A 121,896-nucleotide genomic window follows, 5' to 3' on the forward strand; every position below is an offset into this window, starting at 1 on the left:
TGAATAGTTAAGATGTAAATTGAATTGATTCATGCACATCCCAGCAGGTGTCTAATTGATCCGAGATAAGGGTTGGAGTACCCACTTATCTGTTGTGACATCCTCAAAGTGGAACACAAGAATGCTGAAGTTTCAGACAAATTCAACGTGGCACATTTTGGCGGGGAAAATATCTTGAATAAACAATGTATATCAGTATCGGGTTTGCTCGTATCAAACCTCTGGCTATTTTGCAAATCCATCTGTGTTTCATTGCATCCGTTTGATTTAAGCCAAATGCAAATTTTTTCTTAGCTCACTAAGATTTGTTGCCCGCTGGCAGCAACTTTGCATTTAAAATCGAAATTCGGTGCAAATTGTTGACAGAAAAAGAAGTGTTCCCATTTTGATAAAACTGAGGCTTTTTCCTTGCGTAGAAAATAAGATAATAAATGGGTTAGACCCAACATGCCCAATGCAATTATATATTTGTAATAGTTTTAATAGCAAAAAGCGATATTTTAGTGATGCAAGTTGACATCTGATGGGCTGGGAACTTTCAAGTATTTTACATCAGGATGAAAAGCCATTAGAGCCATCTTTGAGAGACTTATTTATGGTGTTATCCTGAACAATGTTGTGTGCATTTTTTTCAAAATGTTAACAATTCATTCTCCAGTTGTTTTTTGGCCTGTCACTGCCTGGATGTTTGTGTCTGGATTGCCGAATTTTGAGCAAAAACGGCAACCTACATGTGAATTGTTGTAATCCCTTGTTATATTGACAACAAGCTTGTGCTCAGGTATTCATGATTCGACCTCACCCTAATCCTAGTAGAACAATAATGGCTACTTTGAAAAAAATTTAGAAAAATTTTCCCAAAATTGAATAGATGAAATTGAACAGAAAGATGGCACTGGCAGCTGATCATTCAGCTTCAAGTTTGAATAGAGAACCTCTTTGGTTATGCTGGATATCAAAGTTCTTCAAGTTTGGAATATTTGCCTTTTCCTGCAATTATATCGAGACAAATGAGCTCCTTCTCCATGGCATGCAGTGCCGTAGCTTTGTAAAGAGGAAGTAAAATGAGCAAAACGAATCTGGGTGTGGATCAAAGTTAGCAGGCTCGTTACCCAGCAAATCATGAACCATTCCATGTCACAGCGAAATTTCGAATTTGGGACATGTTTTAAAGCTCTAGGTAAGGTTTCATCAACGAATACTATTTCCTTTTTGTGTTCAATCTCAAAAATATCACTAAGAAAAGAAGTCCCAAAAGCTGCCGCCATGTGTTAATGGGTGAGAGACTCTTAAATACCCTGGTTCAAGTTTAACCTAGAATACTCCACAATTATTTTCTTTCGTCACTCATGGTATACAGAGTTGCGATGTCTATATTGTTAATGCTGCTATAAAAAGTATTGTAGACAAGATGTAGATTATTATGTCAACCAGAACAGCTAATAAAGCTAGTTTGTGATATTAACACAATCAAATCTTGACTTATTCATTTTTCATACAATTTGTTGCTGTTTTTACTATGTAACCCTTATTAGCAAGAACTGCTATATTAACTGAGCCAACACTGCACAAGGAGGGTAATTATGCGTACCACAATTATCATAGTCCCTCAAAGGAGGACCATGTGCAGGAGCTTGGGTCCAACAGGCCGTCTCCTAGTAACCTAAGGAGCTGGATCTGGTTAAAACTGATAAAATTAGTGAAAAGAGCCAATGTTTGCTGAGATAGCAGTTGCCTATTAGTGAATTTGTGCATGGAGGTATTGTAACTATATCTGGCCTGCTTGTCTGCTCCCTATGGCCTTCCTAATACCTCCATGCTGTAAACAAGAGCCTGTTGTCAAAGATTGAACTTCAGACTACACTGACAACCTGCCCCTAATGCCTATGTATAGCAGATTTTGTTTTCAGATTGAACTGGGTTTAACACCAAAAGAAAAGTGGTAGCATCTTTTGTCTGCAACTGCAATTAGAAATTCTGGTCACTGTTTTCATCAAGGGCTAATTTCTTTAACAGAGAATTAAATAAGATTGGCACTTTAAATTCTTTTCTAATGCCCATAAAGGAGTCGTCAAGTTAACGAGGAGAATGTGAAATGCCACTCACACTATTGCATTTGATTATTTAGCAGACTTACAAATCACCTTCCTTGAAAACTTCCATGACTTTTAATCAGAAATTCTTATCAAAGGACCCCCAAGGTTACTTGATGCTCTTGATAACTCATTCAAAGGGAAGCCGGCATCTTGGAGATACAGTACAATCTCTCTATCAAGGACACCCTTGGAACTTACAATGTCATTGATTATTAAAGAAATGTCCTGATTACTGAGGTAAAATTCAATGGAAAGGACCAATTTGGGACCAAATTGTACTTGATAGAGGGGGTGTCCATAATAGAGAAATGTCTGCTGAAGGAGGTAGGTTCCACTGCACATCACAAAGGGATACATGTAAACTAGTAGGCTGTGGTATATTACAGCAAATCATTTTTGTTTGCATTGTTTCTTCAGAGTCTAGTATATAAACATATTCTCAATATTCAATAAATTCAATGGAACCTCCTTTATCAGCAGGATTCCCTCTCTATTGAGAACAAAGACATGGTGGTTTCTCAATGTCCCAATGCTACTATGTCACTCTGAGGACCAAGACATGGTGGTTCCTCAATGTCACAATGCTATTGTATCCCTCTGTTGACCTAGATATGGTTGTTCCTCTGTACCAATGCCACTGTATCACTCTGAGGACCAAGAGCTGGTTGTTCCTCTAGACCAATCCCAGTGTAGCTTGATGAGGAACAATACTTGGTTGTTCTCAGAGACCGAGACATGGTTGTTCCTCTGTATGAATGCTACTGTATCTCTTCAAGGACCAAGACATGGATGTTCCTCAATGTCCCGATGCTGCAGTAGCTCTTCGAGGGCCAAGACATGGTTGTTCCTCAATGTCCCGATGCTGCAGTAGCTCCGAGGACCAAGACATGGTTGTTCCTCAATGTCCCGATGCTGCAGTAGCTCCGAGGACCAAGACATGGTTGTTCCTATGTACAAATGCTATTGTAGCTCTTTGAGGATCAAGACATGGTTGTTCCTCAATGTCCTGATACTGTTGCATTTCTCTGAGGACCAAGACATGGTTGTTCCTCAATGTTCCAATGCTGTTACATCGCTCCGAGGACCAAGAATTGGTTGTCCCTCTATGTCCCATCAGGAAATGAAAAAGGAACTGCCATCAATGCAATTTATCTGCTTTTACCAGAACAGCAAACCAATATCACTGTGCTGAATTGTGGTCCCCTTCTAGCCTGTTTACCTCGGCCAGACTGGGGCCAGACTTCACCTACTCATCAAACAAAAGCATCTAAATATCGAGGGAGCTGATGTCATTATGTCCTTCATATGATTTGATTAATGGAATTAGGCCGCAGAGCAGACTCACTACCTTATCAGCCAAATGCAAAGATGATTAATGGTGTCATATTATCGTTGACAATATATGTTTTGGGCATGCGAAAGAATTAATGAAGAAGATAAATGGACAGGTTCAGGTTTCATTTATTTCATGTTGGTGATGGGTCTCTGTTGATTGGAGCTGAATGCCAAAGGGTGGTGGAGTCCTCAATTTATGTAGGGTCAGAGGATGAGAAGTGGCAGTGGAGAAACTGAGGAGACCTTTTTCATCAGGTCAATACAAAGTAAGGGAAATATAGAACTAGAATTTAACAGTAAATGCTTATTTAACCCAATACATACATGCGTGGGATAAGTGCTGGTCTCAACCCTAGCATCAACTGATGACAATACATACAACAAATTTAGACAAGAATCGTAAGTAACCAGTGCTATCAGTGTTCCTGATGTTGGCAAAAGATGGTTGCCAGGGACAAGGAGGCTGAATGTCCATTTGCAAGGTCAAGTGAAATGTAAAAATGTCAATATTTTGATTCTGAACTGGAGTCTCCCACTATCCAGTGTGGCAGTAGTTTTTAAGCACAATTTGATTGAAGGATCGCACCATCAGTCATCATCAAAGAAGACATGCTTCTGTTTGCTCGCGTCTGCTGCAACTATCCGGTCAATTTTTTCAATCACCTGAAAACAAACATAACAAATTATAAAATTTAAAGGGAGTATGCAATGTATTTCCAAAGATAGACCACCCTATACAACCCTCCCCATGATCTGTCTGCCTTTGTATCAAATAGCAAATCATGATCAAATTACCCTGTAGTTAAGTCATGACAATCAGCAAACGCAATAAACCTCACATCAACCAAATGAAGTGCAGTTCATGACAACATCAATTGATGGGCCATTGAACCTTATTAACCTGTATTGCTATATCTGATGTCTACCACCTAACACTTCATCAAGAAATTAACACTATCATTCTCAGTTAACGACTAATAATCACTGTTACCTTCTGTGCACCTCGCTTTTTCTTTCGTTTTGAATTCAACTTTTGTTCCCGGTCGGCGGTGATTTTTTCCCAGTACGATGTCTCATCATTACCTAATAAAAAGCAGAAACCACAAAAATATTACTTCCATCAGAAAAAAAAGCTTCATGGAAGATGGTATGGTATTTATATTGAGGTTTGACAATTCTGTTGCTCAAAGTTAAGGGTTTGAAAGATTATGCTTCATTTGAACAAATCCAAATCACCACATCATACATGCAACATAACATTATTCTGCAAGAACAGATCTGGTCAATTTTCTACAGAGCCCTCTGTTGGAGCTATTGGGAACTGCTCACCTTGTAAAAGACTAACATTCACACCATCTACTTTTGACTCGATCACAAGCTTTGCTGCCACATCACTTTTACACCTAATGTGTCCATTTTGATCTCCATCATTCATGTCCACGTACGCTATGGCATCAGGATTTAATCTCTCCTGCAAAAAAGGGAAACTTCAGTCATGGCAAAAAGAGCAGCGACACATACAGCGACACATACCCTTTGTCGAGGACAACAGAAATTGTTTTTGCCCGAGGAGCCAGATATCGGCCGAGGCTGTAGTCTGAGAATGACATCACATTTCAAGGGTATTTCTACTTCGATTCTTAAATTCTGCAGAATCAACTGAATGATCAGTTATATGTTTAAAATTAGACCACTTGAGCCATACCTTGATCTGTTGTCTGGTCATGGGCATCCGTAACGGGTCAATTTTCACTCGAATGATAACGTTTGGTGTAAACTCGATGGCAGGCCTGCCTTTTTCCGCTGGATCTGGATTGCTGGATTTTACTTTCTTTTCCTGAACAGATTTCTTTAACGCTTTCATACTCTCTTTCTGAAGGTTAAGGTACTCCTTCTTCAAATCCAACCACTGCTTTCTGAAATCAAGATATTCAGATGTAAGCATGTCGGTTTTTCCCTCGCTTTTGATTTGAACGAAAAAACGCACAGTGCTTGAATGTCAGTGCCACAAGGGCCACAGCTATTTTGCCTGGTTTGTGAATGATAAAATTTAGGAATGAATAATGGAAAAGGTTCTGTCAACAGAGAAGAAATGTAGGGCAAGACAGAAAAAGCCTTGCTTGTAACATTTACTGCATGTTACATGTACATTTCTATACTTACTTTGTAAGAACCCTCATATTCAAATCTGGATCCTTTTCATGTCGCCTATGATCTCGATTCGGATGACGGCGTTTCCTCTTTTCCGTAATCGGATGCATGACCACATTCTCACCGATCTTAACCCGTTTAGCATCACTATCACTTCCACCTTCATCCAGTTTTCGTTTCTTTGCCTTTGCATCATCCTCCCTAGATTCCTGTTTAAGAATCCCTTTCATGGGCCCCTTGACTTCAGTCTTTTCCACATCAGATTCAGATGCCCCCTTAGTACCCCTCACCTCTGTATCTGACCCAGAAACACCAGATTTCGTCTCTTGCTTTACTTTTTTCAAGTTAATTTTTCCATCAGAATCAGACTCAAGTTCACCTGTCTTTTGCAACTTCTCTTTTGATCGTCGACGATCTTTACCGCCCTTCTTTTGACCCTCGATGGGTCCACTGTCCCCCTCACTACATTCACTGGTATCCCTTTTTCGTTTTTTGGTGCCTTCAGCTGGAATCTCGCCAACTTGCTCCTCCCCCTCTGAACCAATACCCCGGGGCCTTTTGGCACTACTTCCGTCCTCTCCATCCGTACTATCCCCACTTGCATGACGTCTTTTCTTTTTCCCGGGTCGAGCAGTTTCGCTTTCATCTGAAAGAGAGACGACAGATCATTAACAACGGCAAAAGACTTCTTAAAATTAGCGTGTTTAGAAGGGTCCAAAATATTTTATGTGATGTCGGATATTCAGCTCGTCTTAACACAGTAACACACTCTGAAAAACAGAATAAAACAGAAACAGAATAAAAGCACAGTTTTTTCAGAACTCTCTCTGCAACATCACCGTTAAACTCCCACTCGCAAAGACAAACTTAAAGTACTTGTTTTTGTATCTGCCTAAAATGTGTACTAGTGAGGACAATCAAGCGGTTACCTATGCTGGTTCTTGTATCCGCTTGCTTCTGTAATGATTGCCACTGCTTGTTGTGCATCTTAGGAAAGCGGCCAGCCTTGTCTGCAACATCACTGCTATTCATCAACTGAAAATAGTGACAAGAAAAGTAAGTCTGGTGAGGTGATTTTATTTGAGGACATTGCCAAGTAGTGTGGTGTTGAAGTGAAGAAATGTCTGGTTACTTGTGGTGTTTCTACAAAAGGCCCTATTTATGTTTCAGTTCAGGTACCGGTACCCCACAAGTTACACAAGATCTTAAAGTGATTTTCAAACTCCCCATTTCAAAAGCTCTTTTCATTAAATCTTGTTAACTTACATCAACAGCTTTGTGAGCCTGCTCCTTCTTCTCAAATTCAATAAATGCGAAATTCTTCAGGTCCCCTGACGACTTGTATTTGGGCAGACTGACAAACAAGACGTTACCATAGGCACTGAAGATTTTCTTCAACATTTCGTGGTCTGCATGAGGCGGGAGGCACTCCTGAAATTAAATGTCCTTCTGTAAACAAGGAAATGCTAACAAGCATTTTATTTTTCGTGATTTATGTATTTAATGCACTGTAAAACGCAAACTCAAAAAGCATGAAAATTTCAACTCTTAATCATTAACCATTAAATTTCAGCAGCAATATTTGACCTGGTAGGCCTAATTCAGATGACTGGCAGTTAACAAAATTCTGAAGGATTAACTTACGACATAAATGGTCCTATCATCAACATCAGTCTTCTCCCGAGGCTTGAAGGGAATTTTTCTTTGTACAGATTTTTCATTTACCTAAAGAAACAGAATCTCATTATGTGGTCATGGCCTGTCATGGAAAGCTCAAGAAGCAAATGCCTCAACTACTTTGGTGTTTCTGATAGTGATAGGTCAAATAAGCTGGTAGTGCTCTACCCCTTTTTTACAGTCCAAGTGCTTAAAAAACCTTTAAAATAACATCAACTGTCAAATTATCTAAGACACTTTTCATAATTGACAAAGCAGTACCTGGATGTACTGCGAAGACACAAAGTAAAGTTCTACAAAATCTAAAGCAGTAAAGATACTCCAGTACTTTAGGACAAAATCTCACCTCCAATAATCTGGATTTCCTGAGTGCTTTTGCCAACATTTCTTCATCGGTGCACAGAGACTTTATCCTGTTGAATTTCATGAAAACATCGAGTCCAATCTCTGCAAGATACACAAAAAAAGTTGCCTTCTAAGAATACAGCTAAAGGCAACCTCCAAAGGCATTATAAGACAGTTTTGGTTGATGGACACAGCAAAGCAAACTGCAATCTCTTGCTGAGAAGAAAGTTTTCTAAATGCATCAACTGCAACCTAGGACAGATACTTCATGAATTCATCCAAAGGGAAATTTCGACAAGGCTATAGCTCTAATCTTACTACAAATTGATAAGTTACCAGTGTTTCATTATTGTATTCGAATACCTACTGCCCGATTCAGACTCCGCAACCAGTTTGGTCATGAATCTGTCCTTGTTGAGATTTGCATCGCTGAAGTAGAACTCCATCTGAAAAATGTTTAATATCAATGACATTTTCTGATTGACAACATTTTAGAATGTCACAATCAAAGACACTGGAGATAATCTCGGGAAAGGAGACACAAACATTTCAGCTGATATCAGTGTGATCAGACTTAACTTTGAAGGACATATTATTATTATCATTCAATGTAACTGCCTGAGAGAACTGTTGCACTTGTAGTTTTCTTCTACCTTTACTCAGGACTCAGACAGTTTTTAAATGCAGCCTTTTTATGAGGTCTACATTATTTACAGTTACACACCTGTTGTTGCACCTGAGCAAACAATTTTTTGAAGCGTTTTCTAGGCTTCTTAACATTGGGCAATTCCTCTGCTTGCTGATTGGTCTCCATCATCTTCGAACCACCTGAAACAGTGAAAGATATTACAAAATGTTACCCTACTCGAGTCTGAATCTTGGTGACAATGAATGGGTGGCTGGATCAACCGAAAATCATGATTTTGGCCAACAGCAACATCACATTCCATCTTCCTCTTAGCATATATATAGGATTGTATCAATAGGGCGACCTCTCATGCATCAAACACGGGCCAGCACTCAGCAGCACAAGATAACCATAATTGTCTCCACCTATCAGCATGACACTGCAAAATAGACATGCGTGTTGCTGAGACAGTCAGACAACAAGGACATTATTTTCTTAAAGAATCTTTCATTGATTGATCATCAATGGCATCATGGTCATGGTGAATGTCTGATCTCTGATCTGAATCTGATGAAGTTGTGTTTATCTTTTCAGCATAAAAACACTGAAATAAAGCAACATTAGCTATTGTCATTCATTTTGAATAAGAACTTTATGAAAATTAACCTTTCTGACTGTTGTCAATAGTACTAATCAGTTGTAAACAGTGGAAAATTGAAGACAGAAGGGACAATGCAAATGAGCTTGAAGGGACTTATCAGGAATAATTTCAGTTCCTCTTAATTCCAGTAGAGGGCACTGCTAATTACGCCAAGCATTTTAGTCAAACACCTTCTGATTGGATCAATTCTACGAGCTACTAGATCGTGGCGAATCAGAGACTTTGATACAAAGTTGCTAAGGCCTTCGTTTAAACATGGCGGACGACTGACAAAATTTTCCAAATTTTTGTGCATTTTCCACCCTTTTTCTCTTCTCATTGCCTCTGAAGTACAAAATCAGCAATGAGTCACGGTCATTCGCACGGCAGTGGTGCTGGTGAATGTGGACATAGTCATGGTGGTCACAGCCACGGTGGCCATAGCCATGATGATGGACAGCAAAATATGCAGCAGCTTGATGGCATTGAAATTTCCCATGCTCAACTTGCTGCAGCAGCGAAGGCAAATGCTGCAATGTCAATGTTGCAAGGACAGGGTTTTGGGAACTTTGGAACTGTGCATGAAGCCGTGTCTAATGCCCTCCCTCAAGACTTTGCAAAAATGCTTATGATGAACCCAGATTCAGTGAATGCTCGAGGTACGTAGACTGTGGTGTAAGGCCAAGGCGGCATGTAGTCACAAATAACGACATGCTACAGTATCACCACACCACTATATGGTTTGTATGTTAGATTTGCATGGATGACTGACTTGACATATGGGCTTGATAAATGTTTGCTGCGGCAATCTAGTGGGGTGGGCATTGCCAAGAATGTCAGCGTAGCTGTCAGGTGCGTGTTGACACTGAATGATGATACCATATCTCTTTGACTTTGACAGTCATACTATCATTTTAGCATTAATGTTGTCTTCTCTCAAAGTTCAAGCGAACAGATCATTTGTCTTCAAAAATCTTATACTCAATACACTACATTTCAGGTTGGTCTGGGCTGACCCCTATGCACCGAGCTGCTATCAGAGGAGAGCCACCAATCATCAACATACTCTGCCACATGGGTGCTGACATAAATGCTCGCAATGACTTTGAAGAAACACCCCTGATGTTTGCCTGTCGTGCAGGAAAAGTTCATATTGTCCATTTCCTGTTGGATCTGGGTGCTGATTTGACGATGGTTGACAAAGCGGGCAAAGGAGCCATGCTCCATGCCTGCATGGGGGGAAGTGTGTATGTATACTGCTTTATTTGATCTAGATCAAATATGCTACCTGCAGGGAGGCAAATCCACTGCCACTTTTTAAAATATAACTAAGTTAACATTAATTTAGTAAAACTCTCCCAAAATAGGACAACCCTCGGGCTATTGTGCCTCCATTTTGAATATTCACACCTCTGACGATATCTTCTGCTTAGAGTCTTCTAGGAGGCATTGTCCAATTCATCTGAAAAGCTAACATCCACTGAACAGAACTGGTCCTTGGCAGTGGAGATTGCTATTCGAGATGCTATACACCCACATTCTCGATCATTATCAGTCATGATTAATTTCGTTCTAAATTTCAGACCTGTGATCCATTACCTCCATGAAGTACGAGGCATCCCTTTCAATGTTCACTCTGAACAGGAGGAATACCCAGTTCACCTGCTTGCCCAGCATGGCCATGTCGATGCATTTAGTTATATCTTGAGGAAAGAGGTAAAATATATAACAAAAATGTCTCGAAGTGATCTTGTATCCCAACCTATTGGTTGTGACTTTGTCCTTCTGGTTGTTACTTTGTCCTCATAAGACGAATTCAGGCTTTCTTGTCTTGCAGTCTGTCACTAGGGTTTTTTTTAAAGGGTTTATCATTAGCATTGACTTCTTTTTCAGAGGTGTGACATCTTCCAAAATGATAAGAGTAATAATAGCGTGATGCATCATGCGGTGAAAGGAGGCCGAGATGACATCTGTTGGGCATTGTTGGAAAAGGGTGGTTGTCGTATGTTACACATGAGAAACGATAAGGGATTGTGCCCTCTAGATGAAGAAAAGGAAGCAAAACCAGACTTCACGTAAGTCAAAATGATAACCTATTGTTTCAGTTACAATGATTTAATTGGTACTTGATTTAAAAACATGCATTTGCACCTACAGCCACAGTATAAAAGGCCATCCAAACTTGATCAAGCCTACAATGCTGACCAGATGATTTCAGGGATCATGCCAAATGTTTTAATTGTTCTGTACTTCTTTTTCAGGCATCAGCAACTAGTCAAGAAATTGAAGCCATACACTGAGATGGACAAAACTTATCGTCCCCGAGCACCAGTTCTCTGGTGGTACTGGTCCCTGATCATGCCATTCACAATGATCGCTGGCCTCGTCATGTTGGCCAGAATGTTAGGCATCAACCAAGGGCTCATCATGTTCTTGGGAGTGCTGGTGTTGGGCTATAAGGTGTGGATGGCTGGTCACAGGCTGCCCCATCTATCAAGGTATGATATGAAAGTGCTGCACTTTTGACTCAAGCCACACCAAAAGGTTGAAATAGACCGATTTTGATTTTACTGAGACAAAAATACAGTTTGTAGTATTCTTGTTTTTTGGACAAACTGTGTATTTATTTTGGTTTCTTCTGCCTTTCAGAGTTGCCAATCCCACATATCTAGGACTGTACTTTGGAGGGCAGCTTCACATGGCTATATGTATATTTTCTGAACTGGTTCCTGGTATCCTTTTGAAACAAGAAGAGTGAAAAAGGGATTATTTTTAACATCATTTTAGTACCGATTACATCTTTATTTAAAAACTACTAGAATGTGGACACACTTTGGACTGACAATTGCCAAGCAGAGGTGTCCTGAAAATTGCTGTCAAATTGAATGTAATCGGCGAGTTCCATCCACAGAAGAGATTCTTTCCCGCTTACAGGGTGGTCCCACTGCTTGCTGAAAACTTCAAATGAAAACAATCTTGTAAACAGTTCAGCATTCCTTGACGTTCCCGCAGCTACATACCGTTCACATGGTGGCGTGTTTTGGGCTACTGTTGCTCTTGTACCCATTTATATCTATCTTGTTGGGAAGATGATCATCTCTGACCCAGGTGAGAAGGTTTCTGTTGCCCTCTCTGTGGTCACTGTTGTGATCGTTAGTTTTTGGGAGCCAGTTGGGGTTTTTGGCTTTGTCACGTGATCATCTCTAAATCAAATCCTAAGTTTGGTTCTTGACACTTGCAGGAAGAGTAAGAGAATCAGTCAAGAAAGAGGGAACTGGTGAAAGAGCCTCCATCCGCGATGTTGCCATGGGAATAGTGAGACTGGATCGATTCTGTATTCATTGTGAAGTAAGTAATTATCTGACAGCTATCTAAGATGTCCGCTGAAATATCTAGGAGTATTTCCTAAGTAAAAAATGACCCCAACAACCGAACCTTATCAAGGTTTCACTTGATTTTTTGCTGACTAGGAGTAACAATCCCCAAATTGGTGAATGAGGTTATTTCTTGTGCTCTGAGCAGGGCGACCAGGAAAGGCACGTTACAAATATTTTACATGTACTTTATTATCAAATATCAATATTTTTGATTCTCTTCCAGATCATACAGCCGGCCAAAACGAAGCACTGTAAACTCTGTAACTACTGCATCCAAGGTGCAGACCATCACTGTCTCTTCATGATGAAATGCATCGGCCGAAACAACCACTGTCACTTTGTCTATTTCATATTATTCTCAATCGTCTCTGCAGTAATGTTTTACGTAAATGTCTCCTTGTATGCCTGGAAGGTTTTCCCCGATAAAGATCTGTTCACGTCGATCTTGCTACTTTTTGACTCTGACGCCATGATAGCTTGTAGTATTTTTCTTGCCGCCTGTTGTCTAGGTGTTGGTATTTATGTACTATATTACCAGTACGAAACGGTCTCTAAGGGTGAGACATGGATATTTTTCTCAAAAGCGCCTGTGCATGGTTTGACGGGTGCAGAACAGTTTCTGAACATCGTTTATTTCTTGGCGGGAAAGCATGCGTATAAAACAGATCCGTTCTACGACATTGAAAGCTCCCCTTCTGATCCGACAGATTACTAGTCCTGCAAGTGCCACAGGTTAAAATTGTTATCTTTTATATGATGTAAGAAAATACTAATTCTGTATTCATAGAAAATGTACATACATGTCCATGTATTTATTGTAGTTACATGTACAGTATTGCTACTCTGGTCACCATACAGCGAACACTCGTGTGAATTGGCTGGATTCCATCCGTGGTTTGCCCAAAATCCTTGGATTGAGAGTCACACTCCTGTAAAACCAGTTAAAATTGTTTAATAAATGATTATTGAAATAGCTTGCAGTGAGAGGAGCTTGAATTATTTTGCAATTTTGTGTTGAATTGTCTTTTTATACTTTGTTTACAAGCAATCTTTTGAAAAAAGAGGGTGTTTTGTGGCTTTTGGCATCTTTATTCTTTAAAGTTCTCTTTAATACAAAGTGTGCATGTTCGTGATGTAAATGGACAGAGGGTCTTTAATCTGCTTCTTTCATAGCCGAGTCGCTTTCCTCTCAAAAGTCGTGACATATTCAGTTTACTCATGTGATAGAGAGGGCAACTCCTGTCAACATGGTAGGTTTCCTCCTACTTCACATTACAAAATCATCCAATGTTGTTCACAGAGCCAAGAATGTCTTTGCATGCCAAACGTTCTGAGGATCTCGGTGCCAGTTAAATTAACTATATATATATTCTTTTTGAGGTTTTGTTATCACTTTTTATGGAATTCACGTTTGTCGGAGATCGCTTATCATGGTGGTATAAGGCTTGCTTCAGTGAGCCTTTTTTGTAAACTTGTAGTTAAACCTCTCGTATGCAATGAGAATAAATTTTATATGAAAGAATATCTTTGTTATAGTTTTTTTTCCACACGTTTTGCGGGCTTGACTGCCTGGACACAGTCTTACAAATGAATTCCTCATCCTTCAAGAATTCAGTAGCATTGGCACATGTACAACATGTAACAGATCTGATGCTTTCTTTGTCATTGCTTGGACATGCCAAGCAGGATGACAAGAGTTAATATTGTGTCTCATCCTGGATTGTGTGTGTCTCTAGATTGTGACTTCATGACGCTGTGGTGTCACCACCTTGATTGAAGGATTCAGCAGCATTTGTAACACAGGACAGATTATAACTATCTCTTGAGATTGTGCTTGGACACGTCGGAGCAGGATGCCACGGGTTACTTTTGTGAAGTCACATCCAGGATTGTGTCTTTTGCTAGATTAAGACTTCATGTCACTATGGTGTCTCCTACCTGTTCGAAGGATTTGCCAGCATTCCTTGATAAGGATGCATAAAGAAGGAATGGTTCCCCCTGCTGAGCAACATTGCACCAGATGTTGAGATAAACTACGTTCCTGGCCAGGCAGGCATCACCTTCAACGAAAAGGCTGACAAACTAGCAGGCAGTGCCGATATCTTTGGGGACCTGGACCCATAGCCAAGGAACGTCAGCAACTGCTTGCAGAGCCGGCTACACCAGGTGGAGTTAGACTCAAGATCCACATGGTCTCCAGAAAGGATGCTGGAGAGGGGAACAGAGAGAAGACTGTGCCAATAGTGTCACCTGAGAGGGACCCATAGACAGCCACACAACTGAAGACAAGAGACATGACACAGAGGGGACTGGTGGCGCTGATGGACTTGTTGGAGGGAGAAGGGCCAGTGAGTTATCCAGAGCCTTCACTCCTCTGATGTCTAGACAACACAACACAACAGCATTCGTAACGCAGGACAGATTACAACATTCTCTTGAGATTGTGCTGGGACAGAAGCCAGAGCAAGAAGGCCAGTTACATTTGAGGTGTCTCCCCTCACTGTGAAAGCATTCTTGTACTGTATTCGAAGATGTCACTAGGTCACCGTAATCAAGTCTCAAAGGCAAGTTGGAGCTAATCTTAAACTCACTGATGTTACTTACTGTCTTCAGACAGGGACTCTCTCCAAATAAGACCATCTAAATGGGCTCAAGCCTCTATGAAGGCTGCCTTCTTCCTGAGGATTAGATCTATGGAGATCATGGATGCACATTTTCCATTTGGGTGGAATCACCACCATCCCAACTGAACAGAACACCACACTTTCTAGGTTTGAATATTAAATTTATTGTAAATATATGTCAGTAAAATGCCGATTTATTCATATTTATAATTACTTTGTACAATAACAATTATTCAATACCAATTACTATAGGACAGGCTGCACCAAGTGGAGGTGACAATTTCAACAAATGACAAAATTTCACTCCCGATTCGGGCGAAAAGAGAAAGAGCATCACTTTTGTTCAACATATACATGAAGTTCAGAACCAAGAAAACTTTAAATTGATTGGCTGATGTCAGTTTTTTTGCTTTAATATTTAGGACAATTCATAATATTAACCCTTTACCCTTTTTTTCTCTCTAAATATCAGTTCCTGGCACAATCATTTTGACAAGTTGCAAACAACGGACTTTAGAAATATGTTGTATTACACATTCTCACACTTAATGCCAAAACTATTTGATTACCAAAAGTGAGCAACAGAGCAACAGTTCGAAGTCTTGCACCGACACAAAGCATGCTTCCCTTCACCATGTTAATTTACTGCTTACAGTCTTGGACAAATATTACATAACTAAAGTATCAAATTGGTATACATGTATTTAACCAACATTTCTTAATTGTGATCCAAAGGTATTTGGCACAACAATTATCAAATATGTAAACCGGTGGGGCCCACTACCTCTCCTTTTCTGTCAGCCCCCCCCCCCCCCCAACACACACAAAGAGGAGGTTCTTCACCCTTTACTATCCAACTTTCTAAATTGATTTAGCCTCAGAGATACATGGACGAAACTTTCACAAATACAACACAATATGGAGTTACTGAATGGAATGCACTAGCTGCTGTGTTGCTGTACATAGGGTGCTGAAGATACTCATCAGAAAGTGTACACCGAGAGTTTACAGACTGTTTGTGTACACTTTCCAATGCAGCTCTGCACTGCTCTCTATAAACTCTGTATCTACATTTTGGCCCGCAAGGCCATAACTCCTGCTGTAATTAATGATATTCTCTAACATTAACTTTTGATTGCCATCAACGATTTTTTTAACAGATATATCAGAACGGAGTTAGTTTTTTAGCTACTTCTTCAATACTGGTCTCTCTGGAGACAAAGGTGAACCCTCCATGGACTGAACCCATATTGGGTATTTACAGCTACACTTTCTACAGGACGTTATTCTGAACCCTGATATTCTCATCTACGTCTGCCTATGGAAAAATCTGGTATAAATATAATACACTTTTTATAAGCAAACCAAAACAATACACTACAGGCAGTGCTTGTGGACCACAAAATCCTGAAAAATCAGTCAGGAGTCATCTTACAGTGGAGTCAATGCCAAAACATTGGACCAAATTTGATAGTTCTTCAACAGTGTATAGATGGCTTCAGTTTCTCCTTCTTTATACTGAACATCCACACATTTCATTTGGCGATGCGTACCCCATCCCATTCAAAAAATCAAAACCGAACCAAAAAAATATTTTTACACTAGCATTTAATGCTTATTGATTGCATCAATGAAAACTATGGCAGATTTAAATTTGTAAATGAAGTTTAACTATGCAAAAGTCTTGATTTCCAAAATATTGCAGCAATTTTTTTTCTCTCACATTTGTGTGATGCTTTCAATTTGATTAGTTCATGACGGCACAAGTTGTTTGCAGAACAAAGAAGCACAAAGGTTAGATATCTATCGACTGCTTATAATGAAGAACAATCACACCAGTACCAAAGCAAGTTACAAATCGTTCCTCCCAACTAACAATTATCAGCTTTTTTCACATAAGATGAGGACACAAAATGTTTATGTTGCATTAGCAACCAAATTTCCAGAATAAACAGTAATTGAGTATAGAACTAATAAACCTTTTGAAACCATATTTTTATATAGAAGTACATTAAATGTACATATATCACGTACATCAACATCTATCTGTACTCTGTACATCACTCGTCTTTTTATATACATATATACACAATACATCATCGGAGAGAATCAAGCTTCTACAGCACATATTTAGCAGAATTGTATCCTTAACAGAGGTGATCGTCAAATTCTTGGGGTTTTTAAGCTTAAAGCAAAGCAAGTGTCCCAAAGGTAAAGCAAACAGGGCTCCCAATGGATGAAACAGCAGAAGTAGGATTTAGCAACACTGCCCTCTATACTCGGGCTCTCCAACTGTTTCAAAAAGAGATAACATCAAAATGGCACAACCTTTCTGGATATCTGAGGGTGTGTAGACCTGGGCCAAGTTGCCCAATCAGCATTTAAGAAACGAACAGCACAAGCTAAACTATACGTTTAATCTCCATCAGTAAGTATTACATTTACAATAGTAACGTAAGGACTTCAAGCCAACGTTTGAGCAATCGGGCCTGGCTGTTCTGCATTCACACACACGTCTCAGATAAAACAAAGTCAAAGTCTGGTGAATCGGGATCGTCTTTCCTTTCTGCACCACCAGAGGGGCTAGGCTCTTTTGGTTTTGCACCACGATTACTGAGAGATTGAGTACCACTTGGGTCAGAAGTTCTAGAGGCATTTGAAAATGAGCGACCCCTATGGATGGCACTCTTCGCTGTAGTAGGAGGGATTCTATTTACAATAGCAGCTGTTGGGGTGGGAGGGATCCTATTTACGATAACAGCAGCTGGGGTGGGAGGGCTCCTATCCATGGCAACAGCTGTTTTAGCAGCAGCAGTTGAACTGCCTGATGTTTTGGATGGTGCAGACACAGATGGTGATTGGCGATTGTCTAGCGGTTTCAAAGGCGATGGTGATTTTGCTCTTACTGCAACTGAAACCCGCTCGTTGAAATGAACATGTAAGGCATTAGGAGTTTTTGGACGCACAACCTGGGAAGATGATGGCAGTGGAATATCTGATACGGGAATGAATGCGATGTTCCTCGCATCCGCATTTTTCTCAGAGTCGGCAACTTCGGATCCTTCCGATTTTGATCTTGATTTCAGGCACGGTTTTGGTGACTTGGGCATCTTCATCAACGGACCGTCCTCAATTTTCCTCGTCTCTGCAGAGAGACGATTAGAAGCTGGGGTCTGAGGCGCACTATCACCGAACACAGATGAATCAGGGGAATTCCAACCTGGGATGACATGCGATTGCCAGTAAGACTGACCGCTATAACTCAATGATCGTTCTGCCGGAGGACTAGAGGTGGGTGGATCAAGACTCTTTCTCAGGTATCGACTACCACGACGAACGAACGAATGTGATTTCACAGGAGTATTTTTAATTGGAGTTGGTTTTGTCGGTGTCGGTGGCAGCTTTGCTCCACGATTCAATGAACCGTATGATGATATATTCCGTAGGGTTTGTTTTGTTGTGTCAACGACCTTGGTGGGTTCCGAATCCTTCACAGGTTCTGAAAATACACAGCAAACTAGAATTAGGAGGTATAGACGGTGGTGTCAACCTTCTTGAGGATCAACAGGATAGATGACAGCGTTGGTCGCTATAATTGGATTCGTCTCCCTGCAGAAGAAGAAGAAGTCCCACTTGTCAAGACAAACAAAGGATTTTCCATTATGTAAATTTTTCATCAAATCAATGAAGCAAGATGGTTTAAAATAAAAATGCCTGAAATTTTAATCTTTGAAAAACCTGCTCTAGTCTTGTATCTCAGACACCATCAACATTAGAGAGGTTCAGATTTTGACATAGAGCGAGAGCGAGGTGGCAATATGATGAGAGCTCACACGTTGCCTTCCATCAATAATGCCTCACACCTACAGCCACCTTGTTCTCAGGATCAAAACTGAACCTCACTGTTATAAACACAGACACAAGTATATCAAAGGTAGTTACTAACAGGCATGCTTCACATGGGGAAACTAAACTAGAGGAAGAAACAGGTAAACCCTTCAAGGACTCTGGCTATTTCAAGAAAATTACACGAAAAATTAAAATTAATTTACCTCCCTCTCCAAAAAGTCGACAAGCCCTCTAAGGGTATAGGATCTACTGAGGATGGACTGAGGGTTTGACATATCGCTAAGTTTTGCATTTCAACATAAAATGAGATACCAGGTAATTGATCTTATACGTCACATGACCAAAAGGTAATAGCTCTGTCTTTTGGAAATTATGTATCTCTCAAGAAACATTTCTCACAAGGTGAGACCTCGTCAAAAAACTTGGAAAAATTTATGATAACCTCCAAAGTAAAAAGCCTGAAGAATGCAAATTTAAGAGAATACAGAAAGACGTGTACATTCAATGATTTGTGGTGAATAATTGATGATCCCTAAGGACAACAATTTTCAGTCCCAGTGGTATCTTAGTTGACGATACTGAAGCGATTCTTTAAAGGTGTAAGGCAACTTTAGAACAGAAATAGGATAGGGCACTAAAACAATAAATACACTAGATACTAACCATCTAACAACGTCTCCTCAGACTTACTCAGGAGTTTACTGGGCGGGCTGGGTGAGTATTTGAATGGCACCATTCGCATTAACCAGTGCCCTTCTATTGAGCTGGCTGATGAGCCACTGGACGAACTCAACCCCACTAGGGAGCGCCGCTGGTAAAACAACATATAAGCATTCCGTGTGATGATCTGATCTTCCTGTAGGGGCGTAACCTTCGTGTCGTCGAATGAGTACCACTGGTCGTCGTATGGGTTTTTGCAGAAGGCTGTGGAGAAGATGAAAAGAAATATAAGATTTTGAATGCAATGGCAATTACACAAACACCCAAACATAAACATGATCCAAAAAAAGTGTCAGAAACTAATCTAATTTTTCAAATTAACTTTTGAAAGGTTTGCCAAGTGATGGTTTAAGGACTTTGATCAGTTTCATACTATCCACTGGAACCTGACAATCTGCAGAATGCTTATCATTACCTGTGTAATGTCCGCCAACCATGTTGCCATAGTGATTACAAACAGCGTACAAGTCATACACTGAGTCATCGTCCGTTGGTGTGGTCAACCGTTGTCGTCTCCATGGCGAGAATGACAGGTACATATCCATCATCTTCGAGTCCGTGCCCCTCTTTCCATTGTATTGGCTCATTTCGAGACCCTGCACAGGAAAACTCACAAGGTTGTTCAATTTGGTTCGCCGTGAACCAATCTGGAAAACAAGAAACTTGAAGTGAGAACCGAACTGGTACGAATCTGATTATCATCCAACCTGTCAATCATCAAGCAGAACATAATGAGACCAATGGACGGCTTTTACTTTTTGGTCGGTTTTGGTAAAGTACCTTTCTGAAACTCGCCACCACTATGCCGATCACTCACCTGCTTGAAACGTTTCAAGTGGATGACCAGAATATCAGGGAGTGACCACAGATTCAGGCTCTTGATAGTTCCCTGTTGCCTTCTCTGACATTTGGAACAAATCCACGAATCATCCGGGCCAAGCTGAAAAAAAATCATAGTTCTGAAAGATAACTGACCTGGAGAGACTAGCGCCCCATTCACTTTAACAGTGGACTCAGCAAGCAAGAGACACAGCACATTTTGCAGGTTTGTCCACTGATGACAAGAAAACAGATGAATTTTTATGTACGTTATTGGCTTGGTCATCGTAACTCCAATTGTAATTGTAACCACTAAGGCCTGTAAATATGACAAAGTGGTAAACCACCGAAGCTGATTACAGGCCTTTATAGGCAAGATCTTCCAGCATTTATGATCAGAGGTTATGTATCATTCCCCGAGAAGCCTTGCTGGCCAGGGTTGATTGAGTAGAATCTTGAAAGAGAAAAGCTACAACCCACCTTCTCTTCCTTCGTATACAGCTCGAAACATTCCTCAAGGGTGGAGAGGACTGGCGAGAGTTGCGACTGCTTGGCCTGTCGTACACTCACGTGCTCCTCTATGAAATCAGTCACATCTCCTAGCAACCTGAAAGTAAGAGAGAAGAAGACAATTGCTTGACCATCGCAGGCCGACTCCCCAGTTAAGATTGTTCTCGTTATGACGCCTGGGTGGCGAGAAGCTTTGAAGAGTTAGTTGCCTTGCTCAAGGACACAGCAATTCTAACATTCGCTGTTCTTCAGAGAAATCAAGCATTACATACTTCTGTTTCATTTCTGGATCCCACTCAGCGACCAACTTGATATGTGTCATCAAACCGTCAAACGTGCAGAAACTCAAAGCTCTGAAAACAAGAATAAAGATTCTAAGGGCTAATTTCAAATGGACAAATCATTTAGAATTTCTGATTTTAATTCTCGTGTCAGGTCTGCTGACAAGTAAAGACTCTGGCATCCACACGCCCTCTTCCCTAATGCAAATTTGGGCACACCCAATTTAATTTTGGTTACACCCTTGAAGGATACAGTGAGCATGCAATTGACAAGCCTGCATGGCATATCTTTTACTACGCATGATACGGTATTTTGACGTCATCTCGATATTCGCAACTCAAATGATTCCCAATCCCACCTATCAACTGCTTCTGTGTACAGCGGGCACTCAACATCTGTGGGAAGGTAGCATTTGCCTGATATATCATCAATCGCTTTCAGCTTCATGATTGCACCGATCTCTTGCTGCAGTATCCCTGGTTTCACCTGGTCCTTCATGTGCCGCAGGATGGCGTCTTCCACTTCCACGAAAGTGGAGTCGCGTGGGAGCTGCATCACTATTGGGTAGCCGAACCTTAAGTCAAATGGATATTATATTGTCTTTTTTGTCACGAAACTGATTATGTCATAAAATCATTTTACAGATTTGGCAGCTTTAAAAAAAAATTCAAATTCAAAGGTTCTGTCATTCGAACCTGGACTTGGCTCAAGTGATCAAGTTAGGAATCAGGAATCTCAAAAACGTTCATCATTGACGCATGTGGATTCACGGAATCTATTGTGTATACTTAGCTCCAGTTAGAGCTAGATTGTCATCCAATGATGTTCAGTACTTTTCTAATAGAACCTCTATTACATTATACTAACTTTCTACTCTTAGGACCGACACCAACTTTGTTCAGCAGGACGATGACGATATAATCTTGTTCTGGATACTGATTGGCCTTCAAAGTCTCAATGTACGGTACAGGCATTTGGATGGCAAATACGCCGTCTGTCTCATGGATGTCACTGAGAGGCTGGTTGTCCCGGAATGTCCGATGGAAACCGTCATAGCAGATCTCAGTTAACATAAGCTAAAGGAGTAGCAAAGAAAAAATAGCCTTTTTATGTCAGCGTTTGCTTGTCGAGGTAGTCTGGTTCATCCTTTTTTAAAGGGAGACAATAGGCAAGAGCAAAGTGGGGCAGATTAAGTTCAACAAAGTCACAAATAGGTGTCTCTGCTGTTACAAAGGTCATTAGTACCATTCATACTAGCCTGAGGCATATTTTATTCACCACGTCAATCCCGGCTTCATAACTGGTAGTCACTGGCAGACCACCAACTTGGTACTTGTACTAATACATGTACCTACTATAAGCCGCCTTGTAAAAGCAAAATTACATTTTATCACTCAGTATGAGGAAGATAACAGGGAATCTTAAAAGAATTTTCACTTAATTTTGTCTATCAAGTTACCATGCATGACATTAGAACTACTAACAGAAATAACATTGTCAAGTAGACAGGCCATGTACAGTGCATACACATTTATGATAAAGAGAATATTTCAGATGGAGGGTTAAAAAAAAGCACCCAGGGCAACCTCAGCATTTATCATGATTATGTCAATTTGTCCTCTTTGAAACTGCTTTTAGAAAGATAAATTTACATTCAGCACTTTAGCAGTACACTGACAGCATGACCAAGAACGTCTTCAGTTACGGTAAATGTCACCGATCGTTAAACGTGCACAATTCAGGAAGTTTGTTGACTTCTAATCCAACAGGAATCACGCCCAGTTTTTCTTCAACAAATGTACAGATGTTACATTTAGTGGAGTTACAATGCAATTTTTGAATTAGATATAAACCAATCCCTCAGGCCTGCCCAAAAGCTATGCGTATCTGAAAAAGGAACCAGGCCTAAAATGAAGTTCATCTCAAAAACTGGTTACCGACTGGTTATTGTTGATGTACTAACCTGTTTTGCTGGGATGCCTGTATCTTCTGCTAGCTTCGTTCGAAGATCCTTGACCCTATCCAGCCACTCCATCATGAGGCCAATCCGAACCTGCTTCGGTTGCGCGTCGAGGTAAACAACGGTGACAAACACGGGACGGTACTTTTTCTGAGGGATCGGCAGAGAGACGCAAAGGAAAGGGTCAAACGTGTTGCTCTCGCCCTCACAGCGTGGACAGTGGAGGGAGGAGCGGTACAACGCTTGGAAGAGATCATAGACAAAGCTGTTATTGTTACGCATGTGGTTGGCAAGGGCTTCCGCGGCCACGAGGTCATCTGAGCGACCATGACTACTCTGTAAAGGTAACAGGAAGACAAACATAACTCATGTACTCATGTAACAGTCAGCTATTCGAGGGGTATGGTGGCATCAAAATTGGCAGCTTGAAGCTGCCAACCCAATGTGTATTCTATAATCCAATTTGAACATTTTCGAACGATCATGTGCATCAGGTTTCTCAACGCTGATAGTGATAGTTCAGAAATGGTTTTTTTTGGCATAATCATAATTTAGACTAACTTTATTTGTGGTGTTATTTTTAAAGTGATGTTAAGGTTAAAGAACAGTCCGTTTCATCTCTAAAAAGGTAAATTATGTTGTCCTGGGTACTGCGGTGCATCATTTGAAATGTATTTCAGGTACCATATTCCTGACCCAGCAATGTATTATTCAACATGGCCTGATATGATGGTGTCAAGGCCTTGTAGATGACATGCACATTTATGTAGAACTCTGTTCACCAAGTACAAATGAACACAGAAAGTTTTTAATATTCTTCCGACAGCTGTTCAACATTTTATGATTCTCATTGAGCAGTGTTGATTAGCTTCTAATATCAACTTCAAATGTCACCCCAAAATCGAAACATTGGGTGGAAAAATTGACATGTTCAATCAAATAATGGAAAAACGCCAATTCACATATGACTCTATGACTCATCATACATATGTCATAAATTCATAAACTGGGAATTTTATCTCTCTATGGACGGTCATATCCAAAATTATCTGATGACCATAGTTTATCTTGTGCATTGCATTTGATGAATTTAGGTTTATAAACATTTTCATAGAACAATATGTTTACAAAGTGTATCATTTTTATTGATACATTCTATAGCGTCATGTTTACTTTCTTACTGAGAAGTGTGTCATGTTGTCATTTTCTCGGTCAAGCTTAAACAGGAACATAAATGAACAATGGATGGTTCTCGAGTCCATCATATGGCCGGGAATGAGGCCTGACATGCCTGAGCAATATTTATTTCAAATCAACAATGGATGATCATTTTTTCTGTTCATATTGATTATGACTGACACTGCATATTAGCTCAAGCAAAAACTTTTTTTAAATATTGATTTCTACAAATAATACTTTTTCAATTCTATCATGAAAATTCACAGTAAAATACATAAATAGGTCATTTTCAATGATGTGTCACCATCGCCAACAGTGTTTACCCTAGTTTTTGGTTTGAACATGATAGAATTATCGTCATGAGGTACATGTGCACCATCTTTTCCTGACCTGACATTGTCCCATTGACAGGAGACCTGAATGATCAGACAACCGTGAATTATGGGCTCAACATGCCCTACAGTCATGTGAAAGAATGTCTAAGGGGAGGTGCCAAACCATGAAATATCATGAACTCAATAAAAACTACTAATGCGTGAACTATTTAGTATCCCTATGATAAATTACTAATTTATGACCTCCGGGAAATCAAGCACCAACAGGAAAGGGATTGGCAATCAAGTCATTAACAAGGATGGGGCAGCAGCATGATTTGCCAGACATATTTTGGTAGCTAACCCCAGCCAAAATAATAAGGTCTCACACAGCTACATGTACAATTTACAAATCTACAGAGACATTGAGTTTCTCCTGTTTTTTTCAAAATGAATATTACAGTTATACAAAGACTGATTACTCAGCTATAAACAAAATTCATCTGAAACTCTGTACTTGAAGTATAGCATTGATGATTTTTTTACATTCCATTTCAAAGCAAATCGTTGTTTAATATTGCATCTGTAACTAAATGCAAATGCAACAATTCTCTATTTTTAAACTCATCAGATCCTAATCCAGGAAGTTGACATGTGGCAACAATTATAATTTTAAGAGTGAAAAACTGAAATCTGAATGTACTATTTTGACATGGGGTTGTTTGAAATTGGGCTGTGGGCAGTAGGATTGCTACTTCTACGACTGCAAACCAATATACCTTGTTAGCTCTGTACTTCTTCTTGGCGGCAGTATTGAGGTCTTCATGGACTTTATCCAATAACCACAAGAAGAACTCCTGAGCATCATGTTGGCCACCACCACGGTACTGACTTCCATACTTCCCAACCACACTCTTGAAATCACTGGATATCTCTGGCGTATACTGGCAGGACCACAGACTTTTTAACAACACTGCTAAATGTTCTGTAACCTCTCCTTTGGAACCAAACTTCTTTGCATTGGACTTGTCACCGCGGGAAATGTCTGCTTTGTACTGATCAGTGACAAAATATTCTGCTAGAATATCTGTATGCCCCAGACATTGCAAGACAGCATTCATGAAACAGGTATTTCCATGGTTTCTCAATCCTTCAATTCCTGGAACTTTGTTCCCATAAATGTTATTTAGAAGATTTTTTTTATGAACTGGACGGTTTGCAGCTGCTGTTTTCTTGGTAATACTAGGGCCTTTTTGATCTTCAAGGTGATCATCTTTTTGACTAGGACTTTCATCATCCCGTTGCAGCTTTTCTTTCATGCTACTGGATCGCCTCGGTCCATTTGACACAAAAGATCTCACAGCTTTATGCATGAAACTTCCAAATGTTCTCAGGCGATGCTTTTTTGAGCCCTTAATCTTCTTTTCACCTTTGGTATTAAAGTCAGAATCCAACTCTGAAGTACTGTTTCTGATGGCAGCATTTGACTTGTCAACAAATTTTGCAGGGCCAGATTTGTCATGTTTGTTTACGGAAGACCGGGAAGTAAGTGGACTTTCATCGCCATATAACTCCGCTTCATCGACCTCACAGTCCAAAATATCGCCATCCGAGGCGGTGCGCCTTCTGCCACCTACCACCCTGTGGCTCATCTTGGTGTTTCTGGTGATTTAATCACCTAAAATTTGGCTAAATCGACCAAAATTGGAGAGAAAATCGAAAATTTTGCACGGCTTGCAACCATCATTACGTTGCATTCTGGGTCGCTCTGAATTTTCCGAAGGAGATTCGGAGATTGTCCTGCTCACTGTCGCTGCCAACACAAGCCGCCATTTTAAATCTGCTTCACCAATTCGTGTGGATCACAGGTGCGTGAAGAAACTAAAATCATAGCAATCGAGTGGACCTGCTAGTTTCGTTACTCTTAAACTCCCTGAGCTGGGTAGTCTATACCCATATTCACACACGTTTCCGTCTCTTATATCGGTTTTGCATTGTTGATTGATTCGGACATCGTCACACCCCTGTGAAACATCCGGGGCCTCACGTTTCAAAAATGGCAGTCAGCTGGACAGGCAGAGAGAATATTATGCTTCAGTCAGCTTGGAGGATGGATCTTCGGCTGTTTCCGTGTATTCCGTGACCCTGAAATCGAGGTTGTTTACAACAGACCATGAGACACATGGCTATTTTTTGACTTCTGACTTGCTTGGCTGATTTGGCTGTTTATTTAGCCTGTTTATGTAATTATTTGTAAAATAAACAATCCCGAAAATGGTGCATGGTCATTTCTAGTTTTTAGTAATCCTGCTGTCACATGAATTACCGTCTCTTCTTTGATGAATACAGCAACTTTTCCTATTTTTGAGTGTTTTATGATTCTCATACACTGTCTGCTACTGACCTACTAGGCTTAGGCCCTATGTCTGTATTTTGCAGAGGATGAAGTCATACACCCAATGTCAGATCATTCATGCTATTGCCGTCATGACTATGAGGTTCTATGATCAATCGAAGACGACACGACACGCGAAGACGATACTTGCTCTTGAGTCTGACCTCTCCTTCCTTGTCGTGTACTTACCGTAGACCGTATCGCTGAAATTTCATTGTTGGCGTAGTAATGACATGACGTAATTGGCGTAATTACTCACGATGTGGCGATATGTCTTTTGACCTCAAAATAAAAACACTCGTCAACATTTCACGGTTTACAGTTGTTCTTTTTACCGAGGCACTGTTGCCGTATAAAAATGTTAATTAATTTATAGGTGTTATATCTAAGATGAATGTTTCCTCCTTTTCAGATCGCTTCGTAATTTTCAAGAGAAGTTTGTGCTCTCAGAGAAGTGAGGGTCAGTCGTCATGCCGACCTACAGAAGTAACAAAAATCGCCCTGGCACTGCTAACAGGCTTACCAAGTGCTACCACGGTCCTCCTAACACATACATACTGAGCAGTCCGATAGGGAACTTGGAGCTGGTGAGCTGTGCAAGAGGGATCCATACTCTTGGCCAAGTTGAGGGAATCACAGATGACACATTCCAACCAGATATTAGGTACTTGTCTGATCCTTTTGGTTGACCAGTACTGTTCTTAAAATCCTGTGGCCAGCAATGGCTATTGCAGCCAAGAGAGACTGTTTAGCTGAGGATCTTGGCACTTGGCTCTCAACTCGGTACCTTGAATTTGATAATCATATTTGATTAGAGTTTGACTACGGTAACCTTATGAAACTGAGAATAACTTGTGCCCCACCAGCAAATCCTTCAAGTCAGTTTTGTTTTATTCGCAGCATTCAAGTGCAGCTTATATCCCAACTCTACCCTGACAATGGATACACTTACAAACCAGTCCAAGCATGCATACAGTGGTTGAACAATTATTTCCAAAATCCTGTTGAAGCCAAACTGCAGTCACCGCCAACAATTTGCTTCATTCACACTAAAGAAGGTGAGCTGATTAAACTCTTTTTAGCTGTAAGCAGTGGCCATTTCTCTTATCAGTTGTTGCCCATTGATAATGGGGCATGGAGGATCATCTCAAACTTCCAGAGGTATTTGCTACGTTGTGGTCTTCCTTGTGGGCAAAGCAAGTGAACTGAGGGGTGGTCAACTTTAACTGTGATGAAGTCAAACTTTTGATGCTGCATTTGAGGCTTATTCTACATGCAGTTACATTTTTCAATTTCAGGATCATTCACAGAAAGAGTTTGGCAAACATTGGCAGAGAAGACGAAATATGGGAACACAGTGTCATACGCAGAACTAGCAGAAGTATGTGGAAGTGCCAAAGCATGTCGAAAAGTCGGTACAGCCATGAGAAACAACCCGGTTCAGTTGATTATACCGTGCCATCGAGTGATAAGGAGTAATGGGACATTCGGTGATTACTGTGCCGGTTCTCGAAATTCTGTGAAAACGTGGTTATTACAAATGGAGGATGTTATCAAGTCTTAGACCTAAACCCTGAAAGTGATTCTGCTGACATCTAAATAATGTTACCAGTTGTTGCCATTCCACATTCATGTTCAAAAAGTGTTTCAAAAACTGTCAAAAAGTGGATTGAAAATTAACATTTTGGTAAGCCTTCTATTGACAGTATTAGAAGTGACTTGCTGACTTTGGGGTTAAGGCTGTTAATTGGCATTTTCACTGCATTTAAAAATGTAAGGAGTTTCTTTGTTTAAATTAGGCTTGAAGATTGTATTTGAATGTCAAACACTGAAATGTAGAAGTTTCTAGTATTGTTGCATTTGGACAAGGGAGTGTCGACTTCAGGAACTGATCATTTCAAAAACTGTCAAAGAGAAGGTTGAACATTGCTATTTGTTCGTCAGACTCCTTTAGTTCAGACATGCCTTGTCTTGTTACTTTATTTGGATGGGTGAGTGACTCACATTTGGGGCTGAGAATATGTATCCATTTGAAATCATTGATACCCGTGTGGGTTTTTGTTTTGCAATATTTGAATCCACTTTGTTACCGGTACACTAAATTTGGTCCCTGCGAATGACCCTAACCACATGTGATACCATGGAATTTCCCTGATGTCAGGATCTGTTGAATTTTTGTGTTCAAAAGAAATTCATATATTTGTCTTCGATGTGCTGTCCAATTTCTGTCACATCCCTCCATCAGTTGATAGCAAAACTATTTACATCTATTGCATTGTATGCAACAGATTGCATTGTATACAACAGATTGCATTGTATGCAACAGAACAGTGTTGAGGTTGAGATTAGAACTTTCTGGCTGCAATCGTAATCAGGAATGCTGATCGATATTTCACTTATCACATGTGAATCTTGTTTGTTTAAAAAAGAAACAGAGCAGTATTGCATGAAATAGGATTGTTTCTTCTTTTTGTGAACTGAATCGGCAAAATTGCAGATGGCCCAAGGAGTCACTGTCACTGGATGTGTGTTACTATCCCTGGTTTGGTCTCCCTAGGCCCACAGAGGCAATAGTGCATTCAACAGAGCAGTATTGCATGAGATAGGATTGTTTCTTCTTTTTGTGAACTGAATCGGCAAAATTGCAGATGACCCAAGGAGTCACTGTCACTGGATGTGTGTTACTATCCCTGGTTTGGTCTCCCTTGGCCCACAGAGGCAATAGTGCATTCTTAATTTAATGAAGAAAATGTTTGAAGACAATTTAGATTTGTCCAAAACTGAGAACAGAAATGCAGTCTTTCCAAAAGATGAGTTCCACGAAGCATTGGATGACTGATGTCTTGGAATGACACACGGCCTACCAACAGCTTGGACATTCTGGCTGGCCAATTTGAACTCCAACAAACCCATTCCATTTCCAAGAATTTGCCACCGATGGAGAACCCATGGGTGTGGGTCATCTCCGTGGAGTGTTGACTTGAAATCATGCGCATATTGGTTTCCTTCACCTGGTCGTACTGTCCCTTTTACGTACATATACTGCAAGTGGCACGCAATTCAAAATGGAAATCCTTTGGTATCCCCATCACAAACAGCATTGATCTTCATGCCTTGTCCATTGCTGTCCCTCCAGCCTGGTCTTTTCTCATATAAAGTGCTTACATGTACATGTTTAACTAGTTAGCAGTAATTTGCTTCCATTTTGTTGGACAGAAATTCAAAAACAACAGAAATCTTTTAAACAATTTATTCCATAATTTATATGAATATACATGAATAAGATCACTGGTACACGTAGTTACTAGAAGAGCCATTCTAAAAACAACAGATTTGACGAAAGACACGGAAGAAGATAAAAGAGAGATGATCGTAAATGACAGCCAAATACAGTAGAATATGCTGTGTCATGATGGTTCTACAGTCTACACAGTCCTTCAGGGCAAATACTAAAAGAAACTTTGTGGGTTTGAACCAGGGGTTCCAAAGCCAATCCAGGGGGCACCAGGTAGACTCGGGTAACTTTCTTTTGTCTTGGTTCTTTACTCCCCAATCACATTGTAATCACAAAACACATGACAAGTGACTCTTCACAGTTCTTGCACGAATACATACATTTCACATAACGGGCCAGTGCCAACTATATGGCTTGTGAAACGAGAGATCCATTGATTTTGACATGCCTTTTTAGACTTGATTATGCCCAAGTTAAATCCTGACTACATGTACACTAACTGACTAGGAGAAGACACTGATAGAACCCTACATAATTTCTGGAACATTACATAATAGACTTTAGTCAGTGCAAAAAAATACTCAAGAGCTGAGAATCTCACAATGTACTTAAATGGACGGGAAATTTAAGCAGTAATTGGCCAATGTGTACTGGCGCAGTGATATGCATTTTATTGAAAGATTGAGATTTGTATTGCTTTGTCTATGAAAACACTCTTGGCAGGCCCAAGGCTGAAACAGCATAAGGGAAGCCTATATCATGTCAAAACAGCAATACCAAAACACCCCCTATTCTCTCTGAGAGCTCTCGGCATAATTACCCTTTAAATCCAAGAGACTAGTTCCACAGTCGACATTGGTGCATGTATATATTAGAAGAAATGGTTGACCTCATCTTTGGGAAGAAAAAATTTTGTCAAAAGTTCACATTTATAAATATATTGCACTCTATTGATAAATACACAATTAAACACTCAATGACAGAGAGACAATAATAAGTAAAAGGTTACATAATCTAAAGACTATCTACCACAAGGGATGTCTCAATAAAAAGGGATTTGAGATTCAAAATTCATTACAGGAAGGGTAAGCAGGTTTACAGTTACATTGACACTATAGTTAAGTTATAGATGTTGAGAAGGTTTCGTTGTTTGTGCACATTATTTCCCCTTATACGGGAACTAAATTATTGCTGGCCAACATAAATAGACTCTTCCTTTACAAGTTTACCAGATATGCCATTGCAAAATCGATGTTTTTTGTTAACCCTGTATTATCACATGAGAAATAATTTGTATACGAGGCATGATTGTTTAACAAGCACTGTATATAAGTACATCGGTTATTTAACATAAAGTTTCAGAAACCACAATGAGACAGATTACTGTACACAACAATGTTATAATTTCCATAAAATATATCACCAAAAAAACAAATGGAGAGAACTCATTCGCAGCTGATATGCATGAATACAATATCATTAGATAAGTACGCCTGTTTATTCCCCTGACACTATAGGTTGGCAAATTGGCTCAATTTCAATAGTTAATGCTCAGTGTATATGATTTAAGAGTTTAAATTTTGTGTTTTAACTTCACCTTTGACAGTGCATCTGGGAAAATCACCCCAAAAATAACACTCGCCAAAGTTAATACTGTATTTGCTCTTAAAGAGTTCATGAAGGATGTCACCTCAAGCTCTCCACTTAAGGACTATTTCAACAACTCAAGCAATCTTTGAAAAGTATGCTAATGGTTTTGGAAATCGCCGGACACTAGCTTCGGGAACAGACAGAAAGACTAGAATGGAATATCTCTTTGGTACATTTGCCAATACTGATAACACCAAAGAGTCATAAACAACATTCAGATAATATGCAAACACCTAACAGGAATACTGATTGGTTATGAAACAAAGTGCTGGAAGTTGCTGGCCAAAACAAGGAATGTTACTTCTGAACTGTACAGTTTAAATAAATTTCAAGCTCCTCTGTCACACACATTGGTTTAGCCAATCGTAAAGCTGAGTCAAGCAAGGGTGTTGGGTATGTACGTAAGAGGATTGGGCTGACAGCAATCTGACAACTACGCTTTGTCCTGCAGCTCATCTTCAGCCCTCATCATTTCTTGCTGTTTTTTGAATCCACAGCTATCAGCTTTCCCTTGTCAGGCTGGAAAAAGGAAAATTTCAAAATAATGAAAACAATAGTCTCTCAGAATTCAACAAAAGGTCAAGGTTTCCAAATTTTCTTGTGCCAACCAATCCATGAATGTGATTGGCTCAAGATAAGTTCAGAATGTTGCCTGATCTGCCAAGCAATTTTCAATTCTATAACATCTACTAACACGGATGGAAAGAACAAGGCGAAGAGTTGTCAGCAGTTGTGATTACGGCAATTGAGGTTTCATTCATTTCATACTTACAGGGAGTATTTTAAATGAACACGTAAGGTCTTCCGAGACGATCATCACAGCTGCAGCATTATCAAATTCACCACAGTAGTTTGGAGCGCTAAACAAAGTCACAAGTTTTCTCTTTTGGAAGAACTGGTAACCATCTTCAACGACCTGGAAAATATCAGAAATGCTTAAATTTTGCGGCAGCCCCAAAACGTCCACAGCAAGAATGAAAGGAAGATGCCTATCTATGAGGGCAGAACTTCTCCGGTAGAGCTTGTGATGAACTCTTTTGGCTAAAGATGGAATCACCGGGCTTACGGTCACAAGTGACACCCAGTCCTCCACTACTAGCCGCACTCATACGAAGAGCCAAATTCAAGAGCGATGGTAGACAAAGCAACTTTCTACGGAAACTGTACTTGTCCTCACCTGGTGAGCCCTAACAATGAGGCTGCAGTCCTGTCGCTTCAAAAAATGCCTGACAACGTCACCTCCGAACGTGAAAGACACACCCCGATCATTCTCTCCCCAGCCGGTGATGTCCTGAAAAGAACATGAGACTTGTTGTTCAGCGAGGAGGGAAATGCCTTATTGTCTTTTACCAAAGACCAAAGTAGCCTCGTATCATTTTACATTTAGTCTATCAAGTACATGTCATGCCTATATGTGCCATTGAAATTGGATGGCAATGTAGGCCTACATAGACCACCAGCATCACAAACGTACCTCATCCGGATCTGACCACAACAAATCACAGACTAGACCATGATCAGGCACATCCATTGGCCGGTCAATCTCACGTAGCTGAAACAAACAAACTCACATCAGTCGACCAAAGTTTTCATACAACACAAGATGGAGATAATGGTTCACTATGGAAATAGATGGCTCTTCAAGTCGTACACTGAAGAATACTTCGGTTGTCTAGCAATACGTACATCGATGAGTCCACTAAGATTTGGCATAGGAATTGTACAGACACCTCTATATCTAATCAGGGAATACAACTACTATGGAACAGTTCATTTTAAAGGGCAAACAAGCATGATGTTACATACTCAAAATCAAATTGGGATGACAGAGGCTGCCACAGAAAACCTTTGGACACCCAGTTTAATAGTTAGTAGCAACAGTCATATTAACTTGACCGAGCCTTCTTAGTAGGCATGAGGGTAGTGGCTCATTTTGACACTAGATGGCAGCAAACTTAAACTGGGTCCCTTATCCCTCAAAGGGCATGACCTTGCTAATGTTTTAAAGCTTACCTGCTCCAAATCACTGAGATCAGGGGACAATCCTCCATGCATACAAAATATGGTCCCCTCTATAAGGGCAGCTGAAAAAACAAAAAGATTACATTGATCATCACCTCCACTGCTGGGAGTAGTGCAGAAATACGACTTAAGTATGAAATTGACAACAGGGCGAAGGGTTCCTGTCCTCAAAATAATACTTTTTTGTTCCAGAAATCCATGAAGTAGAGTCTTATTACGAGTCAAAGATCAAAGTACCACTGGTGTTTGTGTAACAATCTGATTGTGATACAGTGACAATTAAAGCTTGGTCTGAATATTATTTCTCACCTATGGGGAGGCAGTTAAAACAATCAGTAAACGTCTTCCACAACTTAATGTTGTATCGTCTTTTGCACTCATCATAAAATCCATAGATTCTGTAAGAACAAGGTGAAAAGGTGATTATTTGCTCGTGAAAATGGACTAAACTATTTGGAGGACAATTCAAAGTTTTGGCAATTGATGAAACAATAAAGAAATAAATGAACTGTAAAATGCTGAAAAACTGACCTGTACTGTCCTGTCCCTCTCCGGACACCCATACGTTTACACCTTGAATGACCTTGTCAGATTTCATACGAAACTGGCCTATTTCGGTCACACAAAAATCCATCAGAGCTCATTAAGGGAGATAAAGATCTCTGGATGGTTTCCATGACTACAGGTATCCTAGAGAGCTAGATATTGTTGGAAGGACAGGAACACTGTTCACACTAAGGCACGTCATGCCGCGAGCCAATATTTCCAATCGATTTACACAAATCTTTCATTTATTACACACATAACATTTCAAATATGTATCACATTGTGAGGTTTTCATAGCAGGAAATCTCACCAAGTGATACTGGTGATGACGCACATCACATGTCGACGACTGTCACTCGATTAATTAGCTGCAATCATGAAACTCCCACGAGCATGCATTAGCAGAAACACCCTGATGCGAGTCTGCAAAAGTAAGAAGAGCTTCCTACCTGTTGATACTGGCACATTCATGGTTCCCTCTGAGAAGGAAGAAATTATTTGGATACTTGATCTTGTAGGCTAGAACAAGGCAGATTGTCTCAAGTGAACGCTTCCCCCTAAAAAACATAATATTGAGCAAAAAAAAGGAAATAGGTTATGATGTTTGTGGCTATTTTTTTACCAATTCACTGTCGGGAGGGGCTGGGAAGTTCCTGATCAAATATTATCAACTCGGATTTTAATTCGTCTTTTTAGTTATAACCTTGCAACACGGCATTCATCCAAGTAACCATTAGAGACAATGTCAATGTTATCCATCAATCAATACTTTGTGCGACATGTTTCTCTCTTGATACACGCGCCTCAAAAAGAAGCTGCGCCTGACATGATAAACTGCTACATAAACAAGTTTCCTTTTTAGCACAATATGATTACTGCAATGAAGATAGTCGCCAGTTTCTCTTGGACACAATAGCCAGTAATTGTCAGGGACGATATCATGGTGTGATTTATGCGCAAATATCAATAATCTATGTCATGGTTGCTACCTTGTTATCACACCATCAATATTTCATAGCAAGAGTGTTCAATGAAACAGCGATATAGTTTTCCTTCTACATATACGTTGACAATATAACAATATCAGCTGAAGTAGAACCATGGATGTTGGCATTGACATCAGCGCTTGTCACTTCATTGGTTGATGTGAGGTCGAGGGTTTGATCCTCAGTCGAAACACTTCAATCTATCATGTGAAGATTTCGTAAAGGACTTTTTTTGGCTTCAGTCAAGGTTTCCTGAAGGGGCAAGGCTGGCTTATGTTTCTTCCTGCTTAATGTTAAAACATGCCAACAAAACACATAAACACTCACCAATCAAGAAACGGAAACAAGCCTGAACTCACCTATCAACATAATCACCCAAAAACAGGTAATTTGAGTCTGGTGGGTAGCCACATTTCATAAAGTGACGAAGTAGATCTTCATATTGTCCGTGAATATCACCACATATATTTACAGGGGCATCTAGTTCGATAAGCATCGGTTGCTCCAGGAATATAGCACGAGACAGCTGGCACAGCTGTCGAATCTGTGTCTCCGGAAGCTGCACCTAGAGAAGAGAAGATCTTCCCTGTCACTTTAGTTTACTCAATTCTACAAACTTGTTCTGAACTGATTTGAGAAAAACAATCAGACATGACAGATTACAAGTACATGTCCACTTTGAGTACACACAAAGCATCCAAAAATCCAAAAATTCTGTTGACAAACATACCTGTTTCCCTGGGGTCTCTCGTACAGAGAGTAGCTGTTCTATAACAGCATCTACATCAAATTCTCCCTTCATTTTGGCCATCTGGGTTACAAACACGTCAGACACAGTGATGGCCGGCTACAATATTTGTCTTTTAAATCATCTGAAGAGAAGAGGGAATACAAGTGGTGGAGACAGGGATGGAAAACTCAACAATTCGGGAGTCGATTTCTAATCTTCTTTTAACACCATAACATGGGGTTTTCTGAAATAGTACAAACATGTGTCACAATCAGAAACAGTACATCACAACCATACTTGTAGTATACAAATGTCCTCAAATTTGTCTTTCCTACAACATGGTCTTACACGGAGAACTAAAACCTACATATTACTGTCACACAGATCATTGAAAGCAGTCCTAAATATTCTCACAACTTAGTACATGACATAATGATATTGGTACTGTAAAATCGCTGGGAGACGTTGCTCCTATACACAGAGTGCATGCTCAATGCATAGATGTACGCATCGCACGAGGCGCGCACTCATCGAAACTTCTGGCGAAGCATTCAAGACAACGGACAATCAAACCTTGATTTTGATGTACACCTTTAACTATTCTGAATGACAGTGGGCTAGGGGTTTCTATACATATTTTGCTTTTACCTGAATCTTGAAACCTCCCGATTCAAATCATAAAGAGTTACAAAAAACCCACAAAAAAGAGGGACGAAGTCCGCGAAGACCTTCCCTGACAAATCGAAAATGGCTGAAGCGCATGTTACGTCATCGCAACTCACGACGCGGGGTTGTCTCAGCGCGCGCGCAAGTTAAAGTTAGCGAAAGAACATGTCAAAGGTGACGATAGGCAAATAACTGGGAAAATAGGCGCAATATTCAAAACATCCTCCGGGCGCCAAAGGACGCGCTTATGATTATAACGCGGACGCATTAATTTTTTATGATATAGAAATAGAAATGTCTATAATAGACTAAACTTGGAATGACGGAATATGATGATGGAATATGGGGCGAGACCAATAGGCACAAAAACACAATATCTATTGGTCCTCATGAACCACCTCCTCACTTCCAACGAAATCACTGTCCTCACCATCACACTCTAGGATAGGAACACATCTCTGAATTGAACGATTCCTGAAACCGGTCTTGACTTTGACGCGAACATTGCGGATGACACCGTCGTCTCCAGGGAATACTTCTACGATTCGACCTAGCTCCCATTGACCGCGCACTGCACTTGGATCAACCAAAAGGACAATGTCACCAACCTGAACCTCTCTGTCCTTCCGAAGCCACTTAGACCTTCTTTGCAATGTGGGCAAATATTCCCGAACAAACCGTGTCCAAAACTGATTTACCAAACTCTGGGTAAATTCAAATCTCTTGTGGAGATTTTTGGTTGGGTTGAATGGACCTTGTGGCGTTTCAGCCGATGCTCTTCCAAGAAGAAAGTGGTTGGGCGTTAAGGGCTGTAAATCATTGGGATCATTTGAACTATAACCCAATGGCCTGGAGTTGACCAGATTCTGGACCTCCGCGAATACTGTGGACATTTCATTCCACGTGAGGGTTTGTTGTCCAACAACTAACTTGAGACCTTTCTTGACCAATTTTACAAGTGATTCATAAAATCCTCCCTGGTTTGGACTTAGAGGGGTTATAAAACGCCACTTGACTTGGTGGAGGACGGCAAACCTTTGAATTTGCTCTCGCCCTTCCTGTACAAGTTTTCTTAGCTCCTTCTCCGTGCTGATAAAGGAGCTACCATTGTCTGAGATGATAGTTGACGGCCATCCATGATGCGAGACAAATCTCCTGAAGGCATGGAGAAATGCCTGAGTGGACAAATTTTCCACAATCTCAAGATGTACTGCCCTTACAGTACCACAGGTGAAGATGGCTCCCCAAGCCTTCGTGCTCTTATTTCTACCACATTTGAGGAAGAATGGACCAAACAGATCAAGGCCTGTAGTACTGTAGACTGGAGCAAACAATGCAAGACGCTCACTGGGTAGGTCAGCCATCCAAGGGACCAGTGGAGACTTGCGCAATTTCCTACACACCACACAATCTCTAACAATCTGACGTGCCAAATTCCGACCTCTCAGAAACCAGTACTTTCTCCGGCCATGGCAGAGAGTACTTTCAGACCCGCAATGTCCATTTTTCCAGTGGACATTTCTCATCAACAATCTGGAAATGTGGCAAGATGCTGGGAGGAGAAAAGGATGATTTTCATCATAGGACAGCGGAGACTTGCGAAGACGACCTCCTACCCTGAGCAAACCCTGATTGTCCTCAAAGGGAGCCAGATCCTTGCAACGAGTTTCCCAATCAATGAGCCCTCTCTGCGCAGTAGAAACCCAGTACCTTTCAGCTCTTTCTCGTTCTCCTGGTTCAAGCTCTCCGGTCTTTATATCCTCCTTTCTTGCCCTGGCCCTCAGATTACCAAAGAAGCGGAGGCACAATGCTGTCACATTGATAAGTCTAGGCCAACTTGAATAGTCTTCACACTTGATTGGTGGAACAATCTTCACAGCTGATGCAGACATATTGGGGGGTTGTCTTTCCGGTCTCTTCTCACAATCCCTTTCAGCAATCTTCGACGGCTGAGCTGGCCAATGTGTCTCTCCTTTCCTCAGAAACTCTGGCCCCTCAATCCAGCGACCGGCCATCTCTTCTGGTGTCAATCCCCTGGTGAGATCATCCGCAGGATTCTGGGCTGTTGGGACAAACTTCCAAACTGAGGGATCCCAGGTTGCCTGAATTTCAGCAACTCTTACCCCAACAAATTGCTTCAAGGAGAGAGAGTCAGACTTGACCCAGTGGAGGACAATCTCAGAATCAGACCACAAGTGGACCTCAGGCTTGGTACGCAGCTCAGAATGAATAGTCTTAGCCAGACGTGAGGCAATGAGAGCTGCCATCAGCTCAAGGCGCGGAATTGTGGTTTGGTGGAGTGGGGCCACCCTAGCCTTAGACGAGAACAGGCGGACGCTAATACCATCAGCTGTTGGCCACAGCATGTAGGCAACAGCCCCATATGCATGAATGCTGGCATCCCCGAAAACATGAAGTTGGGGAATTCCAAATGCGTCGTCTGGTTTAACTGACCTAGGGACAGACACTGTCTCAAGTTGTTTGAAACTGGAGAAAATCTCATTCCATCGCTGAACCTGGTCGGGGGGCAGACCAGTGTCCCAACCAAAGTCCTTGAGTCTCCAAATGTCCTGCATGGCAATTTTGGCAGTGATTGTGACTGGGGTAGCAAGACCAAGTGGATCAAAGAGAGTTGACAGATGAGACAATACAGACCTCTTAGTCAAAGACGAGTCAGGTGGATCCTTCACCTTGAAATGAATAAAATCAGTGCTATGATCCCAAGAGACCCCAAGGGTCTTGACACTATCGTTACCGCTACCTCCAAGACTAATAGACTCACCACTATGCACACTAGCTGGCTGACCTTCAGGTTTACCGATACCACGAGAAATGTACCACTCCTTGACTCTGAAGCTCCCTGTCGCTAGGATTTCATCAAGATCACTCATCTTGCCTCGGGCAACGTCTGTCTTTCCACAGGAATGTATCAGGTCGTCCACGTATCGATCTTCTTCTAGGACCTGGGCAGCCTCCGGATGAGACGTCTTGTGGCGCTCAGCTATCTTCAACATCACTAGGCTCGCCATGTCAGGGGATGATCGATCACCAAATGCAACTCTGGTCAGCTTGAAGATTTCAGGGTCTCTTGTGTCATCCCGGTTTCGCCACAGAAAACGATGCACCTCGGTATCCTCAGGCTTCAACAAAATCTGAAGGAACATTTTAGAGATGTCACCCACAATAGCAACTAAGTCCTCCCTGAACCTAAGCAATACTCCAAACAAGTTTCCAATCAAATTTGGGCCCTTATATAGAAAAGAATTTAAGGAGACACCCTGGAACTGACAAGCTGGGTCAAAGACTACTCTTAGGGGTGTGCTGAGTTTATCAGGACGGTATATGCCATGATGCGGCAGATAAAACCTAGGCCTCTTCTCAAGATCACAGGGGTCAACCCTTACGGCCCATCCCTTGTCGACATACTCCTCGACGGCGGCATCATAAAGCAAAGCCTTCTCTGGAGTACGAGACAGACTCCTTTCCAAAGAGATTAGCCTCTTCTTGGTCAGGCAATAATTGTCAGGCAAGAGACAGGGATCTCTCTTCCAGGGTAAACCGATCATGTATCGGTCCCCCTCCAGACTCACAGATCTCTCCAACAGCGCTAGAGACTTCCTGTCCTCTGAGGACATGGGATCAACAGGGCATTGACAAGTTGGGGCTCTGACCCCAAGCACCTCCAGATCATACAAGTCAGACATATCGACCTTCCTAACCAGATTCACAGACAGCCGCTTAGGGGCCTTCCCCTCAGAACCGATTACATACCAACCCAGTGGGATGCGCTTGGCTATGGGCTCAAAATCCAATCCACGCCTGACCTCTTCCTCTGAGTGGAGATGACTGTACTGAACCCCCAATATTAGGTCGACTGGACCACCAGGGTGGGAGATGTTCAAATCCCTGAGATGAGAAAATGAATGCAAATATTCCATGTTCAAAGGTGAGACCTCAGATACTGTGCAATCCATCTCATGAGCCTCAACTAAGTGCTCCTCCCCTCCATCCAAATGGGAAATCCAGAACTTTAGTCTACGACTATCCTGCTGGCCCTGCTGTGACCCACCAACAACTTGAACTTCAATGGGCTCGTTCTTGCCCTGGAGGCCCAAACCTCTTGCAAAATCCCTCCGGATAATGTTGGTCGTTGACCCTGAATCAACCAAGACATTCCCCTGCCTGATCCTACCATTCTCAGCCCTAAACAACACCCTAACTACAGGCAGAATACCATTTTTGTCAATAGCCGCTGTGGCAGAACCTGAAAAAGGAGCAGACTGGACAATCGGAGGTGGAGAGTCAACATGTAGCATCACATGATGCCACCTAGTGCATCCAGCTTTCCCACATTTCCTCTTCGACCTGCAGTCTTTAGCTCGATGACCCCTGACAAGACACGAAAAACACAGATTATGTGTCTTGACAAGATTGTGACGTTCTGAGACTGAATTACTGACAAATGTGGGGCACTCAGGCACCTTGTGTGGCTCAGAGCAGATGTAACACTTATACTTGACAGCCTGCGCAGCAAAGGAGCGACTACCGGTACCTTGCTTTTCATACTTACTACCAGCAACACCCTTGTCAGTGGAGCGGAGATCCCCAAAGTCTGGGTCGCACTTTGCCCTGACTTTCTTGCGTAGGAAATCGGACAGATCGGTTATTGATGGCGCGCGTATAGGGTCACGCTCGCGAATATGGGCGGCTGTGTCCTGCCACTTGTCAATGAGGTAATCAGGGAGACGCTGGACGATGCGGCGTAGAGTTGCAACGGCGTTCACATCAGCGAAGTACTGGAGGCGCTGCAGACCTGCGATGACATTAATAACATCAATGGAGAAATCACGAAGTGCATCTCTAGAATTATCAATCTTTTTACCCCTTGCAATTCTATCAATAAAGGCACGAGCAACTACACTGCGGGCCCCAAATTGGTCCTTAAGTTGTTTCAACGCGGTTGCATACATCACACCTGCACATCCTAAACCAGCTATCAAACGTTCAGCATCACCAGAGAGATGCATTCTCAATTGCGCAAGACGGGCATCATCTTTGAGATGTGGTTTCTCATGAATGTGTAGTTTAAAGCTATCGATAAAGTCTACATAATCGATCGCTTTACCGCTGAACGATTTTATCTTTAATGTAGGAATGTCTCTACCCGCCTCTATGCGATAGAGGGCAGACGCTATAGTCAATTCACCACTGACACCACCGGGCAATACCGTCTCTTGAAACTCCACCAGTTCATCGATCCACCGGTCGAAGGTGGGCTCTGGATCCAACGCGACTCCGGCAGAGAGTCGAACACCAGACCGAATCGAAGACGGGCTGGCAAGCGGTACACCAATGGACGGTGTACTTGACAGCGACAATGGACCAGCAGCAGTCATCACTGGGGACAAGCCGGGTGGCGGACCAAAACCAGGTGGCAACGTAGCAGGAACAGTCGGCAGCGAGGCGGAAAACAGCCCAGGAGGGGCCGTCGTGGCAGCAGCAGCAGTAGTACCACTTGGCAGCGACACAGGAACCAGTCCAGCAGGGGGCGACGTGATGACAGCAGTGACTGGCGGCAATGACACAGGAACCAGTCCAGCAGGGGGCGACGTGATGACAGCAGCACCGGATGCAGGCCCACTAGTAGAAGCTGTGGGGGAAGGTGGCCGAGCTTTGGTCAGCTTCGATTGATGGGCAGCGGCTTCATCAATAAAGTTGTAATACACCTCAATCAGTTCCGCCTCCCAATGAACAAATGCATCAGCATCCGTCGAATCTTCCTCCACCAGCGAAATCATATCAGTATTGATGTCACATGCCTGTCTAAAGTCCGCTGCAAGGGCATCCAGTTCTCGCTCAAGTCTCAGCAGCGAAATCGTGTCCTTATCGATGTTCTCTTTAAGGCGGTTGATAGCCCTCGTGCAACGGGCACGCAGTCCTTTGCGTTTGCTCTTTAAGTCTTCCATCGGCGCCATGTCGATCTTCACCAGTGCAGAAGCAGGATTCAGAAAAGAATGGTGGAGACAGGGATGGAAAACTCAACAATTCGGGAGTCGATTTCTAATCTTCTTTTAACACCATAACATGGGGTTTTCTGAAATAGTACAAACATGTGTCACAATCAGAAACAGTACATCACAACCATACTTGTAGTATACAAATGTCCTCAAATTTGTCTTTCCTACAACATGGTCTTACACGGAGAACTAAAACCTACATATTACTGTCACACAGATCATTGAAAGCAGTCCTAAATATTCTCACAACTTAGTACATGACATAATGATATTGGTACTGTAAAATCGCTGGGAGACGTTGCTCCTATACACAGAGTGCATGCTCAATGCATAGATGTACGCATCGCACGAGGCGCGCACTCATCGAAACTTCTGGCGAAGCATTCAAGACAACGGACAATCAAACCTTGATTTTGATGTACACCTTTAACTATTCTGAATGACAGTGGGCTAGGGGTTTCTATACATATTTTGCTTTTACCTGAATCTTGAAACCTCCCGATTCAAATCATAAAGAGTTACAAAAAACCCACAAAAAAGAGGGACGAAGTCCGCGAAGACCTTCCCTGACAAATCGAAAATGGCTGAAGCGCATGTTACGTCATCGCAACTCACGACGCGGGGTTGTCTCAGCGCGCGCGCAAGTTAAAGTTAGCGAAAGAACATGTCAAAGGTGACGATAGGCAAATAACTGGGAAAATAGGCGCAATATTCAAAACAACAAGGGTTAAGAAAAAAGACAATGTAAGGACCCATTATGGCATAGCAGGCCAACAGGCATACAAGGTCTTCGACCTTATACAATGATATAATGATGGTAAAGCCAGAACAGCAGGCAAAGTGATATGAGTTCCAAGTCTGATACCCATGTGATAGTCACTTTTTCAAGCTCATTTCTTCAAGCACACTTTCAGTTTCATACACTTACCAATCTCAGACTGTACATCGAATAATCAATGCATACATCCAATAATCCAGTTATTTTTTACAGCCGAGAAACGAGGCAATTTTTTCAACATGATCAGACAGTAGCGATCAGACCATAGTAAAATACGAAATAAGACTGAGTGGTAATCTGCTATAAAAATACGAAGTTTTAAATGCCTAAAGGAAACATGCCCATATATTTTCTTTCATAATTAATGTTCATACGGTATCCTGTTTCATATTTTATATTCGATAAGGAATATACCATGCAGGGAGACTTGTATGGTTCTTTCATTCAGAGGGAGGCTGTCACAGCATAGGAAGACAGCAAAGGTACATGTGGCATGATTTTTCAAATCAGGTATTGGGACAGGGAGGTGTAAAGTTGGCTGCATTGCTCATGTGGATAACAGACTATAAACCCAGGATAATTCAATAGCAAGATAAAACAAGGGCAATGGATGTTTTTCAAATAGCTTGATCAAAGAACTTTATTCTCGTTCAAGGTTCACTGATGTTAAAAAATTACCTTGTTGTACTTGTAGACAACACCCTGCAGGCCTCTCAATTGCACTCTGGCTACACCCTCTAGGGTGTGCCCAAATTGACTGGTGCCCAAATTACAGTACTTTTAAAATATGCCCAAGTTAAGGTGAAAATGAGAAAAAATGAAAGAAATACAGGATTTCACATGTTTAGAGGCTATAACAGTGTAAGAGTAATATTCTATCTGGCTACATAACCATATGGAATCATTTTTTTTAAATACTTTTATGATTTACTCACCTATGAATGGATTTTTCAAGGACACTGGTGTGCCCAAATTCAAAATGAAAAATAGAGGGTGTCACCGAAGTCTGTGCAATCGAAAGGCCTGCCCTGCCTGGATCAAATATAGGTGTTATGTCCAATGACCTTTGGTATAGAAAGAAGACTTGGATTGGACCCGATTCGAAAAATAAATTGAAACTTAGTGCATGTACACACGTCAATAACTGATCAAATCAAAACCATATTCTACCCAGGATGAGAACAATCTCTCCAAAACTGGGGTGATTATTCAAAGTGCTATTCAAATAACTAGAGGTGGCATGATTTCGCCCATAGCATAACTAGTTAGCACTCATTCGGAGAGATTAGGCCTACTTCCTAAGAAATGGCATACTTCATAATAGCTTATAAAACTTTGAAATGAATTTGTTGACATTAGAATGGGTAATCCAATTGAAAATATTGACATTTGTAAAGTAGAAGACAGTAGGTACCATTAGTATGTGAACTCTAAAATTCCCAGACAAAACTTCTACTTACTACTCATTCGAAATGGTTCATATTATTTCTTGAGTAGAATACATAATCGAGAGAAGTATGCTTAAAAAAATAACATTTTAGCTCACCAAGTGCATTTTTGGTTGATATCGGACCAAGAGGGGTATTTCCTGACGTGAAGACTAATCTGACAAGTCTAATCGGAAAAGGATCTTCAAAGTCACTTTCTCACAGCTTCTGCATGATTAAATAAAGATTAGTGTATAGCTGAAGAGTTCCTTTTGATGATGGTAACATCTGATGCCACGCCGACATGAGCCAACATTAGCAACCGGCCAGGTTCTGATTTGGTGGCGCCATTAGCCAATCACTGAATCAGTGAACAAGCTTTGTGAAAGGGATGGGATTTTTGTCAATTGTTAGGCTATATACTGCTGCCGGTACCACATAGGCCCACTAAACACTAGACACATTGAGGAGGATAAAATCTCAAACATTCAAAGACTGAGAGAGATACTGCCTTGAATGAGATTTCGTATTTAATTTTTGATCGAGGCAAAGCAGGCCGCGAACTTGCTCCCTTTAGTCTGGTTACTCCAAGATACGAGAAATAACAAGAGAGAGCATACACTACATAATAGTCAGATACCTACAGTAGAACCTCTCTATTTAAGGACACCCTCGGGACTGACCCGTAGCTGTCCAAAGACTATGAGAGCCAGGTGTCCTGATTTATACTTAGAGACTAGAGAGAGGTCAAATTGGAATGGAAACAACCAATCTGGGATCAGAAGTCGTGGCCTTAACAGAGAAGTGCCCGCTTGTATAGTATATCTAATATAACGTGTAGTCAGTAAAGTAAGTACTAGTGCATCTGACTGCACTGACATAGGGCCTACGCGGTGTCGGTGGTTCCATGATGGATGCATTGGATGCAGTGCCACTGCCAGTGCAGTGAATGAGTGATGCACAAACCCGTCATGACATCGCTTTACCATGACATCAGACATGTCCGTATTCAATCCTTTCAGTCTCACCATTGTCAGCGTCCATGACAAATTCCAATGTCAAAGATCGATCCTAGTCAAATTTCGCGCCTGAAAAGTTCATAAATCTATTATATCTACTTACAGTTATGCGTTTAGCCTGATTTACATATGTGAATAACAGGATTTAGGTCCAAATCATTGAAAGTCATCTGGACAATCGCCATTTGGAAGCTTAGCCTTAGGTCTCATTGGGGAGTTTTTTTGTAACTGACACAACGTAGTTCCTAAAAAATAATTGATTTCTTGGTCCTAACAGTGTGCCAGTGTTGATTTAACAAATGTTTTGGCAAAAAAAATTTTTTTGGAGTTTTTGAAACCGTGAGCGCTACTCAATAGGCAGCTAACAAGAAATTTCGTATTTTACTGTTGTTACCGACATGTGTACACTGAACGTGGGATGTGCGTCGGCCCCGTGTTGAAATGCCGTTCACAGTGCCAGTTGGTGCGTTTTTTCGCTGATTTGTGCAAAATTCAACATATCTCAAAAGTTCAATAGTTGACCCTCAATTTATTTTTTATTTTTGTGTAGCGTAAGCAACTGTCATTCACGGGAGAATGGTCACTGTAAGAATTGTCCAGGAAGAAAGGTATAATATTTGGGGTTTTCCGTGACAGTCCGGCCCGCGAATTTGCACATTGCACGAAATGATAAATTTTGACTACTGTATGCAAAACAGCAGGGATGGCTATTCTACTTGTGTCATTTCAACCCATTTTGCATGTATAGTTTTGTTTGAACATGAAATTCAATATTGCGACAGAGTTTTCTTGATATATCGTATTTATATAGCTCGGTGATATAAAAGATAATGCTCACATTTGATTTTAATGTTTGAATGGCTTTCCCAAAAAATTTTTAGAAGCGAGATCAACAGGGTCAAACGAAATAGTCTTTGGCGCCAATGAATGGTATCAGCAATGATTTGAATTAAGATTCGAGTCGATTCTTTTGGAGTCGGAAATACCCATGCACACGGCAATCGTATCTACCGGTATAGCTCCGTGCACGTGATTTGAAGGGACAATTTCGGTGTGGGATTTAGGTGGCCAGGAAGCTGATATGTAATTTGAATCTATCCGCCTGCTCATCACTGTAGTTACAAACTAAATGCTCATCGCTAATAAGGAATTTAGCATGTAATGTGTGACGGGTTGACATGACTTGCAAATCTTAGATTTTTTGGCAAACACCAAAATCTCACCAAAACGGAATGTAACTGTACGTGTACAGTTACATTCCGTTTACAGTTACATTCCGTTTTGGTGAGATCTTTTTTGCAGTTTGATGATATGTCAATAATTCTCTCAGCTCCTTGAGAAGTCACGTTCCTACTTGAAGCTATTTTGCATGAAAAACAGCCTGTCTCATGCCAAAGTTGTCCCTTCAACAAAGAACGTTTGTAGCTGATTTTATGGTTTGAATGGCCATTTTGAAAGAGGGTTTAGAATCGAGGTCAACCAAAATAGTTCTTGGCCTCTAATGTACCCTCGGGAATTCAAGCCGCCGACTAGTCAAACCATTCTCTGGCCGATTGCTCGAACACCTGGAATCAGTGTGTACTTCAGCTTGAAAAGTTCGGGTGAAGGGGTTTTCTTCATGATAATATTCACAATGGTATATGATGATGGTATAAGAGGGCCGGCGAATCTAGGAACTGGAAGAAGAGGGAGCGTGCACTGCATTTCTCATCAAAATTCCTGGACAGGTGTGTTCCAAAATTTCATGAGTGGTCAATTAAAAAAAGTTTACATCAATTAGGAGCCGTGCATCTGGTGCACCCGCTTGGATCCGCGCCTGATAAACGGACATGAATGAATAATAATAAGAAAATGTTTCAAAAAACACGAAAAAGGTAGATTCGCCGGGGTTCGAACCCGTGACCACCCAATCCGTAGTGCAACCGTCTAACCGCCGAGGCCATCAAGGCTTTACAGTAAGGGGAATGATAGACAGGGAATTTTCCTTGTTCAATTCGTCGCCATATTGAAAAAGCGCAATGATTGTGACGAGGTTACGCTGGCGGAAGAGTAATTGGGTACAAATAGTCCCAGATAATCGTATAATTCAATATTGCGACAGAGTTTTCTTGATATATCGTATTTATATAGCTCAGTGATATAAAAGATAATGCTCGCATTTGATTTAAATGTTTGAATGGCTTTCTCAAAAAAATTTTAGAAGCGAGGTCAGCAGGGTCAAAAGAAATAGTCTTTGGCGCCAATGATATCAGCAATGATTTGAATTAAGATTCGAGTCGATTCTTTTGGAGTCGGAAATACCCATGCACACGGCAATCGTATCTACCGGTATAGCTCCGTGCACGTGATTTGAAGGGACAATTTCGGTGTGGGATTTAGGTGGCCAGGAAGCTGATATGTAATTTGAATCTATCCGCCTGCTCATCACTGTAGTTACAAACTAAATGCTCATCGCTAATAATGAATTTGGCGTGTAATGTGAGACGGGTTTGACATGACTTGCAAATCTTAGATTTTTAGGCAATCGTACAGTTACCGGCATTCCGTTTTGGTGAGATCTTTTTTTGCAGTTTGGTGATATGTCAATAATTCTCTCAGCTCCTTGAGAAATCACGGTCCTACTTGAAGCTATTTTGCATGAAAAACAGCCTGTCTCATGCCAAAGTTGTCCCTTCAACAAAGAACGTTTGTAGCTGATTTTATGGTTTGAATGGCCATTTTGAAAGAGGGTTTAGAATCGAGGTCAACCAAAATAGTTCTTGGCCTCTAATGTACCCTCGGGAATTCAAGCCGCCGACTAGTCAAACCATTCTCTGGCCGATTGCTCGAACACCTGGAATCAGTGTGTACTTCAGCTTGAAAAGTTCGGGTGAAGGGGTTTTCTTCATGATAATATTCACAATGGTATATGATGATGGTATAAGAGGGCCGGCGAATCTAGGAACTGGAAGAAGAGGGAGCGTGCACTGCATTTCTCATCAAAATTCCTGGACAGGTGTGTTCCAAAATTTCATGAGTGGTCAATTAAAAAAAGTTTACACCAATTAGGAGCCGTGCATCTGGTGCACCCGCTTGGATCCGCGCCTGATAAACGGACATGAATGAATAATAATAAGAAAATGTTTCAAAAAACACGAAAAAAGTAGATTCGCCGGGGTTCGAACCTGTGACCACCCAATCCGTAGTGCAACCGTCTAACCGCCGAGGCCATCAAGGCTTTACAGTAAGGGGAATGATAGACAGGGAATTTTCCTTGTTCAATTCGTCGCCATATTGAAAAAGCGCAATGATTGTGGCGAGGTTACGCTGGCGGAAGAGTAATTGGGTACAAATAGTCCCAGATAATCGTATAATTCAATATTGCGACAGAGTTTTCTTGATATATCGTATTTATATAGCTCAGTGATATAAAAGATAATGCTCGCATTTGATTTAAATGTTTGAATGGCTTTCTCAAAAAATTTTTAGAAGCGAGGTCAGCAGGGTCAAAAGAAATAGTCTTTGGCGCCAATAATATCAGCAATGATTTGAATTAAGATTCGAGTCGATTCTTTTGGAGTCGGAAATACCCATGCACACGGCAATCGTATCTACCGGTATAGCTCCGTGCACGTGATTTGAAGGGACAATTTCGGTGTGGGATTTAGGTGGCCAGGAAGCTGATATGTAATTTGAATCTATCCGCCTGCTCATCACTGTAGTTACAAACTAAATGCTCATCGCTAATAATGAATTTGGCGTGTAATGTGAGACGGGTTTGACATGACTTGCAAATCTTAGATTTTTAGGCAAACGTACAGTTACCGGCATTCCGTTTTGGTGAGATCTTTTTTTGCAGTTTGGTGATATGTCAATAATTCTCTCAGCTCCTTGAGAAATCACGGTCCTACTTAAAGCTATTTTGCATGAAAACAGCCTGTCTCATGCCAAAGTTGTCCCTTCACCAAAGAATGTTTGTAGCTGATTTTATGGTTTGAATGGCCATTTTGAAAAAGGGTTTAGAATCGAGGTCAACCAAAATAGTTCTTGGCCTCAATGTACCCACGGGAATTCAAGCCGCCGACTAGTCAAACCATTCTCTGGCCGATTGCTCGAACACCTGGAATCAGTGTGTACTTCAGCTTGAAAAGTTCGGGTGAAGGGGTTTTCTTCATGATAAATAAGATAATATTCACAATGGTATAAGATGATGGTATAAGAGGGCCGGCGAATCTAGGAACTGGAAGAAGAGGGAGCGTGCACTGCATTTCTCATCAAAATTCCTGGACAGGTGTGTTCCAAAATTTCATGAGTGGTCAATTAAAAAAAGTTTACACCAATTAGGAGCCGTGCATCTGGTGCACCCGCTTGGATCCGCGCCTGATAAACGGACATGAATGAATAATAATAAGAAAATGTTTCAAAAAACACGAAAAAAGTAGATTCGCCGGGGTTCGAACCCGTGACCACCCAATCCGTAGTGCAACCGTCTAACCGCCGAGGCCATCAAGGCTTTACAGTAAGGGGAATGATAGACAGGGAATTTTCCTTGTTCAATTCGTCGCCATATTGAAAAAGCGCAATGATTGTGACGAGGTTACGCTGGCGGAAGAGTAATTGGGTACAAATAGTCCCAGATAATCGTATAATTCAATATTGCGACAGAGTTTTCTTGATATATCGTATTTATATAGCTCAGTGATATAAAAGATAATGCTCGCATTTGATTTAAATGTTTGAATGGCTTTCTCAAAAAAATTTTAGAAGCGAGGTCAGCAGGGTCAAAAGAAATAGTCTTTGGCGCCAATGATATCAGCAATGATTTGAATTAAGATTCGAGTCGATTCTTTTGGAGTCGGAAATACCCATGCACACGGCAATCGTATCTACCGGTATAGCTCCGTGCACGTGATTTGAAGGGACAATTTCGGTGTGGGATTTAGGTGGCCAGGAAGCTGATATGTAATTTGAATCTATCCGCCTGCTCATCACTGTAGTTACAAACTAAATGCTCATCGCTAATAATGAATTTGGCGTGTAATGTGAGACGGGTTTGACATGACTTGCAAATCTTAGATTTTTAGGCAAACGTACAGTTACCGGCATTCCGTTTTGGTGAGATCTTTTTTTGCAGTTTGGTGATATGTCAATAATTCTCTCAGCTCCTTGAGAAATCACGGTCCTACTTGAAGCTATTTTGCATGAAAAACAGCCTGTCTCATGCCAAAGTTGTCCCTTCAACAAAGAACGTTTGTAGCTGATTTTATGGTTTGAATGGCCATTTTGAAAGAGGGTTTAGAATCGAGGTCAACCAAAATAGTTCTTGGCCTCTAATGTACCCTCGGGAATTCAAGCCGCCGACTAGTCAAACCATTCTCTGGCCGATTGCTCGAACACCTGGAATCAGTGTGTACTTCAGCTTGAAAAGTTCGGGTGAAGGGGTTTTCTTCATGATAATATTCACAATGGTATATGATGATGGTATAAGAGGGCCGGCGAATCTAGGAACTGGAAGAAGAGGGAGCGTGCACTGCATTTCTCATCAAAATTCCTGGACAGGTGTGTTCCAAAATTTCATGAGTGGTCAATTAAAAAAAGTTTACACCAATTAGGAGCCGTGCATCTGGTGCACCCGCTTGGATCCGCGCCTGATAAACGGACATGAATGAATAATAATAAGAAAATGTTTCAAAAAACACGAAAAAAGTAGATTCGCCGGGGTTCGAACCCGTGACCACCCAATCCGTAGTGCAACCGTCTAACCGCCGAGGCCATCAAGGCTTTACAGTAAGGGGAATGATAGACAGGGAATTTTCCTTGTTCAATTCGTCGCCATATTGAAAAAGCGCAATGATTGTGACGAGGTTACGCTGGCGGAAGAGTAATTGGGTACAAATAGTCCCAGATAATCGTATAATTCAATATTGCGACAGAGTTTTCTTGATATATCGTATTTATATAGCTCAGTGATATAAAAGATAATGCTCGCATTTGATTTAAATGTTTGAATGGCTTTCTCAAAAAAATTTTAGAAGCGAGGTCAGCAGGGTCAAAAGAAATAGTCTTTGGCGCCAATGATATCAGCAATGATTTGAATTAAGATTCGAGTCGATTCTTTTGGAGTCGGAAATACCCATGCACACGGCAATCGTATCTACCGGTATAGCTCCGTGCACGTGATTTGAAGGGACAATTTCGGTGTGGGATTTAGGTGGCCAGGAAGCTGATATGTAATTTGAATCTATCCGCCTGCTCATCACTGTAGTTACAAACTAAATGCTCATCGCTAATAATGAATTTGGCGTGTAATGTGAGACGGGTTTGACATGACTTGCAAATCTTAGATTTTTAGGCAAACGTACAGTTACCGGCATTCCGTTTTGGTGAGATCTTTTTTTGCAGTTTGGTGATATGTCAATAATTCTCTCAGCTCCTTGAGAAATCACGGTCCTACTTGAAGCTATTTTGCATGAAAAACAGCCTGTCTCATGCCAAAGTTGTCCCTTCAACAAAGAACGTTTGTAGCTGATTTTATGGTTTGAATGGCCATTTTGAAAGAGGGTTTAGAATCGAGGTCAACCAAAATAGTTCTTGGCCTCTAATGTACCCTCGGGAATTCAAGCCGCCGACTAGTCAAACCATTCTCTGGCCGATTGCTCGAACACCTGGAATCAGTGTGTACTTCAGCTTGAAAAGTTCGGGTGAAGGGGTTTTCTTCATGATAATATTCACAATGGTATATGATGATGGTATAAGAGGGCCGGCGAATCTAGGAACTGGAAGAAGAGGGAGCGTGCACTGCATTTCTCATCAAAATTCCTGGACAGGTGTGTTCCAAAATTTCATGAGTGGTCAATTAAAAAAAGTTTACACCAATTAGGAGCCGTGCATCTGGTGCACCCGCTTGGATCCGCGCCTGATAAACGGACATGAATGAATAATAATAAGAAAATGTTTCAAAAAACACGAAAAAAGTAGATTCGCCGGGGTTCGAACCTGTGACCACCCAATCCGTAGTGCAACCGTCTAACCGCCGAGGCCATCAAGGCTTTACAGTAAGGGGAATGATAGACAGGGAATTTTCCTTGTTCAATTCGTCGCCATATTGAAAAAGCGCAATGATTGTGACGAGGTTACGCTGGCGGAAGAGTAATTGGGTACAAATAGTCCCAGATAATCGTATAATTCAATATTGCGACAGAGTTTTCTTGATATATCGTATTTATATAGCTCAGTGATATAAAAGATAATGCTCGCATTTGATTTAAATGTTTGAATGGCTTTCTCAAAAAATTTTTAGAAGCGAGGTCAGCAGGGTCAAAAGAAATAGTCTTTGGCGCCAATAATATCAGCAATGATTTGAATTAAGATTCGAGTCGATTCTTTTGGAGTCGGAAATACCCATGCACACGGCAATCGTATCTACCGGTATAGCTCCGTGCACGTGATTTGAAGGGACAATTTCGGTGTGGGATTTAGGTGGCCAGGAAGCTGATATGTAATTTGAATCTATCCGCCTGCTCATCACTGTAGTTACAAACTAAATGCTCATCGCTAATAATGAATTTGGCGTGTAATGTGAGACGGGTTTGACATGACTTGCAAATCTTAGATTTTTAGGCAAACGTACAGTTACCGGCATTCCGTTTTGGTGAGATCTTTTTTTGCAGTTTGGTGATATGTCAATAATTCTCTCAGCTCCTTGAGAAATCACGGTCCTACTTAAAGCTATTTTGCATGAAAACAGCCTGTCTCATGCCAAAGTTGTCCCTTCAACAAAGAATGTTTGTAGCTGATTTTATGGTTTGAATGGCCATTTTGAAAAAGGGTTTAGAATCGAGGTCAACCAAAATAGTTCTTGGCCTCAATGTACCCACGGGAATTCAAGCCGCCGACTAGTCAAACCATTCTCTGGCCGATTGCTCGAACACCTGGAATCAGTGTGTACTTCAGCTTGAAAAGTTCGGGTGAAGGGGTTTTCTTCATGATAAATAAGATAATATTCACAATGGTATAAGATGATGGTATAAGAGGGCCGGCGAATCTAGGAACTGGAAGAAGAGGGAGCGTGCACTGCATTTCTCATCAAAATTCCTGGACAGGTGTGTTCCAAAATTTCATGAGTGGTCAATTAAAAAAAGTTTACACCAATTAGGAGCCGTGCATCTGGTGCACCCGCTTGGATCCGCGCCTGATAAACGGACATGAATGAATAATAATAAGAAAATGTTTCAAAAAACACGAAAAAAGTAGATTCGCCGGGGTTCGAACCCGTGACCACCCAATCCGTAGTGCAACCGTCTAACCGCCGAGGCCATCAAGGCTTTACAGTAAGGGGAATGATAGACAGGGAATTTTCCTTGTTCAATTCGTCGCCATATTGAAAAAGCGCAATGATTGTGACGAGGTTACGCTGGCGGAAGAGTAATTGGGTACAAATAGTCCCAGATAATCGTATAATTCAATATTGCGACAGAGTTTTCTTGATATATCGTATTTATATAGCTCAGTGATATAAAAGATAATGCTCGCATTTGATTTAAATGTTTGAATGGCTTTCTCAAAAAAATTTTAGAAGCGAGGTCAGCAGGGTCAAAAGAAATAGTCTTTGGCGCCAATGATATCAGCAATGATTTGAATTAAGATTCGAGTCGATTCTTTTGGAGTCGGAAATACCCATGCACACGGCAATCGTATCTACCGGTATAGCTCCGTGCACGTGATTTGAAGGGACAATTTCGGTGTGGGATTTAGGTGGCCAGGAAGCTGATATGTAATTTGAATCTATCCGCCTGCTCATCACTGTAGTTACAAACTAAATGCTCATCGCTAATAATGAATTTGGCGTGTAATGTGAGACGGGTTTGACATGACTTGCAAATCTTAGATTTTTAGGCAAACGTACAGTTACCGGCATTCCGTTTTGGTGAGATCTTTTTTTGCAGTTTGGTGATATGTCAATAATTCTCTCAGCTCCTTGAGAAATCACGGTCCTACTTGAAGCTATTTTGCATGAAAAACAGCCTGTCTCATGCCAAAGTTGTCCCTTCAACAAAGAACGTTTGTAGCTGATTTTATGGTTTGAATGGCCATTTTGAAAGAGGGTTTAGAATCGAGGTCAACCAAAATAGTTCTTGGCCTCTAATGTACCCTCGGGAATTCAAGCCGCCGACTAGTCAAACCATTCTCTGGCCGATTGCTCGAACACCTGGAATCAGTGTGTACTTCAGCTTGAAAAGTTCGGGTGAAGGGGTTTTCTTCATGATAATATTCACAATGGTATATGATGATGGTATAAGAGGGCCGGCGAATCTAGGAACTGGAAGAAGAGGGAGCGTGCACTGCATTTCTCATCAAAATTCCTGGACAGGTGTGTTCCAAAATTTCATGAGTGGTCAATTAAAAAAAGTTTACACCAATTAGGAGCCGTGCATCTGGTGCACCCGCTTGGATCCGCGCCTGATAAACGGACATGAATGAATAATAATAAGAAAATGTTTCAAAAAACACGAAAAAAGTAGATTCGCCGGGGTTCGAACCCGTGACCACCCAATCCGTAGTGCAACCGTCTAACCGCCGAGGCCATCAAGGCTTTACAGTGAGGAATGATAGACAGGGAATTTTCCTTGTTCAATTCGTCGCCATATTGAAAAAGCGCAATGATTGTGACGAGGTTACGCTGGCGGAAGAGTAATTGGGTACAAATAGTCCCAGATAATCGTATAATTCAATATTGCGACAGAGTTTTCTTGATATATCGTATTTATATAGCTCAGTGATATAAAAGATAATGCTCGCATTTGATTTAAATGTTTGAATGGCTTTCTCAAAAAATTTTTAGAAGCGAGGTCAGCAGGGTCAAAAGAAATAGTCTTTGGCGCCAATAATATCAGCAATGATTTGAATTAAGATTCGAGTCGATTCTTTTGGAGTCGGAAATACCCATGCACACGGCAATCGTATCTACCGGTATAGCTCCGTGCACGTGATTTGAAGGGACAATTTCGGTGTGGGATTTAGGTGGCCAGGAAGCTGATATGTAATTTGAATCTATCCGCCTGCTCATCACTGTAGTTACAAACTAAATGCTCATCGCTAATAATGAATTTGGCGTGTAATGTGAGACGGGTTTGACATGACTTGCAAATCTTAGATTTTTAGGCAAACGTACAGTTACCGGCATTCCGTTTTGGTGAGATCTTTTTTTGCAGTTTGGTGATATGTCAATAATTCTCTCAGCTCCTTGAGAAATCACGGTCCTACTTGAAGCTATTTTGCATGAAAACAGCCTGTCTCATGCCAAAGTTGTCCCTTCAACAAAGAATGTTTGTAGCTGATTTTATGGTTTGAATGGCCATTTTGAAAAAGGGTTTAGAATCGAGGTCAACCAAAATAGTTCTTGGCCTCAATGTACCCACGGGAATTCAAGCCGCCGACTAGTCAAACCATTCTCTGGCCGATTGCTCGAACACCTGGAATCAGTGTGTACTTCAGCTTGAAAAGTTCGGGTGAAGGGGTTTTCTTCATGATAAATAAGATAATATTCACAATGGTATAAGATGATGGTATAAGAGGGCCGGCGAATCTAGGAACTGGAAGAAGAGGGAGCGTGCACTGCATTTCTCATCAAAATTCCTGGACAGGTGTGTTCCAAAATTTCATGAGTGGTCAATTAAAAAAAGTTTACATCAATTAGGAGCCGTGCATCTGGTGCACCCGCTTGGATCCGCGCCTGATAAACGGACATGAATGAATAATAATAAGAAAATGTTTCAAAAAACACGAAAAAAGTAGATTCGCCGGGGTTCGAACCCGTGACCACCCAATCCGTAGTGCAACCGTCTAACCGCCGAGGCCATCAAGGCTTTACAGTAAGGGGAATGATAGACAGGGAATTTTCCTTGTTCAATTCGTCGCCATATTGAAAAAGCGCAATGATTGTGACGAGGTTACGCTGGCGGAAGAGTAATTGGGTACAAATAGTCCCAGATAATCGTATAATTCAATATTGCGACAGAGTTTTCTTGATATATCGTATTTATATAGCTCAGTGATATAAAAGATAATGCTCGCATTTGATTTAAATGTTTGAATGGCTTTCTCAAAAAAATTTTAGAAGCGAGGTCAGCAGGGTCAAAAGAAATAGTCTTTGGCGCCAATGATATCAGCAATGATTTGAATTAAGATTCGAGTCGATTCTTTTGGAGTCGGAAATACCCATGCACACGGCAATCGTATCTACCGGTATAGCTCCGTGCACGTGATTTGAAGGGACAATTTCGGTGTGGGATTTAGGTGGCCAGGAAGCTGATATGTAATTTGAATCTATCCGCCTGCTCATCACTGTAGTTACAAACTAAATGCTCATCGCTAATAATGAATTTGGCGTGTAATGTGAGACGGGTTTGACATGACTTGCAAATCTTAGATTTTTAGGCAAACGTACAGTTACCGGCATTCCGTTTTGGTGAGATCTTTTTTTGCAGTTTGGTGATATGTCAATAATTCTCTCAGCTCCTTGAGAAATCACGGTCCTACTTGAAGCTATTTTGCATGAAAAACAGCCTGTCTCATGCCAAAGTTGTCCCTTCAACAAAGAACGTTTGTAGCTGATTTTATGGTTTGAATGGCCATTTTGAAAGAGGGTTTAGAATCGAGGTCAACCAAAATAGTTCTTGGCCTCTAATGTACCCTCGGGAATTCAAGCCGCCGACTAGTCAAACCATTCTCTGGCCGATTGCTCGAACACCTGGAATCAGTGTGTACTTCAGCTTGAAAAGTTCGGGTGAAGGGGTTTTCTTCATGATAATATTCACAATGGTATATGATGATGGTATAAGAGGGCCGGCGAATCTAGGAACTGGAAGAAGAGGGAGCGTGCACTGCATTTCTCATCAAAATTCCTGGACAGGTGTGTTCCAAAATTTCATGAGTGGTCAATTAAAAAAAGTTTACACCAATTAGGAGCCGTGCATCTGGTGCACCCGCTTGGATCCGCGCCTGATAAACGGACATGAATGAATAATAATAAGAAAATGTTTCAAAAAACACGAAAAAAGTAGATTCGCCGGGGTTCGAACCCATGACCACCCAATCCGTAGTGCAACCGTCTAACCGCCGAGGCCATCAAGGCTTTACAGTAAGGGGAATGATAGACAGGGAATTTTCCTTGTTCAATTCGTCGCCATATTGAAAAAGCGCAATGATTGTGACGAGGTTACGCTGGCGGAAGAGTAATTGGGTACAAATAGTCCCAGATAATCGTATAATTCAATATTGCGACAGAGTTTTCTTGATATATCGTATTTATATAGCTCAGTGATATAAAAGATAATGCTCGCATTTGATTTAAATGTTTGAATGGCTTTCTCAAAAAAATTTTAGAAGCGAGGTCAGCAGGGTCAAAAGAAATAGTCTTTGGCGCCAATGATATCAGCAATGATTTGAATTAAGATTCGAGTCGATTCTTTTGGAGTCGGAAATACCCATGCACACGGCAATCGTATCTACCGGTATAGCTCCGTGCACGTGATTTGAAGGGACAATTTCGGTGTGGGATTTAGGTGGCCAGGAAGCTGATATGTAATTTGAATCTATCCGCCTGCTCATCACTGTAGTTACAAACTAAATGCTCATCGCTAATAATGAATTTGGCGTGTAATGTGAGACGGGTTTGACATGACTTGCAAATCTTAGATTTTTAGGCAAACGTACAGTTACCGGCATTCCGTTTTGGTGAGATCTTTTTTTGCAGTTTGGTGATATGTCAATAATTCTCTCAGCTCCTTGAGAAATCACGGTCCTACTTGAAGCTATTTTGCATGAAAAACAGCCTGTCTCATGCCAAAGTTGTCCCTTCAACAAAGAACGTTTGTAGCTGATTTTATGGTTTGAATGGCCATTTTGAAAGAGGGTTTAGAATCGAGGTCAACCAAAATAGTTCTTGGCCTCTAATGTACCCTCGGGAATTCAAGCCGCCGACTAGTCAAACCATTCTCTGGCCGATTGCTCGAACACCTGGAATCAGTGTGTACTTCAGCTTGAAAAGTTCGGGTGAAGGGGTTTTCTTCATGATAATATTCACAATGGTATATGATGATGGTATAAGAGGGCCGGCGAATCTAGGAACTGGAAGAAGAGGGAGCGTGCACTGCATTTCTCATCAAAATTCCTGGACAGGTGTGTTCCAAAATTTCATGAGTGGTCAATTAAAAAAAGTTTACACCAATTAGGAGCCGTGCATCTGGTGCACCCGCTTGGATCCGCGCCTGATAAACGGACATGAATGAATAATAATAAGAAAATGTTTCAAAAAACACGAAAAAAGTAGATTCGCCGGGGTTCGAACCCGTGACCACCCAATCCGTAGTGCAACCGTCTAACCGCCGAGGCCATCAAGGCTTTACAGTAAGAGGAATGATAGACAGGGAATTTTCCTTGTTCAATTCGTCGCCATATTGAAAAAGCGCAATGATTGTGACGAGGTTACGCTGGCGGAAGAGTAATTGGGTACAAATAGTCCCAGATAATCGTATAATTCAATATTGCGACAGAGTTTTCTTGATATATCGTATTTATATAGCTCAGTGATATAAAAGATAATGCTCGCATTTGATTTAAATGTTTGAATGGCTTTCTCAAAAAAATTTTAGAAGCGAGGTCAGCAGGGTCAAAAGAAATAGTCTTTGGCGCCAATGATATCAGCAATGATTTGAATTAAGATTCGAGTCGATTCTTTTGGAGTCGGAAATACCCATGCACACGGCAATCGTATCTACCGGTATAGCTCCGTGCACGTGATTTGAAGGGACAATTTCGGTGTGGGATTTAGGTGGCCAGGAAGCTGATATGTAATTTGAATCTATCCGCCTGCTCATCACTGTAGTTACAAACTAAATGCTCATCGCTAATAATGAATTTGGCGTGTAATGTGAGACGGGTTTGACATGACTTGCAAATCTTAGATTTTTAGGCAAACGTACAGTTACCGGCATTCCGTTTTGGTGAGATCTTTTTTTTGCAGTTTGGTGATATGTCAATAATTCTCTCAGCTCCTTGAGAAATCACGGTCCTACTTGAAGCTATTTTGCATGAAAAACAGCCTGTCTCATGCCAAAGTTGTCCCTTCAACAAAGAACGTTTGTAGCTGATTTTATGGTTTGAATGGCCATTTTGAAAGAGGGTTTAGAATCGAGGTCAACCAAAATAGTTCTTGGCCTCTAATGTACCCTCGGGAATTCAAGCCGCCGACTAGTCAAACCATTCTCTGGCCGATTGCTCGAACACCTGGAATCAGTGTGTACTTCAGCTTGAAAAGTTCGGGTGAAGGGGTTTTCTTCATGATAATATTCACAATGGTATATGATGATGGTATAAGAGGGCCGGCGAATCTAGGAACTGGAAGAAGAGGGAGCGTGCACTGCATTTCTCATCAAAATTCCTGGACAGGTGTGTTCCAAAATTTCATGAGTGGTCAATTAAAAAAAGTTTACACCAATTAGGAGCCGTGCATCTGGTGCACCCGCTTGGATCCGCGCCTGATAAACGGACATGAATGAATAATAATAAGAAAATGTTTCAAAAAACACGAAAAAAGTAGATTCGCCGGGGTTCGAACCCGTGACCACCTAATCCGTAGTGCAACCGTCTAACCGCCGAGGCCATCAAGGCTTTACAGTAAGGGGAATGATAGACAGGGAATTTTCCTTGTTCAATTCGTCGCCATATTGAAAAAGCGCAATGATTGTGACGAGGTTACGCTGGCGGAAGAGTAATTGGGTACAAATAGTCCCAGATAATCGTATAATTCAATATTGCGACAGAGTTTTCTTGATATATCGTATTTATATAGCTCAGTGATATAAAAGATAATGCTCGCATTTGATTTAAATGTTTGAATGGCTTTCTCAAAAAAATTTTAGAAGCGAGGTCAGCAGGGTCAAAAGAAATAGTCTTTGGCGCCAATGATATCAGCAATGATTTGAATTAAGATTCGAGTCGATTCTTTTGGAGTCGGAAATACCCATGCACACGGCAATCGTATCTACCGGTATAGCTCCGTGCACGTGATTTGAAGGGACAATTTCGGTGTGGGATTTAGGTGGCCAGGAAGCTGATATGTAATTTGAATCTATCCGCCTGCTCATCACTGTAGTTACAAACTAAATGCTCATCGCTAATAATGAATTTGGCGTGTAATGTGAGACGGGTTTGACATGACTTGCAAATCTTAGATTTTTAGGCAAACGTACAGTTACCGGCATTCCGTTTTGGTGAGATCTTTTTTTGCAGTTTGGTGATATGTCAATAATTCTCTCAGCTCCTTGAGAAATCACGGTCCTACTTGAAGCTATTTTGCATGAAAAACAGCCTGTCTCATGCCAAAGTTGTCCCTTCAACAAAGAACGTTTGTAGCTGATTTTATGGTTTGAATGGCCATTTTGAAAGAGGGTTTAGAATCGAGGTCAACCAAAATAGTTCTTGGCCTCTAATGTACCCTCGGGAATTCAAGCCGCCGACTAGTCAAACCATTCTCTGGCCGATTGCTCGAACACCTGGAATCAGTGTGTACTTCAGCTTGAAAAGTTCGGGTGAAGGGGTTTTCTTCATGATAATATTCACAATGGTATATGATGATGGTATAAGAGGGCCGGCGAATCTAGGAACTGGAAGAAGAGGGAGCGTGCACTGCATTTCTCATCAAAATTCCTGGACAGGTGTGTTCCAAAATTTCATGAGTGGTCAATTAAAAAAAGTTTACACCAATTAGGAGCCGTGCATCTGGTGCACCCGCTTGGATCCGCGCCTGATAAACGGACATGAATGAATAATAATAAGAAAATGTTTCAAAAAACACGAAAAAAGTAGATTCGCCGGGGTTCGAACCCGTGACCACCCAATCCGTAGTGCAACCGTCTAACTGCCGAGGCCATCAAGGGTATGATAGACAGGGATTTTTCCTTCGAAATGCTGTGCAGGGCACCAGTCTAATGGGGGGGGGGGGGACAGTATCCATCTTTGAGACAGGTCCGTTGGAGAGATAGTATTTATTATTTTACAAAGCACTATGATTCGAATATATAAAACAGATCAACAATCTCACCATGCTGGTAAAGACAGGTAGTCTCTTCTGTACCGCAGGTACAAGGACCTATCCTATTAAAAGAAAAAGATCTTGGATTCACTGTAGCAAAATCTGAGCTGACCAATACAACTGTCACAACCGACACAGCTGCTCAGTCACAACCAGCTTGCTGGAGCAATTAATAACAATTTAGAGAGAATTTTTTTGAAAATAATAGTATTTATTATTTTACAAAGCACTATGATTCGAATATCACAGATCAATAATACATGTACATGCATATAACAGCAGTGGTGGTATTATACACAACCTTTCACACTGACTTGCCCTCGAACACCACTGCACAAGGCAGAAAACCTTTATATGGATTCTTACTGGGAGACCAGGGCTGGTAGTAGGTTTCCACTCGAACAGAGAACGATGATTGTTTATTGGACCTACAGCACTGTTGCATGGATTTTTGGTTGAAAACTGTCCCAAGATCTCTGCCTGGGATTTCTCCCAAGTTTCAAGAAGTTCGATATGTCTGCAGAAGTGCTGTGGGGATCAAGGCAGTCAACAATGGACGGAAACTTCTTGAATCTCATTATATTAGCAACTTATAGTATCAACAAATACAATCAATAGTTAACAAATCCAAGTTAGTTTTGTGTTTTGTAACAATTGTGACACATTCACACCAAAGCAGGAAGTAAGTCACCACACCTAGAATTGAGTGTGTGTACAAGATTGTTGTTTTCTCCAAACATCAAACACCAAATATCTCGGGCACCACAAAAGATACAACGATGAGAGTGGTATCAAAACATAGCTTAAATATCAAGCTATATGAACAATTGGATAACTCCATATGCCCGAAGTGTAACTTACAACCCATTTTGGTGTAATGTGCCTATTTAACATATCAAGTTACATCAATGGAATGTCTTAGTTCATCGTCAACACTTTTGACACTAAAAAGTACATTCTAAGTAATGATAATATGTGTCAACTACATGTATGTGTACCTAAATTCACTCACACATCTGTGGATAGAAAGGTTGATTTGTGTTATTGCCATTTGAGTAAAATGAAATCCAAAGTTCAAAATTCCTCTCATAAAAATCTTGAGAACGTCACTCATAGTTTGTTCAGGCTCCTAAGCCACTTTAAAAAACAGAGTATACAGTCATGCAGAACTGATAACACTAAGGCTACTAACAAGTACAAAGACTATATGATACATGGAAAAAAGTATGATACACGTAATATGAAATTACAAAGTGTATGAAATTAAAAATCAGTTTCATCTTACCTCTCAAGTTTCTGATGCAAAATTGAACCTTTACACATACATTTGTAAGGAAAAAGATATCTTCAGGTTCACGGCGCTAAGCTTTTCAGTGTTTTTGGAAATGTCAATGATAAATCTGAAGAGGCTAAATTTGCTGTCAGTGAGCTAAGTATTGTGGTTTATGTCATTTCTAATCTACAAAATTGCACTAAAAATATTCACATTCATGAACAATCACAGTCGGAATAACAAGACAATAATTTAAATATCATTTGGACGGATATTGAAACAGAAATCATAGCTCATTTGTAGGAGGAGGATCACTAGATTATACGAGGCTGGTATAGAGTTGCTTCAGAGTGCATCCAGTTTTCATATTTCACCAATATTTTGGCAAGGAATGAAATGAAACTGTAGCTATTCTTCTGTGACCATAAACTATTTCTAGTAGGCTAATTTCCATGTTGGTCACGTACATAAATGAAACCAGTTTTTGACCTGGTTGGACATAATAAAATTATTAGTTCAAAATTTCCATCTGCTACCAAAGTTGACATAATAATAATAAAATTGCCTACAAGAATATCATCATGGTCATGTTAAAATAGTCACAGCGTAGAACTAAACCCAAGACAAGCTGTATAGAGTTTGGTGCAAGAGTAAATGTAATTCATACGCAACAAGATTTTTTGACAATGGGCTACTTTTCATTACCAATACTTATACACCCTGTATTATATTATACACCCTGTATTAGAATCATACATACATGTATACAAGATATACAGACATTCTGTGCAAAATCATGTCAATTAAATTTCCAATTCAAAGAAAAGGAAGGGACCGCTTAACGTACCAAAAACTGAAACAAATATAATACTTAAGATTCTGAAATACTTTAAGATATGATATCACATGAGTTTTGCACCTTCGTTATTTCACCCAACACAATCAATTTGATACAATTTGGTGGCTCCAGCTTTGTTCAGAAAGCAGTAGATACAAAAAAAATCTATTATTATGTTTCTGATGTATATCGTATTCAAGCAAGTTCTTAGTGGGGTATTTCACAGCAATGAACCCAAACTGATGCAATATGGTCCCCAAAAACAATGTGGATACAGGGTTTAAGGCACAAATAACGCTGAAAAAAGGACCTTGGGCATATTTTTCGAAGATATAATGAAAAGCTACAAGGGTATTGATGATAAATTGTGTATTCAGCTTCTGTGTGGCTAAGTCTACATGTAAACTGAAATCTAAAAAAATATGATGTTCTATTCAGCTATACTAATAAGAAATAGTTCAAGGGCTTCTATGCTGGAAAGTTTTGAAACGTGCATTGTCTCACAAAGAGTTCCAATATGGTAGTCAGCAAAACAAGGACTTGGCCACTAAATGATTGTAACAAAATCAAATAGTTTCTCAATCTCAAGGAAAGTTCCCACATTACTCTTGTTTTGGGGCATCATCTTCGATGCTCTCCAGGACATCTTGATTCTCTGATCCATGCGGTGCAACAGGCACTGGAGATTGTGTTCTTGGGGGCGTCGTAATTATAAAGCCTGTACCGGAGAGTCGACCCGATGAAGGACGTTGTGCTGACTGCGGGCGTCCTCTTGTCGACCCTGGTCTCGGCGAGCTAATGTCTTGCCTCCCTGTGTTAGGAGTCACTGTTGGACGAGATTTCCCGTACTGCGGCGACATGGGTCTGATGACGGTCACCTGTCCGTTTGGTACTGTTGGGAACTTTGTAAATTGGTCCTCCATTCGACCTTTGTATATGTGGCCATCAGCACCTAAGATATCTTGCTCCTCCCTAAAAGATTTAAATCGTAGTATTAACTTTTTAGAAATGAAATAACTTACTTCATACTCAACTGAGTATTTATACATAGAACAGTGTTTGGTAGGTCTCCCAAGAAGCTAAGATTGGCATGGATACCACCCCCAAATACATTAGACACCGACACTGCAAACCACAAGGAATAGGGCAGAAATGTTTTGCAAAATCATCGTCTAGAATCCAAGCAGACAATCGGTGGTTATGAATTCAGAAAACTTACTTGAATGCCGGCGTTGGTTCCTCTTCATGGAACAGGGTTCTGAAAAGACAATAGCAAAATCACAATTTTCAGCACTTGATGATCTTTTTGTAATATCAAATTTGAGAATTACCCAACAGCAATTTTTTGAGACAGATATGCCTTAAGGCAAATCTTCTCTCACCTGCTTTGGGTTATGGAAATGAGCCTGGCAGTTTAGAGAATCTGACTGAGACCATTCAATCATGTGGTATAAAACACCTCACTGACCTCTTCCATGTAAGAAATGACTGTGCTGAAACTTACGCCAACTGAGTGAGTCTTGTAATCCTCCTGTGAGGATAGGTCATTGTGTGAGTCCCTCCACAGGCACGGTTGGTTGCATAGAGTTCAGCCGCTTCGGGCCCAGTGAAACTGAAAGGACAGGATGAAAATCTGGACATGACATGGTGAAAGACCTAAATGATCATTACTGACAATGATAAAAACCTTAAAATCTTCAAATATAAAATGAATGTGTTATCAGAAAGTGTGTTAAAAGTGATGTACTAATATACTAGTATAGCTTGTTGAGAAGTTCATGCTACAAGATGAAATCTCTAAACTTCGTCGATCATTCAAAGGATCATAATTGACAGGGCAAGGAATTGAGAGGGCTGAAAAGCACTAATTTCAACTCTCCTTGCCACGGAAGAGAGGCCAGCTCGTCAAATGTGGGAGTTTCAACAAACAGACGCTGGGAAGAAGAGGTGATAACTTAGACCTTCTTCAAACATATACCGCCAAACTACATGCAAGTTGCAACTAAATATCCACTTGTTCTTTTATTCTGTTCAAGTTTAGCAGTATCATAAGGTGTTTAAAAATTTGGCAATTAAGAGCCTTTGGGTAAGAGAAGATAGGTTGAGGAAGAGAGACATGAGACAGATAAGTAAGTTTTCCATTTAATTCCTAAATCCTTTTAGTCCTCATTCAATCTGCATAGTCTGCACATGCTACCGGAATTTATGAAGAGGTATCCAGTAAATTATTTTCATCTTAAAACGCAATCAGGCATTTTGACACCTATACCAATGATTACGATATTGTAATTCTATGGTACAAATCCTCAATTAACACCTTCAGCGCCGAACCACGTAGATCTACGTGGCCCAAATCCCCCCTCCCCCTGGTTATCGGAGTCTCATGGACTTCATGAAAGAACTACGTCATCGCGATCTTCAGGGCACAGTAGGAACTGAAAAGACAAGAAAGGGTCTTTGCAGTGCCTGCCTTGCCCTGAAGATGACGATGGTGTAGTTCTTTCATTCATTCAATTCATTCAAAAAGAAGTCATTTAAAGTTCTGAACTGCACCATCGCCATCTTCAGGGCACGGTAGACACTGAAAATACCGTTTAGTCTTTTCAGTTCCTACCTAGCCCTGAAGATGGCGATGGCATAGTTCTTTCATGAAGTCCATGAGACTCCGATAACCAGCTCAAAGAGGGGGGGATTTGGGCAACGTAGATCTAGATGGACAATATGTCAGCTTGTTGTCGGTCATGTGTTAGTAATCCTTCTTACTGGAGAAAGTGACAGGAGTCAATATATTTTAATCTGGTCATTTGTATTTGTTTTCAGACTTACGATAATCCTTTTAATTCTTTAGCATAGTGCACTAAAAAAGCACGGTAGTCACGCTCGACCTTCTTGGACTGGGCAAGCCTGCGTTCTTTTAAAGCACGCTCAAAGTTAGTGCCACTTTCCTTCGGCCTGAGTTGGCAAAAGTTAGTAGAGGTTATTGTTAGGTGTTAGCAGATACGATGGAATATGGAAAGGAAAAAGAAAAGAAAGAAAAAGTGAAGGAGAAAAGAAATGAAGGAAAGCAGAAAAACAAAAATAAGAAAGAACAGGAAGAAAGACACTTGTAACAAAAATGATGATTAAATTAATTAACATATTAACAATTAACACATATGACAAGGACAGTTTTTTATATAAACCAACTGTCGTGAAACAAAATGCACGGCTTCAGTTTAAAAGGAAGGAGGAATTCATCTGACTATCACAATGGCAAGTCAGTAATTTCATACTTCATACTCGTAACAATAATGAACTTAAAGCTGAATTTTGTTGGAATCTGAAGCCTTGCATTTCACCAGCAAAATACAGGACCTTCACAATGTGTAATGCACCCTCAACACAGGTGACAAAACAGTACAAAAGAAACACATCAAAGGTATATTTCATTTGCCTTCAAAATCATGCGAAGGAGGGACGTAGACAATACCACACAAGTGGGATTACTGAGGTGTGGTATCAGCCGCCACCCAAGTGATGGCCTTTGGCTTGGAACCACTGAGTCCGCAGGTCAGGGGTTTCCTTGCCAAAGACTATAAGGAACGAAAGCCACAATAAAATGCCACTCTGCCTTGAGGGTGCAAGGGCAATCTCTGATTAAATTTAACAAAACAAACAAAGCGCAATAACTTCGCAAAGCAAGAGGTTAAGGATGGCAGTGGATGCAGGACTAGCAAGCTCAGCAGGGATATTTTGTTCAAAGGTCCAGGGAGAACGCTGTGCTTTCTATAGGAGGCAGTTTGTTCCCCATTCGAATTGAACATTGTTTATACGTTTGAACATCATGAACTTGTTTCTCATGTCCTTTGAAATGATTATGTGTCAAAATTACTTTCAACGTTTTTTTACTCTGTATTATCACTAACAGGAGAATTGATAAAAGCAGTGTTGATGACCCAAGCCTCCAGCAAATTTCAATATTGTGTACATGATTAGTTGTAATGTTATCTCTACACCATGCTGTTAGATTATATCAAATTTGATTACAGCTGCCTGCCTCCACAAGAACATTTGAAAGAAAGAATTGAAATATCAGACAAATTCCCAGAGTATTCTCAAATTAAACATATTTTACCTCGATGGTGGTTTAACATGGCCATGGCTATCAAATTGCACATAGGATACATTAGAATTGGCATGGTATGCTTCTTGAGCAAAAGCACACAAAGTGACAAAAATACATGCAGCGAAATGACACAATAGAACATGCAAGTTTACAGAGCAAAATTGCCATGCAATATCGAAGAAAAGCAAATCAGGAGAGGGGGTATGCGTATATAGTCTTGATAGTCGATGATCTTCCCACGATATCAACCCAATTCCAAAATAGTACTCCATGGGAAGAAGACTATCTGTCCCACATACAGAGCATGGAATGGTATAACTTTAACACTCAACATTTTTGCCAAATGAAAGGGTTCATGCAGGAAACAAACAGGTTCATGTCACCACTTGAAACAGTCGATTGACGCTCTGACCTTCTTTTAGGGTTTGGCATTTGTTCAGGCTTCGGCCTGCTCATCCACTCTTGATCTTTCCTGGGGGGTTTTAACCTCCCAACACTAACGCTGACATCAAAGCGAAAACAAACTAATCTTATGTTTAGGTGAGAGGGGGAGGGGGCTACAGATTTGCGCCAAGGAGGGCCAGTGTCTTTTGACAACAAGTGATTCAAGCTATAGACAGTTCGATTTGAAAGAATTACCCATTTCTGATGAAATTCCATGATTGTGATATGATTAAAAGGTAAATTATCTTAAACACTCATAACATAAGTTTTTTTCTTCATCTTTCTCAATTAACTCACGAGTTTACTTCTTTGTAAATATAATACAACCTAAAAGCTACCAGCACAAAAACTACACTACACCAGAAACAAATTTATCTATAAACAAAAATGCTAACTTATAGTTCTAATAAAACACAACTAACCTAAATATAAAGCCTGACATAGATCTACCGGGTACATGACCACAAATAAATCACCAGCCGTGGCTACGCCTGTTGGAGATATCGTATATTTATTATTAAGGCAAACTACGAATCAAGGAGGGCTTGAACGCTGCCTACAGAACTTACAGTTTGGCTTGCTGTCTGATCTGCTCCAGTTCGAAGGTTGTGTAAGGTCGGGCTGACCTTGTGCCTGGGAGACCGGGTTGACCAGGGAGGGCTGGTATGGGACTGAAACATGCAGGCAACACTGGTTAGAAATGTGGTGTGAACATTGGTGTTATTTGAGGGGTTTTTCGAACAAATCAGCACAAGAGAGTGAAGCACCTGGCTTCTCTTTCTGAATTTTTGTGTGGTTGTAGATCCGTCCTCTCATTTTTGATGCAAATTCTTACACAGATCCTTAAGTAGGTTACTAATTCGTCATCTGTGCTCATCTTGTGAGCATTTGTTTGGCGCCACTTCTCTTTGAACCTAATCTATATACTTACAGCTGTGGAATCATGTCCACGGGCCTATCACATGATATGCAATGGAATTTCTGCACCATTTGTCTGAAAAGAAAATTATGAAGAATATATAGTCATATAATATTGGGTAACAGTATCCTGACATGTATCATCACCACAGTTGATAAAGAAACTGGCAGACAAGGGCCATCCACTCTCAGAAAGCACTCGAAACTGAATACCATCCATAACTTGTTGGTACTCACTTCCTGAACCCAGCAGCATCATCCTCATCGAAGCCAGCATTGCCCTGGGCCGCCTTGATCTTGGCCATCAGTGCCTTCAGACGGCTCTCCAAGTAATCCTTCAGAGCATCGAGCTCCAATCTGTCAATCTTATTGTCAAGCTCCTTGGTAAGCTCCTCAATTGCCTTCCGCCACTCAGAATCCTAAAAGATCAAATGAGAAGATATGTCTATTTGACACGGGAAATGATTTGATTGAAAGACCTGAATATCAGGGTATGTTTAATTGATTGATATCACAAGTTTGATAATGAAGACCGAAACAAAAAGCGACAGTTCCTGTTTGATATGTCACTGAATGAAATAAACACATGTTCCTCGAGGGTTGAAGCACAACTATAAGTTTTAACACGTATGCTTTCATCCAGGAAGCACACTTCTTCCAAGAGAATGCTCTTCCTACATAAAAAACACAAATATTACAGGTAGACTGTACCCTGGATAATTTTGCCTCCCCTTTCTCCCCTCCCCTAGAATTCATGTACTTACATGGCCCTCCATCTTCTTGAGCATATCTTCAAGCATTTTGTTTAGCTCTTCTATTGTCGTATCAAATCGACTCTGGCTGACCTTCTTATCTAAGGCACTTTTGTCGGCTTTCTGCAAGTAAGAACAAATAAATTGTTACCAGAATCATAGCGATCCCTCAGCCCAGATGAAGTTGACACGCAAAACCTAAAGAACTCGCCACATATACCTCTTTCATGTCTAGTTTTTACGCATGTTTTATGTAGGTTTTGTGATGATTGTTTGATCACAAATTGATCCGTTGATATCGTCGCACGGGACCTCATGATGTAATGCAAATCTGTGCTGGCAGAAAGATTCTTTGATCTGCTTGGAGAATGCCATATGGACACTACTTTGCAATCATTCCGTCAAGAAAGAACAGATGGCAGCACAAGTTATCCGACAGCGATACTAAAGAATTTATTAGAATCTTTATATGAAGCAAATTATTGACTCCGCTTACCAGGTCCAGATTGACATCAACATAATCCTTGTCAGCCTTCTTCTCCTCCAACTGGTTGGTGGTTTCACAAATTTCCTGAAGAAAGAGAATCGATTACACATCATCATCATCATAGACCCTCCTGGGGTACATCAAAAGCAATTGAAAGGATCTCAATAGCCCAGGGGTTGTAAGGTCTACATCAGTTTGGGCTCCACAGCACAAACTCCTGATCAGATATCTCAAAAGCTTAATTGAAAGGAAATTTCTGGTTTTGTGATTATGTTTTGGTTACCTCGATCTTCTTGGTCTTGCTGTCATTCTGCTCACAGAGGTATTCTGTGGTTGATTTGAGTTTCTCAATCTCTGCCTGGAGGTTAGATATAGCACGGTGGGCACGGTTCAGGGCGTCAGTGTCCTAAAAATGAAGTATTTGGATTTAAAACTTGTTTGACATGCAAATAATATCCACAAAAAATTAAGGGATTACGGACCATAATTTCAAGAATATGAATACATTATAAACCTCCATAATGATTACAGTAATTCATACTGGTTAAAACAAGATAAGTTTGAAGAAGAATTCAAAAACTAGCATACAGAGCAGGTTCTTTTTTAATAGCTATAACAAATTCTTTTTAACAATTCTTTTTACATAATACTCAAAATCTACCTAAGAAATACACATGAAATATGCACTCAGCAACATTTACCACTTCAGGACACACTAACTAAACATCACTATCAAAACACACATCTAATTTACTCAAAAATTACCAAAATTTTGCATACCAGACTATGACCTATGAAATCTGGCTGCCCAAACAATCTCCACATTTTTGGTAGAAATCATCAGGAATTGAAATTTTTTGAGACACAAAATCAAACATGATTCAATAGTTATTACCAGTCTTAAAGGAAACTTATAGCAAATCGCTTATAAAAGTGGGGAGTTTAGAACAACCCGGTTCAAACTTCAGGCTGGAATAAGCTTCCATTGATAAATGTTAGCAGTTTCGAGTTCCCCTCAGGTAGTCGATAATGTAGCCAATGAGCTGCATAAGAAGCAATCACCAATTTAGTTATTTTTACACATTCAGCTGGTCTTGATAAATACTTTTGCCACGACTGGATCTCTTTAACTGAAAGTGACATACATTGTAACACACGAAACACAACACATAACAAAACAATGATAACATTCAACTCGCAGCTAACACAAAGACAAAAATATCTTCATGACACTGAAAATCAAATGTGACCTTACAGGTCCGCCTATAGAAACAGGTAATGGTACCATTCTTAAAGGTTCTTCAATAGAAACAGGCACTGGTAAAGGTACCTTTCCTTTCTGAAAATCAAAATATTTTGAAAAGATATAGGGGGCATCATGAAATGGAGATGAGAACCCCTTGGTTTAATATTTATTATATAAGGCCAAACAATGCCCCCCTCTCCCCTTGTCCTACACTCCAACAAATGACACTCGTGCAATTTCTTTGGCAGATGCTAATGCCCCGGACATAGAACACTGACAAACATGATGAACCGTTTGTTGCATGTTGGTAACCAAGAGAGAAAGTAGTGCGCACCCGCGGGACCATCATTGATTGCTTAATGCATTAACTAATCGATACGTCCAAAACATGCTGACAATTACCAAGACATTTCTAATTCATCAGATGATTGTGCACCGTACCCTTCCATGATCAGTAATGGATCACATTCATTCACTTCCGATTGATTTCATTGATTCTAATGCACCTATCCATAAGGCCGTCTGCCTCTGTTTACCTTTTATGAACAGCAGACGATCATTACGTCTGTCTGTTGTTTTGGATGCAAAAGATAAACAAAGGTTCGTCAACCTTGCCTCAAGCAAAGTGGGGGCAGATCAAAAGTGCTCGCCTATAATATTCACACGCAAAAAGCATTAAAATTTCATTGAATCATTGAAATGATTACAGTGGTACATGTGGTGGTAGTATCGATGAGTTCCATTCACTTGAAGGGCTAGGTTGTTATTTACAAACAGACAGATTTACAGCATACAAGTACCTGAATAATCTTGACCCATCACACGTTAACACTCACGAATTGATCATCAAAACTGTGAACTCCTGAAGCTTCAAGATTGTACCAGTGGGTCAAACCACAAACCACACCACACAGTTTAGGACAACACATTATACATAAAACTAGATAACTTGCACAAGGTTACCTTTTGTCGGTCTTTTAAATCCTGTAACACAAGCCATTTGTTAATATCATATCAGGTAAAGTCTATTTCAATGCAGCGAATACAGGGGATACTATGTGGAGCACTGTTTACAAAATGGCTGTAATACTCGTAATGAAGAATAATCAAAATAAGGTTTGAAAGCACCCATAAAAGTCAAGTTTAATTAGATTTGCCTCATCCCTTTCTAATAAACAAGAGTACAATTTTGGATTAAGACATTCTCCAGTAATAACTCATCATTTGTGCCATTCAAGTGCAACAACACCTATTCACAAATGACAACTTGTTGACCATTTTGGACTAAACTTATTGGATTCATTCACAATCAAATGCCTAATAAACAAGAAATATTAACATCACTTTGCATTCAAGTATCTGGTATAATGAGATCCATTACTTTTTCCAATTGATAATCAATTTGATTTCATGCTCTGATTCCATTATTTTATACTTTCAACAATGGATAAGGCATTGGCCTAGAAAAGAAGTTCTTAAAACTCTTTCCTTCGAGTTCACTTGGAAAACACTCCCAAAAAGCACAACACAAATAGAAATAAGATCTACATGTATATGAAACTGCACCAATTCACTATGGTTCAAATTGGTCAATAAGTTCACTTTCTGTGTGTTTTAACATATTCAAGCCCTGCTGACTTTTCCAATGTTGTTATTCTCTAAAGAACGGAGGCAAAGACTCCCTTTGGGATATTTTTGGAAAGTTTGAACTCCAAGAAAGATTCTTGACAAGAAATGAAATGGGGGTGCAATGTGCAGGCAGCTGAAGTACTTGGTCACTTTCATATGAAAACCTCAAAGTCTACAGTTTTGTTATCTTGGTTTATGACCAGAAACTTCTCAAGGATATCAAACAGACACAGAGTCCGAGATGACAAAGGTTTTCATATGAAACTGCCAAGACAAAGAGTGCCAGTGCAAACGATAGTAGTGCAAAGATTGCAGAAAAATGAACGCATGTTGTTTGTTATGTGCCGACACTGTGACAGTTATGAATTTTTCCTGGGCACTGTATCTTTGCGCTGCACCGGACCACAATGACTGTGATAGTACTAACCATATCATTGATGCTGTTTTCTTCAGCAATGGCGAGTCCAGACGATAACTCTTGCGCCAATTGCATCAGCTCGCGTTCCATTTTCTGGATCTTGTTCTTGAGCTTGTTGAGTTCACTGTTCATGCCCTGGCCCATCATTTTGACCTTCTGTGACAAGTGCTTCAATTCTGCAGAATCCCGTGCCACGGCGTGTTCCATCCTTACAGCCTGTGCAGCAGTCAGAGATGGTGCAGATGGGACTGTCGAAACTGTCTTTTCAGATGGGGCAGTTGGAACTGTCTTTGCAGATGGGACATTCGGACCTGTCTTTGCAGATGGGACATTCGGACCTGTCTTTGCAGATGGGACAGTCGGACCTGTCTTTGCAGATGGGACAGTCGGACCTGTCTTAGCAGATGGGACAGTCGGACCTGTCTGTGCAGATGGTACTGCCGGTGCAGCTGAGGCGGTTGTCTCAGATTGGACCATTGTTGCAGATGTGATCGGAGCTGCAGATGTGATCGGATCTGCAGATGTGACTGGAGCTGCAGATGTGATCGGATCTGCAGATGTGTCAAGAGGTGTTGCAGCTGGGATAGATGGTGCAAATGTGGTCATGTCTGTATCACTAAATATTTCACCACCTAGTCCGGACGTCCGTTGGCTATCGCTGTCGATTTGTAGACTCATTTCGCTGAATCCTTTGTCCATACTGCTCATGCTATCGATCACGCTCTGCAAGAGCTGTAGCTGGTCTTCAAGTCCTTCCATTCGTTTTTGAGTGATGTCAAAAATACCCAAGTTGTCTTCAAGCTGGTCAATACGGTCTTTAAGTGTATTCAAAAGTTGTTTGTCTATGTTGGTAGATAGAGAGGAGCGCCTGCGCGGCAGGGGTTCATCCTGGAGACAGTGTTAAGAGGCAAAGCATGCAGTTAGGTGCAAAAAAGACAAAAACGTGCCGAGAAAATAAGTGCAAAGAATTTAACTAAAAATTTGCAAAGGAAGGATATGAAAGCAAGGAACCTCATGTTATGACCGCTTGAAACGGCCATTTAAGTTGTGAAGTGCATCAAAAGTTATCACAAACATATTTCTGTAACTTCTAAGGTTAAAAGGAGTGTAGTGTGTAATCTATCTAAATCTTCAGGATGTGAGTATTGTGACTTTGCCACAGAAGGATGATGAACACCCTGAACCAGCGAAGGCATTTTAAAAGTTCTGAAAATACCCTTACCTACTGTTCTCCCGCAGGATATGATAGCAAGGACTACTAATTAGCTGAGGAATAGGATACAATTGCAACTAACTGAGAACAGCACCAATTATAATTTCTGTGAATGAAAATAGGCTTACCCGCTCTCTGAGTCGCATGAGGGCATCCAAGTCCTCTTTGATTTTCTCGAGTTGAGCAAGCAAGTCATCTGGTACTCCTGCAAGGACATGAAAATATGTTATGCAGGTTACCTTTATTCAGCATGCTATACTTCTCACCTTAGAAAAGTAACTTTGCTTCAATTTGATTAACAACAATACACTTGGAAATCAAAAATTGTGCAAGTGATGTTGTTTTGACTCTTGCTAATCAAGGGACGTTTTGGGCCTGTGGATGTTTAAGGCAATGTCACCAGGCCAGAACGAGAAGCTGTGCTCAACCATGGTGGCACAGCACAAACGTCCACAAGAGCAAACACAAAGGAAGAGGAAACACTTTTATACTCACCACCCAAGCCTTCAAGGTCAGACTTATTAGCTTTATTTCCAAGTTCCTCCTGAAAATATTTCAAGAACGATGACACCAATTTTACAAAACATTCCGTCAATGACTATTTCAGTATCGAAACCGGTTATTAGTAAATATTCTGAAAATGAATTCATTGTCATCACAGCCTGGTCTAGCAAGATTTTCATGCCACAATGAGACATGTCTACAGATATTATAACTGAAACTATCGTACCCACCCCTTACCTCAATAATGGTCACCCTAACTTCCAGAGAGTCGTGTCTTACACCAAGTTTACCTAACTTCTCCAGGATATCTTGAAGTTCCTTCGATGGTGAGGAGGACACTGGCCTTTGCTGAAAGAAAACAGACAAAGAAAGTTTCAGAGAGAGATCACGATGAGGTTGTGAGTAAAAATGAAACATCTTTCGGTTTCAGACGAAATTTGCGATCTTGCCTCCAGGCAATTTGGTCTTTAGAAAAAAATGGTGATAATACGCAAATGGAGTTTGTCATCGTGTTGAAATATGTTGAGAAGACAATCTTCAGTCAAAATCTGTGTGAGCTGTGGCCACTGCAATGAGGGCTGCCCTGAGTTTCTTCTATAGGACAATACACAGAGAGTTTGTGGAAATTTGAAAAGGGATAGTTCAATGTAATTGTTAGTGAAATTGGTCCAAATAACATTTCAAGTTTTGTTTCTTTTCTCTAAGTTGATTGAGAGACCTTTGGGTATGACGAGGAAGTATCGATTACGTTTTGACCTAAAGGCATCCACACAGTGCAACACCAAATGGTTTGTTGATCCCAAATGTATAGTCCATACAGGTGGAACACTTCAAATTCGTTACACAGGTATTGCATCAAATTGAAGGTTTCTGACGGTATCCGGTCAGTATCAAGTTCAGCTTGTTAATGTTCAATATACGGGGAACACCCACTATTTGCTGATCCCAAACTGGAGGCATTGTTTCTTTGGCCAAACACTGCGAAAGTATAGACTAGAGTGTAGGTCGAACCCAAGATGCTGAGGGTTTTGTCAAATGATAGCTCCACCTGACCTAAGCTTCTATTTTCATTAAATTGACGGCAACTGGCCCAGACTTTGGTCTTTGCCTTTAGAAATAGTCTTGGAAGGGCCTTTTCATGCCTCATTCATCTTTAGGCTTAGGATCATTCTCTGATTCTGGTGGGTGATTGCCACGGATTTAGAAATGACCACAACTGTATGATCATGCAGGAACATGCTTCAAGACCAGAAACGACATGCAGATGACTTATTACTGATTCCTTTTTTGAAAATGACAAATTGCCATGCAGAATATAGTTCAAGTAAATTGCGGTGAAAGCGAAGTGAATAATGAGGGCATAAGAATATCAGAGGGAATGTCAGCCTCATTCAGCAAACTGACCAGGGTGCAATGAGTGCAGCAAGTATGGAAGTCAAACTGAAGTCTCTTGAAGGGTAAGAATTAAACTCATCAATGACGGCAAAGAAACTAAAAATCTAAATCAGCACCCCAACACCTCACAAACGGATGATAGGGATCATGGATGGACTGTACTTTACGGTAGCAAACAGGGATATTCTAACAAGCACCCCTAGATGATACAATGATTTCCTCATCCAGAAAGTTGGAGTTGGAGGGGAACTGTGAATAGGGCTTAGCGAGGATCTCACCTACATGTCCTATTGACTATTGTACTCAATCTTACTTGACAGTTTTATGCATTGGATTCATTAATGAAATTGTTTCTGATTAAATGACTAGAGGGTCAATCAAACTGGTTTCGATATTGCAATTGATTTGAAAAAGATAATATCAAAAGCAGATAGAAAAAAAAGTGTGGAAACATGCAATGTACTTCACGCCTTATGCTCTCAACTATGCTTTGTTTACAGTTGCTAGGCAACAACAGGTGAGATAATAAAAACCCTCCTATTCAACAAATATTGATACGAAAAAAGATAAAGCATTTCATTGATAGATAATGTCAATAATATATCCAAATCGATTGTGGTTTTAAAATAATCTATGGTTCATTTTTTTTTTTTTCCCGATGTCAGAGCCTGTCTGAGCATGCAATGTGATGTGTGTGTATCCTTGTAATATACCAAAAATCTCTATCATCCAGATCACAAATGTCAAGTGTTTTCAAATTAATTTGCCATTCCAGGTGCACGTTCAACTGATTTCTCTATCGATATGGTATTGTATTTGTCACGTTAGAATGGTGTATCATTATCCTGCAAATGATAATCTATCGCTGCAACTATGTAGCCACAATTATTACTTCAATGAGTGACATAAAGATCTCTTATTCCTGCAGGTAAAACCAGAAATCACTAGATTTAACATTTATACATGTAGCAGGTCGCAGCATGACCAATTATTAGCTCTCAGTTTAAACATTTTAACACTAACCGATGGTACCTTAATCTACCAGAGGCTCCAGGATCCAAGTTTTACAATAAATAGCACTTCAACTAGATCAAAAAGCCACTCACAACGATTTACTGATAGGAAATGCCTGAATAAGTTGCCTTCATAATCATACCAATTCTTTATGACGAAAATGAGCTTTTATCTGGATTATCCAGCCCATAGAGACCCCATATTGAACTGTACATAAAGTAATACAGAGATTAAATCAGCTTAGTCGTATTCAGTTGTGTTCCAATCAAAATTCATAACGCTATCTCAATATATGAACCAGAGGCCCATAAAAACATAGGCGTATGCTGATAAATATAACAAAATAATGATCAAGTAGACAGTTTTATAAACAAAAAAATATAGTGTATTATATATGCATCAGTGTGATACATGAGAACACTGGAAAAAGAACAGAGGAAAATTCTAGTTTTGGATCATTCTGAAACGCACAAATTTATGGAGCAAAGACAGGTAAACCTTAATCAGGAAAGGAGAAAGTCTTACCCATATTAGCTTTTTCTATCGATTTTAAATGGAATAGAAAAAAACAACTTCTATTAAATGATTTCAACTCAAATGATATCACTGAAGCACAATTAAAAGGGATCAGAGCATGGCGGGTGAACAAGTGACAGTTACCCAATGCCCAAAGAGGTTGTAAGCATGTTCTAATGCCGAACACACTCCTGTTTGTTAAATGAACACTTTCCATCTGATGATGGCAGACTCAAAATCGTGTAATCACGAAAGGCACATCTTCTGGGCAAGGATGGGATAGGATAGGCTAAATTAAAGGAAAAGTTAAACCTTACCCGATGCTGAGGAACAGAAAGTATGATGATGATAAGTTGGTGAAACAAAAGACATCATACTATGAATTAGACAACAAAGTCTTGAAAAGGAGTTATGAAATTAAGTTTTCCTAAACCTCAACCAATCGTAGAGATAAATTTTTGGCATGAGCTTGTAATGGGGTTTATCACGAAAATTTAGTCAATCAGAACAAACATTTCATATTTTGTAGATACAACTAAAATCATGTGTTAATCTCTACAAGAGAATCTTTTAAAACATGCATGGCATGGCCGTTCTTATACTTTGACTCAGTAGGAGTAACCCTCATTCATTCCAATAACCAAATTCAAGTCATAACTTTCTGTAAATTCTGCAGAAGCACTTTCCCAAAGGCAATTGACCAAAATTGCAAAGATATTTCTTATTCATTGTCCGAATCGATCTACAGTGTGGTGATGACCGAATTCACCTTATTTGCCAATCATGTCAAGCTGTGAATTCTAAAGTTTTCAAAAATAATTACACCCAAGCTGAGAATGTGTATATATTTTACCATCTTTCGACCACGGGTGGCATTAAAATTGGCATGAACATGATGAATATGTCATGAATTTGCTTAACGAAATGTTGGCAAATAATCGCCCACCTTGCACCAATTGAACTTTATAAAGGGAGACTATAGGCAGGAGCCTGTAAGGTCTCATATTAAGTTAATCTCGCAGTTGCCAAGATGGGTCTTCTTACACTACATTGAAAATATTTGTGCTCAATGGTTGCTTAGCATGAAAGGATCACCATAATTTTGCGATTCAAATATGGTGACCCAGATGGGCTATGCCATATATAATAGGCAGTATAAGATTCATAAGCTTGGGGTTATGCCTTTATTTTCTTTGATATGTTTGAGGTGTTTTTGCATAAGTGTGCAGTGAATACCAAAGAGAATGTTTACGTGATGTCAGAGTGTGCGCACAGCCTGAAATACTAATCAAGGTCATTTTTTTTCTTTTTATTTTATCACTATTGTGACAGAAAGGATTTATTCCAAGAATTTAATCAGGTTTCTGATACTACTGATAGCTTTTGCCATAAAACTCAAGAAATTTTAGTACTGACAGTGAGAAGTTATGACTTTGATATGGTTGTCAGGATAATCAAATCCTGCTCAAGAAGTAGGCTAAAATACATGTCATAGGGAAGTTAAAAGTTGTGTTAAAAACTAACATACATGTATCACGGTATGGTACCCTAAATTTTAACACCTCTTGAAAGGTTTTGATTGTTAGTCAGGCAAACAAGCACCAAGAGTCTCAATAGCCTCTGAGGTTCTCAGCAATACTGTGTTATCTTGAGGTAAACAATATCTAAACTTGTGTTTTCAAGGCATTTAGAGGCACATTAAAGATTGTCCTAGATTAAATATCAACGGCATTGGTTTGTGTTCTTAGTTAACACAAAAGATTACAACCAAAACTATAAAAGGTTTTAAAACTTGATGTTAAATATTGGAAACAACGTCACTGTAAAACCAAAAGCCAAGTTCAGAAATATAAGATCAATCAAACAAAATGGTATATTAGTGCCGACACCTCAAATCAATGACAAACAGAAAATGGTCAATATCTGGTTTCTTCACAATCTTTCTTTTTTCCCCAACAAGCAAAAACTATGTGATACTTACTGCTTCAGTCTGCATGGCCGCTTCGATCGCCTGGGGAGGTGTCTTTGGCCGGAGATCCTCTCGGATACCTTTGAGCATCTTCTCGAGGGCCGCCCACGTGACAAACCCATCATAGAATTCTGGTGGTGGGCCGGTGTACTGTTCTATTTTGGGAATATCTGGTATCTTGATGTTTTCTACTTTATCCTTCATTTCTTTCATCTCATTTTTAATCTTTTCCTGTTAAAGTAGAAAGACAAGTTTCAAAAGTTGAGTATTTAGAATACCAGACACTGCACAATGCCATGATCAATATTACCAATCAACTTCTAGCTCTAAATTCCAGAACACTTTGGTTGCAATGTATAGTATCATTTTGTGTGTACATGAATTTTTCCGGTACAACTCATTTTCAGAGCAGAGTTATCATATTAGTCTGCTTGATTGTATTGTAATGCTAATGCCATGATGAGAGATGTCTGACAGGATTCACTGTCCTGCTAACATCAATACTTACAAACATATCCTCAAGGTCCTTTAGCCGTTTTCTCAGTTCGTTCATCTCACTGTCCCGATTCTGAAAAATACAAATTATTCGTTCAAAAAACTTGAAAACTGAAAATTTGCTTTGACATGCACTGCAATTTTGTCATGCTGAACAAGTTAAGAAATGTAATTTGCGGAAGAGAATAATCTGTCCGTGTTCAGTAATTTCAGGGGTCGAATAGAATCAAGGCAATCAGCAGTGGCAGTTATTGATTACATTTGCTCTCTGCAACCTTGTCTAACATCACACCATGACATATTTATTGATGTAATACACAGAATAATTGATACTAACTGTAATAGGAAATGGACAATTAGTGCCTAACTTAGACACTTCCTTCAACAACACGGCTTCTTACAATAGCCAGATCAATAAGCCACACGCCATCACGCTCAGGTAGTTCTGACTTGTGTATCGATTTTTAACACGAGGAACTAAGAAAAACTACTTTTTCACACAGCCGCATTTATACCTGCAGACCACATTTTGGGCTACATCCCCACACATTCTAATAGTTTACATTAGACACTCTAAAATGATTTGAAGCAATGCTGAATGATCTTATGCATTGATTGACCACTTACTGAGTTAGCCTCCTCCAGTTGCTTTTTGAGTGCTTCATTGACAGCTTTGAGGTCCTGAATTTCCTTCAACAAATCTTCAACCATGGACATGAGCTGAAAAGAAATTCATAACCGATTTTCTACACTGGACGGTGAAGGTATTGGGGCTCCGCTCAAGCCTGGCTGAATCTGCACAGGGAACATCTTCATTAAGGTGGTTAACTATCAGGATCTTTTGAGTGACAACCATACGGACACCCACACAAAATAGACAAGACTTAGAAATACAAACAAACTGCACATTTCAATCTTTGAATGTAGCATTATGTAGTTTGGGTAATAAACTTTATTAAGTGGAATAAAATCCCACTAATCCCAAACATCCAAAACACGTGCTAAGCCTAGTGCCCCTAAGAAAACAAAAATTATCAAGGAAAAATAAAGGCATTATTGAACAAAAAGGATTACTGTTTAGTTTTTAAATCCTGTTAAAAAACCTAGCGAATTCTGTTACGAACAACAAGAGAGATAACTTAAAATAAAGTACATAGGCCTACGGGTACACTTTAAAGGTCCAGCATATTTTACGTTAATTCTCTTTTGAGGAAGCTTGCAAGTTTACGCCGATCATCGACATGGCCAGGCATACCGAGTCACGACATGCAATCAAATGATGAAATCATAAATACATTACCTTTCCGACTCCTGCTTCATTTGCATCAACCCTCTTTGCGAGTTGCATCGACTGCCACATATCTGTGACAGGTTTCGGTTTTGAAGGATCTTTTGCTCTACCGAAAAGATCTTCATTGCTCGGTAACCTGTTGAGGCTTTCCAAGTCCTTTTCAAGCTTAGAAACTTTGGCTTCGAGAACATGGTAATGCGATTTCTTTTTTGGCACAGGTTCCACATCTTTGACGCTCTCTCCATCCGTTTCTAATCCACTATCCTTACCGGCACTTGTTGCCGATTGGACTCGGACACCTTCTGGTACTGAAGCCAGAAGCTGCTGATCAGTCTCACTGAGTTCTGCCTTCACATCTCTCAGATCAAGCTTTGAAAGTACAGCATGCAGAAGTGTATGAAGCACATTGAAATTTACAGCCCCCACTTCAGGTGTGCCAAGGGCCAAATCAACCATACGAGACAGACTGACAGCTGCAGCCATCTTCACTTCTGCCTAATACTTTCAAAGTATCAATTTTATCCCTTGATCAACAGAAAAATACAGATTATTTCATCATTTTGACAGGAGAAATTTCTATTGTATCCAACCAATGTAGGTTTTGTGTACATTGACCACTTTACCGATACCCTGGCGATCGCCTACGCATTACACCAAAAAACAACTTATTCTCTTGTAAGGAAATTGGTGTACCCGTGTTTCCTTTGGTTCAATCTAACTTCTCAGCAAGTTTTTGGAACTAAATGTCAATGAAATATCTCGAGATACAACTTTGCAGTATTTCCGTTTCGAACTATTTATTTGTGTATATGCGTAGTAATTCGTACCATGCGGTTGCTGCTGACAACGGAGCTTTCAGCGGAAGTGACGTCGGTTTAGCAGACGAAATTTACAAATTTAGCCTTTTCTTCTTCTGAAACTTAATTTAAAGTAATTTTTATGAATGACAACTCTTAAGGAATAACCTTCATGTCATAAACTGTTCATTGTAGCTGTTTCTGAACGATTTTACTTCGGAGAATCACTTCCTTATATTTTCTCTTTGTCAAGGATTGCTTCCCTCATATGTGGGTAGAGGGCAGCACCGTTCGGCGGAAAATCTGAAAATATAATTCTATCAGAGTACTTCGAATTCATCCGCATCAACACATACAATTAGGATTTCTTCATCCTACGGTATTAAATCACCTTCAAGAGAAGTTACATATGCTCATTTCCTAAACTGAACTGCCGACACCACTTCACAATCTCCGAGTGAACATTGTGTTTGCAGTTTTTCACACTTCACGTGCATTTTTCATGTGCATTTTTCATGTGCAATTCATCTTCATCATCATGCACTAAGAGCTCCCTATTATATTTGTCTTTCATGACATCAGTGACTTTACCAAGACAGTGACAGTGTGCATTATTGTCTTGTTTGTTGCAATGAATGTCTAGGCCTACTCATACTGACTCTTTATGGATGCTGGTAGTGGTAAGGCAGTAGCGGGTAACCCAGGGCCAGGCCTTACGTCAATTATCATCACCACCTCTGGCTCTGCGTTCCGTTATAGCCCTATCCATTTAGGTCATGATGTTAATTCCCATTAAATAGCAGTGATATAACGCACAATGTTCTCGTGGCGTGGAGATACTACATTTCGGTTCAGATGGAATTTTGAATACACTTTTTTAAACTCTGCCTAGTGTTCATTTTTGGTCGGTTTATTTGCATGTCGCTTTCCACTTTCAGCAGCTGTACAGCAAGTGCTATAATGGATACACCAGAGAATACGGCTGTGGTGAACTTGCTGAAAGATTTCAATGACCTTGTCTCTCATCAGAGCAGGGGTCCAAAGATAGCCAAGACCCTTGACTTTAGTACAAGCTTTGATAATCGTTCACAATGCAGCTCAGTTACAATGAAGTCATTACTGGGTAGGTGGATTATAACATATACATGTATTAATATTGCCAACTCGATTCCTCTAAATCTTGATCATGGATCTCTTTAGATTTCAGTGTGGTTCTTTAGGACAATCCATTTGTAACTTTAGCTTTTATTCTACCTGTATTCATGATACACTACATCACACATATTGTCAAGAAAACTTCCAGCCAGTTTTTTTATATGAGCCGGTCATTCTTGAACTGATTGATTACTTTGCTTGTGATGTTGTGTTTATCACCTTGCAGAAAAAGAGCGTGCAGGCCGTGAGCGAGAGGCAGCATTGCTGGCAGCAAAGGGCCGTATCGCCAGTCTAGAAAACAAAATGGGCAGCCTGGAAACGTCGAGAAAAAGGGCTCGAATTGATTATGAATCAGAGATGGAGAACTTGAAGATTGAAAGAATGGTATGATCATCACAAACACCCCAATTTGCCTCTAACCCCATTAATATCATAATATCTTTTCTCTTTTTCTCAATACCAGGAAAAATTAAGTCACAGTACACAAAACTTAACAGGAATTGACAAGCCTGAGTTATATTTTTGAATTGAGAGATGAGTATGTTTTGTTATGAATGAAGAGCCCCGTGGAAAAAGATTTTGGAGTTCATCCACAGTGCCTCTTGCACTTGCAACCTAAAGTTTTACATTGTGGCTTTTCTGATAGACTGTGTGGTAAGACTTCAAACGTTTGAGGTAAGTTCTGTGCTTCTATTTTCAGAAAGAGCAGCAAAGAATTGATGATATGAAAAGTCGCTTAAACTTTGTAGTGCAGAACGAGGAGGAGCTACGTGACCAGTTGGATGATACAAGGAAAAAAATGGAAACACAGAAGGCAGAGAGTGGAGAAAAGATTAAAAATCTTCAGAAAGAATTATTTAATTTACAAACTGAATTCATGGAGGTAACTTTATTACTTGGTTGATTTCCATTGATGATGCCTGGCTTATAAAACCAACTAAACTGAATACGTAGATGCTAGATGAATATGTTGATAACTCCATTTGCCTCGGATGTGACTTACTACCCGTTTTGCTGTCCTGGGTCACATATTTTGATTTTTGTGCTGACGTCACCTAATATACTTGCATTTAAACCAATATTTCAGTATCAGGAGGACACGAGACAACAACAGCTTGATTCAAAGAATGACCTCTTACGAGGGCAAACTGAACTACAGATATGTAAAAATGAACTGTCAGAAACTAAGACACAGCTGAAGTTACAAAATAGGTAAATTGTAAAGACAATTCGGTTGAGTGAGCTACCCATTGTTGAGACCAGGGTTATGGTGATTAAAAAAAAGGGTTCATTTTAAGTTGGCGCATGTACATTGGTATGCATTGGAAGTGCCAGAGAAATGCTAAGTGTTTATTTTTGTAGATGGTCTTTCACTACAGACTTCAGATTAAGAGTTTGACAGGATTGATGAATACCCCGCCATCTGAATTGGCATTACAGTGTTGTCAAAATGTACATAGATCTGTCATTTTCAGGAAAAACTCTGAACTCAAAGGTCAAATTCAGGATCTTGAGGAGTATCGCTCGAATGGTTCTGATGCTGAAGTAAGAATAAAAGAATTGGAGCAGGAATTATCGAGAATGAGGGATGAGGCTGTGTTGGTCAAGGCCATGAAAGCAAAACTGGCTGCTTACCCAGAGATCGAGAAAGAAAACAGGGAGCTCAGGAACGAGAATAATGTGTTGATGTAAGTAAGCATGGGCATATAATGTTTTTTTGCTATATGATTTGTGACCCGTCACAGCAAAACCAGGCGCATGTCGCGCAGAAGATGAGCCTAAATGACACCAGGAGATAATGGAAGAAATTGATTTGCTCATATTTCACAAAAGGCTGACAACAGAGAAATGAACAAACAGTCCGTCTCAACCTACCAAGCTCAGAGTGACATACGCCTGGTTTTGCTGTGACGGGTCACATTTTACCTATCAGAATATCTTCCTATTAAGCACAGCATTTATAAGTGTCAGCTCAAAGGTGTCCTTAGAGTGGTCTTACTTTAAATGGTTGATTGATAGACAATTGTAATTATTTTCAGTGGCAAACGTGATAATGTGCTGCTGTTGGAAGAACAGGTTGAAAGCCTCGAGCAGAAGGTGACAAGGGGTGAACAGACGTGTGTCGATTTGAGCCGTCTGCAGATCGAAAATGAAGAATTGAAGAAAAAGCTTGTGAAGTGGGAGGCAGAGGATCTCTCAGGTGTAAGGCGGCCACAGTAAGTAGTCTTGTTATAACTGGACAGTTCTGGTGGCTGTTCTTACTAAGGCAGTATAAGAGAAGTTAAACTATCAGGGTCAAATTCATAAAGGGCATTTAAGGGTTAGACGTGTGTAACTTCTCCCTAATCAGTTTCAGGGCCTATTCATATTCTGTGAAGATTTACATGAAGGACCTAAATCTGTCAACTCAGTAGTGAAATGCTGTTTTAAGCTAAACACCCATGATGAATTTGGCCCTCAGTTTCTCCACAAAATTTGCATCCAGCACAGTTTGTTGAAAAAACATGATAACTATACCTGAATGGTGTAACCCATGCCTACCAGAAGGATGGTCACTTGAGAGGAACGGATGGGGTCACAAGTTCATGATCAAAACTCTCTTCACTATTTTAGGTCTCCCAATCAGCTGGCAAGAAGACTGGCCGAGTTACAGACTGAACACGCCATCCTCTTAGAAAAACAGGGTCAGCTGCAAGCCAAGTAAGACAAATATAAAAACTTACTAAAATGTGACAGCATTATTTGCTAAGTCCAGCTGTGCTGCATGTTGGCAATAACAGATCCATGTACATGTACATGTAGGCCTAACATAGCTTCATTAGAGTCATCTGAATGACACTCTGATAGATTTGGGCTTCGTGTGTATAGATACATGTAGCTGAATTGGCATTGGTACATGTCCTTATATTCTGATCAGCAATTATCAAGAAAATGATCGTGAGATTAACAGGTCATGAGCAGTTTATCATTTCTGTTGACTTTTTCAGCAATCGCCTGGCAGAGAAGGCTCGGAAGGAGGCAGAAGAGCGCACTCATATCACCAGTCAACAACTTGCCCTGGAGGAACAAAAAAGTCTTGATCGGGAGGAATTGGTACGGAAACTTAGGAGGAAGCTGCTGTTGTTGTCCAAGGTACGTTGTGTGGTTGTGAAACAACATTAAAACATCTGTCAGGTAAGGTGGTACAGCTACATTTGTAAGGCTACAGTACAATTATAGCCTCTGTGTGCATAAATATGTACTGCCAGCTGTTTTGGAAAATATAGGACTATAATGGTAGTGGGGCTGTGAAAGTACAACTTCAACACTTTGCCAGCTTGAATCCAGATCCATGCAGATTTTCTTCATCTTACCTGTTAACATTTTGTGTTGATCTAGGAGAGGGAAGGCTACCAGAGAACCATTACAGCATACGAGAGTGAGGTGACCGTTAATATGAACTCACAGTCAAAGGCTAGGATTAGTATGTTGGAGGAGGCAGCACAGGGGTATCGCAAACATAATGATATACTGGAGGAGGAAATATCAAGAGTTGTGGAGCAACTTTGCCAACTCAGAGAAAAAAATCTACAGGTGAGGACTACAGAATGATGCTGGATAAATTTCAGAAAATGAAATATCTACACCAAAAAACCAATGATTTGGTGGCAGAGGAAAATTTAAGGGTGTTTCAGGCTTACCACATGTAAGTCTGTACCGGTATTGCCGACCTGCATTATAATACCTCTGGTTGTTCTTTTCAGCTTGAACAAAAGTTAACCGAGAGAAGTGCCTCCCCAGATCAACAAGCTCCAAATATTGCAGAAACAGATCAGAAACTTATCCTCCAGCTTCGGGAGAAGATATCAGATCTAGAAGATTGCTTGGAGAGGAGAGCTCTACAGGTAACCATAGATTTTGCTATTTTGACGTCAGAATCTGAGGTGCTCTCATGTTTGGTGTCCCAGACATGTATGAGGTTTTCTTGGTCAGATTAAGTGAGGGATTGTTACTACATGTAGAACAGCCCTCATCACACAGGAGGAGACAACCTTGATTACCGGTACATTCAGCAGGCCTTGTCTTGACTTGTTTTCCCTGAAAATCGGTAATTGTGGGTCACAATCTCAGATCATCACTCACTCCGGTATATGATAAAAATCTCGCCTTTGATCATACTTAAGTATCATTGGAATATCTTCTTTGCCTCTTTCAGGGTGACTTTGATCCCCTGAAGACAAAGGTAATTCATTTGAGGATGAACCCAGCTGAGAAAGCCCAGGAGGAACGAGCAAAGATGTTTGAGAGATTAAAGGAAGAAAACGAACGCCTCCGATCAAAGATCAAACAGTTAGAAGAGACTGCTGGAGTTGAGCATGAACAGACTTTGAAACTTGATGCGGGCGGTGAAGCCACACCTAGCACAAGCAAGGCAGTAGAAGGTTGGTAAAATCACTTTTTTAGGAGATGGTTTGCTTGGCTCTTGTAAAACATTACCAGTGGGTGAATGGGGAAGTTTGCTTGTGGTTAAAATTTGTCATCGTAGGCAAGGACATACTGTGGCAGAATTGCTTTCTTTGTTATGGTATATCTGCTTGTCTGCAGCTTGACTCCTTCATTTAGACCTGCACAACTGGGTGACGACTGCTAGACTTGAGCTAATCTCTTCGACATGTTTTCAGACCTGCAAAGCCAGGTGACGTCTGCCGAGTTGAAGAACAAGCGTTTGATGGAGGCTTTCAAGAAAACTAGTCAAGAGTTCCGTGAAGTGTGCTACCAGCTGACAGGGTTCAAAGTGGATAAGCTGAATAACAACCAGTATCGCTTGATGAGCATGTATGCTGAGTCTGCTGAGGATTCTCTCATGTTTCAGGTTAGTAGACCATGTGCTTAGCAATACTTTCCAAGTGACCAACAACCTCGGGAGGAAAGCCAAAATATAACCCCCCCCCCCCGAGAATCAAACCTACAGCCTCTCTTATCATGAGGTTGGCCCTCTACCACCAAGCTTTATACCTATTGCAGTGGGTTCAGCGGTATGTCTTGTAGGTTTGATTTACTGACTCTGGAGAGGGTCCTATTGCAATTTAGGGTCGAAGCACGAAAATCATAAAAAATTCATTTCATTTCAGCAATCCACAAAGGGAGAGATGCAGTTGTTGGAGACGCCATTTTCCCAGTCACTGTCTGAACTTATCGATCAATACCTCATGCAGCGTGGCAGTATTCCGGCTTTCCTATGTGCCCTCACTATGGAATTATTCAGCAGACAGACAATGATGATATCGTGAAAACGGGTATCCTCTGATAATGGACTAATGTAGCACAAACAATTTCATTGCTTTGGAGTCTTCTTACACAAGTAGACAGGACAGAGGTGAACATGGCAGCTTCAAGTTGCCTTCTGAACATAGATTTCTTTGCTACGTGATGAAAAACACGAACTGAGTGTATGATGTGTTGACCTGTCTTCGGTGCAGGTTTTGTGATTCAGGATTACAAGAACAATTTAGTCTTGTAACTCCCATCATGAGAACTCGGGTCACTTTTTAATGTTGAGAGGCTCAATTTCATTTCTGCATTTTGCCAAAGGTGCTTTTGTGTTAACCTGGACATGTTGATAGTACATTACCTATATGTTCAATGTTGCCAACATGTTCACTGGTTCATGATACTTGACATTTATATCTACATGTACATATTGACAGAATATATACCAAAACTCGTCTATAACTTGTTTTCCTTCTTTGCGTTTGATTAAAGTCCAATGATAAGCATTTCCAGCTGGACGTCCTTGAAAGTGTCTCAGGTCATATGTTCAGCTCTGCAATGAGGGTCTTGAAGGACAATAGACCTGTGAAGTCAATCGTATATGGGATGAAACAAGTGCCATGCGCCCACATCCAAGTATGTGCCTTGCTCACTGCAGAGGGACAGTAGTCACCAGGCCAAGAATCAAACCTGCCTTGTGATTATCAGCCTTGCACTGCACCTCTGATCTATTCCCTCCAGTTGTTCCATGATCTTGGAGAAAACCAGGCTGAAGATGAGCACTGTTCTTGGGACCTTTCTCCCAGACTAGTTTCCTACATGTATGTGGGCAAAGGCACACAGTCTCCCACCCTCTTATTACTAGTTACTAGTTTCATCACGCTCAAGTGGGACAAGGGCCATGGCATTAGGTATCGGTTTTCAGGATTGGACTCCATCACTTGAGATATGAGATGGGGAGAACTGCATGCACAACTATTGGACAGAAATCAGTGAACCATTCCATCCACCATGCAGCAGTCTTCTTTAACTATGAATCAACCTTTGTGTTGGTACATACATTTACATGTAAGACCAGTGTGGTCTCCACACAGGTTAAGACAAATACCATATCGAAATAATAAGCAAGAGTATTTTTACAACAATACAATGTTTATTGCACAAAATACAATCACCAGACTATGATCAGATGATAGGAAGAACTCTGCAAGAAAGTCTGCGAATCAGATAAGGTAACCATGGTAACTGAACAAGATGCTGAAACGACGTTACAAAAACCTTTCATTTTGTCATACAGAGACAGATGACAAAGGGACTATCTCAAAGTTGACTGAAGCTGAAAAAGACTAAATTGTCTCGGGGTTTTCAGAGCTTCCATTTTTCCATTTTCTGTGGCTTCATTGTACTTTAAATGGTACACTGGTGTCAAATGCAGACGCAGAGGTCTAAAACTAGTAAAAGGGTTGAAATACAGCCTCTAATACTCTATATTTTTGCAAGACAGCATTGTTTTTCATCATCTTGCAGGGCTTGAGGGAGTAATGAAATAATTTCAGCTTCAATCAATTTTGAGACGATCCCTTAACACCATCAGCGCCGAACCACGTAGATCTACGTGGCCCAAATCCCCCTCCCCGTTGAGCTGGTTATCGGAGTCTCATTGACTTCATGAAAGAACTACGCCATCGCCATCTTCAGGACACAGTACGAACTGAAAATAGCGTTTGGTCTTTTCAGTTCCTACTTTGCCCTGAAGATGGCGATGGCGTAGTTCTTCCATGAAGTCCATGAGACTCCGATAACCAGCTCAGAGGGGGAATTTGGGCAACGTAGATCTACGTGGTTCGGCGCTGAAGGTGTTAAAGTCTCATTCCATGAAATGAAGTCCTGAGTTGTGTGATCTTGAAATCCTTTACCCGTTCTTGTGTTACCATTATATTAAACGAGGGAAGGCAGGGAAGAATTTGGAATGTTCTTTTTAACATGTCTTAGGAATGGCACAAAATCAGATTCAAAAGGACAATACTCTGCATGTTCAGAATTTAGAATTATCAGAATCTGGAATTCGGGAAATGGAATGTAACGTTAATTACAACAGTCATGGTCCCGTCTTGACTGCACAACGTTTTTCTGTATAACATTCCTAAAATAGCAATTTTGGAAATACTGCTGGTGTGACATGCATGTAGTTGTCATGACAGCCAAATTTTAGAATTGCAGGTTGCAAAGCAAACAATGAGTGCAACTTAAAGGGACAAGCGAGAATTTTTCATAGAAATTTTAAAAGTTACTAAAAGAAGCAATCGACTTGATTAATTTCAATCAAAGTTGTAAAATAAAAATTTAAAAATCAATAGTAATACATAACAGAATCATTCTTAGGTGGTATTAAGTTCTCCCACGCTCTCAAATACTTGTAGTTTACGACATGCAATCTCTTGTCTCCCACATTGTCAATACCCAAAATACAAGTACGTGTACGGTGTACTGTACATGATGTGACCTCTGGTGGTTGATGTACAGTGTTAGCTATAAATCCAGAATAAATCCGGTCATCGGCAGTAACGTTAACTCAGCTGTGAAATGATTATAAGCAGGACTTGAGTAGCATTCAGAAAGCTTCTGAGCAAATACATAAATAATTCAATACAGAGTGCCCCAAAAATATGTCACAGTCTATCATGGCTGTTAACGGTAAGAATCTATCCTCATTGCTTTCTACCAACTATCATTATGACCCCCTTTCCAAAAAATTATATCAAAAGAAAAATTTAACAACCTTTTTGAGACACACTGTATAGATATTACACCTAGAATATGATTAATCACAGTTGTAATAAATATCACCATAGCAAGTTGTACAAGATGCGTCACACAATTTACAACTATTTACTAATTTACAGTTGGACAGCATATTCAAGACATGCTGAACAATGTTGAGGTTACCATACAGTATTTAGAGCTTACGACTTGTGAGTCGAAGACGTGGAGATCAAATGAAGACAATTTGCAGAGGGGGGGGGTGACTTGGTACGATTATTGCTCCATTTATTGTGCGGCCGTCTGACTATACCTGAATAAAGGGTGCAAAGTAGAAATTCAGAAGACAGTGGTTCTTATATTGGGCCAAAATAAGATTTTTTTTCTAACAGCCTGCTAAATACTTGCATGGTAAGAATAATACCTGAACATCAAAGCACCTCTACTTCTATACCAGTGCCAGACCAGATAAAACTCTGCCTCTTTTTGAGAATTCACAGGCATTATACAAATATCTTAATCACGTTTCAAGTAGTGAGTAACATTGAGGAAACTCCAAAAATTCGGAGAGTTGAGTCATCACTATGTTATCTGATGGTCCGTGGGATAGAAGCCACATTTTCCTGTCCTCAGGGAGTATTCGTCAGGCACCGTGGTTCATTTTCGTTGATAGAAGAGGTGTGAGGACAGTACAACACAAAAGTATAGAACATGGATAAAAATGCACCTCGACTTCAAATTCTTGGCACTTCTGATGTGAAATTAGTTTTGTTCTCTTGCATATGTTGATCATTATGCATGACTCCTTTCATGCTTTAGAGATTATGAACAAACAACTTGACAAGCTCATCGAACATGCATTTTTACCCCTAGAATTTAACATTCATTAAACACCAATACAATACACCGACAGATACTTAGAGATGAAATTTGATTACAACCGATAAAGAATGCTTAGCCGATATCTATGCCTGAGCGAAAATACATGAACCAGAATCTTGTTTGACTACAGTGTGTCAAGAAGAAGCCGTAACACCAAGTATTTTGCAAGGTTGGTTTACAAGTCTTTGTATAAGCTGATTGTATTAATCTTGGTACACTCAAAGATGTGCTTTAAGTCTAAACAGTGTAAGCTTTAGGTGGATTTTAAACGTTTCCAGACACAACGCATGGTGGGATCAGAAACACAGCAGAGGTGGGTATAGCTAATTGCTGAAATACACACTGATGATGACCAGAATATAACAGCATGCATTGAGAAAACATCCCTACTGTCTTTGAACATGTTGTAGGCGTTCTAGTTCAGCCTTAAAAGCACAGACATGTCATTTTTTTGATAAATATATTTCAACCATCCAGTTGCCTGATGATTCAATAGGATTGGCATTATTCATAAAATGATTTTATAAGATTGAGTCCAAACTGTTAAGTAATTAAGCGGTGGGTTATACTTGTGAATTTTTCTAAGTACTTGATAAAGGTAACTGGATATAATATTCAATATGACTCCAATGATTACATTTTGATTACAGCATGATTGTACACATAATATATCATAAGTACATTATCTTGATAAAAGGCGGTGGATCTCGAACAAATGTGCTCACAACATTTACAACAACACTAGTTGTGCATGCATTAAACATGTAGTGTCCAAAATTACTATTACATTCTCATCTGTAGTTCCTCACATGAAAATATTTCACCAGTTTTCAAACAAATGCAATGCAATGCAAACAAAGCTAGACTTTTCGTTTTTTGCACACAAATTCTGATATTATTGCTCCGGTGATATTAAACATCAAGATAATATCTTTCTTCAAGTGACAAATCTTTCATGAGGTAATAATAATGAGGGACACACAGCTCATTTACACCAAAGGTGGAAATTTCAGTAAACCTTGCTTGCCTCCAAAACTGTTACAATTTCACTGTCATATGATAAGTAAATATCTGTGACTCAGTGCTCTTTTGAGTATTCAAAACAATTTGATAAAAAACTTAAGAGTAAATGATACCAACACTGGTTCATTGAAATTGAAAATGATTCGATGCCTGACAACGTTATGTCAGTTTTACAAATAACAAATAGAAGTTGCTGAGATATTTTCCTAAACACTCGTTGAAAACCTTCTTTGTTAATAAAACAAACAAAAAATACCCACATTTGAGATTTGGGGTTTCAAGAGAGTTTTGCATTTTTTGAGAATTTTTCCAACAAAAAACAGTACAAGTCCTATACAAGTTCAAAAATATAGTGCAACAACAATCAGTCAACCCCTTCATGAAAGCCGGAGATTTAATTGAGACCAAAACAAGTATTTCTTTGGGTGAGTTGGCTGAAATGAAGGGTCAACTTTTCAGTTTTCAGGATTATTCTACTTCAATTGACCTCACCCCAGGATGCCAATGACCTGCCATTATAATGCTCTTATATGGATCGTCAAGGCTCCTGGAAACAAGGATAGCAATAGAATATCCGGTTTATGGCAGTACCTCGTGACTAGTCTAGTGATTTCTTTGGCAGTTGAGTTGCTGATGTTTCTTCCAATCATTGTTGAAAGAATCTGAAAACACAAGCCATCTTATTATGGGATCAACAAAGGACGTTTCAAAGTGTGAAATTGAAGTAAAACGACTTTCTTATGGTCAGTTTCAGATTGACCCCATGATGTTCAGATTACGACTTTTCAACTAATAGACCATGCAACCACTTTCGATATAGGTACCTTATCTCTACTTACCATAGCTCAAACTACATTCACATGTAGTTCAATTTCTGCCCGAGCAGTTCCTTGATGAAGCTGGAGCAACTGTACTCATCCTCTGGCAGATCTACCTTCTGACCCTTGGCAACCATGGGGAAATTCACAACCTGGGCCTCCTTGAAATTTTTGACTTGGTTTTCAACACGAACACAACGGATGGTTGGTTCGTATCCCTCCTTCTCTGCTGTGATCACGTAGTCGCCGTCCTTCAGTAGACGCCAGTATTCACCATACATGACTGAAATGAAAAATCATGATATTTTACACTTTTTCTTTCAACTTCTTTATCTGGATCATAGACGTCCAGGTGCATGCATTGGAAAATCTTGGTTGACAGTAAATATAATCAGAAAATGTTGTTGGTTGACAAGTTCATGGGCTGAAATAACCACCTTGCTTGGTTCCACGCTGCTGGCCTGCATAGTCTCAGCGGGCTGTGTCTGAAGGAGTCGTTAGGGTCTGGACTCTGATTTTGCTGTCTAGAAGGCTCTTCTCTATCTAATCAATCCACCTAAAGATATGGATGAGCCTGAGGGAACTCGCTGTGTGATATTGACCGAACAATATATATTTGTGTCTTACCTGAGTCAACATTGTGTTCGATTTCTCCCTTGACACCTCCGGTCACATTTGTGACGCTGATCTGGGCATGGGGGATTGGAATGGCTGCCAGGTAGTCGTAAACGTAACCCTTGACACCGATGTGGCTCTGAAATGACACCGATGAAGTTAAAGGCTATGCATCCTCAACTGACCAAGGGGACATATTTGCAACAACAGAATGAACCCCAAAGTGCATCGCTTCACCGGATGAGACCTGTCTGTACCATGCAGTAACTACTGTACAGTAAGAGCTGAGAGACTGCAGTCTAGTCAATATGGCTGCAAACGTAACAGACTTTCCATCATGCCTACTCATTGGACAATTCTTTGCTGGTCTTTTCTTAAGAATAAACTATCAACAAAGGATGTCTTCTACATATATCCGCGACAGCATTTCTTAACCCAACATGATACAGAAAAATCATAGAGTAATGCAATGTAGTTAAGAAGTCTATATCTAAAAGCCTTTCTATGCCGCTGGCAAACAGCTAGGACCCTCCCAAATGTTCTCACCCATCCTGTCATTGGAGGAGTGCATTCACCAACTGAGAAGTTGCATTCTGTCATCAGCAAATGGCACCTAAAGGCAAGCGTCTGAGTTTAAAGAGGGAGATGGGAAGTCTTCATGATAACGTGACGACGCAACGAACAGAATAGAAAGGGAATCACCGAGCAGTTTACCTACCTGCCACATGTAGTTGACGAGCGATTCCTTGTTGTCCTTCCAGAACTTTGGCAGCGTTTCGGCCTTGGGGAATTTGACACAGCTCAACTCAACAGTGATCTCGAAACAGTTGCTGCTCAGGTAGTTGAAATCTTGCATACCTGGAATAGACATAAGACGAAATTTGTGGATGAAATTCACACAGAGAAGCTATAGTGGTCCTCACCTTAGCTCATTCTTCTGAATCTACTCTTGAAAGTAATTATTGGTTTAAGATATCAATTTACAGGAATCTTACATCAACGACCAATACACATCATTCTCAATAACCTTACCTCCGGCAAGAGAGTACCAGGCAGCTCCGTTGGTGGTGCCGCCATCTTTGTAGAATGGCTTCTCGCTCATGTCACATGACCTGTGCTCCTTGGCCATGATGCCGTGTTTTGTGGAGTAAGCCAGAGCAAGAACCCTGCAAAGGAAGAATGTGATGACATGTCTTGTAGATGTTGGCGGTGAGAGTTTGGTATCACTCAGTAATGACTTTCCAAAAACACTCATCGTAGTAATTTTGTCGGTATGCACAATGCAAGTAGTCACAATAGTTATGACTGTTCAACTTCAAACTTGGCATCCTTTTCAAGACAAATATCATGGCCGCCAACCAGTTGTCAATTCAAACTCAATGCACCTCATCTGATAAGCATGTGATTGCAGTGCTATGTATGCCATCTGCAGCGAAAAAGTTAATTTAGTTACACGCGTTCACCATGTGCACACATAGAGCTGGCTCAGCAAAGTCAATAATAGCATTCTTGATGGAGGAACCCGAATCCTTAATGGTGTCGCTAATTGCTTTTAATGATCAATCATGAATAAATCTCCATAGTGAACCATCAATAGGAATCAGTCAACTGCATCTGAATGAACTTAGCACAAATAACTTAGTGTATTACATTGTACTTACTTAAATGTACCATCATCAGGACACTTGGCATATTCCTGAGACTGCCCTGACCGACTCTCGTCATACGGATAGTTGGCAACCATGTCACCACCGTGAAGGTTTGCTGAGAGAACGAAGGGAATCTTCATGATCCACTTAATCACCATCATCGTCTCAGGCTGAATCTGGAAACGGACGACGAACATGACAAAACACAAATGGAGGAAAATCAACTAAATGTAAACTGATCTCTAGTTTGAATGCAAGAATGACATCATTATCAAGATGAGATTTCATCCCGTTTCCCGAAAATTGGATAAACCACAGGTGGAACTATTTCAATACATCCGTCACCATATCAAGATAAACAAATAAACAAATTCACCAAAGCCAAGCTATATTATAACTATAAGAACAGAAGTGGATTCAAGACCGGCAGTATCTTTTCACATGCTCCAATCTACAATTCCAAGGACACCACAGGAAAGTTTAAATAACACTGTAAACAAGGTCCGGCCTTCACTGCAAAGTTTTAAAACGACTTACTGGCAAGCAAAATTTGATTTCATGGTAGAAAATTGATTTTACTGTTAGCATGAAAGTACTGGAGCCATTATTTGCCATGAAATATTAATTTCTTAAAAGCCTCTCATAACCAAGCAGCAGAGTAGAGACGCATCTTACCGGGAGCTTCTTAATACTTTCTTCAACCTAAATGAGCGCAATATGGTAACTTTAGACACCTCGCACACTTTTCACACACATAACAAGATAAAGATGCACATGCCTTCACAAATATGGACGTTTGACTTTTTCATGGATTTAACAATCCTGTAACACTAACAGTACTATCAATTAAATTTTCTTTTTCGAGGCGAAAACCTTTCACGGTTATCTGTAAACACGAAAAAAGCTAAATAAAAAGCATGTAAACATTTATGGGTTAACAGTATTGTGATTTTCCAATAAAAATACTATTAGAAATAGCCTTACCCTGTTGTCATTTAGCATTTGCGGCATAAAAAGATTATCGGTGGGTTCGTTGAATTTTTCTAATCCATAAGCGATGCGGTCAAGGTCGGGAAAGTTCCTGTTGAGGTCGGCATCATTGGCGTTGGCACGTCCAATCAACCAGCTCTTGTTGGCCATCTGGGAGAAAAAGTCAGGATTAAGCGCCCAAAAAAGTGTGAAATAAACTTTAGAGAAGCTGAGTATATATATATATCCTGCTCACACCTGTACTTTATTCAATATATTGCTCTCGAGAATGGGTGTTTCTACCAGGAGCTGAGTAGGGAGTGTCTCCTAATGGGATGAAAAATTCCAAAAGAAGAGTAGCAGTAACTGAAGGCGTCATCTTGACCCGCAATGTTTTGGTTTGTGGAGCTCGATAGTGGTGATGCAAATGCATGAGAGCCAGGATGACAGGTGTGGCCAGAACTATAAATTGTTCCACTATTCCAAGGCAGGTGTGTAGTTTCATTTCAAGGGATTCCCTGTTGGAGAACAAGTCGTTTATGAGAGCTTTGACTGACTACTGCAGGCCTACCTGCTGATTGGCAATCTCCCAGCCATCGGGGTTCATACTCGGCATGATATGAATGACAGTCTTCTTGAGGAGTTCCACAATTTCTGGGTTGGTCCCCTTGTTCCACTCCTCACACAGGTAGTCGGCAAGTTTGAGCAGCATTTCGCGACCAACCACTTCATTACCATGCATGTTACCGACATACTTGAAATGTGGGCGAGCTGAAAGTATGCAAAGAATGGAACGCATTAGATTTAAAAAAATGAAAACGTTCCACATAAAAGAATGGAATAAGGATGACCATGCAGTAACTGGTAAGGTTAGGAAGATTTCAGGCAACAAAAGGGAAATACAGGGATGACCTACAGGATAATAGTATTACCTGCCCAATTTTTATATATTCCAACAAGAAAACACTATAAAAAGTGAACTCAGCCTACGTCACAATAAGGACAAGCAAACATCTTGAGATGTCATAAACTGAACAGAAAGCGATATCTAATGCGCCTATCAGCCTTATTTTGCAGATTAATTTACCGAAGTGAGCTAAACAAGTGCACTTAATTTTCATATAATAATCCTCAAACTGTCATATCTCACCGCCATGCTCATGAGAACGCCCTAGTGTTTTCCGATGGGGAGATTACATTTATAATAGTGGTTTTTTTACTTTCTTCAACGCGCTACGGGCAGAAAAGGCTATATTCAAGACCCAATACAGAAGCTTTTTTGGATTTTTTTTAATTTGATTTAGAATAAGAGTCTGTAATTGTAACAGCTTTTGAAGTGCTGGTAACAGTCATAGCTGTGAACCCTGCAGAGCTGGAAATGCACGATTGGGATATTTTTGGCGAGAGGTCATATAACATTCATAAAGATTCGTGGCAACCAACAGCTGAAACTTCAGATTTTACCTTTTTATCTCACCATTGGCGACAACATGAGGCAGCGGTTTAAACCACAGATTAAACCAGAGTTTATCACCATTCGAACTGAAAAAATATTCTATGTCGCAGCTCTGAAGAAAACCACTATGATATTGCTGAACCAATCCATAGGTGCCTTCTATAGAGGCAGTCTTATGTCTAGGCAAAGGAACACCACGAAGAGATGTGGGTGTTAGAGGAACACAAGGGGGGCAATTTTATAGACACATCAATATTACATTAGCAAGCAAGGTTAAATATCGGTGGCAACAAAACTAAACATAGCGGCCAGACTAGAACACTTTGGCATGACATTTCATATCCAGTTATTCAGTGCAAGTCACCACCACTCAAAATCTATTTCACAGAGTCAACACAGTTTATTTCAGGTTCGATAATCTCTTTAAAAATGAATACTTTCAAATATTGCCTTTGGTTGACAGCAAGCATTTGCACAACAACTGTGAACAACGACTAAAGCAGGCTTTCTGAATAAAATATCATGAATATGAATATGAAACAGATGTAATGAGGCTCTGCCAACAATTTCCCTTTAGGACAAATAGCAACAGTTCATACCACAATGCAAAATGCAATCTATAAGTTTTCTGGCAAAACAGAAGCTGCCTTTCTGATAAAAGTTGCTGGCTCTAGGTTCCGGCACGAATTGAATCTCAATGGTTGGCAGAACCCTGGAGCAGCAGGCGCACAGTGACAATAGCTTCTTTCCATTTCTTCACAATGTGAGAATCAAGGACAAGGAAGAAAAAAATGATAATGTGGATGAATCATGAGAGAATGGTAAAAACATCCATTTTAGAACCAGACTTTTGTATTGTTGTACCAGGCTATAAATACCAATGCTTTGCTTTCTTTTAACATCATGTGTCCACATAATTACTCACGTACAAGCGAAATCTTTTTGGTGCAACATAATATGGAACAGAAACCTAGAGGCGAGAACAAAGATCTTCGCAGAATATGAAATGATATCAAGAACAATGGTCAAACCCATGTCTCAGGCATGACATGTTGGAGGAAAGAGGCGATAAGGCCTAGCAGAATAATTGCTTTGTTTCCTATCCGTACCCAAAAAAATTAAGGATCATAAAGTTGGAATAGCTTGTCGCTGTTTTATTTCATATTTTTTTAGGGTTCGTTGTATACTAGAGTGGGCCGACACAGTCAGTTGTGGGACCAGAAACAAGACATTTATTCTGTTAGCCCTTAAGTTAGAAAAACCATCTTTGTAAGATTGTCTTTCTTTGCAAAAGCCTCAATGAAAAAGATGAAACTGCATGTAACAGCCAGCTGAGCTTTGATTCAGTTTTTACATCGACAATAGAAAGAGGATTTCTCAATTGTCTTACATGTCTAATGTTTAATATCACGGGCGAGGCTATTAGTGACATTTCCGCCAACCCACTATAAACAACAGTGAATGCACATTAAAATTGTCAGGAAAGTAATACAAAAACCGCATCCGTATTTTCAACACTGAGCCAACATTTACTATTTAGATGAATAGGCCTAAATCTCTTCCTAAGAATTGTTCCTGATGCAAAAAGTTACAAGCCATGCCCATCTCTGGTAGTGAGTGGGAAGGGAGTACAATGCTTTGGGACAACTAAGTGCCCAACACTTGGCAACCGTACAACAGCTAGTGATCTGAAGACCGAACCTAGCTTACATCAGATGTCACAAAGATATAAATGGCTCATCCGCAAGGCCCTTTGAGGCAGTGACATTCTTATTGGTTGAAAACCAAAGTAAAATTAGGAGAGAAACTCTGATGATTAGTTCTGTTTGAAGACAATACTCAATTATTCTGTTATCATCAATACTTTGGCCAAGGCTAATTTGACCGGCCATGGGGATAATTGAAGCTAATTGTTGTTAGCATCTCATCTATGATTCAAACATTGTCCATGTTACCAAGACATGAACGTCATGTGGGGTGGGCAATAAACCCTAGGAGTATATACCTATCCCAAGTGGCATCACCAGTGGGTTGGCCGTCCCCAAGGGCCTATTTTTTTGAAACAGTTCTGTAAAGGCACACATAAAAGCGCATGCGCCAATATTTAAGAAAAATACACGGGTATGATAACCTTTTAAACAAGCCATTTTCATGGCGCACCTGTGTGTGTAAAAACTGCTCAAATCTGTCATCACAGCAGTCACGGAATATTTACATTATAAAGACTGAGGCACTGGACTCGAATAGGCATGTGGTATAGACCAAAGGAGTCAATCATACACTCGATCATAGCAGTCACCATGGTAACCATGTGACGTCACTTTGCCACCAGTATGCGGTTAAATGTTGATTTCCGTGTGAATCAATGAGGTTGAAACTTCAGATTTTTAATGTCAATCTTGCAGTGTATCCTTGAAGAAAAATAATATGGAACTTGCTTGATGCAAGTAACGTCGATTTATGATGGCAATGATACTTAAAGTTGGCAATGTTATGCAGATCAGGGGCACAGCTACCTCTCTCACCTGGAGGGGGAGGGGCAAAATGACACTTGTTGAAATTTTTCGACCAAAATCATGGTCAAAAACACGAAATCATCTGAATAATATCGTCAATGCTTTCACAGCCATTGACAGCATGGGTGTTCTGGACTCATACAGACCTGACCATATCACAACTAATAAGACCATGGAGAGAAATTGCTGGAATGACAATGCTATAAGAATCTATAGTATCTCATTTGACAAATCCGACGACTGCAAAATGGTTTATTTTGCATGTATCTGAAGAACACAGAGAAGCTATTCCCATCCTGCAGGCATGCTGACCGTCCATGTTGAGAGCAATGAACTGCTGAACAAACTCCCTCAGTGGCGTAACATTGTTAGGGTTGTGTTAGGATTTTAAGGTTTGTCAGTGTTTTACTTTTAGGTAGGACCTTAGGTAGAACTAGGAGGGGTGTGTGTGGGAAATACGCTGATGTTTATAAATGATCCCTTACTGATGGAAGGGGAGGAGCATGTAGATGGAGAGAAGCATGTGGAAAATACAGGTCTCAGGAAGTAGGAATCGGCTTAGTCGCAAAGCTCAGAACTAAGAATAAAATACATAAGTTGAAAGATGGGCGTCAAATAGATGTAGGATATTCAACAACTTGACAGATGGCGATGCGATGTTCAAAATGACATTTCACTCAAAACAGAAAACTGACAGAATAAAAGAAGCATTTCCCTACCTCCTTTGAGCTCCTCTGGGTCTACTGGTGCGGCAAACTCTATCACAGTCAGTCTGTTACCAAGGGGGGTCAGGTCAGAGAACCCATCGAAATTGGTCAAGTTGTAAATCTGTGTAATCTCTGGACAATTTTGGTGTACTTCACGTAGTGACTGCACAAGCTCCACATAGTCGTGGTGTTTGAGCTGGAATGATCGACAAACCCCCAAAATTATTGGCAGGATTGCCAATATACAGAGGGAAAATTTCATATTACAGAGGTCCTGGGTTAAGTTGACGGCCAGATATGAGGAAAAATAGAGAAAATATGTTGGAAGATAGAGCAGCGACTCGACACTACAATGTATTCTGTTACTTGCATGTACTTATGTACACGAGTATTACCGCTAGGTAGCGCTTCACGAATTTTAAATTGCTTCCTGACGTCACTGAACAGGCTATCACGGTATGCCTCAGTTTCTATGGTAACATAATCTGTGGGCGGGAAGCGAATATCTTTGAAATGCCTGAAGCCGACTGGGTATACGCGGTAGAAAGGTCTATAGAGTGATTTACAAAAACTGCTTAAATTCACATCAAGCAATATTTTGATTTGGGAATGTCTTGTATATATGTCTCCCTGTAGGGGCCTAGAGACCATGTCACAACCAATCTGATGACAGTATAGCTGGGATGCTGCAATGTCCAGGATCTGAATAGTAGTCCTATTACCAGCCGGCTTCACTCGTCCTAGACACTGTCACAACCAATCTGATGACAATAGCTGTCACAATTCTGATTTTACGACGGCGACTCCAAGATCGTTTTCGATAGGCCCTTGTGCCTGCCATATAGAAGAGACGGCCAAGTACGTTTACCTGTCTTCACAAGCATGGTGAGATGATAGCTCGGCCTAAGGCAGTAGTAGGCCCTGGTGTGCATGTCATCTAGAGCACAGTGAGATGTCAGGTCAGTTCAAGACAGAAGGCCCAGATGACTGCTGTGGGAGAGACAAGGCTGTGAATGTCTTCCATTGGACGTCATGGCAGGGGGGTATTGCAATAAGGGAACTTTACGTGGGAAGGGGGAGGTACGCATCCCCTGCACTCATCCCCCCATAGATCCGGCCCCTGCCCATGCAGGGGCTGGCCGCCCTAACCAGTCGGCTTAACTTTACTCTCTAATTCCTCTTACGCGGTACAAAATATTCCCGCCAAAAGACTTGTAAAACTTCTCGCCCACCAGCCTGGTTTGTCTCAGCACCGATAGAGGCGCTCTCAGTTCCGAAGTACATATATTATGCAAATGAGTAAACCTCCCTCATTTAGTTTTTTCCGGATTTCACCAAATCGCATTTTGCGAATTGTTCTCCCACTTTCATGACTTTCGACCGATTTTGTAGCTTTCTTGAAGGTTGATACGATGAATGTAATGGAGAGACGTGGTATGGTGCTCCTTGCGGGGAATTCGCACCGTGATTTGTCTACTCGTATAGCTGAGTGAGTTGACAAGGAGTGATTATAAATTCACGTTCACCGTCCACGTTCTATCTACCTTGATCTACATCCATACAATCAAAAAAATACCACAGTACGCATGTACTGTGTAGTCTGTACAATGTAGTGACCCGCTGGCCTTGGATTGGAACATGCACAGTACATCGCACCTATTATATATGCATCTAGTTTTCCCATATTGACCGTGAAATGCCCTTTGTAAACAGTTTCCATCTCTATCTACAGAAATCATTCATCCATGGAGTGCATTTCTTTGGCTTTGTGGTCATAACTCATACAGTACCTCAAAATCAAATGGGTGATGCCAATCGATGGCAGAAAATCGTGACGGATATCTATGTCATGAATGATTTTCGCTTCTTTCAATCAAATTCTATTATAGATAGTCATTTTTTGCAGGAGAATTGGCGTAAGGTTGTCAGATCTCTCGGCCTACAGGAAATCAAACCGTGGTGAGTTCAATGGTCCGTGCCAAATTTGACCAAGGCACTGGATGTCAGTACAGTTTATACATCTGTAGTGGCCAGTCTAATAATCTAAGGCTGTAATGGGGAAGTTCACCATGCTGGTTTTGTGTTGGAAGTTAAAAATCCTTTTTCAAGTTCTTGCATTGCCACTTCGTGTTCGAGTGAGATGACTTCGAGTGCTAATGCAGATAACTGAAGATCTCTTAGCCCCATCATGTTTCACAACTTAAGATGTAAGACCTTTTCAGAAACAACTGTAGAGATAGCTGAATCGGTGAGAGGAAAGGATGTCTACATCATACAGACAGGAACAAAGTAAGTTAACACAAAAATAATTGGGTAGTTTGGCATGGATTGGCCAACAGTTCAATCTTCAATGAGCCACCACATTCTTTCAGTATTGGTAGGTTTGTTTCATTACAACAATCTGCTTTGAAGCCAGTGTGTGAATACTTGCAAGCCTACACCTTTAATAGTCAAAGTTCTCCCTGCAGCCAGAGAAGCCATGCTGTACGCTTTACTGACACAATCCGTCTTTGTTTCAGAGATGTTAACAATGATGTGATGGAGTTACTAGTCCTGGCGTATGCCTGTAAGACATCTAGTGCCAGGCGTATAATTGGTGTCCTTCCCTACCTCCCTTACTGCAAGCAAAGCAAGATGAGAAAACGTGGCTGCATCGTCTCTAAGCTGCTCGCCAAAATGTTGGTCAAATCAGGTATGTCACTGGTAACTTGAGATTTGGAATCACATTGCCTGTTTCTCCTTAAAAGGCAGAAGTTTTTACTCGTGTTGGAGGGTGTCAAATAGTGTTGGACATTTTCATACTCCTCCTGTTCATCTTATTCTTAGTCTTGTTTTCATTGTAGGGATTGATCATATCATCACCATGGATCTTCACCAGAAGGAAATCCAGGGCTTCTTCGATATCTCTGTAGACAACCTCAGAGCGTCACCATTTCTTCTGCAGTATATACAAGAACAGGTAAGCCTAACTGTCACCATTCAAAGTGGTGTGGCTGACCAAGACCATACTGCCAAGTTGTTTAACCCCCCCCCCCCCCCCCCCCCACTGGGTATGGAGGTTTCATCTTGTGATTGCTTTCAATTGTTAGTGTCTGAAGACACTCCCTGATGTCCTTCTTTTGTTATAACTTCAGATCCCAGACTTCAGAAATGCTGTGATAGTTGCCAGAAATCCCAACTCAGTGAAGCGGGCTACATCTTATGCCGAGAGGCTGCGATTGGGGATTGCTGTAATTCATGGAGAGGAAAAATCCGAGTCTGAGAAAGATGATGGCAGGAACTCGCCCCCTCCTCAGGATGCTCACAGTCACACTCACCAGAGGGCGATGGGGCTCGAGATGCTGCCAGGTATCATTCCAGGTCGCTATTACATTTATTTCATTCTTTGTGTTGCGTGAGATTGGAAGTGTGCCAGTCAGGGGTGTTGTCCCGATACTACGGCAACCTCCAGGATGGCAGGGAAGGAGAATATAAGAGTAAATGAAAGGTTTTCCAATTTTGCCCTAAAAACTGAATATCTTTTCTGCTTTGCATTTTGCATGTTTCTATTAACAATTTACTACTTTTACATGTTAATTTAGCTACTTCTTTTACATCAATTCTTCCGAATGCAATGCTATGCTCAGTATTGACATTTCTTTGTCGCCAATCTCTGATATTTTGAATATAAATTTCTGAGGTGTTACAAATGCTATGTATGTCATGTATGTTTCTTATGAAAAAACTTTATATTCCAGTCATGCAGGCTAAAGAGAAACCACCAATCAATATCGTTGGTGATGTCGGCGGAAGGATTGCAATTATCGTTGACGATATGATCGACGATGTCGAGGCATTTGTCACAGCTTCTGAGGTGCTGAAGGAAAGGGGTGCTTACAAGATTTATGTGATGGCCACCCATGGCCTGTTATCCTCTGATGCGCCAAGGCTTATTGAGAATTCACCTATAGATGAGGTAGGTGTACGAAAGGGTTTTTTTATCCATAACTGCAGATTGGTGCCTGGTTGTCTCAACAGGGGGCTAATACTATCAAACTCAAGTAATATGCAACTGCCTGATCTCACAAGTCTGTCACCCATTTAGTTGAATTAGTTTGCAGTGCCTTTCCATAGTTTGAATCACATTCTGTAAAAAAAAATGTGTTCTTCAGTTAGACTTCTGCTAGTTTTACCTGTGGTTCTTATCTTGAAACCTTTGTTTTGTATAATGTTCTGTAGTTTAACCTCTTATCGGGTTTGTCCATTCACACTTCTTGATAACTCGTATTTCCCTTTGTGTGAAATAACCTGCTCACAACTTACTTTCTAGGTCGTGGTAACCAACACTGTGCCACATGACGTTCAGAAAATGCAGTGCCACAAAATAAAGACCGTCGATGTTAGCGTGATGCTGTCTGAAGCCATCCGGAGGATACATTATAATGAGTCCATGTCCTATCTCTTCAAGAATATCTCAACGGAGGATTAAACGGTTTACCTGCGGGAGAGACATGAACAACTCCTAAAATGTGCTTGCTCTTAGAATTGCTTACTGGCATTTGTAAATCCCTCTTGTCACTTGAAAATAATTTCAATAAGTGACTTGGCCTCTTGAATTTGTTTCCCACCATTCGGATAGTCTGTAGGATATGTGATTTGGGAAAAATTGTTCTGTAAATATGAAACCTCCTTGAAAGTCATTGAGTTAAACTATGTTTCGTTAAGTGTATGTTTTGTACCGAGTGTTCTGTTGTTTTGATAATCATGTTAGCAAATAGGAAACAATGTGTGCAGAAAAATCATCATTTTCCTCAAATTTGTGGTATTTAATACAAAGATGTAAATTGTGAGTGAATGTCATTTTGTTGATGATAGTGACTCAGATGACAGAGGATGAAAGATACATGAAGTGTATAAAAAAAGTGAAGACAGTGAAGACAGTATATCATGCATTTATACTCAAACCTGAAATCCAGGTCTCTGACTTGGACCTGTCAATATGTTTGTTTGTGTTCTGGTGGATGTTTAAAAAACACTAAAGATCTGTATTTACATGTAAATGTCCAGATTTGTACCTTTCAACTGCTATGCCTGTAACAAAAAGTAGCTGGATAAATTAAAATCTATTGGTTAGCTAACACACTTTCTCCTATCATGCGTAAATTAACTCTTCAACGACTGATGAATATGAATATGATTTTGGTTTTTTAGGTGGTCGTGACAAACACAGTGCCACACGATCTCCAGAAACTTCAGTGCTGCAAAATCAAGACGGTGGATATGAGTGCTTTCTTTGCTGAAGCGATCCGGCGAATATATCACGATGAACCTATGAATCGATTTCTTTCGTCGATTGATGAATAACTTTGAACACAAGAATATCTTGTATAAATTGTTTGTTTTATGCCTTTAGTATTAGATTCAGTTTATTTCAAATTAATCAAGTGATATAATGTACATGAACGTCTTGTATTTTTTTATCATCAATAAGATGTAATGCCACTTACAAAGACTTACATGCAGACAAAATGGTAAATAACTTGTTTGTGTTATGTATGATCTGGGCTAGTCTAGGTGACAGATTTGTTTGGTTTCAGGAGGGGGATCTTCTTGATAAAAGCCAGTAACTCTTTTGCACTTTGTTACATTTTCAGTTGTTATTCTCGGTTGTTTTATGGGCAGAAGCTTCTGTCCTATTATGATTTAAATGTGTTGGTTTGGGGTTGGTCAGGCTAATGCATGCTTTTATTTCATTTATCAGTGTGGGGAACTAATTATGAATTTATGCATGTGATGGCTGGAGTTAAATGTAAACTGGGTATTATCAAAAATATATAAGGCGAACTTTTGTGTTCATTGTTGAAACAGTTTGTTAGAAGGTATTGAAAAACACCAGTGAAGTTTTTTCAAGGAAATTCTGTATGATAATGTACAAATATTTTGAACAAGTTGAAAACTAACTGATTCATTATACATGTAGTTGATGAATACCAGAGACTACTGTTTGTTATATTGTTTTGCTTGTGTTGAAGACACGCAAAGTGCAAATTACTTTGTAGGTAACGACATCTGATTTGGTCTTTCGCTTCTATGCCGTCTGCTGATCTTAAAGATCAGTTGATTACATACATGTATGTAAATGCACAAGTGCACACATTCTGTTTATTTACTTGTACATGTAGATCTTTTGGTGATGAATTTCAATAAAACTATTTCTGTATGAAGATTTTTGTCCATTGTCTCTTTTTTGCCCATTCTCCAAAGCAGACAAACACAGTAGGACTGCCCGCCTCACCACACTGCTATCACTCTGCTGGAGTATGTCCTTTGCCGTAGAGAGATACCTTATTGTGTGCAAAAACATTACAGGAGTGAAAACCCCCTTCCTCACACTCGATGCCCTGGTTTCAGTCCTGAATTGGTACATTGTCCCCCTCAGGCCTCCCGATCATCATGTCACCTCTCAAAGACGGCCTAGGCTGACCCAGAACTCCAACATGGTCTCAAGTTTTGCTGTCACTTGTGAACAAGTGATGGAAAGCGGTCATTTCTACGGCATGAAAAATTATACTGGCCCCTCTCGAGAAACGTGTGGTGGTCGCCATCTGTGCTGAACTTGGGAGGAATTGTCTCAATCAGATATGGCAGGGCTGTTTATACTCAATGGAGGACATCTATTGTTTCACAATGGGGCGGATTACCAATTCCAGTGGATCGGGGTAGCTAAATCAATGTCCATGCAAATGACATTAATTTTATCATCGAAATTAGAACAGAAAATGTTGTTTGCATAGAATTTATTAAGAAATTTAGCAAATATAACATTCAGCACTAATTTCAACACTAAAATAAATAAACATTGTCAGCAGCACTGCGCTGGCTATGAGTCCAATTGTAATGCAATGTCATACAGAGCTAATGCATTATAGACCACCTTGCTTCATACAAACATTGTACAATTACATGTGTGTAAAACATTCAATGAAATTTGACAATAGTCTCTAAAGACGCTCCTTTCAATATGCCCTGCAGAGCATAAATTTGGAGGGTTTTTCAAATACATGTACAGTGTATTTGATGTTCCTACAGTAATGGCATAGTCCTATTGCACTAGTACACTGGACAGGTTCTTCAAGGTTCAGGTACCAAGGTAACTCACCGTTGATATATTCGGCATAAAACTTTTCGTTATGTTATATCTCTGTAAATATTCACACAACATTGATCCTGTTTAGCAGAGACCGTCATCATAAACAAGTTCTTGCAGTTCCCGACTGTAGTAAGACACTGGACACATCCTTTATCTAACGATCCGATGACATCTCCAGAGTAAATGTCCCACACGGTGACGTCTCCCGAGGGATGAAGACCAAGAAGACGGTCCTTGAAGATACTCAGGGACACAATCCTGTAAGACAAACAGTTTGGTTAACACCTTCAGCGCCATCGCCATCGCCATCTTCAGGGCAAGGCACGAACTTCCTGCGGCGTAGTTTTTTCATGAAGTCACCGCCATCGCTATCTTCAGGGCACGGTAGGAACTGAAAATACCGTTTGGTCTATACAGTTCCTCCCTTGCCCTGAAGATGGCGATGGCGTAGTTCTTTCATGAAGTCCATGAGACTCCGATAACCAGCTCAAAGAGGGGGGATTTGGGCCACGAGATCTACGTGGTTTGGCGCTGAAGGTGTTAATTTGAAAAATACAAAGGGGAAACCAAATACTAAAGGCAAGTGTACATTTATCATAGAAAATAACATAACTTGTTGGTCCCCAATCAACAGTAATATACCAGTTGATGCAGTCTCCTCAAATCAAGTCATCAGACATATACTTTGGTTCAGAAAGACAATGTGACTTTGGGTAGACACCCTCGTCATACTTGCCTCTTGTTTCGATCAGTTTCAAATGATATTGCACTCTTGGCTCTTCCCGACTTTGGGTTTACAATGACCAATGAAATCTCATCCTTGACTTTTGAAGACGCAAGGACTGGCAGGAAGAGAAAACCCTGAAAATAAGGACATGAAATGTATTTTATTGTTAAACACGATGAACATTCTTGCTGGATGCTTTCTGTATTTAACCCAGCTGTGACAACTTATATGATGAAGAGTAGGCCATTAGTCAGGTAAAGACATGGTTCAACCAAGGGTTAAGAAAATTCATTCTTTTCCTATTCACTATACATGTACATGCGTCATAACCAAATTAGATGGTATAAGCTGACAATGGTTTATCGAACACTTATCTCCTTACCTGCTCTTCAAATGCAGCTATACAGGAACGGACAGGAAGGATCACAGCGAACTGCACACTTGTCAAGAGGGTACCACTATTAGTGTTCCTGTCAACAGAAAAAATGAAGTCAATGCATGGGTAGTTTTGATATATCCAGTTCTCCAAACAGAGCCCGAAACATGTACTCTGCTTCAGGGCTATTTGATTCCCATTTTCAGAGTGACTTCTTCATACGACTTCTTCAAATGCAAGTTGGTTCACAAGGACATTCTCAAATCACAGATTCTGGTACACGTATGTGATTGCTAGGCTACTGCTTTAGAAGTAAAAGACTTGTTTCGTGTCTGCATTGAAAAACTTACCATAGATATGCAGTATTACTGCTTGTACTCAGCACAAGAGAAGGGATGGTCGGGATGGCTACTAAAGAGTTGAGATGACCAGAGACTCTTGGGAATATCACATGTGCATCAATTAACGTGTAGTCTTCATTGAAGGTAAACTTCCTCAAGACACTGATGCCTCTGGCACTTGTACTCATGATCAGTTCTAACTCACTCTGGACAATGCAGTGAATGGATGGACTGAAAAGAGCAATCACTCTGACACTCAATCAACCAATCATCCAATTGAAAGCGCAAAAATAGATAGTCAAGTACTTCATCTAGTTAAATGTAACCAACAAAATGTTGTCATTATCTCTGCTTTGGTGTAAAAGAACTTTGAATGTTACCTTTCTTCGGTTGTTTTCACAGTCATCTCACACAAGTTCCCAAGGGTTTCCAGCTTATTTCCTCGGATATCACATGCGAATATTCTAGCAGAACAGGATTGGTCTGACTGACTCAGAACAGCAAAGGCTATGGTACTCCTTCTGGGGAAGGCATGAACACTCTTGGTGGACAAGTCCTGAGTGAAAGATAAATAACTGTCATTGATTGAAGAAAAGCAAATGTTTATAAGATACTTTGTACATAAAATTCCATTCTGATTTGGAAATGTGGTAGATTTTATCCATTTCCAAGTATTCACATGATTAAGAATGACTGATATATAACATTATTCTTGACTTTGGTGAAGACTTGGGAAGTCTGATGACAATACATTCCTCCAACCATACACAGAAGCGACAATAATGTCTAATCTGCACTCAAAGTGTTAATGTAGGGTTGGAATTGGGGTGGCCAAGGGGCCTCTGGGAAAGAGAACTCTCAGCTAATCTTGAACAGCCCCTAAAACACTTACCATTTCTGACTTCCACTGGCACAACAGAAACCATTGATTATCACGGTGAAGAATGACCTGGACTTGATCACTGCTGCATACTACAAGATAGGGAATTTTGCTGGATCTGGTCTCGACAATACCTGCAGTCATTGCATGCACAGGATTTGAACATTTACAGTGCCTAATTGGGATGCAATCCACCAATCGTAGCCGGTCATTTTTCTGGTGCTTGCAAGTCTGGGCCACATCAGTTGAAACAACTGACACATGACAAAACTGTGTTTCTCCCTCACTGACAGCACAAGGTTCAGATAAAAAAATTTGACTTGAACCTCTCAAACAGTTCTTAGTATCCTGACAACTTGTTTTTCCAGAGCAAAAGTTTGAATCACCACACATATCATCTCTGTTTGACTTGGCTTGAATACTTTGGCTAGAATTGAAAGTCGCGGACTTGCCACTGTCACTGAGTTTTCTAAGTTTGCCTCTGCCATTTTCCTTGTCAGGAAGATTAGAGGCCCTGGACTTAGCACTGAGTTTTCTAAGTTTCTCAGTTCCAAATTCCTCATCGGGAAGACTGAAATCTCTGGAATTCAGGACAGGCGTGCTCGGAAAGATGGGAAAGAAAGATCTGTCATCCTGACTTGAGGACTGAGACTCAATCAAGTCCTGGCTACAAGGCTCAAACAAGTCAGACTCAGAATCCCATGTATCCTCTTGGAGGTTGCAGCTCACTGACTCAGCTGGTGCACCACTACACTGAGAGTGAGAGCTGGGCGACTCTTTTGACTGGCTGGATGAATCAAGATAACTGTCATTGATAATACTCCCAGAAGTAGTTCCACTAAAAGTCTGAATCTCTAAACTTGGATTCGCAACAGAATCTTTTAAAACAGACCAGTGACCATGTTTCTTTTTTCGGCCACGGCGCTTGATAGAACATAACGAATCCTCGGACAATGCACTTGAACTAGATTCCTGGGTTGCGGAAGTTTCTGGAACAGTGAGAGAATCCTGACTATTCTTGGTACCTAGATTCTGGTTTGTAATGAAGTCTTTAGATTTGCCAGAATCAGCTGAGCTCAAGGGATTTTTGCCATGTCCCTCCTTAGCCTCTGACACAGGAGTTATCCTGGCCACCTTGCAGATCCTTTTCGACACATAATTTCGATCATCATTGAACAGTTTTTCAGTTGTGTTTTCTGTGACCAGGCATTTATCACAGTCTGCATGACTCAGTTCCAAAACAACTGGATTTTCAATAAAACATGTAGTGTGTTTGACATCTAAGTGTCTATCTGAAATACTTTTATTGGCAGGCACAGATCTAGAAGGCGAACTATGACTTAAGGAACAAATGTTTTGAGGAGGTGACACAATATGTTTTCTGTCTCTCTGCCCGTCCACCAGGGGTTCTGCAAAAGTAAGTCTTGATCTCTTCTTGGTCTGGCGAATGCTGCCTTTGGACAACTCTGTTCCATCATCATTGCTGACAGTGGAAATCTCTTTTAGTTTATCTTTGACATGCTTCCTTCTTTCAGCTGCTTTATCGCTTCTCTGAAATATTGAGAGATCAGATTCTCAACTGGTGTACATGAATTTGATTATAAAACAGGGCTTACATGACAGGCTATTGGCCTTGTACATAAATAGAGATAAAAGTTGAGTCATTTGGGAACAAACTATGCAACCTAGGTTTTTGCCCGAGTGACTAAATAAATCAATGTCTTCATTTGTAGTTGTGTGCAACTTGATATTTTATCTGTGCTTCTGAAGGTGAACTATGATCCCTCCCTTGGTGTTTACTTTTGTTTTTGGCTTTCAATAAACAGGTATTACTCACCTGCAATTTCTTTTTTCTCTCTTCATATTCTCTCTCCAGTCGTTCTATTTCCCTTCTAACCTGGAGTCATAGATAAACTGTATTAAGAAATAAGCAAACAAGATAGCATGGCCATGCATGGATGGTCGTTTAAACCAACCTGCTAAGAGAGTGAGAATGGGAGAATGTTAGTGAATTACATTAGCCAGATCTACTTACTACTAGGCCTAGCCTAGGGCTAGGCAAAGAATGGTAGGCGTACGGGGTGGCTGTGACAGAATAAAGTCTATGTCTCAGAGTCATGGCACTCTCAGTCAACAATAGCTGTGGTTACGGATGAGCTAGATCACATACGGTCCTACATAGTGCATTAGTACAGTTACAGTATGTACTGTACTTTGTAGTGTACTGCATGCATGTACTGTATATATCATATTGTATGCAGGGGTTTTGAACCTCAAATATTGGCACTAAAAAGCAAATTGCGAAACACTCCAAAGTCAGAATTCAACGAAGTAAGACTTTTTGAAGAATATACCTCTGCCTTATTCATTTTTGCACCCTACTAAAACTTTGAAATGTAGAGGAAATTAGTAATTTGGATTTATTTCGATGCAAAATTTGACAAGTTTTGTTTTCGCCGCCATTGCAATTGCGCCTGCGCATTGACCGAAAATAGCAAATATTTGTCTCTGCACATGCGTGATTTAGAACATCCGGTTTGGTGTGTTTGTGAAAAAATATTCATTGTGTCGTCTATTTTGCCCAATAACGCCACTAATAATTACTTGATTTACTTGAATAAGGTGTAGAAAGGATAAGTTGATAATGTAAAAGTCATGGAAGCGGCCGTTACAATGGGAATATGTGATCATTGGACATGAACCCTGTTTTACTGTGGCTTTGGCTTTGCCTTTGAGCCTTGAGGCTTGACATGGCATCTGCAGCTGCTAGTGCCTCAGCATCCACCAGCTTTTCTCCTCCCAGTTCCCCCCAAGTTGCGACAAATAAAGCCTACGATTATCTGTTGAAGTTCCTGCTAGTCGGTGATAGTGATGTAGGAAAGGAAGAGATTTTAGGAGGTCTCGAGGATGGGGCCTCCGAGTCACCGTATGGCTACTCGATGAACTGTGGTAGGTATCCGATGACACGTCCTTTAGTTATGCTGTCTGTTTTGGTGTACACCATTGTGGCACGTGACATCCATGAGAAAATTACCAGTGGTCCCATTAAATGTCACATTACACCACCACACAGCGTGTAGTGTAGACTGTAATGTGACATTTAATGTGATCACTGGTCTGTCATCTTCTCGATGATGTACCACAATGGTGTACACCGCTAGTGTGTGAAATGCAGTAAAAAGTAACTTTATTGACGAAAATGTGCCCATAGTACAATGTAGATTACTTTAAGGAGGTGGGAATCTGACCCAAGTGTATTAACGTGCAAGCCTACAAGATGACTCGTACGTGGAAACATACATTTACATCGTACCCTGGTACATTGTACTTGGACTTGTCTGTCCCATGCCCCTGGTGCACTGTTCACGCACAGTCACAGTGTGAGATATACAAAATATTTCTGTGTCTCATTGACTGATGTTATTACATGTATGGATTTGTGGCGACCCATTGTGTCATAATTGCACTACCTCAACACTCCATGAACAAGTTTATTGTTGTTGAAACCATCATTAGCACATTATTGTATGAGTTTCAGGAATGACTCAATCATTTCAAACTACCACTGAAGGTGTTGAAAGTACTATAATGTACTTTAACAAAGTGGTCTCAAGTGCAAAATTATTCACAAATTAATACTTATTGTCTGAGATGTGCTTAGTGTTTGTTTATGATAGTACATGTATACAGTTTTCTTTATGGGGACACTGTTGGATATCCAACTACATGTATATACTATAAAGGTTCTAAATGATACAAAAAGGTGATGATAATGATGGTGTCTAATTGAAGATGATGACAATGGTAATGATAAAGTCACCATGCCACTGCCATCCTTTAAAAGTTGGTGAATTCCTTGAATGAATCTTGTTATATGTAAATTGCTTTGCAGGTGGACTATAAAACATTTTTCCTGCCATGTTTCTCACTTCTTTCATGTGCAGTTGGTGAACTATCCTACACATGTATTCTGACACGCAAGAAACTCGAATGCTGGTTGAAATTTTCTATCTACCTGTAGCAATACTAGGAATGTTCTTCATCACATCCTGAAGAGCCAGTCACTGTACTATCAACCACTATGTTTGTTTGAAATATTTTGCTAAGGAAATGATCTTTTTGTAATGATCTATTTGCAATGGGTCCTGGATACTGGCCCTGAATTCCATTCAATATCAAATACTCATGATTTTCTAACGTTCTTTATAAAAAAAGGTTCAGATAAAGAACGTTACCAGGTACTTAGTCTACTCTTAGCAGTACCTTACAGATCAGCAATCTCACCTCGCGAATGAAGGATGATGAGGCCTCGGGGATCAGTGGCCTTGTGGTAAGAGCACTGGGCTCATAGCAGGATGTCGTGGGTACGACTCTCAGGATTACCGCCGCTTCATCTATGTATCCTTTGGGAAGCCGCAAGGCACTAACCCTTCTTGCTTCTTTTTTTAGGTATTGACTATAAAACTACGACCATACTTTTGGATGGAAAACGAGTCAAACTCCAACTCTGGTAAGTACTTCACAACCTGTCTACACACAAGTCATTTGTTGGTCCAACAGGCCTGTTTGTCTAAGTGAAGCTAATGATTGGTAGAGTAGCCAATTGAAATTGCTAGAAGGTGCAGTGAGAACTCTTCAGGGCTCATATGTAGTCAGAATACTGACTAAATTTTCACAAAGGTGGCGCTTGACTGTCTTCATCTTATGTTGACATGCTCAATTCCTCACCCTACTTCACGATTGTCTCTTGTATAACATGGCATAAAGTCTTGTGGGAATTTCTCCCCTTTCAACAGTTCCCTGCCTGCTGTTGTCACTGGATACCCCACCAGTGCATTAAATGACCAGATCAATACAATGATGAGTCAGTTTCCTTTGTTACTGATGAATAAGTTACGTAATCGCGTAATGAATTTGCATTAACTGATTTGGTACACTAATTACCAGTTACATGAAAGATGTGCTGTGACTGTGACTCGTGTGGTTGGATGCTGATTATTTCTGATATCATGCAACTCCAAGAACTGTACTGTGTCTGCTGACATTTTCAGATGTATCTTGAACTATCCTCGACAGTCTCTATACCATTCCCTTAATAGTCTGGTTGTAATTTCTCCATGCTTTTGACAATTGCTTTGAAGTCGCTGCACATACATACCAATACATTGATCCTCTATCAGAATTCAGATGAGTCACCTTCTGCTGTTATCTGGAGTGATCTGAAGGATGGCTAATCGAAAACAGTTTGTAAACACAGATTTGCATGGATGCAAACGTCATCATTGACTCTTCATGCAAGAGAGGTTATCAGTGATGCAGGAAACCAGTTTGAGCCTGGGGATATAATCGTACTTAAGTCTGTGGTCGAGGGAATTAAATTGGAAGCTCCATCAACTGACAGAATTGGAATTTTGTGGTATCTGGCTGGATTTGTCCTTCCTCCTACTATTATTGATTAGCGGTCATATCATCATCCATGCATCCAGTAAAGTGGAGGTTGTTAGTCATAGTTCAGAACCAATCCAGAATGCGGTTTATTGTATACCGGGTATAAGACTACAAGTCGTTACTTTTGTTTTATGGGACAATTGACGGGGTAAAGGGAAGGAAGATTTTGTAGATGACATTCGGTCTTTGTCATTTGTCTGTTTCATTTACTGACTGATGCAACAACTGAAGCGATGATGGTTGCCTGACTTGCAGTTTCATTAATCGATATGTTGGAGCTATTCACAATATTAGGATTACTCGAGTCCCATTTCATTGATATCGAGTTGTACAATGTACACGGTCATATTCATAGTAAATTGATCGATTACGGGAAACCATCAATCAATTCTGAAACAAATCATGATGAACACATCCTGATAGTGATATGTGTGGACAGGACATTAATCAATGTATCAATCACTCACATTGATCACTTGATGATGTAGTCATGCAATGAGCAGAATGAAACTTGTCATGATTACAAGAGCTGTAATTAATGTTGAAACAGTTTTGTGCATATGATCGCATGATCTGTCCTGTTGCTGTCATTCTGAAAGATTACCTAGGGCAGACTCTTAAAGACTGTTCCTGACACGATGATTGATGTGACAGTGCTTGGGAATGTGGGAAAGGGCTTTCCGAGTACTATTCTACCAGCCTGTTGGGCTTCTGTGCTAAAAAGAGGCTGCAATGTACATCAGCCCTCTCAGTCTCAACTTGGAGGGAAAATGCCATGTTTTACTAGACCCTCTACTGTCATTCGCGAATTCCATATTGAAATATCAGTCCAGGTCACCAGCACACAATCATTGTGACAAGTCAATCACCCCATCTCCCGTATGAGAACTAATAAAGCATTTTAACTTCATCCTATTACATGTATTAAGTGAGTTAGGGACATCATTGCTGTGTATAACATGTATTATTAAGCCAGTTCTTGTCATTTTAGGGATACGTCTGGTCAGGGTAGATTCTGCACAATCTTCCGGTCGTACTCGCGAGGGGCACAAGGTATCTTGTTGGTTTATGACATCACGAATAAATGGTCATTCGATGGTATTGACAGATGGATTAAGGAGATTGATGAGGTAAGACTTGAACTGGCTGATATTCTGCTTAGGCTTGAGTGATCATACATGTATGCTGTGTGCCGGTTTGGCACAAAATATTTGGTAAGAGGTGTGGCCTAATAATGATAATAAATTAAGCAGTTGAAGTACAATGTAAAGTAACAAGTCCAAGATCACCATCAAGCCAGCTTACCATAATACCAACGTCATTCTATGTATCTAAATTTCAAATTATATGTTTCAGCATGCACCTGGAGTGCCCAAGATACTGGTTGGTAACCGGCTCCACCTGGCATTTAAGCGGCAAGTTAGCGAGATGTCAGCAGAAACCTATGCCAACAAGAATGATATGGCCTTCTTTGAGGTCAGCCCACTATGTGACTTTAATGTTATTGAGTCGTTTGCTGAGTTATCTCGGTTAGCGTTGAAGAGGAACGGACTCAGTCGGGCCTGGGGTCCAAATAAAGGTAAGTTGAAATGCAGCCATAGTCAGGACCATTGGGGCTCTGCAGCACCGTGATGGAAACGGCATGGATGAAGATGTACTGGAAAGAGAAAGATATGTCTCTGCTCTTACATGCATAAGTAATTTGAGTTAACTGCCATCTTAGATTCGGGTACAGACACTCTTCAGATTGGACAAAAGCCAAAGCTTCAGTATTCTTGCTTCCAATTCATTTTTCCTTTTCATCATTTGTAGTACTCAGCCTGCAGGAGATCTGTTGCCATACAATCGTGAACCGCACCACAATCTACGGCATTGAACAGCTGCCATTACCGACTTCGGTCAAATCATATCTAAAGTCTTACTCAATGACGAACAAAACACGAGCGAGGATGCAGAGTTTCATGCATCGGGACAAACACAAGAAGACAACAAAAATCATGAATCCGAACGACTCCCCTCCAATGAACTGTCGAAAGAGCTGCTTGCTAAGCTAGCAGTGTAGTATTATCAAGTATTGGAGGGTTGGGGTTTGGTGGGATTTGTCTTTATCTCAAGTGTGCTGGAATGGTCAGTCAATTTCCTGTTACCCTGTACTAGGTAACTGAGTGTTCAGACAACTCAGGGGTGTCCTTTAAAATCATGGGTTTTCTTGCTGTAGACCCTGTAAAAATCCTTTTAAGAGGAATTTGGAATTTGAAATTTTGTTCGTAATAACTTTAAAACTGAATCTTGAAATTTTTTTCAAATGGGTGAACAGTTGTTGAAAGGCAGGGCTACAGAAAATGTCACTGGGTGAAATATTTTACAAGTTCAGGAGGTTTGAATCGTTAACTGTTGGATGCTCTTGCCTGCCTTAGCTAAAGCTTATCACTGCCACGGGATGAGGCTGGAATCTTCGATAGTCGATAGCTGTAAATGATGTTAGATTATTATTAGCGGGCAGCTCTTTTGGATCACTGACCTATTGTTATGTAATTCATATATAGCGTTTTCTCCAGAGGGGGACAGGGATGGGAAGAGGGGCAGGGAGATGGGGGACATGTCCTCTCCAATTATTCAAATTCAATGGATGTCACTCTTTACTTTGAATTTCTTTTTCCCCCTCTGATTCAACCCTGATAGAAACTCTGAGATGTCATGTAGATTCAGTTGGTCACTGTGTATTGAGTTTGTATATAATATAAACCAGTCTAGGTGTAGTATTTACCCCAAGATATCACAGCTACAGTGAGACAGCCGTACATATACCTGTAATGGGGTCAAGCTGTGATTGTATTCAGTATGATGTCATGTGGGATTTGAAATGTTTTATACCACCGTACTTGAACAGGGCAGAGACAAAGCTAAATAAGGTAAAGTATTTATTTATGAGACATATTCTTATAATTATTATAATAAGCTATCACTATTACTACTTGTCAATCTATGATACATGTGTGATTGTGAATCATGTGGAGAAAAAGGAGTGTCACATGTTCCTCAACATCTAGGCAAATTCTGGTGGATCTACATGTACATGTATAAAAAACTTAGGTGTATGAATATTTCACCAGTTTTCAATGAATATGATCAATACAGATTTAGGAGGTAAGCAATAAGTTTAAATTTTATATCTTTTTATATATGTAGTGGAAACATGTAATTTTATCATCTAGTGGTGTGTTTTCTATCAGTTTTGAGTTGGTTATTATGGTTTTTCGATTCTCATTCTGAAGTATATAGGACTAAGGAAAAGAATCGGCATACTTATTTGGTCACAAGACATTTCTCTGTGAGCTTGCATTGATAGGGTTGTATCATAGTCTTATGGACATATTTCTCTTTTGACCTTTGCCCCGAGAGCCAGTACTTCATTGGAGAGCCAATCATGTGCCTTCTAGTGTTATGATGTCTCCTCACAATTTCCATAAAATATAATCTTATAACTTCAATATCTTAAACCTATCATTTCCTTTGACTTGAAGTTAGTTTCAAGTCTTAGTTGGTTAGACTATCTGTGCATTGATATTTCAGCCTTTGATCAGAAACATCAGGTTTCGGTCCGTTTGAAATTGGTAACAACTCGACCATCAATATGATTAAGAAGTATTATTGTGCTTGTGTCTACTTATGTGTGTAATTATAGGCTTGGCTCAATGATGTTATTCCTATCTCTCAAAGACAATTACGGTCATTGTCTTATTTGCTTTTGTCTGCTATCGTAAAGCTTTAGTTGACGGGTTATTATGGATGCTGATACCTTATTGCTTTGAGGACTGTGTCTTCTGAGTGCCTGATTTACG

At 40.4% G+C, this 121,896-nt stretch overlaps 12 protein-coding genes across 19 annotated transcripts; 5 read left to right on the forward strand and 7 right to left on the reverse strand.

Annotated features, from left to right (window-relative positions):
* Positions 1-3,720: 3,720 nt before the first annotated feature.
* Positions 3,721-9,021, reverse strand: LOC135497763 (la-related protein 7-like). The gene is made up of 12 exons (XM_064787621.1): positions 8,899-9,021; positions 8,329-8,432; positions 7,972-8,050; positions 7,606-7,706; positions 7,227-7,307; positions 6,849-7,013; positions 6,512-6,617; positions 5,595-6,228; positions 5,137-5,347; positions 4,761-4,902; positions 4,423-4,514; positions 3,721-4,094 (listed from the first exon to the last, which is right to left on the reverse strand). The coding sequence occupies exons 2-12, from the start codon at positions 8,419-8,421 to the stop codon at positions 4,020-4,022; spliced, it is 1,779 nt and encodes a 592-aa protein (XP_064643691.1). The 5' UTR covers positions 8,422-8,432; positions 8,899-9,021; the 3' UTR covers positions 3,721-4,019.
* A 125-nt stretch (positions 9,022-9,146) lies between these two features.
* LOC135497772 (putative ZDHHC-type palmitoyltransferase 6) lies at positions 9,147-13,771 on the forward strand. The gene is made up of 9 exons (XM_064787636.1): positions 9,147-9,531; positions 9,873-10,119; positions 10,456-10,588; positions 10,766-10,947; positions 11,134-11,370; positions 11,522-11,604; positions 11,885-11,980; positions 12,114-12,220; positions 12,473-13,771. Exons 1-9 carry the CDS (start codon positions 9,237-9,239, stop codon positions 12,962-12,964), a joined length of 1,872 nt encoding a protein of 623 aa, XP_064643706.1. The 5' UTR covers positions 9,147-9,236; the 3' UTR covers positions 12,965-13,771.
* A 1,258-nt stretch (positions 13,772-15,029) lies between these two features.
* On the reverse strand, positions 15,030-26,247 carry LOC135484402 (ubiquitin carboxyl-terminal hydrolase 31-like). The gene is made up of 10 exons (XM_064765819.1): positions 25,286-26,247; positions 23,017-23,349; positions 21,921-22,129; positions 21,412-21,627; positions 21,044-21,124; positions 20,742-20,868; positions 20,260-20,382; positions 19,858-20,089; positions 19,386-19,646; positions 15,030-18,372 (listed from the first exon to the last, which is right to left on the reverse strand). Exons 1-10 carry the CDS (start codon positions 26,156-26,158, stop codon positions 17,378-17,380), a joined length of 3,450 nt encoding a protein of 1,149 aa, XP_064621889.1. The 5' UTR covers positions 26,159-26,247; the 3' UTR covers positions 15,030-17,377.
* Positions 26,248-26,657: 410 nt separating this feature from the next.
* LOC135484421 (methylated-DNA--protein-cysteine methyltransferase-like) lies at positions 26,658-29,353 on the forward strand. Its single transcript, XM_064765854.1, has 4 exons — positions 26,658-26,749; positions 27,314-27,565; positions 27,802-27,959; positions 28,200-29,353. Exons 2-4 carry the CDS (start codon positions 27,372-27,374, stop codon positions 28,463-28,465), a joined length of 618 nt encoding a protein of 205 aa, XP_064621924.1. The 5' UTR covers positions 26,658-26,749; positions 27,314-27,371; the 3' UTR covers positions 28,466-29,353.
* A 784-nt stretch (positions 29,354-30,137) lies between these two features.
* LOC135484409 (uncharacterized) lies at positions 30,138-46,173 on the reverse strand. Of its 2 annotated transcripts, none has more exons than XM_064765832.1 (10): positions 46,081-46,173; positions 36,071-36,212; positions 35,700-35,905; positions 34,804-34,911; positions 34,118-34,206; positions 33,800-33,870; positions 33,261-33,338; positions 32,964-33,077; positions 32,559-32,702; positions 30,138-32,305 (listed from the first exon to the last, which is right to left on the reverse strand). In XM_064765832.1, exons 2-10 carry the CDS (start codon positions 36,149-36,151, stop codon positions 32,255-32,257), a joined length of 942 nt encoding a protein of 313 aa, XP_064621902.1. In that variant the 5' UTR covers positions 36,152-36,212; positions 46,081-46,173; the 3' UTR covers positions 30,138-32,254. The 2 variants fall into 2 exon arrangements, with proteins under 2 accessions (XP_064621902.1, XP_064621910.1); XM_064765840.1 differs by lacking the exon at positions 46,081-46,173 and adding an exon at positions 45,078-45,434.
* On the reverse strand, positions 37,114-42,711 carry LOC135496797 (uncharacterized). Its single transcript, XM_064786317.1, has one exon. The coding sequence runs from the start codon at positions 42,709-42,711 to the stop codon at positions 37,114-37,116; it is 5,598 nt and encodes a 1,865-aa protein (XP_064642387.1).
* Positions 46,174-62,245: 16,072 nt separating the features above from the next.
* LOC135484427 (glutamine-rich protein 2-like) lies at positions 62,246-83,176 on the reverse strand. 5 transcript variants are annotated; one of them, XM_064765868.1, is made up of 19 exons: positions 82,566-83,176; positions 81,893-81,985; positions 81,279-81,338; positions 80,783-81,001; positions 76,114-76,224; positions 75,868-75,916; positions 75,501-75,577; positions 73,076-73,096; positions 71,150-71,272; positions 70,876-70,950; positions 70,392-70,502; positions 69,865-70,046; positions 69,641-69,703; positions 69,279-69,380; positions 68,275-68,301; positions 66,987-67,112; positions 65,665-65,772; positions 65,380-65,418; positions 62,246-65,132 (listed from the first exon to the last, which is right to left on the reverse strand). In XM_064765868.1, exons 1-19 carry the CDS (start codon positions 83,037-83,039, stop codon positions 64,763-64,765), a joined length of 2,430 nt encoding a protein of 809 aa, XP_064621938.1. In that variant the 5' UTR covers positions 83,040-83,176; the 3' UTR covers positions 62,246-64,762. The 5 variants fall into 5 exon arrangements, with proteins under 5 accessions (XP_064621938.1, XP_064621949.1, XP_064621958.1 ...); XM_064765879.1 differs by lacking the exon at positions 73,076-73,096; XM_064765888.1 differs by lacking the exon at positions 68,275-68,301.
* A 419-nt stretch (positions 83,177-83,595) lies between these two features.
* LOC135497773 (mitotic spindle assembly checkpoint protein MAD1-like) lies at positions 83,596-90,195 on the forward strand. 3 transcript variants are annotated; one of them, XM_064787652.1, is made up of 14 exons: positions 83,596-83,732; positions 84,292-84,476; positions 84,735-84,892; positions 85,209-85,391; positions 85,596-85,720; positions 85,984-86,196; positions 86,548-86,724; positions 87,122-87,208; positions 87,496-87,640; positions 87,887-88,081; positions 88,252-88,392; positions 88,704-88,929; positions 89,170-89,360; positions 89,620-90,195. In XM_064787652.1, exons 2-14 carry the CDS (start codon positions 84,314-84,316, stop codon positions 89,776-89,778), a joined length of 2,163 nt encoding a protein of 720 aa, XP_064643722.1. In that variant the 5' UTR covers positions 83,596-83,732; positions 84,292-84,313; the 3' UTR covers positions 89,779-90,195. The 3 variants fall into 3 exon arrangements, with proteins under 3 accessions (XP_064643722.1, XP_064643732.1, XP_064643739.1); XM_064787662.1 differs by having other exon boundaries at positions 84,295-84,476; XM_064787669.1 differs by lacking the exon at positions 83,596-83,732 and adding an exon at positions 83,892-83,957.
* Positions 90,196-90,891: 696 nt separating this feature from the next.
* Positions 90,892-103,536, reverse strand: LOC135484442 (carboxypeptidase E-like). Its single transcript, XM_064765918.1, has 9 exons — positions 103,166-103,536; positions 99,046-99,245; positions 98,490-98,645; positions 97,518-97,681; positions 96,889-97,022; positions 96,575-96,714; positions 95,869-95,995; positions 95,263-95,524; positions 90,892-95,085 (listed from the first exon to the last, which is right to left on the reverse strand). The coding sequence occupies exons 1-8, from the start codon at positions 103,413-103,415 to the stop codon at positions 95,280-95,282; spliced, it is 1,416 nt and encodes a 471-aa protein (XP_064621988.1). The 5' UTR covers positions 103,416-103,536; the 3' UTR covers positions 90,892-95,085; positions 95,263-95,279.
* Positions 103,537-104,481: 945 nt separating this feature from the next.
* On the forward strand, positions 104,482-109,356 carry LOC135484457 (phosphoribosyl pyrophosphate synthase-associated protein 2-like). The gene is made up of 8 exons (XM_064765945.1): positions 104,482-104,642; positions 105,060-105,112; positions 105,376-105,442; positions 105,673-105,845; positions 105,997-106,112; positions 106,288-106,513; positions 106,891-107,108; positions 107,463-109,356. The coding sequence occupies exons 1-8, from the start codon at positions 104,566-104,568 to the stop codon at positions 107,619-107,621; spliced, it is 1,089 nt and encodes a 362-aa protein (XP_064622015.1). The 5' UTR covers positions 104,482-104,565; the 3' UTR covers positions 107,622-109,356.
* A 558-nt stretch (positions 109,357-109,914) lies between these two features.
* On the reverse strand, positions 109,915-115,126 carry LOC135484451 (uncharacterized). Its single transcript, XM_064765932.1, has 8 exons — positions 114,961-115,126; positions 114,444-114,503; positions 112,619-114,157; positions 112,107-112,282; positions 111,736-111,957; positions 111,392-111,479; positions 111,019-111,143; positions 109,915-110,540 (listed from the first exon to the last, which is right to left on the reverse strand). The coding sequence occupies exons 1-8, from the start codon at positions 114,973-114,975 to the stop codon at positions 110,321-110,323; spliced, it is 2,445 nt and encodes an 814-aa protein (XP_064622002.1). The 5' UTR covers positions 114,976-115,126; the 3' UTR covers positions 109,915-110,320.
* Positions 115,127-115,134: 8 nt separating this feature from the next.
* LOC135484460 (ras-related protein Rab-40B-like) lies at positions 115,135-121,637 on the forward strand. The gene is made up of 5 exons (XM_064765961.1): positions 115,135-115,555; positions 117,056-117,116; positions 119,046-119,184; positions 119,411-119,633; positions 119,867-121,637. Exons 1-5 carry the CDS (start codon positions 115,357-115,359, stop codon positions 120,106-120,108), a joined length of 864 nt encoding a protein of 287 aa, XP_064622031.1. The 5' UTR covers positions 115,135-115,356; the 3' UTR covers positions 120,109-121,637.
* Positions 121,638-121,896: the final 259 nt, after the last annotated feature.

The sequence above is a fragment of the Lineus longissimus genome, chromosome 1, assembly GCF_910592395.1.
Source record: "Lineus longissimus chromosome 1, tnLinLong1.2, whole genome shotgun sequence".
Lineage (NCBI taxonomy): Eukaryota > Metazoa > Nemertea > Pilidiophora > Heteronemertea > Lineidae > Lineus > Lineus longissimus.

What these genes read in the sequence shown, in the direction of transcription:
- LOC135484457 (XM_064765945.1), top strand. Translation starts at nt 104,566, where the DNA reads ATGAATGTAATGGAGAGACGTGGTATGGTGCTCCTTGCGGGGAATTCG. An exon ending in CTACAGGAAATCAAACCGTG is followed by an intron (nt 105,113 to 105,375) that starts GTGAGTTCAATG and finishes AGACCTTTTCAG; the next exon opens with AAACAACTGTAGAGATAGCT. An exon ending in ATCATACAGACAGGAACAAA is followed by an intron (nt 105,443 to 105,672) that starts GTAAGTTAACAC and finishes TCTTTGTTTCAG; the next exon opens with AGATGTTAACAATGATGTGA.
- LOC135497772 (XM_064787636.1), top strand. Translation starts at nt 9,237, where the DNA reads ATGAGTCACGGTCATTCGCACGGCAGTGGTGCTGGTGAATGTGGACAT. An exon ending in AGGCTGCCCCATCTATCAAG is followed by an intron (nt 11,371 to 11,521) that starts GTATGATATGAA and finishes TCTGCCTTTCAG; the next exon opens with AGTTGCCAATCCCACATATC. An exon ending in GATGATCATCTCTGACCCAG is followed by an intron (nt 11,981 to 12,113) that starts GTGAGAAGGTTT and finishes TGACACTTGCAG; the next exon opens with GAAGAGTAAGAGAATCAGTC.
- LOC135497763 (XM_064787621.1), bottom strand. Translation starts at nt 8,421, where the DNA reads ATGATGGAGACCAATCAGCAAGCAGAGGAATTGCCCAATGTTAAGAAG. An exon ending in GGAAATCCAGATTATTGGAG is followed by an intron (nt 7,308 to 7,605) that starts GTGAGATTTTGT and finishes CTGTTTCTTTAG; the next exon opens with GTAAATGAAAAATCTGTACA. An exon ending in TGACCAGACAACAGATCAAG is followed by an intron (nt 4,903 to 5,136) that starts GTATGGCTCAAG and finishes CCTTTTTTGCAG; the next exon opens with GAGAGATTAAATCCTGATGC.
- LOC135484427 (XM_064765868.1), bottom strand. Translation starts at nt 83,039, where the DNA reads ATGGCTGCAGCTGTCAGTCTGTCTCGTATGGTTGATTTGGCCCTTGGC. An exon ending in AGGACCTTGAGGATATGTTT is followed by an intron (nt 81,002 to 81,278) that starts GTAAGTATTGAT and finishes CTACTTTAACAG; the next exon opens with GAAAAGATTAAAAATGAGAT. An exon ending in GATGCTGCTGGGTTCAGGAA is followed by an intron (nt 69,704 to 69,864) that starts GTGAGTACCAAC and finishes TTTTCTTTTCAG; the next exon opens with ACAAATGGTGCAGAAATTCC.
- LOC135484460 (XM_064765961.1), top strand. Translation starts at nt 115,357, where the DNA reads ATGGCATCTGCAGCTGCTAGTGCCTCAGCATCCACCAGCTTTTCTCCT. An exon ending in TGGCTACTCGATGAACTGTG is followed by an intron (nt 115,556 to 117,055) that starts GTAGGTATCCGA and finishes TTCTTTTTTTAG; the next exon opens with GTATTGACTATAAAACTACG. An exon ending in GGATTAAGGAGATTGATGAG is followed by an intron (nt 119,185 to 119,410) that starts GTAAGACTTGAA and finishes TATATGTTTCAG; the next exon opens with CATGCACCTGGAGTGCCCAA.
- LOC135484409 (XM_064765832.1), bottom strand. Translation starts at nt 36,151, where the DNA reads ATGGCCAAAATGAAGGGAGAATTTGATGTAGATGCTGTTATAGAACAG. An exon ending in GAGAGACCCCAGGGAAACAG is followed by an intron (nt 35,906 to 36,070) that starts GTATGTTTGTCA and finishes TCTCTTCTCTAG; the next exon opens with GTGCAGCTTCCGGAGACACA. An exon ending in TGTGGTCAGATCCGGATGAG is followed by an intron (nt 33,078 to 33,260) that starts GTACGTTTGTGA and finishes TGTTCTTTTCAG; the next exon opens with GACATCACCGGCTGGGGAGA.
- LOC135484421 (XM_064765854.1), top strand. Translation starts at nt 27,372, where the DNA reads ATGCCGACCTACAGAAGTAACAAAAATCGCCCTGGCACTGCTAACAGG. An exon ending in ACATTCCAACCAGATATTAG is followed by an intron (nt 27,566 to 27,801) that starts GTACTTGTCTGA and finishes TTTTATTCGCAG; the next exon opens with CATTCAAGTGCAGCTTATAT. An exon ending in CTTCATTCACACTAAAGAAG is followed by an intron (nt 27,960 to 28,199) that starts GTGAGCTGATTA and finishes TTTCAATTTCAG; the next exon opens with GATCATTCACAGAAAGAGTT.
- LOC135497773 (XM_064787652.1), top strand. Translation starts at nt 84,314, where the DNA reads ATGGATACACCAGAGAATACGGCTGTGGTGAACTTGCTGAAAGATTTC. An exon ending in TACAAACTGAATTCATGGAG is followed by an intron (nt 85,392 to 85,595) that starts GTAACTTTATTA and finishes CCAATATTTCAG; the next exon opens with TATCAGGAGGACACGAGACA. An exon ending in CAGGGTCAGCTGCAAGCCAA is followed by an intron (nt 87,209 to 87,495) that starts GTAAGACAAATA and finishes TGACTTTTTCAG; the next exon opens with CAATCGCCTGGCAGAGAAGG.
- LOC135484402 (XM_064765819.1), bottom strand. Translation starts at nt 26,158, where the DNA reads ATGAGCCACAGGGTGGTAGGTGGCAGAAGGCGCACCGCCTCGGATGGC. An exon ending in AGAAGTACAGAGCTAACAAG is followed by an intron (nt 23,350 to 25,285) that starts GTATATTGGTTT and finishes TTACCTTTACAG; the next exon opens with AGTAGTCATGGTCGCTCAGA. An exon ending in GGTTGGCGGACATTACACAG is followed by an intron (nt 19,647 to 19,857) that starts GTAATGATAAGC and finishes TCTTCTCCACAG; the next exon opens with CCTTCTGCAAAAACCCATAC.
- LOC135496797 (XM_064786317.1), bottom strand. Translation starts at nt 42,711, where the DNA reads ATGGCGCCGATGGAAGACTTAAAGAGCAAACGCAAAGGACTGCGTGCC.
- LOC135484451 (XM_064765932.1), bottom strand. An exon ending in AGAGAAAAAAGAAATTGCAG is followed by an intron (nt 114,158 to 114,443) that starts GTGAGTAATACC and finishes TCAATATTTCAG; the next exon opens with AGAAGCGATAAAGCAGCTGA. An exon ending in GAAACTGATCGAAACAAGAG is followed by an intron (nt 110,541 to 111,018) that starts GCAAGTATGACG and finishes TTTGTCTTACAG; the next exon opens with GATTGTGTCCCTGAGTATCT.
- LOC135484442 (XM_064765918.1), bottom strand. Translation starts at nt 103,415, where the DNA reads ATGAAATTTTCCCTCTGTATATTGGCAATCCTGCCAATAATTTTGGGG. An exon ending in CTGGTACTCTCTTGCCGGAG is followed by an intron (nt 96,715 to 96,888) that starts GTAAGGTTATTG and finishes TGTCTATTCCAG; the next exon opens with GTATGCAAGATTTCAACTAC. An exon ending in CGAACACAATGTTGACTCAG is followed by an intron (nt 95,525 to 95,868) that starts GTAAGACACAAA and finishes TTTTCATTTCAG; the next exon opens with TCATGTATGGTGAATACTGG.